At 51.1% G+C, this 142,091-nt stretch overlaps 3 protein-coding genes and 1 non-coding gene across 8 annotated transcripts; 3 read left to right on the plus strand and 1 right to left on the minus strand.

Moving 5' to 3' along the window:
* Positions 1 to 17,094: 17,094 nt before the first annotated feature.
* MLPH (melanophilin) lies at positions 17,095 to 81,162 on the plus strand. 3 transcript variants are annotated; one of them, XM_003813104.6, is made up of 16 exons: positions 17,095 to 17,281; positions 23,517 to 23,650; positions 40,618 to 40,839; positions 41,039 to 41,151; positions 48,457 to 48,566; positions 49,834 to 49,953; positions 54,858 to 55,062; positions 56,585 to 56,724; positions 63,804 to 63,887; positions 69,589 to 69,774; positions 70,040 to 70,195; positions 71,806 to 71,898; positions 74,184 to 74,261; positions 76,357 to 76,414; positions 79,505 to 79,605; positions 80,734 to 81,162. In XM_003813104.6, the coding sequence occupies exons 2-16, from the start codon at positions 23,541 to 23,543 to the stop codon at positions 80,758 to 80,760; spliced, it is 1,803 nt and encodes a 600-aa protein (XP_003813152.3). In that variant the 5' UTR covers positions 17,095 to 17,281; positions 23,517 to 23,540; the 3' UTR covers positions 80,761 to 81,162. The 3 variants fall into 3 exon arrangements, with proteins under 3 accessions (XP_003813152.3, XP_003813151.3, XP_063451393.1); XM_003813103.6 differs by lacking the exon at positions 63,804 to 63,887; XM_063595323.1 differs by lacking the exons at positions 49,834 to 49,953; positions 63,804 to 63,887 and having other exon boundaries at positions 17,096 to 17,281.
* A 9,458-nt stretch (positions 81,163 to 90,620) lies between these two features.
* On the plus strand, positions 90,621 to 90,726 carry LOC112439127 (U6 spliceosomal RNA). Its single transcript, XR_003027433.1, has one exon. It is a non-coding gene; the product is annotated as a U6 spliceosomal RNA (small nuclear RNA).
* Positions 90,727 to 95,093: 4,367 nt separating this feature from the next.
* PRLH (prolactin releasing hormone) lies at positions 95,094 to 95,697 on the plus strand. Its single transcript, XM_024927986.1, has 2 exons — positions 95,094 to 95,193; positions 95,534 to 95,697. The coding sequence occupies exons 1-2, from the start codon at positions 95,094 to 95,096 to the stop codon at positions 95,695 to 95,697; spliced, it is 264 nt and encodes an 87-aa protein (XP_024783754.1).
* A 7,326-nt stretch (positions 95,698 to 103,023) lies between these two features.
* Positions 103,024 to 129,315, minus strand: RAB17 (RAB17, member RAS oncogene family). 3 transcript variants are annotated; one of them, XM_055109253.2, is made up of 7 exons: positions 127,558 to 129,315; positions 119,203 to 120,633; positions 114,777 to 114,936; positions 106,704 to 106,855; positions 105,960 to 106,082; positions 104,090 to 104,179; positions 103,024 to 103,827 (listed from the first exon to the last, which is right to left on the minus strand). In XM_055109253.2, exons 3-7 carry the CDS (start codon positions 114,931 to 114,933, stop codon positions 103,759 to 103,761), a joined length of 591 nt encoding a protein of 196 aa, XP_054965228.1. In that variant the 5' UTR covers positions 114,934 to 114,936; positions 119,203 to 120,633; positions 127,558 to 129,315; the 3' UTR covers positions 103,024 to 103,758. The 3 variants fall into 3 exon arrangements, with proteins under 3 accessions (XP_054965228.1, XP_003813150.3, XP_008963935.3); XM_003813102.5 differs by having other exon boundaries at positions 104,086 to 104,179; positions 127,558 to 129,312; XM_008965687.4 differs by having other exon boundaries at positions 104,086 to 104,179; positions 114,843 to 114,936; positions 127,558 to 129,311.
* Positions 129,316 to 142,091: the final 12,776 nt, after the last annotated feature.

Consider the following 142,091-nt stretch of genomic DNA (forward strand, 5'->3'; position numbering starts at 1 on the left):
ACAACCTTGGTTCAGATGGAAGAAGAATGGGCCACAAGTCACAGGCACAGGTGGCCCTTGACTTCCACCTGGGTGACCTTTGCCTGCATCTGCACTGGTGTCCATACTGCCTTCACTGCAAGAGGCTGCACCCTTGCTACCAGCTGTTCCCCTGGCAATGCGGGCTCTCATGGGAAGTAACCCCACTCAGCTGACTGCAGCTGCAGCTTTGGCTATCCGGATAGTTGAGGAAGGGGCAATGACTTGAATGCTGTTTGATTCTTGTCATAAAAATGGGGAAGAGAGGAGAAGAGAGGAGAAAGGAAGGAGGGAAAGAGGAGAGGAAGAAAGGTCACACTAGCAATAAGTCTCCTTAGCAATACAACTGAGACAATGATGGAAATCCCTAGAAAGGCCAGAAGCAGAGAATCTTCCACTTTGATCAACATTCAGAGGACCAAAGGAAAAGAGACAAATTAAACAACACACTCATAACACTAAAAATGCTTCACTCGAGATGGTACCTTAAAGAAGACATGTAGCTATGGGATTTTATCATCTTCTCTAGGTTTCCTAGAATGAACTCCTCTTAGCAGGTAAGCTACCGTTCAGTTTCTAAACAATGTCAGATCTTTGCTTCCAACTGTGTCTGAGAGTGAGTGCAAGGTGAGTGCCTACAGCTGAGCCTCCCCCAGGACAGAGCTCACGCACCAGGCTGCCCTATCAGGGCTCTGCACTGAGCATGGGTGCACCTGGTGGGCCAATGCCCCCTGACTTGGGAAGCCCATGCAGGCGGAGGGCTCCCCAGACCAGCAAACTTCCATCCGGATTTTACACTCAGATGTTTTGGCAGAACCATTGCTGACTCCAGCATCCAGACGTCTGAAATCATTTTTCCTGAGAAATCAAGCATAGACGTTACAAGCTTCCAAAGACCATTGGCTTGAAACCATATACCCAAATCCATGGCAAGCCATTTAGCAAAACGACGTAAACATTAGAGCATTAAATTATGCCACGTAGGTCTGTTCAGAAGAAATCTGTGATTATGCGCATCTCAGACACTATGGGAAGTCAGATGCGACCACCCGGCAGTCACTCAAGCTGATCGAGATAGAAACAGGGAGGGCTCCAGAGCAGAGCCGGGTAGATGGACACGTTCAAAACAGGGACAGTCCCCCTGCTGCAAAGCTGGCGTGCAGGCCTGGCCCTGGATGGCTCTTGTCTTGAGTGTGTGTGTTTGTGATTCTGGGTCCCTCAGCTTGCAGGGTCAGCCCCAGTAACCTGCTCTGGCCAGTAGAGGGAATCAGAGGGCCGAGGGACCAAGCTGGTAGCACAAGCAGTCCCCACCCTAGCTGGCTTGGGGAGACCTGCCTTTTAAGGCCTCCTGGGTGAACGTCCCCAGGCTCAGAAGGAAGCAGCTCCCAGGAGCCCAGTGAAGCAGCTGGAGCCACAGAGGCCTGCAGGGTCATCGGCTCCTGAAACATTGGCCCTTTGGGACGATGCTTTTTCTCTCCCTTCCTGAATGAGCCCCCTGAGAAAGCACTGAATGTGGGGTCAGGCCTGTCACCATTGCCCTGAAGCCAGCTCCTGAGGATGGTCTGTTATACTCCAAGGCCAAAGGAGCCACCCGAGGGATGAGAGGGAGACCCGGCACTGAGAGCTCCACGCAGCAGAGCTAGGGCTGCAGGGATGTCCCCAGGGTGAGGTGGACGTTTGGCCAGAGAGGAGAGAAGAGAAGCACAGGACTATTTATGGGTGCATTACAGATATGGGACTGTTTATGGGTATATTACAGGCACAGCACTGTTCAGGAGTTCATTGCAGGCATGGGACTATCAGGGGTGAGTTCCAGGCACAGGACTGCTCAGGGGTGCGTTCCAGGCACAGGACTGTTAAGGGGTACGTTCCAGGCATAGGACTGCTCAGGGGTGCGTTCCAGGCACAAGACTGTTAAGGGGTGCGTTCCAGGCGTAGGACTGCTCAGGGGTGCGTTCCAGGCATAGGACTGCTCAGGGGTGCGTTCCAGGCACAGGACTGCTCAGGGGTGCGTTCCAGGCACAGGACTGTTAAGGGGTACGTTCCAGGCACAGGACTGTTAAGGGGTGCGTTCCAGGCATAGGACTGCTCAGGGGTGCGTTCCAGGCACAGGACTGTTAAGGGGTGCGTTCCAGGCACAGGACTGCTCAGGGGTGCGTTCCAGGCACAGGACTGCTCAGGGGTGCGTTCCAGGCACAGGACTGTTTATGGGTGCATTCCAGGGACGGCACTATTCAGGGGTTCATTGTAGGCATAGGACTGTTCAGGGGCCCATTCCAGACACAGACACACCTGAACAGCAGACTGTTAGGACTGCTTAGAGGCGCATTTTAGGCAGAGGTACAGGGGCCTGGGGCAGGTCTATGGTGGCGGTTAGAAGAGGGTCTCGAAGGGAAGGGTATTTGAGAGGAACTTGTCCCGGTGCATGAAGCAGCCAGGGTGGCTCTGCCCAAGGGTCTGGCGCATCATCAAATTGGGACTCAGCCATTTCTTCCCCAGGGCCACTGCAGGGACCCCAGTTGCCTGGTGGCCTTCTAGGAGAAGCAGAGAGGCACAGAGGCCAACGTCTGCTCTCAGAGAGGCCTGAGCGGGAGCCGCGGCTCCACCGGCATTGTCCAGTGACCTTTGTCAAGCCACTTCACTCACATCCAGCCTCCCTTGCAGTGTTTTTCTCTATCTATCAGATGGGGATGTTAATAACAGTGCCTGTCCCCCAGGGTTGTCGTGGGGTGCAGGGCTGCACACCGTGGAAGGGTTCAATATCAGGGAGCCGTATTAGCATTATGTGGTTATCTCTCAGTGTGCAGAGGGGGCAGGAGATTGTTGTCTGGGCCTGGGACAGAGGCTGGGCTTCACCTGGGGCCAGGGCAGGGCCCCCAACTCGCAGGGCCTTGGGTGCTGCACCCCATCCCCTGAGGAGCCCCAGGTCCCCTCCCCCACACCTGAAGATGGGCCTTTCTCTTAGAACTAGCAGGGAGATCCAGGCCATCGCTTACACAACAGCATTTGCTGAGGCAACCACATGCAGACGTGGTCCTGGGCGCGGGGGCTACCACTGGGAACACCACCGGGCTGGGCACCCTCGGTGTGGAAGGCAAAGGGATCAAGCACTTCTTCCTCCTTGGAGGCTTCCCAGACTCCCTTTGCCTCCCAGATGGCCAGCCGAGAAGCCCATGTGGCCCAGGTGGTCAGATGGCCTGGGGTGCGGTAGAGCCTCACACCACCGGCTGCTGCTCCTTAAGATGCACTTACGATGCCCCAAAAGCCCAGCAGCCCGGGCCAGAGAGGGTTCCTGCACACTCAGAAACCCACCCAGGCAGTGTGGTGGCGGCCCCCAGCAGGACACTTGTCTGCCCCTCCCGATGCCCTGCCCGCCTTTGCCACCCTGCTCTATCCCGAACACCAGCCACTAGGGCCTGCACCAACTGCCCCTTTGGCACCAGCTTCCCAATGGGCTCAGCCAAGAGGGGCCCAGCAGGAGCCTGGGGAGCAGGAAGGGAGAAGCCTGGCATTGACCCCATCTCCCTCCCCGCCTGCAGTGGCTGCAGCTGCCTGGACCCCACAGCTCTGGGGGCACCTCTCTCAAGGCTCCACACTCCACATTCCAGACACCGAGCCCTCATGTGCCTCTCTCCGGCCCGAGGCAGCAACGGCTCTTACTGCGGCCCCTCCCCGGGGACGTCACCTGCCTTACTGTTTCCTAACTCTGCCCACACTTTTGTCAGATGTCCCTGCGGCAGCAACTCTGCCACCTCTCTCCTGCCCAGACCCTGGCTGGCAGGATGAGGACATGCAGGGGAACCACTGGAAGCCAGGAGGAGAGAGTTTAGGCTTAGCTCCCAGGCTGGAGCTCTTCAACTACCAAGTCTCACAGCCCAATGCCCTCGCTTCAGGGTCCCGTTGGTGGAGGCAGGGCACCAGGCAGACCAGATGGGGCAAAACTCAGGCCACCGGGGCTGACGGCTGAGCGTCTAGACCTCAGACCTTAGATCCAGATAAGGCAGCAGCACCAGGGAAGCCCTAGGGTAGGAGGTGCCCTCGGGTAGGAGGTGCTGGGTGAGAACGGTTGGTGAGAAGAAGCGCCTCCCAACCTCTCTGCAGCTTCCTCACTCAATGGCTTGGAACTCAGGATATATGTTCCCACAGCCACAGTGGCCCCAAGTTGGTCAGGCTGTCAGGCGGCTCCAGAAACCACACACCCCATGACATGAGGAAGCCGCAGACAGAGACACCCACAGTTTCCCACTGTTTCCTTGGAAACGGCAGGCCCAGATCCAGCTCATCCACCCCCCTACTCTCAGCTAGAAACAAAGCCTGGCAGCTTCCCCTGGCACTCCCGGCCCACCTGGCCCACCCACTGGCTGACCCCAGCCTCTGCCCTGCAACTGTGGCCAGAAATGATGCCCCTTCAGCTTGGCCCCAGAGCGGGGCAGGGGCCAGGCTTCCAGGGGTAGCTCAGGCCAGAAAGGGACGAACTGGGAGCTTGGCCTTCCCAAGCAGTAGTGCTTGCTAAGGTTAGGGTTGGGGTTGGGGATGGGGCGCAACCCTGGCTGGAGAGCCCCAGGCGGCTGTGGGTGGGTCCCTGGAGGCCTCTGCAGGCCTGGAGTTCCTGGGGCTTGGATGGGCAACGGTCCAGAGATCTTGACCTTGTATTTGAGGATGGTGGGAAATCCCAGCACTTCCGGCTCCCCGACCCCAGGGACTCCCCTAGCAGAACTCAGGGAGCAGAAAGCCCAATGGTGCAATGCGATGCAGGCCCCCCTGCAAAGTCATTCCCCAGGGGCTGACCACGCAGAGGCTTGGGCCGCCGATACGCCAGGCAGGGGCATTAAGAGTGGAGAATTTTTTAATTTGATACTAAACACACAAAAAGGCATTCAAGTAATTTGTGGATAAAGTCTGTTGGATGGAGGGGCCCAGCGCTGGATTCCCACAACCACTTATTTATGGCTTAGTGTGGTTTGACTTTGAATCCCACAAAAGGGCGGGGAGGAGAGCGGCCCCACGGGTGCGCAGCGTTCGGGGTAAAGGTCCTAGTGGCCACTGATTCCCGGCAGCCGCTTGCTGTAACGAGGGGCTCCCGGCAACATGACGTGGGGCTGGGGGGCTCCATTTCCAAGGAGACAATGCCTGGGCGCGGGGCTCCGAGGTCCCGGGGTCCCCGGGAAGGGCTGGAGGGCCGGGGGCGCACATCTCGGGTCTCGGGGTCCGGGGACGGCAGACGCGGGGGCGCGCGGAACTGCGGCCGGGGACAGTAATCACCCCAAGGCCGCCCAGGCCGCGCCCAGAATGGCTCCGAGGCGGGGCCGGGCCGCGGGGGGCGGACGGAAGGGCCGGGGCGGCGCGGGGAGGACCCTCCCGAAGCCCGGCCGGGGCCCTGAGCTCAGAAGCCTGGGAAACGGAGGCCACGCCGGACAGGAGCCGAGCTCGGTTTCACCGCCCCCAGCGGACCGACCGCCCCGCCTCCCAGGACCCCGAGACCCCGGACCCCGGCCCGCACTACAAGCAGGAGCTTTGGCGGCGCGCCCGGCTGCAGCCGTCGGCCTCTGTCGCCCCCTCCCGGAGCGGAGGAGTCACGGCGGGAAACAGCCCGAAGCTGGCGGGGCCACGAGGGGGTCTGCGCTGCCTGCCTGGGGACCCCTTTTCTTGGCAGAGAGCATCCTGACATCGGTCTGGAGGCCGTACGTCAGTCCTGGGGATGTCGGGATCAGCCTTGGAGGATGCCCTCGATCTTTATCCTTTCCTATGTCCCCAGTCCCTGGCAAAAGCTAGTAGACCCAGGGGAAGGATGCAGGAAGCGAGGAAAGGAATTCCCATGCCATGAGCACCATCCTAGAGGTGTTGACACACAAACACGCGCGTGCACACAAATCCTCTAAGGTAACCACAACAACAGAACCTATGAGCCATTTGTGAATACGCCGGCACTCGGAAGTGCCGTGGACACACTCCTCCTCCGCCCCTGACTCGCTGCGCCTGCCTCTCAGACAAGAACCCACGCCTCCCTTCAGTCCTCTCTGAAGTGGGGACCGTACTGGCATCTGCCTCATTTGGTAGCTGTGAGGATTAAATGTGGTTGAACCCGTCAACTCGCTAGAACAGCACCTGGCATTGAAAGGATTGTAGCTGGCACCCTCCTCCTCATCTTCCTCATTCAATCAGTTAGGAATGCATTCAGCTGCAAGCTCAGGAAACGCAACCGACAGTTGCCTAGATGTGCAGGTGTCTTTTTCTCCCATAACAAGGAGTTCAGAAGTCGCCTGTCAGCCTGGGAGCACAGCTCAGCGACGTGTCAGGACACTGGGCTTTCTTTCCATCCCCAATCCTCACCATCCTATTGCTGGTCTCCTCCTGGTTGCCAGATACTTGCTGTAGCTGCAGATCTCAGATTCAAGATCCAGGCAGGAAGAAGGGAGAAAGGACAGGAGGTAAAGGGCTTTCTCCTAGCAAGAGTTTCCTGTCTATTCTGGAAGGGACAGGAACCTCTTGCACTTCGATTGTCCAGAAGTGTCCATGCAGGTTATCTTCACTGCAAGGGAGGCTGGAAAATGCCTATTTTTAGTTGAAGTCCTTGCTCCTCTACCTGGAGTTAGGGTTCTGTTAGCATACGAGGGCCATGGTTATTGAGTAGACAACTAACAGGACCTGCCAGTGTGCTGTTGCATGGTCTACCCAACCTCCACTCTGGAGACAGAGAAATCAGTGCCCAGTAACGCTGGAAATCTTGCCCAAGGTCACACAGCTAGTGGGTGTGACATCCCAGTCTCCTGATTCTAAGATTAATGTTCTGTAAATCAATGACTTGACATTGATTGTTGAGGCATTTTTATGGCATTGGTTTTGAAGCACTGATGTTAATTTATGAAGCGTATTTATAATAACTGCTTTAAAATTCTTACCAGATAATTCTACCATCTGATGCATCAAAGTATCAACATCTATTTATTGTCTTTTCTCACTCGGGTGGTTTTTTCTGGTCCTTGGTATGACAAGTGGGTTTGTATTATATTCTGGTCATTTGGTTATTATGTTCAAACATAATAAAAGATTATTACAAAACATTAAAGAATATCTCCTGTTGTAGATACTGGTTGCAGACATCTCTGACACCCAGTCTAGGCTACATGGGAGATAAAAAGAAAAGCCTAAGGAACCCACCATATTATCTTTCCTCCAGTCCTGAGGTCTCTCGCCAGTCTACCTTCTTCTACCCAACTTTCAGAGTCCTTTTATCATTGTCTGTTAAATAATTTCCATGGTATTTAATTTTTAGAAGGGAGGAGTAGGGAAAAGTGAGTCTACCCATTTTGTTTCAGAACCAAAATCCTAAACCCTTTTCAATAGCACATTCCAACCTACCTCTCACGAACTCCCACTAAATACCCCAAATCTACGCCAGCTCCAAGGGATTGTTTGGTCTTCTCAGGGGATGGTGCCATGTAAAGAGCTCAGCATCAGTCAGATATCCAGCAACAGAAGTAGCTAGATCAGCCTTGGTGAGATAGAGCCCACGTAGTCGGACCATATGGCCTCCCTCCTGGTCCCCTGGCATGAACATTGAGGTGACCAAGGACACAGTCTGACTCCATAGGGTAAATGACCCAGTATACCCATTCATTCAGTGTCCTTTTTGTACTAGGTGGCCTCTGGTAAGCATTGACATGAGATAGAAGATTCACACGTGGCGCCTATTCCCAAGATCCCTGCACATACCTCTCTGTCTCCAGTCTTTCAACCTTATTCTCTTCCAGTTCCCTGAACAACTAGAGAAGCTTGCATTAATACCTGGACCTGCTACAGAATTTTCTCACGCTCTAAGCATCACTCAAACCTGCCAGCCTTCCAAATCACTTCCCAAATGGATTGCAGCAGTATTCCCAAGTGAGCCATGTGCTGCCTCCAACATCCAAAGTTCCACCTAGTGCTATGTCTCTGTCCTTGTCATAGCGCCTGCAAAGAGAATAATTTTCCCTATACTTTTGAAGGTATGTCCCAGCAGACTCTACATCTTTAGTCCCCTAAAAACCTAGCCTAAGTTTTATATCCCTGGAACATCATAAGATTGGCCTCCCAATGCACATATGTCTTACCAGAGTATTCAGCATCTTTCTACTCTCCTTTTCACCAGTTCTAATCTGGAAAATATCACCATATGTTGCACCAATGTGCTCAAGGTTCCTGAGGATTATATTGTGACAGTAATCAGAGATTTGATATAGCCCTGGGACAGACAATAGAGAGAAGGTGTACTGTTGTCCTTCCCACGTAAAAGCTGTTTCAGATCTTTTCTGATGACAGCGTGATGGCTCCCCTGACTAATGTCAGCTCAGAATCTGTATCCAATCACCCTCCAAAGTATGACTGTTTCCCTTTCCCCTATGTACAGTTATCCTGGTAAATAACCATGGGCCCTTTGGGGAAAACAATGTATAATATTTATGGTATATATTGTAGTGACACTGTAAAGTCCTTCCTCGAAGGGACCTTGCTTCTCCTTTAGTCGATGGGGTCTAGGTCTATAAAAACTGGTTTAGATATGGAAACTGAGTGAGGGATTGTGATTTTTCATTGCAGCATCTGATATCAGCCTTCCGTTCACCAGTCCTTGAATTATCTGTGTGCACAATCAACCAGTACCCTAATTGTCTGCTAATTTTTTGAGCCCCAAGGAATACCATAGTCTACTAGCCATCCCATAGACACTTATGTTTGGTTGCTTTTCTGGATTTTTTACCATTACAGAAATTCTGTCCACCCTACCTCTGATAGTTGAGGATCTCTATCTGAACTCTTCTATTTCAGAATCCCAGCAACCCCCATGACACTACAGAGTGTAGTTCCACGGAGTAACTTCCTACTGTTAATACCAGCTTCAGAGAACAGCCAGTATTGAGTTGCCAAAAGAAGCAGACACTCCCCACACTGGTATATTTCTTATTGCTTTGGTGAAGAAAGTGTCCTCTGGGCCCTCCCAGGAAACACAGTCAAATGATAGAGTCTTTGATCTTACATAATAAATCCATTCTCACATTCCTACCTCCCTAAGCCTTCTAAGTTCCTACTCAATACTCTGCCAAGGCAAACATAACATCTACACCTCATTTACATCATGCCCAAGCTTCGCAGTGCCATCTCAGCAGTGTATTTGAATGATTTCCAAGTATCCTTGCCAAGAAGTCAAATTCTAAGACATAGACAAGTTCCTCCAAATCAACCAACTGAATTCAATATCTCCGTGGCTTATTCAGACACATTTCTCTCTGTCGCTTGGTGACATATATTAGCCAAGACTTGCAGTCATGTTCACTAGATGCTGTTTATTCCTAGAAAAGAAACTTTATTTTCCCACTTGGGCTATACTGGGACCTGGCCCTAGTTATTGGTGTAGAGGAAATAAGAAGAGATGGAGACAGATCTTGAGAAGGACAAGCATCACATGGGAAGTCAACCATCTCAGGTGAAGACTCTGCACAGTATCCAGGTATCAGCGTCCTTGGGAAAAGGGAAAGGGCTATTCCCAAGAGGGTTCTTGGGAACTAGGTGTTCAAGCTTAGACTCATCTATCCAAATGTCCTCCTCCTAGGTTACGTGATTCTACCACCCTATCAATGCCCTGACTTAAGCACAGAAAACATATTCAGGGTGTTCCCTTTGTATTTCTGGTATAGGTTTGCAGGATGTCAATACAAAACGCTTAAACTTGAATTTGAGATAAGCAACAAATAATATTTTAGTGTAAGCAAGTATGCCCCATGCAATATTTAGAACATACTTATACTAAAAGTTATTCCGTGTTTATCTGAAATTCAAATTTAACTGGAAAGCCTACGTTTCATCTGGAAACCTTCCTCTTGGCACCCTTACAATCAAATCCTGGGTCTGATTTTCAGCACAGTCTGCACTAAGTTGGCAGGAGATGCGGATTTCTTTAAACACTGCCACAGAGGCCTTCTGGCTCTCACAGTATGCCCTGGGGAGATAGACCTGAGCCTGTCATTCCGTTTCCCAAGTATGTGTTTAGTTGTTATGACAGTTTTAAAATAATTTTAAATACCTGAAAATTCTAACCAAGTATTTTCAGAACCTGAAATATGTTTACAAACCCTACTTCAAAACCAGTGACCTAGCCCAGCGACCTGAGCAGGTAGGATTTGAGCCTGTCTTGAGGGTTAACCTTGGATAACTGTAGGAGAAAATGGGAAGGCACAAAACACAGCCTGACATTGCATTTCCACCCAGAACTGAAGGCACACGTGCTCCCAGGAATAGGTGGACTCATTTGGATTTGTGGGGTCAGAAAGCCATGGAAGATAGGGCTGGAAATTAATTGGGTTTGGAGTTCAGGTGGAGGCAAGCTTGGAAAACTGTAGTTCACAGAAGGGCAAGACTGAGGTGAGTATGGGGAATGGGAAGGTGAAGGTGGGGATTCACGGGTTAGGAATTGGCTCTAGGTATATTACTAGTTGGTAATGGGCTTTGAATCTGGCCATGAGTGAGGGGGAGGCCTAGGGGCGGTGATACTGCTGGATTCCTGCTGCTGGCTCTGGGGTGGTTTCAGCCAAGCCCTGTGCTGACATCAGACCAACCTGAGAGGTGCAGGTGGTAGCAGCTCAAGCGAGAGATCTTGTAACAGCTTTCACTGTGGGGAGGACATTAGCGTTACTGCAAATATTCTGCAACATTCATACAAGAGTTTAACGTGAGATATGAAGTGTGGCTTGTGTGTTGAAACTGAAATTAGGCCATCGCTATGAATTATGGAAGTGGAGAAGAAGCAAAAGGAATTGTTCCTGTAATGCCCAATTCGACCATTGTGATTTGGGAATGGGGTGATGCCCACCACCTGATGTAGGGCACGATGCACTCAGGGCCTAACAGGGCTGCTTGCCACTGTTTTCCCCAGCATGGGCCCATGAGGGGGGCTCTGGTTTTGAATTTCTACATCTGCTCTTCACAGCTTTCCTGCTTCTGGCTGTGCCAGGCCCCATGAACCAGTCACCCCTGCTGTGGCTGTTGCCTGCCCCAGGCGCTGTGGAAGTCCAGGCTCAGAGCCCCTTAGACCTGGGTTTGCCTCTGGTCTTCCCTCTCTGACTGTGTGACCTTGCACCAGTGCCTCAGCTTCCTTATTTGCACAACCCAGTTGACACTGGGGAGTTCAGATGCCCAACCCAATTGCTAATGTGCAGGCCAGGCTCCCAGACCACACTTGCTGGGCACACCGTAGCCTTCAGTGAGGACTGGTTCCCTTCCTGCTGTCTTCCTTCATAACCACATGACCAAGATTTCCAGAAGTGGGTCTGGAAATGTTATTGCCTGAACTCATTCCCTTCAATTTGGACCATTTCTGCCTAATTCCTGAATCCCTGATGGTTAAAGCTCCTAATTAAGGTAATTTAGGTAAAGAGAACTGCTCATTGGCCCATGCCCCAACATGAGCTGAAGCTTCCAGAACCCCCAGAAGGCTGAGATTTCTGATGGTTTTAGATTCAAGAACTTCATTGTTCAGATTTTTCACTCCTCTTGGCTGGCCTCTCTGGTTAATTACAGCTCCCTTCAAGCACTCATCAAGATGTAGTTCTCTATGTGTGCAGATGAGGGAAAGCACATTGCCAACATAAGTGTGAGAGTCCTACACTTTCAAGCAGTCACACATGTGGGGTAGAAATTTAGGAATCCTAAATGGAATTCTGCTAAGCTTTGAGCAAAAGGGGATTACTTCTTGCTCTGTAGCACACGCATCCTAGGAGAGAAAACAAAGGGTGATCTTGGACCAACACAAGAAAGAGAAAGAGGCTGAGTTGGGGGCCACCATCTGAAAACATAGTAAGAGCCAATGAACGGCAACAGCAAGAGGAGAATGATGGCCCACAAGCCAGCAGAGATCCCTGTGAGGACAATTCAACCCTCCCTCTCCCAGCTCCGCATTCCGTCATCCCATCAAGTCATTTCCCAAGAGACCCTGCTCTTCCAGGGAAGTGCTGTGAGCTCAGGCCACCTGGATGGTGGAGGGCAGAGCTAGCTCTGTTTGGAAAATGCCCTTCAGTCAAAGTTAAGATGAAGGGCAGCATCAAAATATGATATTATGGTTATTGAACAATATTTATTCAACACATATTTGTTGAGAGCCTACTATGCACCAAGCACCGTGGAAGGCAGCAGGACATCAGAGTGAGCATCGCAGTCCCTGTCCTCCCAGAGCTCAGAGCAGGGGAGCAGCAGACACTAACCCGATAATCACACGAGCACGGGAGATAAACTGTGGGCCTGATCTGCAAGAACATGCAGGAACCCCAGGGAAGCCGAGAGTGGGCAGGGCTGCTTGGCCAGGACCTGATTTCTGAGGGAAGGACAGTTGAGTGGTGATCCGAACAGGGAGCAGGACTTGGACAGATGAAGGGAGGTTGGGTTGCAGGGTCATTCAGAAAAGAGCTGGAGCCCAGAGAGCAAGCGGAGGCAGCCAGGGTGGGGCTGTGCAAGTAGACCAATGTGAGCCCAGGGAGCTGCGTGTGTGTTCAGCTGCTTGGAGGGCAGTCACATGAGGCTGTGTGCTGACGAACTGGCAGGAGCAGAGTCAGGTGACAGCTCTTTAAAGGCCTAGGGCACTCTTGCATAACCCATGATACCCCACCCAGCTGAACAACGGCAAAGCCAGAATGCTTCCAAAAATGGGGTCCCCCCTCCATTTTCCAGGTTTATTGGAAGAAAAAAAAAAGGATTCAGTGTCTGATGAAAACATATTTTCTTGTAATTTACAAGTAGTTTCCTGGATATGGCTAAGATTTGGGGCAATATTTTGCATGTGTTCTGTTTCCTGGATGGTTGTCTCAAAAATCCAGAACCCTTGTTAGCCTAATGCCATATTGGCCCAGAGGGTTTAGACAGAGAGACTGAGGGGGACAGGTTTTAACTACTGCCTGCCAGAGAGCTGGAGCACCTGAGAGGGTCAGTGGATGGGAACTGCAGGCCTTTTCAGCACTAATCCTGGACTCTGCCATTGCAAAGGAAGCAGGCACGTCCAGACTCTGTGAGGCTCCTTGGTGAGCCAGAAACCATCTCTCCCCTAAGGTCCCCTATCCACGTGCAGAGAGGAGGCTAAGCCCAAGGCCACCCCTCAGTGGGATTTGCCTGACCAGTTATCCTTGGAACTGGGGTATGCCCAGGCAGTGAAATTAAAGGGTGCTTCTCTGAAACCCATCTTTGGTGGTGAGCTTCCTGCTAGCATGGCCAAGTGAACCATCCTTTCCTCCCTCGCATGCCAGCCACTAAGTCCCAGCAAAGGCTGAGTCTCCAGACGGCCACTATTACGACAAGGAAGTAGGGAGGGGACTCTCTGCTGCCCTCTGGTGTCCACCCACCAATCCAGACTTTAACAGTGTGGCTTGTGAGGCTCAGGGCTGGGCTGCCTCTGACTCATTGTGTGATCTTGGGTAAACACCATCTGACTCTCTGGGCATCAGTTTCCTCCTTTAGAAAGTGAACAAGGAAGGGTAGGTCTCAGGGCAGGGTAAAACGTCAGGGAGGTAGAGGGTACCAGCGACGGGCACACTGGGGAGCCCTGAGAAGAAGCTGGGGAGGCAGGAATACAAAGATAAAATCTATTCTCTGCTACCATTTGACATTGTTTATTAAATTTTATTCTTTATTTATTTAGTTTTTTTTTTTAGAGACAGAGTCTTGCTCTGTCGCCCAGGCTGGAGTGCAGTGGCACAATCTCGGCTCACTGCAACCTCTGCCTCCCTGGCTCAAGCGATTCTCCTGCCTCAGCCCCCGGAGTAGCTGGGGGGCTACTCTGCCACCACTGGCGCGCACCACCACACCCAACTAATTTTTGTATTTTTAGTAGAGACAGGATTTCGCCATGTTGGCCAGGCTGGTCTCGAACTCCTGACCTCAAGTGATCCGCCCGCCCTGGCCCAAAATGCTGGGATTACAGGCGTGAGCCACCGCGCCCGGCCTTATGAAATTTTAAATGTGTACACCCCTCCTCCAAAAATACATATTAATTACAGGGGGGAAGGGAGTAACTTGCCCATGGAGAAGGCTGGAAGACAGCACCTTAGTCTGGGGATCCCAGCAGCAGTAAGGAGACATACTGCAGCCATGCACCAGCTGACAGGACACAGGGAGAGGACCCGGCCTCACTTCTGCAAGATTCTCCCAACCATGCAAAACCTGAGTATAATCATGGGAAACAGCAGACCAACCCAAATTTAGGGACAGCCTAAAAAATAAGTGGCTTAATATTTAAATAGCAAAGCCATGAAAGTCAAAGACAGAGGAACTGATCTGATTTGAAGGAGACTTAGAAATGACAACTAAACACAACATGAGATTCTGAACTGGATCGTTTGGCAACAAAAAATTACAGAGACAACTGGCAAGATTTGAAAGGACTCCGATGATTAGATGATAGCAATGTATCATGTACAGATGTTGATGGTTGGATTGCAGTTTAATAGAAGGTTGTCCTTGTTTGTATAAAATACACTAAACCCTCATGTCAGAAACTTCATCACAAATGGCTAGGGGAAGGTAGGGTTCTTTGTGTTATACTTGAAACTTTCTGTAATTTGGGGATTGTTTAACCATTTTAAATGTTTATAATTCTAGGGCCGGGTGCAGTGGCTCACACCTATAATCCCAGCACTTTGGGAGGCCGAGGAGGGTGGATCACGAGGTCAAGAGATCAAGACCATCCCAGCCAACATGGTGAAACCCCGTCTCTACTAAAAATACAAAAATTAGTGATGGTGTGCGTCTGTAGTTCCAGCTACTGGGGAGGCTGAGGCAGGAGAATTGCTTGAACGGAGGTGGAGGTTGCAGTGAGCCGAGATCAAGCCACTGCACTCCAGCCTGGCAACAGAGCAAGATTCCATCTCCATTAAAAAAAAAAAAAAAAAAAAGTTTATAATTCTAGAATTTTCTCTTAAAATTGTATACATCCTTTGACTCAGAAAATCCAAATCTATAGGCTTTTAGTCTACAGATATATCAGTATGTATGTACAATGATATTCATGTGTCATCCTATGTATGATAGGTATCAATAAGAATTATCTAGGATGATATTTATGGCAGAATCATTTAAATAGCAAAAAATCAAAAATTAACTGTCCATCAGTAGAAGACTGGTAAGTAATTATGGTAACTCACACATTGGATACTCTGCAACCAAAAAAGGATGAAGTAGATCAACAGGAATAGTAATTAATATTTACCAAGCACTCACCACATGGTGTCTCACCCAAGCTGCAGGGATATTGATTCACAACACCCTTATGTGTAACTCCCATTACTATTCTCATCATGGAGAAGAGAGAAAAAAGTCAGTAGATGATTCAGTAACAGGTCCAAGATGACACAGCTTGTGGGCCACACTCCTAGTTGGAATTCTGACTCTTGCAGTTGGTTTGAGCCCACATGCTTAACCTCACACACACACACAACATTCAGAAAGAATATAGAAGACACCATTAATAATGATTGCTTTCTGGTCATGGAGGTTAGTAATGGAATAAGAGAGAATTTGGCTTTTCATTTTATACTCCTTATATTCTTTACTGTATACCTTATATATCAGCGTGTGTCAGTTGTATATTTTTTAAAACCACTACTTCAAATAAATAAGCACTAAAGTATTAAAAACATTTTTAAAAACTTCTGCCCTTAAGGAACTTAAGTCCCTACATCAACTCTTAAAGGATTTATTAATCTTAACAAGTAACAGTAAAGTATATGGCAAGGAGGTAAGGAAATGAAAAACATAAGCACCAGGTCATATGGGATGTGGAAATACTGGCTTCAGTGTAAGCTTCACTCCATTCCAGGGTTCACACTCAACAATTGATGGTGTTTGGTAAGAGCACCTGTCCCAAGGCAGCCCAGGGGCCTGAAATACCCTGATTCACCTACAATGTTCCCCTGGGCTCAGCAGGCAACAACATTCTTTTTTGTTCTTTTGCAGCCTTTTGAAAGCTGTTTACAAATAATCTAATGTGATATCACAACAATCCTATAAGGTCTTGATTCCTCTTCTGTTAAATGGAGATACTAGTATCTATTCATTCACCTAATGGCTTTATTCCTATCATTTTGCAGATACGAAAACTGAATTGCAAAAGCGGTTCCTGGAGAACAGAATGTGAGTTTTTAAGTGACAAGGGAGAGGGAGGGGGAGGGAGAGAAAGTTCTGAAGCGCCCAGTCTTGGAGGATGAGGGAGGAGGGCAATTCCCTAATGTCCATTGGAATTCGGAAGGACAGGCAGGCCGGGCGGACTGGAGACGGCGGCTCGCCTTGGGACCCTCTGATCTTGCGGGCCCCGCTGAGCACCCAAAGGCCGGCCCTAGAGTCCAGGAGAAGAGTGCAGCGGCGCGGAGCTCCCAGGCGTTCCCTGCAGCGCGTCCTCGGTCCTGGAACCACCGCGCCGCGCGTCCTGGCTTCCACATCTGCCCCATTTGCCCGCGGATCTTGACTTTTTCTTGGCGGGCAAGGCCTCGGTCTCCTCCCCGCAGCAGGGCTGCCCGCGGCTGCGGGACCCTCCTGGTCCTGATGCCTGGCAGAATCGAAGGGGTGAGAGTACGCGCTCTGCAGCAGAAAGCCCTGGGCTTAAAGTCCTATTTATTATTTGGCGTTGCCACTTACTGGTCGGTGGCTTTGGTAGGGTGCGTTTCTGAGCCTCAGTTTCCCCATTTGTAAAGCCGAGGTACATAGCGCTTTCCCTGCAGAGTTAGAAATTTCGACGATGTGCCGCGCGCTCTAGAGCGCGCTCAGCAAGCGGGTCCCACCTTGCCCAAGGCAGGACCGCGGCGCGATGTCACCTATGCAAAGTCGCCGCAACTCACGGGAATCGCAGCTGTGTGCTCAACTTTCCCCTCCCCGCCGCCGTCTTTCTCCCCAAACTGGCTTGGGGGTCGAGTATCCGGGGCTCTCCCCCGCACTGGCGCTTCCCGTGCGGGCGCCCCAGGTGTCCGTTCCGCCCTCTGCCTGGCAGGGCATCCAGAGGTGTCCGCGCTCCCGGAGCTGGGCGGAGCGGGGTGCAGCCCACGTGGTTCGGGCGGGAGGCGCCGGGACCTGGCCAGCTGCCCGCCTGCCCCGGAGAGCCAGGCGCTAACCAGCCGCTCTGCGCCCCGCGCCCTGCTTGCCCCCATTATCCAGCCTTGCCCCGGCGCCCTGACCTGACGCCCTGGCCTGACGCCCTGCTTCGTCGCCTCCTTTCTCTCCCAGGTGCTGGACCAGGGACTGAGCGTCCCCCGGAGAGGGTCCGGTGAGTGCACTGAGAAGAGGGAACAGCGGGGCCAGGGTGGCGCCCAGGACTCGGGGCTTAGGCTTTGGGGGGTGCGCGGTGTCGCGTGCAGACCCACTGGTGTGAAAACGCCCCCAGCCGCCAGCCTCCCGGCCTCGGTCCAGGCTGGTGAGGACAGCGCGTTCCCAGCCACCCAGCCTTAGTCCCCCAGGCTTCACCTGGATTCTTTGAGCAGACTGCTCTGGGTGCGGGCACGGGTGGGAGTGGGGTGGCGGGGGATCCCCATTTTGGGCAAAACGGTTGGTTTTAATCAGAAGCTCCATTGCCTCCATTGCGAGTCTGCCATGCAGACTGGGCCAAGGCTGCTGGTGCCAAGCAGGCTGGCCCCAGAGGAAAGGTTTCCTCCCAGCCCAGGAGCTGGTCTTGGGGTGAGGAAGAGGCCAGATGATCTTGGCATGGGAGGAGGCACCTGGCTTCCTCTGGGCGTCTAAAAGTCTGTTTTATTGGAATCACCTTCTGTTTGCAGACAGACTCCCTGGGCCCACCAGGGAGGTGTGGGAAGTAGAGATGTGGGAAGGGTCTGTGAGCTGTGAGCACCTGTGGGCTTCGTCCCTACTAGCCCCAAGTCCCTACAGGAACGGAATCTCACTTGTAAATCCCTTCCCTGGGCTTAGACACCGCGTCCCACTGACATTAACTGGCACTGGAAACTCCACCTCACTTCCACACGGAACTTGGGACAGGTCCTTTTTTAGATGGTGTGACTGGTATCTTGTTCACATATTTCTTTCTGAGGGAGTGAAATGACAGTCGGGGGAGAGCAAGGCTCCCAATAGGTGCAAAGGCCAGCGTTGCTGGGGGCTGTGAAGTCTCAGGAAAAGGCTTCTGGACTTGCAGACCGTGCTGCTGAGCAGTGACATTGACACCCCAGGTTCAGCTGTCCTGCATCTGTCCTAGGAAACCCATCCCTCCAGCTGGCCTGCATCTGTCTTAGGAAACCCATCCCTCCAGCTGGCCTGCATCTGTCCTAGGAAACCCATCCCTCCAGCTGGCCTGCATCTGTCCTAGGAAACCCATCCCTCCAGCTGGCCTGCATCTGTCTTAGGAAACCCATCCCTCCAGCTGGCCTGCATCTGTCCTAGGAAACCCATCCCTCCAGCTGGCCTGCATCTGTCTTAGGAAACCCATCCCTCCAGCTGGCCTGCATCTGTCCTAGGAAACCCATCCCTCCAGCTGGCCTGCATCTGTCCTAGGAAACCCATCCCTCCAGCTGGCCTGCATCTGTCCTAGGAAACCCATCCCTCCAGCTGGCCTGCATCTGTCCTAGGAAACCCGTCCCTCCACCTGCTCATTGGCGGGACTCAGCTGACCTCAGTAAGGCCTCAGCCTTCCCGGGCCCAGCCCCCTCCCTGCCCAGGACCGTGCTCCTTAGTATCTAAGTACCAGGCATGGGTCACTGTGCTCCTGGCCCTCACTCAGGCTCTAAGAACAGTAGCAGGTGCCTCAGGATTGACTGAGGACACATTTAGAGAACATGGGATGGTGCCCGGCACACACATGGGGAGTCAGTGGATCTTACTGAGTACGACATGAATGACTCAGAAAAAAATTAAAACAAACCAGCTGAATGTGTGCCCAGTGAGGGGCTGGAGGTGGTGGAAGTGTCCCAGAGCCCTGTGGGCTAATGGGAAAAGTGAAATTGGTGCCTTTCAACCACAATGCAATAACGGCTCAAACGAGCCCCAGTCTCAGTGGTTGGGGCAGCCTTCTAGGGCCAACCGTCTTGTTCTTTTCAGAAGCAACCTCTGGAGGAACAGCCCTTGCCCCTACTCCTCCCCACTACCCCCACACCATCACTCCCCCTCTTAATTTCAACATCCTGGCATCATCCAGGGCTGGAGAGGGCCAGAGAGGTCTTGGAGCTCAGCCATTGTCCATGGTACAGATGGGGAAACTAAGACCCTGAGAGGAGGGGCATCTTTCCCAGGTGGCTGGGCTGGCTGTGCCTGAACTGGGATGGGAACCCAACTCCCACCTCTCAGCGCCATCCTCCTACAGCCTCACCTGGGACCCATCCTTGCCGTAGAGACTAGCACTGAGGCTTTAGGTGTAAATGCAGAACTCATGTCCATTTATAAATGAGGTTTACCACCAACTCCCCAGAGACTGGGAGAGCAGAGGGGATGGCAAGTTGGTGGGCAGGTGGCTGAGGGGCAGAACACCCTCCCAGTGCTGTTGCTGCTGGGGCCATTCCAGACCCTTGTGGCTACAAGCACAGATGTGCCTGGTTCACTTGTAGGGAAGGGAGTGGCCCTTCTAGGTGGAAATGTGCTCATTTAGCCACTGATGAGAGCTGGGGGTCAGTGCCTACTGATGGGCCCCACCTATAGAAATAACCACACAGGCTGACCTGGACGGCAGCATTCGGGAAACAGCCACAAAGGATTAAGGCAGAGGGCACTACAGTTGTCATCTCTGCCACCTCCCCTTTATCAGCAAGAATAACACCACACGACACGCCTTGGCTCTGAGTCAGAGAGAGCATTCCTGCTGTTGTTAGCCCAGGCGAGTAATCACCCACAATCACCATTGTTCCAAGGCTCCCCAAGCAGCCAGCCCAAGAGCTAGTTAAGCCAATTCTTCATCCAGGAGGAACCCCCACCCTGATTTCCCTTCAATTTGGCCAAAAAATGAATTCAACTCTTTAGCGGATAAAGATGACCCCCCACTGGAATTCAGCGGTCTGGGCCTGGGATACCCATCTTATAAAACCAGTTCCACTCTCTCCTCCCTGCCTATTAATCCCTGTGTCCCGTCCCTCTGCCCCACTATGGCTGTTCAACCGCTGGGGAAGGCTGGCTGTCTCCAATGTTTAAAATATGATCGAATCTGAGCAGTGGAACAGGCAGTAAGTGGAAGTGTTTTGTTCAGGAACCTCGTGAGCAGGCGTTATCTAAACAGAAATGGAACAAGGAGCAGATAGAGCAGGGTGGCGTCTGCCCTCCCCCAGCACATACTCTGGGAGCCCCCGCCCCACCCAGCTAGGGCAGGCACAGAGCAGCCCTGCACTCCTCATGGGTCTAGCATATTCTCTGCCCTCACCTCCCTGAGCCCATGGAGGTCGAGGCAGCAGTGAGCCATGACTGCGCTATCGCACTGCAGCCTGAGCGACAAAACAGGACCTCATCTAAAAAAAAAAAGAAAGAAAACCATTTGAAAGGGGATAGAATGGGGGAGGGACAGATATCCAAGCAGCCTCTAGGACATTGGTTGTGATGCTCTGTGATCTTTTTATCCATTCACTTCCTGGTCACTGACTGTGCTCTAAGAATGTGAAGCTTGCAAGATAAGAAAAGCAGGTTTTTCCTTTTGTTTTGCTTTTCTTCCTCACACATCATGATTTAAGTTTCTCAAACTGAGGCCTGGAATTTTGGCTTCTATGTTAGAAGAGAGGGAATGATAATGCCTCAGCTGATGGTCACACTGTCCATCCATTCTGAAAATAGAATGTCGGTGAATGCTCTTCTTATGATCCCTTTTTTTTCAGAACTCATGAAAAATAAAAGTGAATGAACTCCAGTCATGCATCAAATAATAACTTTTTGTTCCAATTCTTTAGAAACCAGAAAGTGTGTGCTCTGTGAGAGCATCAAAAATGAGTTCTGTAGTAAGTCTGTTTCTTGACCAGAACCTAAATCTGACTGTAAAGGAACAGAGTTTGAATGCTCCCAGGGCATTGGGGCAATCTCTTCTTGTATTGCAAACACTCATCTTTATGTTTGAGAGTGGAAATGTCGAGGAATGGGTGCAAAAAAATTCAACGAATTATCCTTCTCCATTTTTATGGCATAAGCCAGGGACTATTTTGGCTGACTTCCATGAGAGCTCTGTAGACATTTTTATTTTAAATGGTATCTGCCCAGAAAATGTCCCTTTTCATAGTTAACCTCTTGTGCAACAAAATCGAAGTACGTCTCCAGCACAGGGGGAGTTTTGTTAGTATTTTTATGATAAACACTTCCAAACGGTCAGCAGCACTGATGGGAGATGCTTCTCAGAATTCAGAAGCAAAATTGTGTGTTTTTGGTGGTTTTGAGACTTCCCCCTGAAAGCACACAGATTGGACCCCTTCTCTAATGTTCCTGAGAAAATAGGTTCAAGTCCTCAAGGAAAACTTATTGAAATTACGAGGTGGTTTTTAAACTTTCAGTTACTCACAACAGAACTCCCAGTCATCCATTCCCCAAAGCCTCAGTGCCCAGAGCACAGCTGGTCTGTCTGTAGCTGCAGCATCTGAGGGCCGAGGGCTTCCCTGGAACAGCCTGCTGCACACCAGGGAGCTGCAAGCACAGAAAAGCACCTGCCATGTGCTGGGAACAGACAGAGGTGCTATTCTTGTGGAGCTTAACAATAACTAATGGGACATCTGTTAAGGGGTATAAAGAAACGTTAAAGGGATGGGGACAGGTGAAGGAGTAAAAACCACAGGATGATCAGGGAAGTCCTCTGTGGGGAGCGTGCACAGTTTTGCAGTGTCCCAGTGTGCATGCATTGGTGGTGAGGTTCTCCCTGGTACAATTGTTCCTCCAATTTTATACCCAGCAGTAATGTCCACATCAATATAAGCTGTGAGGCCTGTGTGATATTGCCATATGAAAAGCCAGCAAGTGGATCTGTCATTCTCTGCTCAGCCACCACCACTGCATCACTCCCCTGCCTCACACCCATCAACCACCTGACAGGATGTACAGGCCAAGGTCCTCTGTGACTTGCCGCCCACTACCCAAGTGAATGAGTCTCCCCTAGAGCTTTGCTACTCAAAGAGGTCTGAGGACAACAGCATGGGCCAACTCATGCACTCGAACTGCCTGGAGATCTTGTTCAAAGGCAGATTCTGAATGAGTAGGTCTGGGTTGGAGCCTGAGAGTCTGTACTTCTAACAAGTTCCCAGGGGATGCTGCCAGTCCACGAACCACATTTTGAGTAGCAAGCAAGATTCTAAGGTTCCACCTATCTTGGCTTTTGACATTTGGATTTTCCTTCCTCTGTCCTTTGGACATTGATTGGGATCAGGTCTGATGAACTTCAAAAAAAAAAAGGGCATAAGATCATCTGAGGTTTGACTTCTTGGTCATCAGGTTACCTACAAACACAGCATCACATAGTGCATTGGGTGGTGCCGCTGCTCTGCTGAGCAGCTGAGTCACACCAGATTCTCAGACAGGCACCGTGGTGCTTTGGGAGGCCAAGGCAGAAGGATTACTTGAGCCCAGGAGTTCAAGACCAGCCTGGGCTGCATAGTGAGAACTCGTCTCTAAAAAAAAAAAAAAAAATTAAGTAAAATTTTAAAAAATTTAATTAGATTTGCTGAGGGTGAGGCCTGGCCACCAGTAGTGTTAGGTGATCCTAATACACCCCAGGCATGAGAATCCCTGCTGGGCAGCCCCACAGCTGACCTCTCGAGTAAATAAAGCTCAGCACCCACTGCTTATCCTGCCCAGATGTTTTGTTCTCCCAAGTTGCATCACTTTTGCCTCCCCAGGGAAATTATGTGGATATTCCCAGCACAAGCACATCGCCCTCACAGGCATCAGGCTCATATGACCTCCCCCTGGAACCACCCCCAAACACACACATGGCAAACCTGAACAGCCCCCCACGCCCAGAGGATGGTGAAACCTTCCAAGTGCTGTGGAGTCTCCCAACTTTTCCACCTAGTGGGTCAGTCATCCAGGCATCCCTGCCCACACAGAGCCTGCAGCATCGCTCTAGGAGGTCTAGGAGATGCACAGGAGACTCTGAGCTGACTATGAATTTGCTGTGAAGTTTCCTCTTTTCTGTGCTGTTCCCTCTCCCAAGAAACTTAAGGCGAGAAGCCTCAGGAATGGCGCATTTCTCCCAGGATTTTCCATTGCAAAGCCCAACCCTAGGTGAGGGAGAGGAGCCATGCCCCTGGATGGGGAGATCACTGATGTTCATCCCACAGTGGAAAGAGAATGAGGGACCTGTGGCTGAGTGTGTTTGGGAGAGTAGGAAGTAGATCCCTTTTAAAATTCGAATGTGGGAATTTTGCATAGATTCACTTAAATTCATTAAACTACACAAGTTTCCAGACAAGCATTAGAAAACCATTTAACCCAAGTACAGACAGATGTCCTGAGAAGTCAGCGGCGTTCTGTGTTGTCTCTTACTCTGTGACTTGATTGGCGTTGGTAGGCTTCTGGGACTGATGACTTGTGATCCTGTGACATTCCAGGTGTGACCCCGACAAGAAGCAGAAATGGGGAAGAAACTGGATCTTTCCAAGCTCACTGATGAAGAGGCCCAGCATGTCTTGGAAGTTGTTCAACGAGATTTTGACCTCCGAAGGAAAGAAGAGGAAAGGCTAGAGTGAGTGTGCCGTGCTGAGCCCACGGAGCCCGGGGTCCCTGATCTTCCCCCAGGGCCATCATATGGGTGCTGTCTGGGTGGGTCAACGGCCAAGTGCAGGGTGAAGAGTGATGGACAGGAAGCCGGGTCTGGGACACAGCTCTTCTTTCTGGCCTTGGTTTTCTCAATGAGAGGATCTGACTTGCCAAACTGACATTCACTTGTTCTCTGAATAGTTTTATTTCAACTTGACCCAGCTTCCAGGGTGATATATCCTAAGCCAGGTGATACTTAGGCCACATCTTTGAAGAATAGAGCAAAAGGTGATACATGGGGAAAGTCTCCATGCCATTCTGAACACCTAGATGTTGGAATCAAGTCTTTAGGACAGAGGCTGCCCTTCCACCTCTCTTTTCAGCAATGCCAGGTAGCATCCCGTCCTCACCATGGGTGACCCCAGCACGGTTTTGTTCCACTGTGCCCAGTGACTGGGCTAAAACCCACCCATCCTTCTTCACTCTATCCACTGCGCATCTTCCTCCCCCCTCTATCTTCTGGGCCCCCTTATCCTTTCTTGATGTCTTTAGTAGATTGGGTCACCCTATGGGAAGGAAGCATATGAGGGAAGTAGTTAAGCAAAAGCTGAGAGGATGCTCCCGGCGGAGGGCGGAGGGCAGAGAGCAGAGGAGAGAGGGCAGAGGGTGGAGGGCAGAGGGCCCTGCGAAGATGGCAGGAGGGAGCCTGGTGTGCCCCAGGGAGAGCACAGGCTGGCGAGGCTGGAGTGGAGTAAATGAGGGGGCCAGGAAGAGAGGCAGTTGGAGATATAACAGGTGGGGGGCATGGGATCTGGTGCCAGTCACGGGGGTCCTGTAGAGCTTCACAGGGCCTCACCCTTCCCCTGAGTCACCACAGACCTTCGAGCAGAGCAACAGCAAGTCCTAGTTTCTGTTTCACAGCGGTGGGCTCTGTGAAGTGGCCAGATGCACTTTGCAGGCAGAGCCAGCAAGCTCGACCAGAGATCAGATGGGGGGTCTCCAGGGTGAGAGGGGTCAAGGGCAACTTCAAGGTTGTGGCCTGAGCAACTTCAAGGACAGAGTTGAGGTCAGCTCTGCTGGGGAGGCCACAGATGGAGAGGTTTGGGGGAAATGTTTCAGGCATGTTGAAGTGACATCACGCAGGTGTGTTGAGCGGGTGTTGGATACATACACTAGTCCGGAGCTCAGAGGAGATGCATTACGAGAGCTTCGTAAAGGTGAAGCTTCATATGGTGAAACGGATGAAAGGTATTTGTATTCATTTCTGGGACTGCTGCATATATGACTTGTACAGTACAGATTTAGTGGTTTAAAACACACAGCTGTCCTGCAGTTCTGCAGGTCAGAGGTCCTAAAATCAAGGTGTCCTCAGAGCTACATTCCAGCTGGAGGCTCGAGGGAGGACCCATCTCTTGGCCTTTTCCAGGTTCTAGAGGCTTCCTGGACTCCTTGGCTCCTGGCCCCTCCTCCACCTCCAAGGCCATCAGCACAATGTCTAACAATGTCTCTTTCTGCCACTGCCTCTCTCTCACCCTCCCTCCCTCACCTGTGCCTCCATGCTCACATCTCTCTCTTTGACTTTCCTGCCTTCCTCTTTCCCCTATGAGGAGAAATATGGTTACATTTAGGGACTGCCCATATCATCCAGGACCCTCTTCCCATCTCAGGATCCTTAATGTCATTCCATCGGCAAAGTCCCTTTTGCTATGTGAGGTGACATTTTCACAGGTTCTTGGGACTAGAACATGAAGGCCTTGGGGCGGGGGGTGGCAGCATTGTTCAGCTGACCCCAGCATTTAAAGCTGCAGGGCTGTAGGAGACTGCACTGGAAGGGAATTTGGATAGGGACCAGCCCCGGGGACGTGAGCTCAAGCATGTTGAGGAGACAAAGCACCAAGAAAGGAGACAGAAGGAGCAGTAGAAGAGGGACTTTGGGTTCCCATGCTGAACAGGGTCTGCAACAAACCGTTAGGTGAAGCAAGAGCAGTTCAGCCCCACATGGAGCAGGAGGCGCTCGTGTTGGTGGGGAGGGGCCGGGGTCAGAGCCTCCCCACCATGCGATCCCCTACTCTCCCTCGGCCCTGGACCACCAGTCACCCCTGGATTTCATTATAGCCCAGGTTTCACCACTGGCCTCGGGGGAGGGCCCAACCTGCTGGCCTTGGTACAGCCAGTACCAGCCTGGTGGCCATGGCCGGCCACGACCAACTTCTCAAAGCCTGAGCAGAGGCTGCCGACCAGCACGCAGCTGACCGCAGGGCTGACACCCTGTCCCCTTTACTCTGGCAGGAAAATGCGGTCTCACGGGCCCCGTCCTCACCCCTCCACTCTTGAGTCTCAGATCCCCCATTTCCACATTCTGAAGTCCCTCACCCTCTCTTTCCCATTCTCTCTACGTAAACTCAAATGTTCTCTCACTGTTTTCACCAGAGCAGCAATCCCTGCGTCAGCTTTGGCGTTCAGGCTGTGCCAAGGGCAGAACATCGTTCTCGTTAGTAGAACCCCCTTCTGGGTGGATCCTTCCCAGGTGCATGCTGCCCTGTCTCCAAGGCAGCCCTGGCTATTGTCAGCCCTTATTTCAAATGGCAACTTGTAACTTCTCATTGCCTGAGTATAGGCGAATGCAGAGAAATGGAAAAGGGGGGAGAACCATGTTTTCCAAGGAGCAGAGGGAGGGAGCAAGTGGGGCCTGGGGGTCCCGGGCAGGCACTGTCTTCCAGGGGACTGCTGAGTGGTCCGCCCTGCTCCAGTCCAGGCTTATCTGAAGCGGGTTTAGCAGAAACCCCCATGCATTTCCTGTCTGTGGCTCACCCCCTTCTGACACCCATCTTTCCTTATTTCATGCTCTTTTCATCATTTCACATTGCAAAGAAGGGACGCACCCAGGTCACCTCCCAGAACTCTTAGGACAGGACGCACCCAGGTCACCTCTCAGTACTCTTAGGAAAGGACTTTTGTAAGAACATGGGTTCTGATGACCCTGCCTGGTGGGCCGCTGATGGCCAGTTGGTTACAGCCGAGGTCACATTGTTCATTCTGTGCCTGAGGCTGTTTGCTCAGAATGAGCCAGTGGCCGGGGCGTTAATTGGCCCACTCTGCTATGTGATTAGGGGGTGGGCTTGTTAAGTCCCCAGATGCCTTCTGATGGGAAGGGGCCGCATGAGCATAGAGTACTGTGTTGAAAATGTCAGTGAGCAGAGAGGCAGTGCTATGAAAAGCCTGTGTCAAGGTAGTGTTAGGTCGAGAATACTGAATGCCCAAGTGGCATTGCTATGATGGGTCTTACTATGAGAGTACATGTCAGCAGGTGACACATTTGGGAGGCAAAGAATCATGTAAACCAGTGGTCCCCAACCTTTTTGGCACCAGAGACCGGTTTCATAGAAGACAATTTTTCCACAGATGTGAGGGGCGGGGGGAGGGGGCTGGGGGCGGGGTTGGAGATGGTTTCAAGATGAAGCTGTTCCACCTCATTCTCGTTCTCATAAGGAGCACACAGACTAGATCCTTCGCAGGCACAGTTCACAACAGACAACTATGGGAGCTCTATGAGTATCTAACGCTGCCGCTGACCTGGCAGGAGGTGGAGCTCAGGTGGGAAATGCTCTCTTACCTGCCAATCACCTCCTGCCATGCAATTCGGTTCCTCACAGGCCAGGGACACTTACTGGGCCACGGCCGGGGCTTGGGGACCCCTGATGTAAACAGTGTGGTGGCAGAGGTAGTTAAGAGGTTTTTGAGTTTCTTATTGTTTCATTTGTGCTTGTCTTTTGTTGACTGCCCTATTGGTTAAATATGTCACTAAAAGGAGAGCTGCCTCTACCTGTGAGAAGACTTGTCACAGGTGCCTTGTGAGCCCCGGGGAGTGGCAGGGCCCTGGCGTGTGGGCACGCATCAGGTGCAGCTGCCTTGAGCACCGCAAGGTCGAAACACGCCTCGCAGTGTGCTCTGCTCAAACCAGGTGGTGTGGACACTCTGCAAGGCCACAGAGGAAACAAGCGTAGAAAAAAGGCTCTGGTTCTTGGCACCAAAATTGGTTCTGCAGAGGAGCTGGTGAAAATACCAGAAATCCATGATGAAACGGAAGATAACTTTTACAATAATGAACCTCCTTCCCCGTCTTTCATCATTGCTAATCTGTGCGTTTAACCAATTTCAACATGAACAGTCATCTGTGTGCTGCTGCCACAGAATCCCATTCTCTGTAGCGTCTCTCTGGGTGACATCCTCGGGGTCCTCATGTCTGCTCCCGGTCACCGAGTCTTAAATATCTGAATCAGCAAGAGGCTGGATGAAGAAACTGGTTCTCAAGGGACCACTAAGTAGGTGGCGGTAACAAATGTAGCAATTCGGGAACCTCCCAGCAGTTTCCCGTGTGTCTCACATACTCTGAGAGGGATGCCCGTGGGCGCGACCCAGCCCGAGGAAACTCAACGCCACTGATAGGAGAGAGGAGAGAACAGGGGTGGGGGAAGTGTGAAACCAAGAAACACACCATCATTTCTTGGAAAGAGCTTTACTACCCAGTATATGCATCAGGGGAACACAGTGAGCAGACTCAAGGCCAGTGCCCCAGAAACAAGTTTGCCAGGGGGATGATTTGCTTAAGAGCGGATTCACTTAATGCACCAATTATCAAACCAAAGAAAATGCATTTCTTTTAACAGTCTTAAAATTAGCAGATGTGTGTCAGATGGATTCCTGCTCAGTATTTCTCCCCAGATGTGAGCATCAATCACGTTGAAGGACGCTGGGCAGGGTCTGGAGGTGACGCCTGCACCTTTTCCCACAGCGTCAGAACAACACAACTTTGATTTCTCCTCTGTCAAAGCAAGGACAACAAGCTGGTCCAGATCCCTGATATGCTGGAGGAAGGAGGGCATGTGACCCTGAGACCCCCATGAGCAGCGTCCTGTCCCCAAGCCACGGAAGCTCCTGCTCCCTTGGCCAGGCCTGCCCCTCCCTCCAAGCTGTGCTGTGGACATTCGGTGACGCACACGCCTGACAAGGCTCTCCTTGCTGGCCCTTAGGAGGGATCGGTGAGAAGGAAGGGGAAGCCAGCACGTCTTGATCTAGCCCAGGCAGGCATAATCTCTCTCTGAAGTCATCTGTGCCACTAGGGATTTGGGAATGGGCTGTTTGCTATATAGAGTGAGAGGGCTGTTCCTGCCTCCCACGAGGACACAGTGCTGTGCACCATAGAATCGAAAACTTGAAGATGTACAAAATTAGGATGTTAGCACCACTGGCATCAGATAGGCATTTTAGGATAGATTTGACTTAACACCCACATCCTATCCCAGGAGCTGCCCGATCAGCAGCCCCTTCTCAGCCTTTGTCCCTCCTGACCCTCTGTTTGTCCTGGGTGTTCCTTTCCCCACACTCTCTTGACTTTACTCTGTGGTTAGTTTGAAGCCTCCTCTTTTTCCTGCTGGCCCATTATTGGAATAAATTGCCAATGACAGATCTTCCCAGAGGGTTTGGGTCCATATGCTTTCATGGATGGATCTTTTAAATGGTCAAAGAACAGATAAATCCTGTGTGATTTAAACTGCTTCACGGCAGAGTGTTCACTAGCCTCGCCCTGACACCTCATATTGATGAAGATAAAGAAAAATATCTATATAGCCCTGTTAAATCATCATATAAATAGACCTAAGGCTGCACTGTCCAGGACAGAAGGTACTAGCCACTAGTGGCTATTAAAATTAATTATAATTAAATAAAATAAAATTATAATTAAATAAAATTTAGCTCTTCAGTCTTATTAGTCACATTGCAGGTTTTTGATGGCCACATGTGGTTAGTGGCCACCATATCAGATCTTTGCAGAGGCCCATTTGGAATAAGGTAGCAAAAGTCTTAAAAGTATGCTCACCCATTGAGCCAGCAGGTCCTCTGCTGGAAGTCATCATAAGGAGAGAATCAGACAAGGGTTACAGGAGAGAAGAACTAGAAAGACCCTAATGTCCAAATGTTCAGGCTTTGGTTAAATACCAAATTTAACAACGGATTTAATAATAGGTTGCTCAGCACCCAATGAAAATAATGATAGAAATAAATTGACATTAATAGTTCACAAGACATTGTCCAGTAGAAAAAGCAAGTTGTGAAAATGTAATTTTATCCCATTTTACTGTTTTTTTTTTTGTTTTTTGAGACAGGGTCTTGCTCTGTTACCCAGGCTGGAGTGCAGTGGCGTGATCATGGCTCACTGCAGCCTCGACCTCCCAGGCTCAAGTAACCCTCCCACCTCAGTCTCCTGAGAAGCTGAGACTACAGGCATGCATCAGCACACCTAGATACTTTTTTAAATTTTTTGTAGAGATGGGGTCTCTCTGTGTTGTCCAGGCTTGTCTTGAACTCCTGGGCTCAAGTGATCTTCCCACTTCAACCTCTCAAAGTGCTGGGATTACAGATGTGAGCCACTACACTTAGCCAGATTTTACTTTTTTAAAAAATACGTAGAAAAATCCAATAATGGTAGCAGAAGCTCAGCACTCATTGAGCCCTCTCTGGATGTGGCTCTACGTCGTGTGTTGGAGTCTAGTCCCTTCTCTGTCTCCTTTGCTGGAACTTCTTGGACTCTTTAAGTATTCCCTTTCGCAGGGTCGAGGGCCCTGGCCTCAACTCTCTTCTCTGCTCTGTGTCACTCACTTCTCCAGTGACCTTGTCCAGCCCCAAGGTTTTAAATGAGTTCTAGACCAGCACTGCCTGATGGAACTTTCTACAGTGACGGAAATGTTCGTATCTGCATGCCCCATGTGGCAGCCACTAGCCACCCAAGGCTATGGAGCACCAGAAGTGTGGCTAATGCAACTGGGGAAAAAAAGTTTTAATCGTATTCAATTTTAATTAATTTAAACATAAATAGCTGCATGTGCCCTAGCAGCTAGGAGCTACTACAGCAGCTAGACAACACATCTAAACAATGAGTCCCAAGTTTACACCCACATCAGAGACACATCCTCTGAACTCTGACTTTTGTAGGCAAAGGCTTGCACGACACTGCGGCCAAAGTGTTCCACTGACATCTCTGTCCCAGCATGTCCAAAACAGAAGTTGTGATTTCTCCTCCACCTCCAAGCACCCCATCCCCATCTTGGATGCAGGCTGTTGCCAAAGTTAAGTTCCCAGGACTCATGGCTGTCTCTGCTCCTTCCCTCTCACCCCACACCCCACACTCAGCCAGTCCCGTGGCTCAACCAATACAGCCACTGCTCACCGCCCTCAATGCCAGCCTCAGGTCACACCACACTGTCTTTCTTGTGGACACCACAGGAATCCACCCCACACACACACTTACTCTTCTCTCCCTCCACCCTCACTGTCTTGTTGTCCATTCTCCCCACATCCCCCAGACTCATGCCTTAAAAATGTGGATCAGGTCATCCCCCGGCTCATAACCCCCACAGAGCTTCCATCACATTTACGATGAAATTCGCCCTCCTCACCCCTGCTCACCGTGGGACCTCACTCCCTCCTCCATTTCCTCCTTAGCGCTTCTCCAATGCCCAGTGAGTCATTTCCTTGTTAGTGTCTTATCCCTGCCGGCATCTAAGCCCCATGAGGTTTCTACTGCTTTGGCGCTGTGTCACCAGCCCCCAGCACAGTACTGACCATGGAACGACTCCACAGCTCTCTGGGCTCACATTGGGTGATGACCTCTTTCAGCTTCATCTCTGTTGTCTCCTTTAACCCTCAGACACCCCTGTGATGTGTTTACTTTTACTGTCCCCATGCACAAGTGAGAAACTGAGTCTGGGGCGGGTTACCCAGCTGTGATGAATATCTGGTAAATGTTTACTTTTAGCATTCGCGGGTCTATCTGCAGTGAGTGAGAGCTTGCTGTGTATTGGTGTATTGTCCCGTATTATTGTTCCTCTCATCTCCTATTTCCCCCATAAATATATATTACATCTAAAATAATTCACTCTAGGCCAGGTACAGTGGCTCACACCTGTAATCCCAGCACTTTGAGAGGCCAAAGAGGGTGGAGCACCTGAGGTCAAGAGTTCGAGGCCAGCCTGGCTAACATAGTGAAACCACGTCTCTACTAAAAAAAAAAAAAAAAAAAAAAAATACAAAAAATTAGCCAGGCATGGTGGCAGGTGCCTGTAATCCCAGCTACTCAGGAGGCTGAGGCAAGAAAATTGCTTGAACCTGGGAGGCGGAGGTTGCGTGAGCTGAGATCATGCCACTGCACTCCTCAAAAAATAATAATAATAAATAAAATAATTAGATCTAATTCCTTAAATATCTAATGTGTGTTAAAACTTTTCCGCTCATCTCCAAATAATGTCCAGACCTTACACTTGCTTGCTGTATCTTTTAAGTCTCTTTGAATCTGTAAGATCTCTTTTCAGCTCTGTTTTTTTAATTTGAAGCTTATGTGTAGAAGAGAGCTAGCTGTTTACTTTTGTGGAATTTTTCACAGTCTGGAGTTAGCTCAGGATATCCTCGTGATGTTTGCACCAAAGTTCCATTGTCCCTGTTTTCCTGTAATCTGGTGGTGAGTTCCATAGAAGTGGTCCTCAGAGTGCTCTCAGCTTGAGTGTTTTAGATTCATTCATATCACTTGGGTATTAAGAAGGTTTTAAGTACAGAAAAGATTATCACATGTTATTATTTTTTAATGTTCTACAAATACAAAGTAGGGCCAAAGTAAACCTTCTTGAAGGGAACATTGGTTAATAGTCACAGCTTTTTAACTCCTTCTGTCCCCAGAAAAGCCCAGAACTTCTTGGGCACCCATCCCTGTCCTGGACCCAAGGGACCTGGGGCTGTGCACAAAAGGAGCAGGCCTCCTCCTGGGCACCCTGGAGCTTGCATTGGTGCTGATTTGTGTCTTGCTTTGTATCATGCTTGTGTCAAGTTCTCCCAGTAACTGCTTTCTGCATTTGTTAGAGTAGCCCCTCAGCTGTGGTTATGGTAGAAATTAATGGATATTCTCCAAACCCAGGAAGAACTAGGAGACCATGCATAGCCGGACTTGGGTGACTCATGCCCTGGGGGAAAGGCTGAAGCCCAAACGGAACACCCTGTTTTAAAGGACACAGCCTACAAATCAAATATTAGGCCTGCCAACCTGCCCTGGAAAGGCAAATAGGTGGTGACGTGGATTTGTGATCTCTGCAAGCAGAGGAGGTTCAGAGAGAATCTGTGAAGGGTCTCCTAGTATGAGACACGGGCAAACCGTGGCTTGCTTTAAAAAAAATTTTTTTTTGGCCAGGCTCGGTGACTGATGCCTGTAACCCTAGCACTTTGGGAGGCCGAGGCAGGTGGATCACCTGAGGTCAGGAGTTCGAGACCAGCCTGGTCAGCATGGCGAAACCCCATCTCTACTAAAAATATAAAAATTAGCCAGCCATGATGGCAGGCGCCTGTTGTCTCAGCTACTCAGGAGGCTGAGGCAGGAGAATCGCTTGAACCCGGGGGGCAAAGGTTGCAGTCAGCCAAGATCACACCACTTCAGTCCAGCCTGGGCAGCAGAGCGAAATTCCATCTCAAAAATAAATACATAAATAAATAATAAAAATCAATTTTTTTGATCATAAGGAATTTGAAATCACCCTTAGCCGGACTAGTTGGAATCACTGACACAGGCAACTCTAGAGATGAAAAAAATAGGGGCTAAAACAGGGACTCTGCTGCCAAGGCAGGGCCTGGAGGGGAACGTTGGTCTGAGATGTTTTATGAGATTCTCTGAGGCTCCGTCTCTCAGCGCCTGCCGTTCTCACATCACCACTCACTTCCTCTTCATCGTTTTTATCGTCATCTTGGTCTTCCCCTTTAGAGGGTCTCCAGGAACCTGAGTGAGTTTCCAGCTCCCTCGTGGTAATTCCCGACACGCGTTCCCAGGATGGGGAGCCTGGGTCCCCGGCGCTGCTCCTCAGCAATGCTGCCGTCTTTCCGTCCTCTGCCAGTCGTTAGCTCTGACGTGAGGTTTACTTTGGTTGCCACGCTTTCAGTCATTTGGCCCCTGGATCCTGTGACTCACTGGATCTTTTGTGCTGCAGTCCCCAACTCAGGGTCACCCTCAGGAATCATTTCTCCATTACCTGGGGTCTGTCCTCAGGCTGTTTTCTCAGGCATGGCATGGAGTGTGGATTTTGTCTTTGAGGATCTGTTCCACTTGGCTGGGAGTACAATCTGACCTCACACGCTTTCCCCTACAGGCTGTGGGGATGCTTACCGGTGGTAAGCAGAATAATCCCCCCCAAAAAGATGTCTACTTCCCAACCCCAAGAACCTCTGAATTCGTGAGGTTATACAGAAATGGGATTATGCATTTTAGGCTGCCCACCGCTGGCCTGGACCTGGGAGATGATCCCGGGTTCCCTGGGCGGGCCTAATATCATCACAGGGGCCTTAGAAGCAGAAGGGATGGCTGGTTTTGAAGATGGAGAAAGGGGCCAGGAGCCCACACACCTGAAGCCCTCAAGAAGCTAAACTGCCAGAGAGCAGATTCCCCTCTGGGGTCTCCAGGAGGTGCCACAATCCTGCCGACACCTTGATGTTAGCTCAATGAATCCTGAGTCAAACTTCTGCCCTCCAGAGCTGTCAGGTAATGCATTTGCATTGTTTTTTTATTGTGTTTATTTTATTTTGTTTTGTTTTTTGAGGTGGAGTTTTGCTCTTACTGCCCAGGCTGGAGTGCAGTGGCGCAATCTCAGCTCACTGCAACCTCCACCTCCTGGGTTTAAGCCATTCTCCTGTCTCAGCCTCCCAAGTAGCTGGGATTACAGGTGCCCACCACCACACCGGGCTGATTTTTTGTATTTTTAGTAGAGATGGGGATTCACCATGTTGGCCAGGCTGGTCTCGAACTCCTGACCTCAGGTGATCCACCCACCTTGGCCTCCCAAAGTGCTGGGATTACAGGTGTGAGCCACCGCAACTGACCAGCATTTGCATTGTTTTAAGCCATGGAGTTGGTGGAGCTCTGAAATGGCAGCAGTTGGACGGGAGCCACTGCCCCACGGCCAGCCCTCAGCCTTGCAGAAGGGCCCCCTGCATGACCTCCACTCTGTTGGAGGCCGCCGGTTCTGTCCACCATGCTGGTAGGGGTTTTGCCCACCCTGTAACAGAGTGGTCTTGTCAGTCTGTGTAGGCATCTCCTACCATCCAGTGACCCCTCTAATCTGAAGACTCAGCTCTTTCTTTGTTTCTTCTCTCTAGTTAGGAGAGTTTTCCTGTGTTGTTAGGGTGACGGCTGCCTCAGTGGCATGGCAAAAACTCATGGTCAAAAACTTCACCCAACCAAGCCGTGCAAAGGAAATACAGGTCTTTTATTTCCCATCTGCTCCCCTTCGTGAGACCCCACCCCTTGAGCAGCAAGACAGTGCAAGCTTCAGGGCTTCAGATCTCCCAGACTCTGCTCACTTACTGGGTCTCTGTTCCTGGCTCAGCTTCTCTTCCAGAGCTCCCCACAACCCCACCTCTGCTCCCCAACCCCTGCTTTTGGCCAGGCCAGCAGCTGGGCCTTGGGAGAAAGGCTCATGACCCTCCCGGTGGCCAGGTTGATGGGGTGTGGACTCCACACACTGTCCCCACCTCCTTGCTGGTCCTGATGCAGAGTGGAGGGCAGGTCAGCTTGCAGGATGGGGACCACTGGCTGGTATGTGAGGGGTACTGGCCAGGCACTGAGATGCAGATGGCACCCACCACTGAGACCCTGATCCCAGCCACATACCCACGTGCTGTGGCCTCTTCCACCAACCCCAAGCCTCTGCCAGTCCCCTGGCTGCTCCTCATCGCATGCAGTCCTGCTGGAGCATGGTTTAAGGATCACAGGGATGTGGATTCCCCACCACCCCAGCACCCAACGCAAGTGGAGGCCCACAGGACCCCTCAGGAAGGCTCTTCCCCCACCTGTGTGCTGGACCTTGGGGATGGTCACAGTGGGAGATTCCCCCTGCTGTGCCTGCAGGGGTGGCCACCAGCCCCACCATCCTGGGCTCTCCCCAGTATTCCTGCATATTGCCACCACACCCCTGTCTAGATTTCACCCCAAGAGGGGCAGAGCAGGGCACAGGTCTGACCCCTTCACCCTGCGTGGCTCACCAATCCTGTCCAGACCCCATCATAGGAGCGGCCTTTCCTTCCTCTTCCCGTCCTAGAAGCATTTTCCTTCCCTGGTCTACGCCCTTTCTTCAGAGGCCGCCGGGCCTCCCTTGAGGACAGGAGTGTCCCCTTGGCTCTGTTCTGCCCCACCAGTCACAGCTCTGGCGTGCGTGTCCCAGGGCCCTCTGGAGGTGGGACTGCAGAGGACAGTAATGTGGGTCCCCTGCCCCAAGGACAAGGACAGCACTTCCCTTCCACCCCACGCATCCCCGTCTCCAGGGCTCTGTCTCCCCTGGGAGCTCACTTTCTCGGCCTTTGCCATCATCTCCCCACTGTCTCCCATCGCTTAGTCCCTTTTCTCCACGTTCTGGGAGGGAGAGCAAACTTGACTTCGAAATCAGCAGTTCTCAAACCTTTGGGCCTCAGGACCCCTTCACATTTCCTAAATTACCGAGAACCCCAAAGAGTTTTATTCATATGGGTCATATCTATTAATATTTACCACATCAGAAATTAAAACTGGGAGTTAAAAATATTTATTTATTCACTCCTTTAAAAATAACAGTAAACCCCCTACATGTTAACATAAATACAGTTTTTATAAAAAATGAGATTTTCCCGAAATAAGAGCGTGAGGAAGGTGAGTGGTGTTGTTCTGCTTTTGCAAATCTCTTTAATGTCTGTGTAGCAGGACAAGCCACAGACAAGAACCCCTCAGACACCGAATTGTAGAAGGAAAGGGCTTTATTCAGCTGGGAGCATCGGCAGACTCACATCTCCAAAAACCAAGTTCCTTGAGTGAGCAATTCCTGTCCCTTTTAAGGGCTTACAACTCTAAGGGGGTTCATGTGAGAGGGTCGTGATCGATTGAGCAAGCAGGGGGTATGTGACTGGGGGCTGCATGCACCTGCACCAGTAATTAGAATGGAACGGAACAGGACAGGGATTTTCACAATGCTTTTCCGTGCAATGTCTGTAATCTATAGACAACATAACTGATTAGGTCGGGGGTCGATCTTTAACTACCAGGCCCAGGGTGTGGCGCTGGGCTGTCTGCCTGTGGATTTCATTTCTGCCTTTTAGTTTTTACTTCTTTTTTCTTTGGAGGCAGAAATTGGGCATAAGACAATATGAGGGGTGGTCTCCTCCCTTATCTGGAACAATAGAAGACGGGTGAATTCTCCACTTGCTTCTGCATTCAGTGGGTTGTAACATGTTTTCTAGGCTGTAGTATTTGAAGAAAATCTAGGCTCATACAGATACATAATTGAAAAAGGAATACTTGAATAGCCTTTGTAGACAATAATTAAAATCATGTGTTGTTACAACATGAAAACCCGGCAGTTGGAGTTGGTAGTTTTTTTCTTTTTTCTTTTTTTTTTCTTTTTTTTTTTTTGAGACAAAGTCTTGCTCTGCCACCCTTGGATGGGGTGCAGTAGCGCAATCTCGGCTCACTGCAACCTCCACCTCCTGGGTTCAAGCAATTCCCCTGCCTCAGCCTCCTGAGTAGCTGTGACTACAGGTGCGTGCCACCATGTCTGGCTAATTTTTGCATTTTTAGTAGAGACAGGGTTTCACCATGTTGGCCGAGCTAGTCTCAAACTCCTGACCTCAAGTGATCTGCCTGCCTCAGCCTCCCAAAGTGCTGGAATTACAGGCATGAGCCAGTGCGCCCGGCCAGTTGGTAGTTTCTTAAAGGTTAGTTGTGATGTGGAATCTGAAACCATGTTAATGAACTTTTCCTTTTCTGTTTGTTCAAATCCATTGGTCTCTCTTGCACTTGAAGTGGATTTTCTACCCCTGTGTGATTTTTGTAACACCACGCATTAATCATTTGGAAGACACCGGCTCACTGAGTGATGCAGACTTCTCAAATGTTGACACATTTCATATGCACACCAAAAGAGAACCACTTCTGTTACTCTCACCAGCGATCTCATCAAAAGTCTCCCGGTGTTGGAAACCCTCATCAAAAGTCTCCCAGTGTTGCAAACTGTCAAGCTCACAGAAGGCGATATATGTTTTCCAGAATTCTACTTTGTGCTTGAAAGCTTCCGTTTTATTACTGGCAATAAATACTGTCACTTCTTTTCCTTGAAGTGAGAGTCGCACTTTGTTCATTTTTGAGAAAATATCTGCCAAGTACCCAAGTCGAAACAGTTCATCTCTCTGTTGTTCTCTCAGGTGAAAATGGTATTTCATAAGAAAAGTTTCTAGCTCGGGTGGCGATCGGAACAATTGCCCAATCCTTTCAATAGAAATATCTGTCACCTTCAACATGTGGCACAAGAGCTTCCTGTCCTCCTGCAAGCTCATCTCGCAGAATCCTCAAAAGACATGGACTGGGGGCCACGGTTCAAAAAGACTCATAACTTTTAGGGTTTCATCAAGGTGATTCTTGAATGAAACTGTTTTTTCTTCTCATTTCTTTTTCTTTTTTTTGAGACAGCATCTCGCTCTGTCACCCACGCTGGAGTGCAGTGACACAATCTCGGCCCACTGCAACCTCTGCTTCCCTGGTTCAAGTGACTCTCCTGCCTCAGCCTCCCGAGTAGCAGGGATTACAGGTGTCCACCACTGTGCCTGGCTAATTTTTGTATTTTTAGTAGAGACGGGGTTTCACCATGTTGGCCAGGCTGGTCTTGAACTCCTTACCTCAGGTGATCCGCCTTCCTCAGCCTCCCAAAGTGATGGGATTACAGGTGTGAGCCACTGCACGCAGCTCATTTCTTTTTCAATGAAGGATCTAATGACTGCCAGAGCAGTTGGGCCCACTGCCCTGACTCATGCTAAAGCCTCAGCAGTTCATCCACTATTGTTTGTACACCTTCAGTGCAGGCATCAAAGAGCAAAGAAAAGGCAAATGATGTCTCAGCATTATTACAAAAATAGCTTTGGCCTTGTGACCCACCCCCCTAAAGGATCTTAGGAACCTCCAGAAGAGAGGTCCCTGGACCACACTTTGAAGACCACTCTTCGAAATCATTGGATCTAATATTCCACGGTAGAAATTGTGCCCATTTCCCCCTCCATTGTGAGCTGTGATTTCTCGCCATCTCTGTCTTAACCAGTTCTTCTCCACCTCCACCAGCATAGCCGGTGGTGCTCCCGTCTCAGCCTGGTTTCCTCCTGTGTCTCCTCTGTCCCTCTCGTTGAGACTGCACGTACTTGCTTATGCCCCATTCAGCACACCAAGCTGATTTGTTTCGAGCCTGTTTCTGATGGTAAGTCACATTCAGGAGGGTCTTTTATTCCTGAAGCTAACTTTAACTTGGAGCCACGTGCCGGGCTCTTGCCTGTTGAGGAGTGACTTCTGGTCAACCCAATTAGCAGAGTGCATGGAGTGCTCTGGCCCCATTCACTCCTCAGGATCGGAAGCTCCGGGTCTTGTTGATACGTCCTGGAGTGGCTGGCAGATGTCATTTGGTCTCCCCAAATGGAGTCTTCTCTGCCCTCCCTTCCTGGTCTCTGGCTAGGAAGAAGGGAAGTTATGTTTTAAAGAATCTAAAGCACAGTACAGTTCTCCTTTCCCCTAATTTCAGCCTCTGAAATATATCAGCCTCCAGCTGCTGCCCCAGGACACTTCTGGGCTCTTATTTAAGAGGACTCCTCCAGCCTGGGATGCAGGGCAGTACACATGTCCTTGTCTTTCTTCCTGCTGTGCTGGCCCTCAGGGTATCGTTCTGCCTGGATACAGAAGAAGAAGTACTCCCTGGGACAGAGGCGAACAAGCCCTGTCCAGCGAAGGGGTGGCCTCCAGGTTTTCTGGTTGGTGCAGAGCTGGCAAGGGTGGAAATGGAGGGAGTGAGGCCCTTCCCATCTGGCTCCAGGGACTTGTGCTTCTCTGTTTGGGACAAAGACTTTACCTTGTCAATGCAGCTTTATCTAAACTGTAGTCTGTGGATGGCGGTATCCCCCTAGATTCCTACAACTGCTTGACCCTTTTTCTCTTGGTTTTTGAAGCTATGGCAAGAGCCTGATTTTGTGTCCATCTCAGTGAACATTTTTGTAAATAGTGGAGAGAGGAAAATCAGTGAAGTTCAGCCAATTGCACTTGAAACCGGAGGTGGCCTCCCCCTGCCTGGTGGGACTCCTCCACTCTCTTCACCTTTGCTGCACTCTGGGTGTCCGCCTCCGAATCAGTGCGCTTCAGAGTTCTCAGAAGACAATGGCACCTAGTGTCCTTCTTGTTTTTGTCAGTAAGAATGGATTAATTTTATCTCATCTGAAACTGAAAATATTACGTTTGGCAGACATTCTCTGAAATCTAGAACAAAAGAACTGTGTTCATTATCATCTAAGGATACATTTTCCAATCAGTTCAACTTGGCAGGTTCACCAGGAAGCTGTGTTATTTAAACTCGGATGGTCTAGGAGAACTGTAGACTTCCGGGTGCTGGATGATTCCTGCTCTGGAAACTCACCGAGCCATTTCAGCTGCGCTCTAGAGGAGCAAACCTGGGGCGTTAGCTCGACTCTTGCCCCCCTGCTGAAGGAGACCAAAACAATGCTTGATCAGGAAACACCATCTGGCTTTGCCCCCAGGACTCTGTGACTGCCCTGGGGAGGGCGCAGTGACCTGCCAACCAAAATTGGTACAATTGTAAACAGCCACAGAAATGCTTAAATGCAATATCATTTCTATGAAATTAACGTGTTTCCATTCCATTCCAGCCACCAAAATTGCCCGTTTGAGCTCAGCCCTCAAAACAAAGATGCCTGTGTGGCTTTGCCCAACGTTGGGTCACTGTTTTCTGCATAGGAGACAGTTACTGTGTGTGTGTATGTGTCTGTGTCTGTGTGTGTGTGTATGTACGTGTACACACTTAAAGCCTGTTGCAAAAACAAGATGCCCAATATATTTCTTGTTTCTGATATTTTTCCAAGGGGGTTGAAGGGCAAGATTAAGAAGGAAAGCTCCAAGAGGGAGCTGCTTTCCGACACTGCCCATCTGAACGAGACCCACTGCGCCCACTGCCTGCAGCCCTACCGGCTGCTTGTGAATAGCAAAAGGCAGTGCCTGGAATGTGGCCTCTTCACCTGCAAAAGCTGTGGCCGCGTCCACCCGGAGGAGCAGGGCTGGATCTGTGACCCCTGCCATCTGGCCAGGTGAGCCCAGGCCTTGAGGTAAAATGACCTTGATAGTTTCTGGATCTGGCGTGTCCCTTCCATGGGGCTAGCTGAAGAAGGGTGGATGCACACATGCACACACTCGTGTGTGCATGTGTGTGTGTGTGTGTGCGTGAGATTTATGCAGGCCTGTGTACAGCACTCAGGCAGTGCCATGGGCCTGTGCTTGTCCCTGCAGAGTCGTGAAGATCGGCTCACTGGAGTGGTACTATGAGCATGTGAAAGCCCGCTTCAAGAGGTTCGGAAGTGCCAAGGTCATCCGGTCCCTCCACGGGCGGCTGCAGGGTGGAGGTAAGGAGTGGAGAGTAAGAACGGCTTTTTGTTCCCAGGCATTTTAGGAATATTAAAGCAGGTTCCTTTGGAGTGTGCATGTGTGTGTGTGTACGTGTGTGTGTGCATGTGTGTGTGCACATGTGTGTGCGTGCACATGCCTCTCTGTGAATTCCTGCTTCTGGCTGCTTTTTTTTTTTTTTTTAATTTTTGTAGAGACAGGCATCTCACCATGTTTCCCAGACTGGCCTCGAACTCCTGGGCTCAAGCAATCCACCCACCTCAGCCTCCCGAAGTGCTGGGGTTATAAGTGTGAGCCACTGCGCCCTGTGAAATTGGCTCCTTTTTATGTGAGGTGCAAACCTCTGCATCCCACTGGCCTGGTCTGAGCACCTCAGAAGTCCTGGGTGCTGTTGAAGTTGCCAATATTTGAAATTATATTGTTTTCAAATCTTCAAAGTAAGTTGAGAACTCAAAGCCAAGTTTCTGAAACCCAGCTGCTGATTGAATCACCAGGGTGCTTGTTAATACTACATGTTTTCCAAGCCCTTCTTCCCTGGGACATCTGGTTTGGGGCCTAGGCTCTCTCTTTTCAACAAACATTTCACATGAATCTGGTGATTATCAAGATTTAGAGAAATCTGTTGTAATTCAGTTGTTTTCATCTTTTGAATCCTAGTATTTATTTCAATTTGAAATCCAGGCAGTAGGCTTAAACTAAACAATGTGTTTGCCTGTAAGATCCCCCATAAGGCATTTGGAAGAGATCTTTTTAGGGAGAGGGTGGGAGGATGCCGGGGGGTCTTTTGCATTTGAGTTTGAAGGGAGCTAACCCAACAGTGTTTTTGAGAAAGCTCACCTTGTCCGTGTTACCTGGAGTCCAAGGCTTCTGCCACTAAGCCCGGCCAAGCATTCGGGTGGGACAGCCGCCACCAAGCCAGGTGTCTGGGGTCTCAGTGTCCTGGATGACTCCATCTGCAAGACCAAGGCGAGTTTCTCCAGGGCCACGAGGCAGCGCCTGGCTCCGGCAGCTGGGCACGTCCAGGGCAGAGGCTGTGCTTCTGGATTGGGGCGTCCTCACCATGCCCCAGCCCAGGCGTCTCCCCCAGGCCTTCCTTCTGGAGAGACACCTTATTCGTGCCTGTCCCTTAAAGCCTCAAGTTTGATTGAAGAAGCAGAAGTTGGCATAGACACCTTTGAGCATTCAAGCTCTCGCCGGGCCTGCTGCAGGCATTTCAAGGCATCTTAGCCTATCGTTTAATTTAGGACAGAGGCCACGGAGAGGCACCGCTGGAGCAGCACACTGCACACCACAGGGTGGCTGCACTTTTTGGGGGGTGGGGGTGGGGATGGGGGCAGGTATGATCAATCATCCAAACCAGGGCATTTTTAAGAGTAAAAGGAGGCTCTACTGATAACATTCTGCAACAACAGATGTGACTAGGAACGGCCGGTGACATGGGGAGGGCCTATCACCCTATTCTTGGGGGCTGCTTCTTCACAGTGATCATGAAGCCTAGCAGCAAATCCCACCTCCCCACATGCACACGGCCAGCCTGGAGCCCACAGAAGGGTCCTCCTGCAGCCAATGGAGCTTGGTCCAGCCTCCAGTCCACCCCTACCAGGCTTAAGGATAGAAACGACACATAACACCGGGAAAAGCCATGCTGTCAAGCATCTGAGAATCTCAACCCCAGAGGCAGTCTTTAGGGACTGGGGTGGGCTCAGGAAGCTGTATTATTTCAAAGGACGCAGAGTTTCCACAGCTCAGCCCAGAGCTGCTGGAGTTCACACGGCCCACCAGAACCTGCCGACTTCAAAATCATCACCACCAAGGGCCAGGAGGTGGCGCTGTGGGGCAACAGAAAACAGAAAACAGCTGCTCCTTGAACTTGGATTCCCAGCAGCTCCCCCAAGCGCCCACAGGGGCTGCATTCCTCCCTGCTGGACACCTGTAACTACAACATTAAAACAGGGCGCAAGCAAGGAACACAAACACTGGGAAAGCTGTGCCTTTAAAAAAAAAAAAAAAAAAAAAGGAGGGTAAAAAAGCTTAAGGTTAATGTTTTGAAACCTGACCCAGCCAGGGCCTAATGCAGACCTTGTCCAGCTAGTAAGTGGGCCGCTGGGGGTCTTCATTGAGTGAACCTTCAGAGTGCTGGTGTTTCACCAAGGCCTTCCATAGAGGACGCGGCAGGCTCTGCAGGAAGCAGCTTCGATGGCCGATGGCCAAGAAAGGAAGGGAAAACCCCTGGACTGGTCGCTGGGCACCCAGTCCCCCTACCCCCGTGCCTTCCCTTCCAGTGCCTTTCCCTCTTTCCCTCGGTGGTAGCTTTGCCTGACAGTGCAGACCTCGCCTGACGTCAACACTAGGTTCTTTATGCTCATGTGGTTTTATTTTTGTTTTCTCCTATCAAGAGTGGTCAGAAAATCTCTGTTCCATGTCAGGAACAAGGAAAATCTTTTGGAATTTTTTTGGTTTTTTTCTTTTTTTTTAGCATGACTTGATCAGATAGGTAGGATAATGTTGCCCCCTTGGCACAAGTGCAGAGTGACAAAAGGGACCAACACTAAAAGGATCCCTGAGATCCCGGGATACTTCCTCTTCATGTTCATCGTGGGGGCCGGGGACATCACCCTGACAGGTGGGTCCCCAGGCCCCAGAAAGCTCATTTCCGCATCCCTGGGTGCAGGGGGAGTTCACGGGGTCTCTGCCTGTTGGTTTGGGATGCGTCTCCTCAAGGCACTCACTGTCCAGAGAGAACAAAAATAAAACCAGTTCTGCTCTCTGGCTCTGTCATCTGGGCACGTTTGGAGCCAAAAGCCTTGACCTTCTGAAAGTTCACTGAAAAATCATCTCGTAAAAGGCAGATTCATTGGACAAAAGATTTAGAAATGTGTTTACCGTGTATACATGGGAGCCTTCAGAATACAGACCCACAGATGCAGGGAAATTGTCCATTTTTATGCTTAGGTTCAAGAAAGGGTGGACTGCATGTGGAAAGATTATATAACAAGGCCGGACCTGCTGCTGATAGGCTGAGTGGGGAACCTAGCAAGGTCTGTCTGCCTGGATTCTTCTTGGCCTTTCCTCCTCCGAGAATGGGGCGGGATGCTCTCTGGAGTGGGGGTCTTATGACCTAAAGTCAAACAAGCAAGGTCAGATAATTTCTTTTTTTATTTTTAATGTTTTATTTTTAGAGATGGGTTCTCACTATGTTGCCCAGGCTGGTTTTGAACTCCTGGGCTCAAGCAGTCCTCCCACTTGGGCCTCTCAAAGTGCTGGGATTACAAGCATAAACCATGCATGCCCAGCCAGATAATTTCTTTATGGCTAGTTTTTACACAGAAAAGTAGAGGGAAAGAGTGATATTTGTATGTTTTATGGCTGGCTTTGGGAGAAAGGGATACTGGTTTCTATGTCCTGCCTTGGGGAAGAGGGATTCTAGTTTCTGTGGCTGGCCTTGGGGAAGAATGGGCCTGAGAGACAAGAGGGCAGGAGAAGGTCAGAGAGAAACTTTGCTTCTGAGGCTGCTGAGGCCCTCATTTGGGGGCATTGTTTTCTGAGCCCCAGCAGCATTGCCAGCCAGCCAGGCATCCGCTGAGTGTGTAAAAATAGACCTGTCAGAGCTCAGACACGGGCACCTGCAGGCCCCTTTAAAACCCTTGACAGCTTTTATCTTTAAGAGAAAGATTTAAGTAAAAAATGTACCAGGCTGCCTCCCCCATCTTTCCTTCCACTGGGGAAACTGAGGCCCTCTGAGCCCAGGCAGGCAGCCGGTCCCCTTGACTCACCCCAGCATCTTCCCAGACATTCCTAAACAGGCAGCAAAGCAGTGAATGGCAGTGGCAGCTTCAGGCAGGACAGGCAGTAACAGTGTGTGCTTGTCACCTGATCTCAGCTGTTTGTTATAAAGTCCTTCGTTCAGATTTCCAGTTTTGCCAATTGGTTGACTATTTCTATCTCTGTATTGTAAATGGAAAACTGTACAATGAGACTTAATTTTCCATCCCATGTAAAAGATCACTGCTGGCTCAGGACAGAGCCTGAGAACCCAGAGCTGCCCAAGGCCCAGTCGATGGTAGAATTGTAAGCTGGTGTGGACATCACAGAGGAGGGTGTACGGCACTCGGGGGTGGATGAAAGGAGGTGCACAGTGAGGTCTCCATCTCGCAGGAGGCTTTGGAAGATGCATCGGTGATTGATTGAGTACATCCGCCGAATGCTTGCCAGGTGCCGGGTCCTGGGCTGTCCTGAGGGTAGTGCTGTGGAAGAGCCAGGCCCTGCTGTCCCCACTTGGGGACAGTCAGCACAGCCAGTCCAGTGAATAGGGACACTTGTGCCTCTGGGAGTGAAAACCACAAGGGAGGAGTTTCCTGCAGAGGGGCCCCAGGCCCGAGAGATGAGGATAGGATCCCCACGGGGATCACAGGTGGGCCAGTCAGGGAAATGTCTAAAACAGAAACCACACGGTCGTTTCACATAAGGAACTGGTTCAAATGCTGTTAACCGAGAATGGGAAAAGGAGATACTGAGGTATCAGAGGTCATAACTGCAGGAGTGCCTGCATCCCCCACAACTACCAGGGGTGTAAGCAAAGGGCAGAGGCTGGGATTAATAGAAACAGGCAGCTCCAAGGAGGCCACCCAGGGGTGGGACCCAGCCCTCCAAGGCAGGGGTGCTCCCCGCTGGTGCCCATGTCTCAGGGGCCATGATGAAGCTGCACCAGCTGTCAGGGTCAAGGGCTTGGTGCTGGAAGCCACAGGAAGGGGAACATTCCTTCTCCTTCCTTTTCCCACTCCCACTCACTGCGAGCCGAGCCCTCACAGAGCAGCAGGCGAGGCAGAGGTGTGGTGTGCAGGGCCAGCTCCCACATCACAGAGCAGAGAGTGAAGGTGGCTCTGAGGCCACCCTGGGCCCTGCACCCACAGTCCTGCTTCCCTTTGCAGTTGACAGTGCACACTCCAATGCACCAATGCCTGCTTGTTCACACCTGTGACCCCTGAGGCACAGAGAGCAAGGTGCAGGTCCCAGGGCAAGGGTGTCCAGGGGCAGCAAGGCCTGGCTGGGCCCAGAGGTCTGACCTCCACAGTGCCAGCTGTGCCCTCAGCAGCCCCTGGAGTAGAAAGGTGGATGGCCCACGGGGCCTGCTGGCTCTAAACCCTGGGGTCCCTTTCCTAAATCACTTGCCACAGTCACAGCACCGGCCAAGCCAAGGTCAGTAGGAGAAAGGAGGGAGAGACGGTGGGGCTGTGCCAGGGAGGCCAGGCCCAGAGCTCAGTGTGAGGAAGGAGCCCTGGGGGGCAGAGAAAGGAGAGGGGGCATGAGGGCTGGGCCTCACCTCCCTTCCTGCAGTGATGAGGTCAGGCCTGCTGACCAGCAAATGCTATGAGCCTGCAGGTGAAGCCATGTGTTTGGGAGAACATGACTTAGCTCTAGGCCTCATTCACACTCCACAGCTCCAGGGTCTTCCTACTGCCCAATAAGCACAATCCTGCAGACATGGTCAGACCTGTTGGTAACATTGATTGGTAACATTGGCAACTGATTGGTAACGTTGATGCAGATTACCGGTTTTTATACTGTAATTTAGACCAGCTCTAAGTGATGTTTGGATAGGTATATGAAAGGCCAGCAGAGAGCCTTCACTGGATGTTTCTCAGTGAGTAGATGGATTGTGGGAGAGGGAGAGATGAATGGATGGATGGATGGATGGATGGATGGATGATAGGATGGATGGTAGGATGGATGGATGGTAGGATGGATGGATGGATGATAGGATGGATGGATGGATGGATGGATGGATGGATAGGTGGATAGATAGGTGGATGGATGGGCAGCTAAGGTGGTAGGTGAGTGGATGGATGGACGGATGGATGGATGGATGGATAGGTAAGTGGATGGGTGGATAGATGGATAGGTGTTTGAGTGGATGGATAAATAGATGTCTGAGTGGATGAATGCATTGGTGGGTGGATGGGTAGGCAGCTGGGTAGGTGTATGAAGGAGTAAGGGATGAGTGGTGGGTGGATGGATAGACGAATGGATGGATAGGTAGGTGGAGGGGTGGATGGGTAGGTGAATGAGTGGATAGATGGGTGGATGCATGGATGCATGGATGGATGGATGAACGGATGGATGGATGGATGGATAAGTAGGTGGATGGGCGGATAGATAGGTAGGTGGATAGGTGGATGGATGGGCAGATAAGGTGGTAGGTGGGTCAATGGATGGATGGGTGGGTGAGTGGATAGGTGGATGGATGGATGCATGGATGGATGGATGGATAGATAGATAAGTGGACGGGTGGATAGATGGATAGATGTCTGAGTGGATGGATAAATAGATGTCTGAGTGGATGAATGCATTGGTGAGTGGATGGGTAGGCAGCTGGGTGGATGGGTAGATGGATGAAGGCGGGAGGGATGAGTGGTGGGTGGATGGATAGATGAATGGATGGATAGGCAGGTGGAAGGGTGGATGGGTAGGTGAATGAGTGGGTAGATGGGTGGATGGATGGATGGATAAGTAAGTGGGTGGATGGATGGATGGATGGATGGATAAGTAAATGGATGGGTGCATTGGTGGGTAGATGAGTGGGCAGCTGGATGGATGGGTAGATGAATGAAGGAGAGAGGCATGGGTGGTAGGTGGATGGATTGATGAATAAATGGATAGGTAGGTGGATGGGCAGATGGGTAGGTGGATAAGTAGGTAGATGGGTAGGTGGATGAGTAGGTAGATGGATAGATGGGCCACTGATTGATTGAGTGGATGGATGGATAAATCGATTGATGGGTGGGTGCATGGATGAAGGAGGGAGGGGTGGATGGGTGGGTGAGTGGATGAGCCACTGATTGATTGGGTAGATGGATGTATAGATAGATTGATGATGAGTGGGTGAATGAAGGAGGGATGGATGGGTGGATGGGTGGGTAGGTGAATACATGGATGGATGAGCCACTGATTGAGTGGGTGGATGGGTGGATGAATAGATGGGTGGAGGATAGATAGGTGGGTGTATGGGTGGGTGGATGGATTGATGCATGGATGGATGGGCTGCCCATTGAGTAGGTGGATGCGTGGATAAATGGGTGGGTGGGTAGGTGAATAGATGAATAGATTGATAAATAGGGGGATGGGTGGATTGGTAGATGGGTAGATGGAGGGTACATTGCTGTGTGGATAGGTGGGTGAATGGATGAAGGAGGGAGGGATGGGTAGGTAGATGGATAGATTAGTGGATGGATGGGTGGATGGGCTGACAAATGGCTTGTTCCCAGACTGTTTGTCCTTGGGTGGAGTCATGCAGGTATCTATTGCAGCTGGGCCTGAACCGATATCTCAAGAGAGAAGTGGAGACAGCGACCAGACAGATGAGGATGGAGAACCTGACTCAGAGGCCCAGGCCCAGGCCCAGCCCTTTGGCAGCAAAGTAAGTCATCTCCAGCCACCCCCTCCTCAGCCACCTCGATTCCATCCCGCAGCTGGGACGTCAGGTTCTGATTTCCTGAAAACCTTGATGGCCTCTCCACAACTCCACTAGTTTCTACTGCATGAGCACCAAGAATCTGCTGCCCTTTCCCAGGCCTCAGTAGTCTCTGAGATCACTGGGCAACAGGCAGGAGCAGTGCTTCCACCATCAGAAACCTCAAAAGCAATCTGTGTGATGGGCAAAGCCTACTGAGTGTGTGGCCAGAGTCTGGGGGCACACAGGTGTAGTGAGTGCAGGGGGCTGCTGTAGGACAGGCAGGGGTCCTGGAGGGCTCTCGAGGGTCCTGAGAGCAGCTGCCTTTGCAACTTTCAGAGAAGTGGACCCCTCAGGCTCTCCTCTAAGACCCTTTCTCCTTCTGGGTTTTGTTTTGTTTTTTTTGGTTTTTTTTTGCCAACCATGAGCCTTGTGTTTCTGTTTTCACGTATTGTTTAACTTATTTTGGGTGGGCGAGACAAACAAGGTAACACCTGGGTTTTGGGGTGGGAAGCAAGAAGGGGAAGCAGCTGGAAGAAGGGGCTGGGTAGGTGAGCAGGGGTTCAGACTTAGATGCTTGGAGAGAAATGGGCCAGTGACATTCAACATGAACCAGGTCTTTGCGGCTGCTGTGAGGGGAACGTCATCATCTTTCGTTTGAGAACATTTGATTCATGCTATTTATGAAGTTCCCAGAATGCTCTGCAGTGCCTGGAGTATTCCCTCCATGATAGAGCAGTTTAAAGGATCAAAAGAATTATAATGAAATAGGGGTTTAGAACTAAATGCAGGCTCTTACATCTAAAGAGCAAGGAACTGTCAGGAGCTTGCCCACCTCTGCCTCACTCAGCCATCGTGCCCCCCCTATCCGAAGCCCCAGGGACCCTCCCCTCTCCCAGCCCTGGAACAGCTTGCCTGCCCCCTAGGCGGGGCCCCTGGGGCAAGGGCAGGGGTTCAGCTCAGTGTTCCTTCAGCTCAGCCAAGTTTCTGGAGATGCAGATCCCGTGTCCTGGGTGGGATGGGCACCGTGAGCACCAACCAGTCCCCCAACCAGCTCCCCCTCTGGGCTTGGTCAGGTTTGTTCCACTACTAGTGGAGGAGGTGGATGTGCTGGGAGAGGAGCCTGCCCCGCCCCCCTGGGGGCTGAGTGTGGGGTTGGGGAGGTGCAGGGTATTTGGTCCTCTCCCTCAAGCTAGCCCTGACTTGAGTCTTGCCCTGTCTTGTGCCTGCTAAGAAAAAGCGCCTCCTCTCCGTCCACGACTTCGACTTCGAGGGAGACTCAGATGACTCCACTCAGCCTCAAGGTCACTCCCTGCACCTGTCCTCAGTCCCTGAGGCCAGGGACAGCCCACAGGTCAGTGGGTCCTCGTGTCTTTCCCCTGCCCCTCCCAGGAACCTGAGTGGCAGGTGCTTAGGCCCCAGGTGAGGGACAGCACTCTGGAAGCAGTGTCTGATGGCCACACAGTCCCACCTGGCTCCCAAGGCATGACAGGGAAGGGGACCGTTGTGGGAAGACAGGATCCAGAGACCTCACACTCCCCCAGGATTAGCATGTCTGGAGATATGAGCAGGCAGCTTGGAGAAGCAGGGGGCAATGCAGGGCCCTGAGACTGGACAGATGAGTTGGGGCCCAGGGATCGGTGCTTGGGACAGAAATAAGGCAGAACCCCCGAGACTCAGGAGGGCGGGACAGAGAAGGGCGTCTGAGGTGGAGTCAGCCAGGGCCTGCTGTGATGCCTGCATCTCCGTCTTACTGGGAGGGGAACATACACTTTATTGCCCAAACTAGGACAGTCCTGTGATGCTGGCAGCTATTAATGATCACACCTAGACACAGGGCATGCGCAGGGGCCATCCAGGTGAACAGGACATGTGGCCGCCTTACTCATTAGCTGTGTGGCCTTTGTCCCTGCAACCTCTTCAAGGGCTGATTAGTGGTAGTTGCTGGTTGATTATTATTTGTTAGTATTTATGTTGCAATTGAAATTACTCAAGATAATAGATTAGATAATTAGGAGTAGGATTAGAAGGGATGGGATAAAAAAAGAGAGAAAGTAGAGTTTAATCAGGCCTTTCTGAGTAGATACGGTAATGGAGGCTGAAATTTGGGTTTGCATAAAGGTCTTTGGTATAGACTTTTCTAGTTAAATTAGGTTTGGAAGTGAAGCCAGATTTTGGCTTGTGAATAGCCTTGAGTTGGGGGTTGTATGGTGAATTGTGGCTGAATAAAATCCTAGTATGTTGAAGAAGTTAAATATCTGTAATGAGTATTTTAGTTTAAGGTTATTAGTTATGAGATTAAGCTCCATTGCTAGCAAGAAGCCTAAGGTGTTTACACCTAGGGCTGCGAGCTTCAGGTGGAGTGGTATGGTTGTTTGGGGGAATGAAGCAGGAATAATACTGTTGGTGATGAGGAATCCAGCAAAGATGCTGCCGATTGTTAGATGCTTAATTGAGTTAATTAAGAAGGGGTTATTTTTGTTAATAGTAACCAGAGTCGTGTAGCGAGGTTGTCCTATTAGAGCGAAGAAAATAATATGGGTACTATAGACAGCTGTTAAGGAGGTGGCAATAAGAGTAATAGAAAGGGCTCAGGCATTGCTGTATGACGGGCTTGCGGTTTCGATGATGAGGTCTTTGGAGTAAAAGCCTGTGAGGAAAGGTGTGCCTGTAAGTGCAAGGCTGCTGATAACAAGGGAGGAGGAGGTGAGGGCTAGAGTCTTGAATAGCCCTCCTATTTTTCAGGTGTCTTGTTCATCCATCATTGATGTTATGGATGATGGACCCTGAACCTATAAATAATATAGCTTTAAAAAGGCGTGGGTGCAGATGTGAAGGAATGCTAGGTGTGGCTGATTAATGCCAATTGTGACTATTATAAGGCCCAGCTGACTTGAGTTGGAGAATGCTATAATTTTTTGATATCATTTTGTGTTAGAGCATAGATTGCTGTGAATATGGTAGTAACAGCCACCAGACATAATCTAAAGGTTTGGATTGATAGATTATTTTCTATTGAAGGGTAGAAGCAGATGAGCAGGAAAACTCCGGCTACAACTATAGTGCTGGAGTGGAGCAGGGCTGGGACTGGGGTTGGGCCTTCAAACACCTGCTGCAACTATAGTGCTGGAGTGGAGCAGGGCTGAGACTGGGGTTGGGCCTTGAAACACCTGCTACAACTATAGTGCTGGAGTGGAGCAGGGCTGGGACTGGGCTTGGACCTTGAAACACCTGCTACAACTATAGTGCTGGAGCGGAGCAGGGCTGAGACTGGGGTTGGGCCTTGAAACACCTGCTACAACTATAGTGCTGGAGCGGAGCAGGGCTGAGACTGGGGTTGGGCCTTGTATGGTGGATGGGAGTCAGGGATGGAGGCCGAATTGAGCTGACTTTCCTGCTGCTGCTAAGAGAAAGCTAATTAATGGAAGGGGTTGGGGGTGGGGTCTAGAATAAATATGTGTTGACATTCTCAGTGTTGGAGGACAGGAGGAACCATGCTATAGCTAAAATAAAGCCAATATCACCGATGCGGTTGTACTGGACTGCTTGAGGGCTGCTGTATTAGCATCTGCTCGGCCGTACCATCACCTGATTAGTGAGAAAGACATGAGTCCTACACCTTCTCATCCAATAAAGAGCTGAAAGAGGCGGTAACCAGAATTAATATTGTGATGAGGAAAATAAGTATTTGAAAAGTTGATTAATGTTAGGGTCTGAGTTTATATATCATATTGAGAATTCTACAATAGATTGGATAACAAATAGTGCTGCTGGGATAAATATTGTGGAGAAGTGGTCTAGTGTGGAGCTTAGTGAGGGTTTGAGAGTCTGGATTGTCAGTGTGAGATAATGGTTTCTTGGTCTGTGTATATAAACATCGTTGTAGGGATGACTGTAATGATGAAGGCACATGCGATAGATGTTTTTATGTAATTTGGATATGAACCTTTTTTGCAGGGGTTGGCTAAGGTAACAGTAATTGGTAAGATAAGGGGATTAGGGCTATTATAGCAGCGAATAATTCATGTTTGCTATTTTTATTTGGAGTTGCACCGATGTTTTTAGTTCCCAAGACCAACGGTAACTCTAATCCTTTAAAAGCTGAGAAAGCCATGTTGTTAGACACAGGGGCATGAGTTAGCAGTTCTTGCATACTTTCTCTGTAGATAAGAAGTTGCAGGCTTCTATTGTTTGGCCCACAATCTAATGTTTTGATTAAACTATAGCTACAGCATGCAAACCCCATAATAATTTTAGGGTTTAAGGATAATAGGAAGATGGGTGCAAGAAGTATAAGTATTAACGTATTTTCTCGTGTAAAGGTTTAATACTGTTAATATACAAGTGTCCCTCGTTGTGTTGTGATTAGCATATATAGGGAGTAAAGGGCTGTAATTAGTATATTAAGTCCTATAAGCATAACAGTGATAGTTGATCAGGAGAACGAGGCCATAGTCACAAAGCGTTCTCCTACTAGATTACTGATAGCGGGTAAAGCAAGATTAGTAAAATTTGCTAGAAGTCATCAAGAGGCTATTTACTGGGAGCAGTGTTTGAAGGCCTCGGGTAAGTAATATGGTTCGGCCCAGGGTTAAAATAGTTACTAATACAAGGGCTGTGCTGATTATTAGTGTCAGGTGGGTTGTTTGAAGGGCTCATGGCAGGAGTAGTAGTAGAGCGAACTCTAAGTCGAACAGGAGGAATGTGATGGCTACTAGGTAGAATTTTATGGAAAACGGGAGGCGGGCAGAGGCTATTGGGTCAAATCCTCATTGATAGGGGCTGGATTTTTCTATATAAATATTAAGTTGTGGGAGCCGAAATGCGATTATTAGTAGTAATAGGGTTAGTAAGGTGTCAGTTACTAGGGCAAGTGTCAAGTTGATTATTTCCGCCCTACAGGATCATTTCAAGGATGCTGTATTAGGGTTTTCTTAGAGGGATAGAACTAATAGAATATATATATATATATATATATAAAGGGGAGTTTATTAAGTATTAACTTACACGATCACGAGTCCCACGATAGGCTGTCTTCAAGCTGAGGAGCAGGGAGAGCCAGTCGGAGTTCCAAACTGAAGAACTTGGAGTCCGATGTTTGAGGGCAGGAAACATCCAGCACAGAAGAAAGATGTAGGCTGGGAGGCTAGGCCTGTCTTGTCGCTTCACGTTTTTCTGTCTGCTTTATATTCACTGGCGGCTGATTAGATGTTGCCCACTTGATTAAGGCTGGGTGTGCCTTCCCCAGCCCACTGACTCAAATGTTAATCTCCTTTGGCAACACCCTCACAGACACAGCCAGGAACAATATTGCATCCCTCAATCCAATCAAGTTGACACTCATTACTAATCATCATAGATGCTGTACCTGGAAGGCATGAGACTCACAGGCAGGCAGTGAAGGTAACTATGGGCACAGAGCCAGGCCCAGGCCCAGGCCCAAGGCCGGCTTCATAGTGAACTCCTGAACTCCATTCCCAGCATCCCCTGGGCACAGGCAGTGCTGAGCCAGAGCTGGGGCGGGGCTCGGTCCACCCAGGCCGGTCTGAAGACCCCTCCAGGAAGAGGGGGAAGCAGGGTGGGTCCTGGAAGCCAGCAGCCAATTGGTTTCTGGGCCACAGGTCCTGCTCTAACTGGAGGCTGTCCTAAGTGCGCATTTCCTCTAGCCTCCACCCCCCACTCACAGTCAAACTGGAAGGGCGCTGTGGCATATTGCTTCTTGAAGCCCTCAGTGCTTCCTTTCCTTGGGGACAATGACATAACACAGAGACCCCTCTACTGGAGGGATGTCTGGATTACAGCCAAGGAGCTGCCAGGAAGCCCCAACCCACTGTTCTGATCTTCAAAGATTAAGGTGTACATAGTTAGTAACAGAGCACCCTTCTCCCAAAAATATTAACTTCCCTGCCCACGTCCTCAGAGCTTTGGTCTCTAGGTGAGTCTGAGCCCCTGAGGCTGTGTCAGGAGAGTTTTGATCCCCTTGTGTCATGCCTGGCCCAGGGTGTCGTTGGGGGCCCCAACATTGCACAGACACATGCAATAGGCAGTCAGTAGGCAACAAATAGGCAATATATGCTTTAGGCACAGTCTTTGAAATTAAACAGAACTGAGTAGCAGGGGCCAGCGCAGATGGGTGCCTAGTGCTGGGTCAGTCAAGTGCCTGGAAAGCCTCAGGGCTTGGATTGAAAGACCCACATTCCAGGCAGCGGCCCCTCCTAGTAAACCCTGCAGAGGAGGCTGACAGCCCCATGTGCTTAGTCCCTCACAGATGAGTCCTGCTCAGAGAAGGCAGCCCCTCACAAGGCTGAGGGCCTGGAGGAGGCTGATACTGGGGCCTCTGGGTGCCACTCCCATCCGGAAGAGCAGCCGACCAGCATCTCACCTTCCAGACACGGCGCCCTGGCTGAGCTCTGCCCGCCTGGAGGCTCCCACAGGATGGCCCTGGGGACTGCTGCTGCACTCGGTAGGTGCCCTTGGCCAGGGTCTTCCTGATGGGCTCGGCATGGGGGAGCAGGTCACTGAGACCCCACCACCCTGACCTATCCAACACACGGGCTGATTTGAAAGGCCCCTTCCTTTGGCGTGATTGTCCGGGACGTGCAGTCCCAGCAAACGCCATGGACACCTGCCGTCCCCGGGACCGGGACGTGCGCTTCCCTGTAACTCTCAGAACTTCCAGCACAGGAGGTGGCCAGCCCACAGCTCCCTGCTGCCGGCCTGGGGTGGGACATGCAGGCCTCCCTGAAATGACTAGAACCACTGGTCAACCGGCCAACCATCCTGGTCCACAGTCAGTTCAAGTCTGTTGATCAGGAGATCTTTAAGCACTGAGAACCTAAATCTGCTTGGCTTAACTTTGTCGTCAGTTTTGCTTTGAAATGAAATCCCCAAAGCTCTGTCTTTTCTGGTACCCCGAGGGTGTATGTACCATGGGTCCGAGAGTTCAGATGTCCCATCGGAGCAGGAGCAAGTAAGATCACAGCAGCGGCCAGCTTCCCCCAAGCCACAGCAAGTGGCTGCGTGCGGGAAAGCTGTCTACTCTCCAGCTTCCCTCTTCATTGTATTGAAGGGGCCGTAATCTCATGCTGACGGGGAACTTGGAGGCTTTGGGAGGAAGGCAGGGCTCTACTTTCCCCCAAAAACAATGATTAAATGAATCTACTTTGGCCAAGGGTGCAGACCTGGAGAGCAGTTTTATTTCCTCTGTGATCTCAAGTCCCCTGAGCACGTGGACCGGAGGCAGTCTGGGGGAGAGGCCATCGTGCTGGGAGAGCTGCCTCAGAGTCAGGCAGTTCTGAGTTTGGAGCCTCACTCTGCCAGTCTGTTTCACTGGTTCTCACACACGTTCTTTTTACACACCAACCTCTCAAACGGGGAGTGTCTTACAGTGAATGTGGTAAGAAAGGGGTGTGCTTGAGACTCACTGGCAGCACTGTCTCTCAATAATGCAACATCCAATCTGCAAAGTCTGAGATTCAATGAGGTATGCTGTGCTGTTAGAACAAATCGCTTAACCTCTGTGCACCTCAGTTTCCTCATTGTACAAAAGGGGTTAACAACGTCTAACTCATCCCATTGTCATAGGGATTAAATGAGATGGCTGAACCTGTTGACTACATAGCAAATTATCACAAACCTAAAATGTGGCTTGAAACAACATGTTTATGATCTTATCATGGAATCTGGTGTTATTTGCAATTTGAAATTGGGAATCATATTACATTTACTTTGCAAACATGCAAAGTATGTCCACTCTTAACCCCCACCCACAATGCCAGGCAAGGTCCTCTTTTTTCCTGAAGATCTTTGTGTGTGGCTGTGGAATCTGCCCCATTCTTATTGTGACTTTGGAATCTCAGCCCTGTAACATGAACATCCTTATGTCTTCATTTTCTTTGAGCCTCATTTTTCTTCATTGGACTAAACACGTCCATCAGCTTTCAGCTTTTCACTCCAAGTAATTCAAACCCACTCTCGCTCTGAAGGGTCGAATGTCATCAGGAATGAGCAGCTGCCCCTGCAGTACTTGGCCGATGTGGACACCTCTGATGAGGAAAGCATCCGGGCTCACGTGATAGCCTCCCACCATTCCAAGCGGAGAGGCCGGGCGTCTTCTGAGAGTCAGGTAACGGTGGCTGGAAAGACTTCTGTCTTGTCGTTTCTTTGGGTGGAGTCTTTTTACCTCCACACCAAGTCACTTTAGAGAAATTACAGCTTTTAATACTTTCAAACTATGAAATTGCACAAGCCTACTTAATGGAGATACGTCATCACAATATTTTTTGTGGAAGTGAATTCACATAACAGAAAATTAACCATCTTAGTATGGCCATTCCCCAAAAATTAAAAATCGTGTTTCCATAGGATCCAGCAATTCCACTTCTTGGTATACACCCCAAAAAATTGAAGACAGGGACTGAAAAAGATATTTGCATCCCCGTATCCATAGCAGCGTTATTTGTAATAACCAAAAGGTGGAAGTAACCCAAGCGTCCACTGACAGATGAATGGATAAAAAAATGCAGCATGTACGCAACATGGAATATTATTCACCCCTAAAAAGGAAAGAAACACTGACACATGCTAGACCATGGATGAACCTGGAGAACACTGTGCTAACTGAAATAAACCAGTCACTCTGGACACATACTATATGGTTCCACTTAACCTGAGGTTCTTAGTCAATTTAATAGAGACAGAAACTAGAATAGTAGTCACCGGGGGCTGGGGTCAGGGGGATGGGAATTAGTGTGGAATGGGCACAGAGTCTCTGCTTTGCATGATGAAAGGAGCCCTGGAGATGGACGGTGGTGACAGTTATACAACAATGTGAATATACTTACTACCTTAAAAATGGATAAAAGGGTAAATTTTTATATGTATTTTATAATTGAAAAAAGTAATATTTTATTGAATTTAGGAGAAAATAAATAATCTTTAGTCTTTCAAAAAATTTATTTTTTTTTAATTTTTTTTTTGAGATGGAGTCTCCCTCTGTGGCCTGGGCTGGAGTGTAATGGCGCAATCTTGGCTCACTGCAACCTCCGCCTCCCGGGTTCAAGTGATTCTCCCTCCTCAGCCTCCTGAGTAGCTGGGAATACAGGCGTGCACCACCATGCCTGGCTAATTTTTGTATTTTTAGTAGAGACGGGGTTTCACCTTGTTGGCCAGGCTAGCCTCAAACTCCAGGCCTCAGGTGATCCCCCCACCTCGGCCTCCCAAAGTGCTGACATTACAAGCGTGAGCCACTGTGACGTACAATTCAGTGACAGTACATTTACAGTGTTGTGTAACCACCACCTCTCTCTAATTCCAAAACAACTTCACCCCCCAAAAAAATCCCATACCCATGAAGCAGTTACTCCCCAGTCTCCCTTGTCCCCGGCCTCTGACAACTACCAGTCTTCCTTCTGTCTCAATGGATTTGTCTATTCTGGACATTTCATGTAAATGGACTCACAGAAGGACATCTGGCCTTTTGTCACGAGCTCCTTTCACCGAGCATAATGCTTCTGAGGTCCATCCACGCTGTAGCACATATGGGTGCTTCATTCCTTTTTATGAAAATATATATTTTATACTTGATCAAGTATTATATATTTTACAAGAGGAGGAAATAATCTGTCAGCTATGTGAAACGCTTAGCAGGCTGTATTATTATTTTTTTTTTTAGAAAGAGTGTTGCTCTGTTACCCAGGCTGGAGTTTAGTGGAGCAATCTCGGCTCACTGCAAGCTCCGCCTCCTGGGTTCAAGCGATTCTCCTGCCTCACCTTCCTGAGTAGCTGGGATCACAGGCGCCCGCCACCACGCCCGGCTAATTTTTGTATTTTTAGTAGAGATGGGGTTTCACCATGCTGACCAGTCTGGTCTTGAACTCTTGACCTCCAGTAATCTGCCCACCTCGGCCTCCCAAAGTGTTGGGATTACAGGTGTGAGCCTCCATGCCCAGCCCCTTAGCAGGCTTTATATAGGCATTAAGAAACTCTGCTCATAATGCTTAACACCTGTTATATTAGTAGAATCACTCACATTGTAGACATTAACTTATGAAATAATTCATCACAAGATTTAAGTGCCCTGAGTTCCGCTCGCTGCATTTAAATGATGATTCTGTTGAGTCAGCTGATTTCACCTTGAGCAAGTTCATGTTACCGGGGGAAAGGCAATATTGTTTCTTCTGAGAACATCATGACCACTAGGTTCTTTAAGGCAATGAAAGACATAGGCTATTAATGTCTCTGATAGAGCCTTGACTCCAGCAATGTAATCACGGGATGGGGGACTGTTCTGTAACTGATGACTCTTGAGGCACGAAACCCAGAGAAGGGGAAGTGGGGCTGCTCTGAATGGAGACCGGAACCGCAGTTTCACCAAGGCTGGTCTCAGGCACATCTTCTGGAGCCTGGATGAATGTAGGGCCAGCTCCTTGGGCATGGTGATGCCTGGTACAGAGCCCCTCCTCCCTCCTCCTGGGAGAGCTGGGGAAGGGAATGCCCTGTGGAGCTTCCCTTCGGGCCTGTGGGCTCTGGGCTGTCAGGAGGGAGGCTAAGTGAAAGCTGAGCCTTGTCAGGAAAGGCCTGGAAGCAGCGAGGACGCAGGTGGTGCACGGCTGGGGTTCTCAAGAGACAGGCGAGGTGGGCGGGGCACGCAGAAGCTGCTCTGTAAGGTCTAGGGCTTCTCCAGCGCCCTGGCCCTTCGGTGTACAGGACGACCTGAGATGGAGCATCACCCAGCTCTTCAGCCACAGGGCTGCAGATTCCTCTCCCAAGGCCTTGGCCTACACTGTGGCAGTCACTAGACCAGCAATGGCTCACGAGTGGGCAACAAGAAGAAGTATGCAGTAGGCCCTGGGCTTTTCCGAGCCCTCATTCAGCAGGAAATCTGTCCCGTGGCTGTTCTCACAGGGCCAAACCTTCGCGTGCATGATAGGTGAGGGGCTCCTCCAACATCCTGTCACTTTGCTTCTGCACCCAGAGAAATGATCTGCCGAAAATGAGCACCTGAATTTCAAAAAGAGACTTCCTTAGCATGGCAATATGGGGAATCATAGGGGTTTGGGTTCTAAATTGGGCTAGTGTCCATGGGGCAGAAGCGTGCAGTTTCTGAATTCAGCATCTCTCCGGACTCAGTGTCCTCAGCTGACTTTTTACTGTAGTGTCATCTGGAAGCTTCCTCAACCCTGGGTAGAAGTTTCTCCTGCACCAACTTCCTTGAGGGCCCACTTAGTCTCTGAAAGAAGCACCCTTGCCCCTGAGCATAGCCGGGCATGAAAGGCCCTGAGAAGGCCTGCGTGAAGACTGCTTATGGCCGCTTCACCCATTGGGGCCCACAATTCCTGAGGCATGGAACTCCTTTTATGTAACAGCAAGCAAGGCCCTGACACAAGGAAGTGTCCTTTCATTCAGATCAGGGAGTGACTGGCTTGGCCCCTGCAGTTTCTGTGTCCCGAGAGGACTTGAAAGCTACAGGTATGCTGAGCTCTGGCGGGGACTCAGAGCAGACCCGGTGCCGCAGCAGTCAAGCCTCCACCACCTGCATTCGCAGGTCTAGTTCTGCAACACGGAACACACACAAGTCGAGCAGAGCCACTTCATTACTCACAGTCAGGCAGCGAGGTCCCCCAGGCTCAGGGAAGCCGCAGGGAGGGTGGAGTCTCGGCTGCAAGTGTCCTGTGTCATGCGGCAGCTGGGGGGTCCCAGAAAGCATTCCTCTCTGAGTCTTATACCCTGGGAAACTGGGATCACTGGGCCAAAGGTATCCAGTTCTAGAGCCCAGGCTCTAGACAGTCCAGACAGTTCTTCCTTACATCAGGAAGTGGCTTTCTTGACACATTCTACAGTTATTCTGAGAAAAGGGGAAGAGCCAACTCAGCCAAGTCCATCCAGGGACCTGTGGATGCAGGGGACAGTGGAGGACTAGGGTGGCCAGGATAGAGACATCTCTGGTGTGGCCAGGATAGAGACCTCCCCAGTGTGGCCAGGATAGAGACCTCTTGGGTGAGGCCAGCATAGAGACCTCTCAGGGTGGCCAGGTAGAGACCCATGGGACATCCTTGGCTGGCTGAGCATCTCCTAGTCTCCTAGCCTGAAGACAACAGGATGAAGAGGAGAATCAAGTTGTCTATTTTCAGTAAACCTGTAGTTTAGCAACTTTAGTAGCCTTTAGTAAAATACATAGCGTGGTTTCCAGCCCCACTGAAACCAATTATCCTTTATACCTGCTTGGAATTATTCTCTAGTTCATGTTTGTATATCCTGCCTGTGGAATTGTTTCTCTTTATTTATTCCTATTAACTTGTATTTACTTTGCCAACCCTAAATAATGAGATTCAGAAAATATAAATAAGTATTAGTATATCGAGTTTATCAGAACAAAAGCTTGACAGTGGCCACCCAGAAACACAGACTTCAAACAAATGGGGCCCAAAGTGGACTAGTGAAGGTTTCACCTATGTAGAAATTGTAGCAGGATCACAACCTTGCGGAGGAACAGTGACCTGGGGGCCCTTATCTCCAATCCTGTTTGGTCTTAATTATTCACAGGGAAAAAAAAAAGGTAGAAGTTTCAGCTGTGAAACATGTCCTCTCAAGACTCAGAATTTAAAGTTCCAACAGCTTTGTTTGAATTATTTAATGCCACAACCTCAACTAATATTTCACCTAGATTGTTTCCCATGCATCTTTATATGGAGGAAATTAAGCAGCAGAAAGAAGCTCCAAATGCAGCAGCGATCCTGTACTTCAGAGAAAACCCAGGCAGACTCTTAGAGGGGCCTTTGTGAAGTGGCTGCGGTGGGACCCCAGGAGGAAGCACTCTCAATCTGCCCATCAACCCCAAGACTCCCAGCCATGCCCTCAGGGCCTGAGCTTTCTCAGGAATCGTATTTTATCACAGCTCATCTGAGGGGTCAGGCAGCTGTGCATTGCCTGCCTTTGCATTTGTATTGACAGTCACAGCTTTCCCGACGAGGGGTAATCAGAAAAGACTCCCTGTAGATATTGTTCAAGCCCAGACAAGGCCCAAGATGGCACAAGCATGTGGTAGGAAGGAAGTTTCCAAGGGGCTGAGATGGGAGACGGGAGAGGAAACGGCCCTGGCGGGCACCCTCCGCCCCCTCACTCCCAAGGGCCAGCCCTGGGGCCATTCGTGTGTGCTCGGGCTACAGACACTGACGGTTTCCCATGAAAGTGTCACCAGTGACATATTTTGTTGGTTTGTTTTAATCGCTAGCCAGTGTCTGTATTGCATTTGTAAACTCTAAACTTTGGTATTGTCGCGAGTTGAAAGCTCAAGGGGTTCCTACCTAGTATTCTGTCCGTACATATCTAAGTAATGTGATAATCCTGACGACTGGTGCCCACACAGGGTCAGATGCCCACATCTGAGTGATGCTACTCCCACCAGAGCAGTTGCTACTGTTGGAGAAATATAATTTTTAGAAAAACCCGAAATCTTTTCATTACCCAGAAAATCTCTCCATAAGGGTAGCAGAGGAAGAAGACAGATTTATTCTTGAACCAGCATCAAACCAGAATATGGCACGTGCCCCAGGCAATCCGCTGAGAGATTGCAAAGACAGGAAGGTCTCTCAGCCCTTCTGCAGCCCGGCAGGCCCGGCCCATTCCACACAGTTCTCAGCACAAACCATCACCAGTCCTTACCAATGAGAGGAGCTGATGGCGCCTTTGATCACAGTGTACATCCTCACTCTAGCATCCTAACCGGGAGACCACTTGTGTTGGCTTTAACCCGAAGAAAAGCAACCTTCTCACACATCTTTAAGATGGGAGCTAGTTTTGCAAACTGGAGCAAGGTGCCCACCCACGTTAGACTCTTCACCCTCTCCTGGGGAGTGGGAGCTAGGGTTATCTTCAAGGATGTTTCCATTTCAAAAACACAGTTCCCAGGTGGAGTTTTAAGACTGCAGAGAGGCTTTTTAGCCATTTTAAAGATTTATATGTATTTGGAAAAAGCAGAGAAAGAAGCTCTGAAAGACAAGGGGGCAGTGGGAAGTCTCTTCTCTATTTTCTTTTCTTTTTTTTTTTTTTTTTTTTTTTCGTCAGAGTCTTGCTCTTGACACCCAGGCTGGAGTGCAATGGCATGATGTCAGCTCACTGCAAACTCCACCTCCCAGATTCAAGCGATTCTCCTACCTCAGCCTCCCGAGTAGCTGGGATTACAGGCATGAGCCACCACCCCTGGCTAATTTTTGTATTTTAGTAGAGATGGCATTCGCCATGCTGGCCAGGCTGGTCTCGAACTCCTGACCTCAGGTGATCTGCCTGAGTCCCCAAGCCCACTGCTTCCAGGAGACAGAGGCTGTGTGCTGAGTGCTGTCTCCCCAGGGTATTGATCTCTGCTTCTGCAGATGCTCAACGGGACCAGAGGGTGACTCAGTTACTAGTGGCCGCCCAAGGCGTGGGCCGAGGTCTAACTGAAATCCTGGTGTTGACATTTCTCAGCCAGTCATGTTCTTCGGGCAGATTTGCCCACTCAAAGCCCTTGGTGCTGTGATGATTCAACTAATTACCAACCAAACAATACAAAAGCATCTTAACACTCCATAGCACCACTTCCCTCTTTTAAAGCCAGGTGAGCCGTAAATGAGATAATGGCAGGAAAGATGCATCTGCTGAGTGTTCCTCACTAGAAAATTGATTTATCATGTCTCAGTCTGGGAGCTAATAGACTTTGGGTGACTCAAGAGTCTGGTGACTCAAGGGATGAGCAAGTTGTACTTCTGGTCCCTTTAGGTTGTCACCTGAAGTGCCTTGCCTCCTAGCCCACTAGTGACCCCAGGCTCTTGCTAGCTAATGACTGTTTGATCACTGTGGCGTAATTAACTGATGTCTTCCTGTGCTGCTCGGTACCGGCAGTGACAGTGGCTGTCCACAGTAATGACACCATCACAACCTTCCAGATTCAGCTCCTTGTCCTGCTGGACTCGGCTCCTCTCCTGCCACTTTCACCCTCCCCACTCTCCCCTCTCTTGGTTCCGCTCTAAGATTTTGCTTGGTGTTCCAGAACTCTTGGTGTTAGAAATGGGTTTCACAATTAACCTTCCCAGGCCATGTCATGGGTGGTGGCCTTAGCTCTCCTTCCACTTCTTGGGAATTTGGTGCTTCTGAGGTGGTGGGTGCCAGTGTCTTGCTGGTTGGAGTGCACTGGGTCCTCTGCCCACTGTTTCTCTCCTTCTGCTGCAGATCTTTGAGCTGAATAAGCGTATTTCAGCTGTGGAATGCCTGCTGACCTACCTGGAGAACACAGTTGTGCCTCCCTTGGCCAAGGTAACACCGGGGGCTGGGCAAAGAGAAAGGGCCCCCACAGCTCCTTAGTTAAAGGAGGCTGAAGTGTGACATGGGCTTTTGGGAGAAGAGTTTCTTGAGATTTTGCTGTTTGTAAGCTTAAGTTCTGTGTGTAGTTCTCAGAGAGCCAGGCAGTTCCCACCACATAGCCTGAGTGAAGTCGTCTGTCCCATCCAGGCTTGCCACCACCTCTCATGCCCAGAGCTTGAATGAGAGAATGCTTGGAGGGCACACACGTGTAACAGCCTTCCCAGGGGACATAACTGGAGATGGGAGGAAACTTGCTTGGCCCTACAGCCTCTGAAGTCTAGGCACCAAAGCAGGGTGGAATCTCCTTCCGCACCATGTTTGTGAATGTATCATCAGCACAGCTTAGTCTGCCATATGCTGCTATAACAAAATACCACAGACTGGGTAACTTATAATGAGCAGAAATGTATTTGGCTCATGGTTCTGGAGACTGGGAAGTCTAGGATCAAGGGGTGGCATCTGGTGAGGGCCTTCTTGCTGTGTCACCACATGGCACATGGTGACAGAGGGCAGGAGAGACAGAAAGCAAGATGGAACTGAACTTGCTTTTATAACAACCACTCTGGAATGAATAACAAATTCATTCCTTCAATAATGATATTAATCCATTCATGAAGGCAGAGCCCTCATGACCTAATCACGTCTTGAAGGTCCCACCTCTCAATACTATTGCACTGGGGATCGAGTTCCCAACACATGAACTTTAGGGGACACAGTCAAACCACAACAGCACACCAAGACAACCTGACGGGGAGTAAATAAAACAAACCATGGCCTGCTGCAGGAGTGTGTGTGCATGCGTGTGTGTGTGCTTTTGTGTCTGAGAGACAGGCAGACAGACAGCCGGGGTGCAGAGGGAGTAGGGACCCAGTCCTCCATTCCAGCTGAGTCACAGCCACACATCTAGCACCTGGGCACTGAGATAAGGAGATTCAGCAAATATGATTAAGTATTGAGTTTCTTTGAGCACAAAGTTTGAGGACAGTCTTCTGGGCCACACAGACTCCATAGGAATGGGGTCAGTGCTCCAAAGTGGAGAATTTAAAGTTTCACTTATATAGGCAGAAACAGAGAAGTTTCTCAGTGTTACAGCATTTTCCATACAAGGCCTATAATTACATTGTAGCAATTCACTAGGTTACGGCTTACTAATTCCGAGGAAGATTGCTTTAACACTCCATGAATAGGGGTAATGATCTTGAGAGGGGTCTCATCTCTGGCGCCACTCGGTCTTTCCCAATCGTCTACAGAGAAAAGCAGAAACAGCAGTTGCATGCCACTTGACTCAGGCCACATAGCCACATTCCTCTCGAGGCTCCCAATCATTTAAAGTTCCAACAGCTTTAAGTTTGAATGATTTCACTCCGCAGGACGCTCCTTGTAGCACCCTAGGTTTGCAGCTGCTCATTTTTCTTGGGGCCAGGGCTCCGGAGAAACAGATCTGGGTGAAGCTCAGGTTGGGGGCATGAGACCAAGTGGGAAGCAGAGCACACAGGCCCCAAGTTAGACCCCAAGGGCTACCCCTGCACAGGCTCTGACCCCGGCCGGAGCAGAGAGAGACTGAGGCCCAGCCCACATGCCATGTGTCCAGCAGGGACCACAGCTGCCTTTATCTATAAGGGGATGAGTTACTGTGCTCTGTGCATTATGGGTTACTAGAGCCAGGCTGACCATGTGCCATAATTTCATTTAATCCTGCGGTACCCCTGCAAAGTAGACATTTCTTTCCCTCGCTTATAGATGAGGAAACTGAGGCCCAGGCTCTCATGAGTGAGACTCGGCCCATCACTGACCGGAGAGCACCAGCTGAAAGCACAGGGAAGTTAGGGAGAGCATTGCTTCCCACGGGATGCCTCTGGAAGGGCCCCTGCCTGCACTGGAGTCAGAGTGGCCCCAACACAAGCTCCAGCGCCCCATCGGACCCCATGTCCCATATCCAGCCATCCAGCCCCCAGGCCCCTGCGGAACACTGACCCAGCTCTCACTCGGGCTTCGGCTCTGCCTCTCAGGTGGACACTGGAGATCTGTCACTCACCTCCTTCACCCCCTTCCTGCCCAACTCCTTCCCCACCCTGCTGACCCCTCAGCAACACTCGGGACCTGCTGTCCTGTAGCCTGCCCAGCCCTGGCTCCAGCCCACCCAGAAACAGATTAACCTTGTGGAGGGAAAGGGCGGCCACCCTAGCTCTGGCTCTTGTTGGTACCTCCTGGCTTTGGCCTTTTGCTCATACAAATCTCAGCCCAGGGACTAGTAAATCAGAAGTAACAGACTCCACATGGGACCTGCACTGCCCATACACTCCCCGCGAGGGGACTCTGCTCGCAGAATGGCCCTCTGGGCCATCAAGGAGCTGGACCTGAGAGGCAGCGGGGCCCTCCACCTTGAGGGGCTGGATCTGGGGCCGCCAGCATCCTGTCAGGGGCTCTCAGGGCTTTTGCACCTGGAAATCCCTGGCAAACAAGGACGAGTTAGTCACCCTGGCTGTGTCCCGCCATGCTGGTTCAGGTCCCTGTCACACACGTATGTTGTCATGTGTTTTCCACACATACATGTGTATATGTGTGCATGTGTTGTGTGTGTAGGTTTGTGTGTGTGTGTGTGAATTTATTTGCTGGCTTACAAAGCGAAGACAATCCCTGCCTCTCCCAGGCATCTAGCGGCTTCCACCCCCATACCCCGTCGCTCTGCTGCGTCCTGCCTGATGGGCGCTGGGCTTCCATTTCTCGCGGGGATCCTGCAGTTTCTCAGCCCCATGCACTCTGGGACGAAGTTCAGCTCATATCAGGCCCAGTGGCGTTTACAGGCTGAACGTCACTCCCGATCTTTCCACCGAGGGCCTCTGTGATTTGGGGGCTTTGTCAGGAAAGTGGAGCCTCATGGAAAAGCATACTGGCTAAAACACGCGGCTTCTTCATCGACTCAATCTAATCATCCCCTTGGTGTTCGTCTGTGAGACCCCAGGCAGCCAGCCCTGTCGATCTGTCTCAATAGGCTTCGTCCAAATAGAAAATTAAATGATCATGTGCAATATCCTCGGCTTGATGGGTGAGGGAGGGATCGATGCAGCCCAGGGGCGCCGTGGGCTGTGAGCAACTTCCTGGTGGAGGCGCCTGCTCTCCCTCCCTCCCAGCCCTCCAGTGTCAGTGGAGGTGATGGCTCCCAGAGGAAGGGACCAAGGACGGCACTAAAGTTCTCCAGGTGGCATCTCTGCGCGGCCCTCGCCTCACACTTCAAAGTCGACTTCATGGGGCCAGGGGAGAGCCCTCGGAATGTGGGATGGATGAGTGAACGAGCAGGTGCACGGGCAGACAAGTGAATGGGCGTCGTCTTCCTGGCCATGTTGCTAACTTGTGTGACTTTGTCACCTGGGAAGAGTCGGGAGACACAGGGAGCCACTCTGCTCCCAGCACCGGCTCCTGACGATGGGGAGGTGGCCGTGAACAAAGTCGACAAAAACGCGGGCCTTGTGGGGTTTGCATTCCATCTGGGAGAGGCAGGAAACATGCAACTGCCGGAACACCAAGCTTTCCCCCAGGAGGGCGGGGCCTGCGTCTGCTGAAGGGAACTCAGCATAGACAGGGTCACAGGGAAAAGGCCAATGATGTGTTACTGTGCACATGAACACGGGGGTCCCCCAAATGTGGGACTCGAAGCAGGGACAGACGACTGAGGTTTACACCCAAGGCGACAGGACGGATGGGTCTTGGGGCTTCCTGAGGGGTTACAGGGGTGACAAGGTCACGGGAGGGTGAGGGGAGGAAAGCCTTCTGGTTATGCAGATAAAAATCTCTCAGGTAACCAGGAGCTGCCCTCGAAGAATCGGCAGCAGCCCATGCTGGCGGCGTCGCTGTCCGACGTGTCACTGTCAGGCATCAGTGTCCTTTTAAGGCCGCTGAGGGGGTCTCAGAGAAAGCCTGTCTGCCTGGTGTTCAGCTCACCCCTATAGCTTTCCTCCACGGATGAAATCCGCCCCCAACACACACACAAAAAGACAGGTTTTCAGAGTGATCCCTTCTGCAGCTTCTCTGAATAAACAGCTGGAAATACGTCCCAGAAGTCTATTCTGGGGTGATGTATTTTGGTTTCCTTCACAACCCAACAAGTGGAACACAGGTCAGGAGGTGGAGGAAGGTAGAGAAAAATAAATCAAGGCAGAAGGTCCCTGGGGTGAGGGTGACATTTCAAACAGGACAGTCAGGGCGCCTCACTGAGCGTGGGATTTGCCCAAAGAGCTGGCAGAGGTGCCGGGGCCACCGTGTGGCTGTCTAAGATCAAGTGTTGCAGCCCCTCCTAAGGTCCCAAGGAGGGAGCCACTGCAGGAGACAGCCCGGCCGAGATGGGCGAGGCAGGGGCGGGTGGGCGCGCAGAGGCTGGAGCCGGACGTAGTGGCAGTCAGACAGAACGGAGCCTCCCAGGCCATGGTCCAGGCTCTGCCTTTTACTATGGGAGGGGTGGGGAGGCTTGAGCAGAAGACAGCTGGCTGAGGGCACAGGGGTTGCTCTGGCCATCCTCCTGAGAACAGGTTGTGGAGGTGGGGTTGAGGCAGCAGGGCCGGCTGGGAGAAGGCGGTGGTCGAACCGGAGAGCAGCGAAGGTGGTGCGAGGCAGACCGATCCCGGGGGCCTCGCGTAGGCAGAGCCAACAGGAATGGGTATCTGGGACGAGAGAAAAAGAGGGGTCATGATGTCTGCAAGGTTCTTGGCCTAAGCAAGCTTTAAAGGGTGAAGCTGCCTTTAAAAATGTGAGTTTTAAAGTGTGAGTGACACTTTCAATCTCATCACCTACCTTAGCACCATGTTGGCTGTAAGAGGCAATTGGGATAATTTTGTGTTTTTATCACATAACTCTGTCACCTTCTCGGAGCTGGCACCTAAGACCCTTCATGAAAGGCCGGCGTCCACAACAGATAAAGCCTGCCCTTGACCCTCCTGCCTCCTGCCCACAGACAAGGTGGCCAGTGGAACTAGACCCTTTAAGGACTTTACAGAGATTATTGAACTGAGTTCTTATAACTTGTAGGTTGGATACTGCTATCACCACCATTTTAAAGCTGAGGGAACTGAGATGCAGAGGGGTTGAGTGACCTGCCAAAGGTCACATGGCCTGATAGGGAGCCACAGGTGAACTCGCAGTCCAGTGGCTGGTGTTATGTGATCAGGAGCAGTGTGCCCCAGAGGAGTGTCCCACAGCAGCTGCTAAATGAATCGTTGGCCAGAGCGTGGGAAGAGCCCAGCCCCTGAAGCTGGACCCGACCAAGGCTGTCTGTGTATTTCCCTGAGAGAGAGTGGGCAGAGATCCATGACTCCACACCCCTCTCTCCCCATCCCTAGAGTGAGGACATCAGCCTGGAATAAACAAATGGCACCCTTAAATGAAAGGGATGAGAAGGGAGAAAAAAAAAGGTGGGTCTTAGATAGCCAGGGGTGGTGGTCAGCTTTCCCTGGGAACCCCCAGCCCTGCAGAACCTGCTCCTGGAGTCTGGGACTGGGCCCCAGAGGGGCATGTTGGACAAGCTGGCATGGAGAAGGGAGGCAGCTGAGCTCAGCAGGAACCCCAGGTATGCTGGGCCCTGGCCCATCTCCCAGAGCCAGCCCTGGAGCTCCATGGCTCCAGATGGCTAGCCGAATCCAAATCCACTGGCCTGTTCTGTCAGGGTCTAGGTGCTGGAGTGCGCACGGAGGCCGATGTAGAGGAGGAGGCCCTGAGGAGGAAGCTAGAGGAGCTGACCAGCAACGTCAGTGACCAGGGGACCTCATCTGAGGAGGAGGAGGCCAAGGACGAAAAGGCAGAGCCCAACAGGGGCAAATCAGTTGGGGCTCTCCCCCAGGCGGACCCGGAGGTAAGACTATCCCCCAGAGGTCTCAGCAGGACCCTGCAGAGGTAGGGGCAGGGATGGACAGTCCCAGCTGGCCGCCACCCTCCCCAGGGAGGCAGCACCCACAGGAGCACACCAAGGGCCCTTGGGGTCTGCAGCGGGTGGCCGGCTCCTGACCAACCAGCTCCCAGGGTTCAGAGAGGAGAGCAATATCTTGGTGAGTCCCCATGTGGGTGAAACCCCACACTCCCTCCTGCTGCTGGTCAGCCTCCGTCCTTCTCTTTCCTAGGTGGGCACGGCTGCCCATCAAACCAACAGACAGGAAAAAAGCCCCCAGGACCCTGGGGACCCCGTCCAGTACAACAGGACCACAGATGAGGAGCTGTCAGAGCTGGAGGACAGAGTGGCAGTGACGGCCTCAGAAGTCCAGCAGGCAGAGAGCGAGGTAGCCCAGAAGGCACAGGGGAGCACTGAGTTCCACAAACACAGACGGTGACCACACCCAGGCCTTGAACATCTGCCAGCTCTAACATCCGCCAGCTCACACTGAGCCCTCCCCATTGGCCCAGCATGCATGGCTCTGAAGGCCAGGCATGAACCTGGGGGTTTCTGGGGGACTCACCTAATTCGCCACCCCCTGAGCCCTCCACCCCTTCCCTTTTTCCTGTTCAACTTGGTGAGGGACAGGCAGCGTTTCCACCAAGAAAAAGGTGCTGAACACACAATCCCTGACCCCGGATGGGGGCCTAGAAGCAGGCCTGGAATTTAGGACAGCCCCAGACCTCAGTACTGGACTCTGTCCGGAGGGCCATCTGTGAGTCTGACTTGTGGCTGCAGAGCTTGAATCTGGGTGAGGAACCCATCAATAGTGCACAAAGGTCAAAGGGCAGAGCCAAAGCATTCAGGCCTCCCAGGGACAGCTGTGGTGACTTAGGCACTGCTCTGTCCTCCCTGGAGACCTACAGAGAGGAGAGGGTCTGCCTGTCAGACTATGGGGACAGCCAGCCCCCACGGCCCTCCTCCACTTCCCTTCTCATCAGCAGGTGCCTGTCACTCCCTGAGGACAAAGGGCACGTCCCCTAGAGCTGTTCAAGGGGAGCGAGTCAGGCTCTGGACCTTCCCTTCATGTATTCCTTCTTGCTTTGCAAATAAGCTTTAAATGCCTAGAACGTAGCCCACATTGTGTAGGCCACGGAAGATCTGGTGCAAATACCTTAAACGAAGCCCCAGCCTTCCTGGAGCTTGTTTTTAGTGGAAGGAGATAAACAGCAAACAAACAAGATCATTTGGGTTCATGAAAAGAGTGATTAAGACAATCAGTGAAGGTGAGCCCCTAGAGTGCTCGGGGCAGGGCGATTGAGATAAGGCAGTCAGGAGGGATACTAGGAAAGTAAGCCAGCCTGGCAAATCCAGGGGGCAGGAGGCCGGGTGGAGGGAGCAGCCCGTGCCAAGGCCCTGGGGTGGCAGTGGGCTTGGCGCCTGCAGGGATTAGCCGTGAAACCCCCACACCAGGTCAGAGTGATGAGAGGAGAGTGTGAGGAGGGTGGTCGGCAAAGGCCCCTGGGGGCCACTGGAAGGATCTGAGTAGGGGGTGATGGGGCCTGCTTCTAATTTCCAGAAGCTTCCCCCAGCTGCTGTGGGAGGAGGGGCCTAAGAGGGGAGGGGTGGAATGGGGGCCAGGCAAGGATGATGCCAGTGGGGATGGCCGACTGCTAGGTGAAGAGTAGCCACTACTGTCCTTGCATGTCACGGCCCCTCCTCCAGCCCCTCATGGGAGGCAGACTCCCTGAGACTCAGGAAAATGCACCCGTCCTGCGTTCCTCCTGCCTGGGGTGACCCACAGGGAACACCCCCCCCCTTCTCAACAACCGTGGAAGATAAATGCCAAGGGGACCACCAACATGGGCATGGGGCTGTGATGCCAATCTTAAGGGAAAACACAAGTAAAATTGGCTCCAAGACTGAGCTGGGGGCAGCTGCTCTTTCTGTCCGTGACTTTGAGGCGGGATCTCGAGCGTCTGTCTGACAGGCCTTCTGTCTGCTGTCCTCTCGCAGGTTTCAGACATCGAATCCAGGATTGCAGCCCTGAGGGCCGCAGGGCTCACGGTGAAGCCCTCGGGAAAGCCCCGGAGGAAGTCAAACCTCCCGGTGAGTGGGGGGCAGTGGTGAGTGGAGACAGTGGTGAGTGGGGGGACAGTGGTGAGTTGGGGGACAGTGGTGAGTGGGGGGACAGTGGTGAGTGGGGGACAGTGGTGAGTTGGGGGACAGTGGTGAGTGGGGGGACAGTGGTGAGTGGGGGACAGTGGTGAGTTGGGGGACAGTGGTGAGTGGGGGGACAGTGGTGAGTGGGGGACAGTGGTGAGTTGGGGGACAGTGGTGAGTGGGCACAGTAGTGAGTGGGGGGACAGTGGTGAGTGGGGACAGTGGTGAGTGGGGGGACAGTGGTGAGTGGGCACAGTAGTGAGTGGGGGGACAGTGGTGACTGGGGACAGTGGTGAGTGGGGGGACCGTGGTGAGTGGGCATGGTAGTGGGTGGGGGGACAGTGGTGAGTAGGGACAGTAATGAGTCGGGGGACAGTGGTGAGTGGGCACGGTAGTGAGTGGGGGGACAGTGGTGAGTGGGGACAGTGGTGAGTGGAGGGACAGTGGTGAGTGGGGACAGTGGTGAGTGGGGGGACAGTGGTGAGTGGGGACAGTGGTGAGTGGGGGGACAGTGGTGAGTGGGGACAGTGGTGAGTGGGGGGACAGTGGTGAGTGGAGGGGACAGTCGTGAGTGGGGGGACAGTGGTGAGTGGGGGGACAGTGGTGAGTTGGGGGACAGTGGTGAGTTGGGGGGACAGTGGTGAGTGGGGGGACAGTGAGTGGGGACAGTGGTGAGTGGGGGGACAGTGGCGAGTGGGCACGGCGGTGAGTGGAGGGGACAGTGGTGAGTGGGGACAGTGGTTAGTGGGGGGACAGTGGTGAGTGGAGGGGACAGTGGTGAGTGGGGGGACAGTGGTTAGTGGGGGGACAGTGGTGAGTGGAGGGGACAGTGGTGAGTGGGGGGACAGTGGTGAGTGGGGCACAGTGGTGAGTGAGGGGGACACAGCAACCCAGTTGAGTTGGTGCCCCCCGAGGCCTCCCCACAGCACACATGCCACCGTGAGCCTGACAGCAGGATCCTGGGCCCCCCACCTCCCTTCCCGTGAACATCCGGCCTGAGTTTCCTCATAGCCAGTTAGCCAACTGTGCCTTTGTTGGGGTTCATTTTTGTTTATTACTTGTTGTTTCTACCATAAAAAGGCTCTTTATGAGGGGACTCTGAGCCTCTGCTCTGAGGATCTGAAACACACACACACTGACAGTGTAAAATCCAAAAGGAGCCGCCTGAATCATGTTGCCTCATGTGGAAATCCTTAGTCCGCCGCCACGTGAAGATGGATGTGACTAGAACAGAGGGCTCGGGAGGCTCACATCAGAGGAGCTGCTCATGTCAGGCCAACATCCTCCTCTCCTGATCCCATTCAGGAATCTTCAGACAAAACCACCCTGATGAGGACATTTGGCAAAAGAATGAAAGATGACCTTAGGAGAGTCCCAGATAGGGTCATGACGGAAAATACGGGATGCCCAGTTAGCTTTAAATTTCAGATCAACAACTAATAATCTAGTATAAGTATACCCCATGCAACATTTAGGACTTACACTAAAAAAATTAGCTGTTGATCTTGTGAACACAAAATATCTGAGACAGGTCTCAGTCAATTTGGAAAGTTTATTTTGCCAAAGTTAAGGACACACCCATAACACAGCCTCAGAAAGTCCTAAGACTTGTGCCTGAGGTGGTTAGGGGTACAATTTGCTTTTATACATCTTAGGGGGACATGAGACATCAATCAGTAGGTGTAAGATGTACCTTGGTTCAGTCCAGTAAGGTGGGACAACCCTTAAGTGGGGGCTTCCTGGTTGTAAATAGATAAGAGACAAAAGGTTGCATTCTTTTGAGTTCTTGATCAGCCTTCCACTGAACATAACAATTTAGTCTGGCTCAGTGAGTCTGCATTTTTACAGAAGCCATAGGGGACAGGAAGCAATCAGCTATGCAGGTGAGCCTCAGGGGGATGACTTTGAATAGAATGGGAGGCAGCTTTGCCCTAAGCAGTTCCCAGCTTGACTTTTCCCTTTAGCTTGGTGATTGTGGAGTCTCAAGATTTGTTTTCTTTTCACAATCTGAAATTCAAAGTTCCCTGGGTATCCTGTATTTTCATTTGCACACTTTGGCGCCCTAGTCCCAGAGTCCTGGAGCGGCATACTGGGGGTGGCTGTGCAGTCCCAGCATCCCCAACCTAGCATGTATAGAGAGCATCCATCCTTACATCCAGCTGACCCATGCCCATGCTCCTCCCTGTGGCTGGAGGTTCAACAATAACATAAGTCTCTTCTTTGTCCTCCAGATATTTCTCCCTCGAGTGGCTGGGAAACTTGGCAAGAGACCAGAGGACCCAAATGCAGACCCTTCAAGTGAGGCCAAGGTATGTGTTACTCCATCCAAGCCCCAGACACCCGACAAAGGTGGAAGACTGCACCCCTTTCCAGCAATGTGGCAAGTCCGCGGCGTGGGGGAGCTGCAATGTCCTCACAGCTGCCCACACAGCAATGCCCACACAGCTGCCACAACACCGTGGCAACTCTTTTGTGAGTTGGCTTCCTCCGTGGCACACACCTGAGCTGGATTTGTGTAGATGCATTTGTTGAAAATCCAAGAAAGCCCAGTAGGGGAGCAGGAAAGTGAGACGGGAAAGGAAGGAGGCAAGCATCTGACATGAAGCAAACCCACACAGGCTGACTGTGGCTCAGTCCTTCTGGGGGCTCTGGAGACCACGCAGATCACACCCCACAGTTAATTCTGCGTAGGAGCAAGGCCACCCACACCCGTCAGTCCTGAGTAAGGGCCAGGCCCTGGGCCACACACATTCCCAGGCACTTCTGCCCTTCCCTGAACAGGCACAGCGGGCCCGTGGCCTGGGGACTTCTTCCATCTGGGAGACATAAGCGCTGGCTGCCAGAGGTGAAAACACTCAGGAGCCAGTGTGCTCGAAAATGGCACAGGGACTCGGGGGGTGTGAGCGGGACCCACAGATGCAGTGCACAGAGGGCAGAGCCAGCCTGGGAGGGAGTTGCTCCCTGTGTTTAGGTGGAGTGGTTAGGAGTAGGAGCAGTGCACAGAGGGCAGAGCCAGCCTGGGAGGGAGGAGCTCCCCGTGTTTAGGTGGAGTGGTTAGGAGTAGGATGAGAGGTGCTATGGCCGGCACCCCAGGATGAATGGGCTTTAGCTTCAGGCCCTACCTGCAGCCCAGTGCCGCAGGGAGCCTCGAGGAACATCTAGCCACTCCTCTTCCAACCCTGGCAGCTCCTCACAGTGACACACGATGTTTTCAAAAGTCCATCTTTCCACAGGATGTTTACAGCACCCAGCGGGTAGGCAGTGCTATTTATTAACACTGTTGTACTGATGAACAAACCAGCCGGCTCAGGGCGGTGGGTGAGCTTGATCAAGATCACAGACAGGAAGTGACAGCGGGGTCTCAGCCCAGGCCATGCCTGACACCCACACTCTTCTCTGGTGGGGGCGCTTCCACCTTTGTCCCTGGAAGCCCAGCCTGACAGCTTCTGCAGTGCCTCTGGCAGCCACCCACAAACCCAGCCAGGCAAAATCCCAGGGTACCAGACACCAGGAGAAATTTCCAGGGGAATTTGGCCATTTGGCTGTCTCTTCACTTCCCTGAAAAGCCAAACAGAGAATGGATTTCTTATCACACTGTAGCAAGGCAATCAACTGGAAAAGAGACAGGAGGAGAGGTGTGAGGACCAACAGTCACAGGGACCCGGGAATCGTGTTAGCCACAAGTGATCTTCCAGTATCCCTGTAAAGAGAGCTACAGGCCCATTTTACAGAGGAGGAGACGGAGGTTCAGAGAGGGTAAGAAGTGAATTAGCCGGGCGCAGTGGCTCATACCTGTAATCCCAGCACTTTGGGAGGCCGAGGTGGGTGGATCACAAGATCAGGAGATCGAGACCATTCTGGCTAACACGGTGAAACCCCGTCTCTTCTAAAAATACAAAAAAACAAAATTAAATTAGCCGGGCGTGGTGGCGGGCGCCTGTAGGCCCAGCTACTCAGGAGACTGAGGCGAGAGAATGGCATAAACCCGGGAGGCGGAGCTTGCAGTGAGCCGCAATCGCACCACTGCACTCCAGCCTGGGTGACAGAGCGAGACTCCATCTCAAACAAAAAAAGAAGTGAATTAATTGTCCATGTCACACAGTGGTAAGGGGCAGTGCTGGGATTTAAACCAGACCTGCAGGGCAGAAACTTGTACTCTTTCTGCCATACCACCCAAATGTGGCAGCTTCCCCAAAGCTGAGCATCTCTTATTTCAGGCATTTCATGCTTAATTTATTGAAAATGTCCATTCTCATATTGCTTAAAGTTCAAATATTGCTAGAGAGCAGAAAACAGTGGCCCTGATTAATTAGAAGCTGGAAGAACAATAAGAAATCCAAAATTAGTTGACAATTCCTAAACGTCACAATTTGATGAAGCCTGGAGACACTCTGTTTCTTCTAGGCAATGGCTGTGCCCTATCTTCTGAGAAGAAAGTTCAGTAATTCCCTGAAAAGTCAAGGTAAGAGCCCTCTGCTCCCCCCACCCCCATGGGCCTGGGAAATGAGCTTCGGGGAGGAAAATGACCAGTCGCAGCTCTGTGTGTTTCTTCATTATCTGTGGGACATATCTCATGTCCTGACTCCCAAAAAACATTCCCAGTGCCGCTCGGGCCACGCTCAGGACCCAGCAAGTTGGTGTTCTGGACAGCTGGAAATTGCTGCTTTAAGCGTGCAAAGGGGGCCCTGGTGGCAGCGGTGGTGGTGGTAGTGGTTTCCATGTTTTTCTACGTAAATTGTCCTAACGTGGTACACAGTTCCTGGCCTTCTAGAAAGTACGGCTCATCATTTAGCCTTCCTTGAAGGCTTGGTGGTGACAAGGACATTAGCTTTGTCCTGGACTAATGGGATGTGAGGCCTCCCCAGCACGTGGCCGGGCTCTTGGGGTATCTGTGTGCTCATCTCATTCACTCACCTTGTGACCCAACCACTGCTCACCAGAGGCTGGTAGCTCCTCCCCCCATTCAGAGTCCCGTCCCTCTGCTGTCGAGCTGTTTCAGGCCCCTAAACATTGTTGGACTGATCTCCTGTTGTCCCTGTTTTCTGAGCTTTGCCCTCACACACACCATTGTTCAAACTCTGCCACAGCTGCAGTCCTTGCAGTGTGTGTCCCTCCGCTGCTCACAAGCAATCCTTGGCTCCCAACTGCCTGCAGAATGAAGTGGGATTTCTTAGCATAGCCCTGCAGACTTTGGCCATTTGTCACACACTGGAGCCAGCCTGCCCCCTACTACACCCGCCCAAGGATGCACTTCCTTCCCGTGCGTAGGACAACGCACAGCGGACGCTGGTTTCAGAGCGCACCAAGCAGGCACGTGCCTCCACGCCTGGGTGTGCCCCCTCCCTGCCCATCTCTGTCCTGTGAAGTCCTCCAGGGCCAAGTATGAAGCCTCTCCCCTGGGCTCTCCACCGCCTCCCTGCAACACCTGGCACATCAATCTCTCTTTCCAGCCAGTTCACTCCTTGATCAGTCAGCCACCCCACCTCCATGCCAGCTCGCTCTTTGCACGCCCTGAGCTCCCAGCACACATTCTGGTCAATCCTGGGATACAGCTGGTGCCCAGGGCCCTTTGGGGCTAATCCCAGATTCAGGGTCACCAGCCAGGAGGGCAACTTTGCCAGAGATGACCCACTAAGGAGCTGCCAGCAGGGGCTCCTGGAGAGCCATGTGCTGGCTCTGCGGGGAGTTTCCAGCACATCTCGTGGGCTGAAATCCAGGTGGAGATTCTTGTTTTGTTGTTTTGTTTTGTTTTGTTTTGTTGTTTTGTTTTGTTGAGACAGGGTCTCACTCTGTCGCCCAGGCTGGAGTGCAATGGTGTGATCTCAGCTCACTGCAACCCCTGCTTCCTGGGTTCAAGTGATTCTCCTGCCTCTGCCTCCTGAGTAGCTGGGATTACAGGTGCCTGCCACCATGCTAGGCTAATTTTGTGTCTTTAGTAGAGACGGGTTTTCACCATGTTGGCCAGGCTGGTCTCAAACTCCTGACGTCAGATGATCCATCCACCTCGGCCTTCCAAAGTGCTGGGATTACAGGCGTGAGCCACCATGCCCGGCCAAGAGATTCATGTTTGTGCAGGAGGACAAGGGGCGATTCCTTGTGTCCTCTGTATGACTGGTTTTGTGAAGGGTAGACTCTGTCCTATCCAGAGACCTCACTCACCTCCAGTCCAAAGCCAGAATAGCTCACCCCCGGCCCCCTGAAGCTCACAGGAATTTTGGGGTCTGAAAGGCAAAGCTGAGGCCTGACCCTTCACATTTCTCCCCGCCATCCTCACCAGCATCTGCCAAGCATGGCCAAGGGGGCTTTTCACTGTCTGCAGAGGCCAGCCCCGCACACTGGCAGGTCCTCGGGCCTCCATCCCGGGGTCTGTGGGGCCTCATGCGACTTCACTGCTCAGGAGTCGTGATCCCTCAAGTTAGGTGATTCCCTCCACAGAGGTTAGTCCTGGAGCAGGGACGGAGGGCCGGCAGGCCAGGCCAGATGACCCTGCAGAGAGGACAACAGCACAACAGGAGCACGCTGCTGAGCCAACTCCCAGAAAAGGAAAAGGACAAAGGCCTGGCCTATAGCACGTGCCAGGTTCTGTGGCGTAAATGCTCCCACCCTGGCTGATCGCAAGCTCCCAGCTGATGTCACCGAGCGTGGGGTCAGGAAGAGGTGCCCACAGTCAGCTCTCAGGAGCCCTGACAACTGGCTCCAGTCAGGCAGGCCACAGAAGACATGCAAAAGTGAAGAAGGGCGGGTGCCTGCACCAGCCACCTGGACACCAACACTCAACTAGGATGTGAGGCCAGATGCCCCCAGCTACACAGCCATGGCCCCAGGAGGTGCCCTCTGCTGAGGGTCAGCATCTGAGACCCCTTGGGCTGTTGCCGTGTCTCACAAAGGAAATGGAAGGAAGCCAGGCATGGTGGCTCACACCTAATAATTCCAGCATTTCAGGATGCCAAGGCAGGAGGATCACTTGAGGTCAGGAATTCGAGACCAGCCTGGCCAACATGGTGAAACCCCATCTCTACTAAAAAATACAAAAATTAGCCAGGCATGGTGGTGTGAACCTGTAGTCCCAGCTACTTGGGAGGCTGAGGCAGGAGAATCACTTGAACCCCAGAGGGGGAGGTTGCAGTTAAGCCAAGATTGCGCCACGGCACTCCAGCCTGGGTGACAGAGCAAGACTTTGTCTCAAAAAAAAAAAAAAAAAAAAAAGAAAGAACAAAAAAGAAAAGAAAGGCAAGGAAATGCAAAGACCACACACCAGTGCAGTGTGATGGGCCTTTCTGCTGCTTCATTAGTGTGAGGATTTCCGGGGCCACAGTGAGGTAGAACGTTAATGCCGGTGCCAGAGCAAAGGAGAAAGAAGTTGGCAAAACTATTGATTTGCATGACAGCTGAAATGTAAATACTTTTTTAAAAATATGTGATGTGGAAGCTTCTTAAAAAGGGATATGTCCATTTTTATTCTACCTTTTAAATTTCTGAGGAGGCCAAGGCACTTGTTTGGGCTAAGTATGTGATTGATAAAGCACCATCCCTCTTCCTGTTTTCCCCAAAGGTAAAGATGATGATTCTTTTGATCGGAAATCAGTGTACCGAGGCTCGCTGACACAGAGAAACCCCAACGCGAGGAAAGGAATGGCCAGCCACACCTTCGCGGTAAAGTTTTCTCTCATTCTCTGAGGAGTTTTTAAAATTCAGTGACCCGTCAGATTTATGTATTAAAATTAAGTCTTCAGAGCAAAGAAAATGGAGATAAACAAAACAAAGATTCAGACCTGAGAATCAAAGCAAAAAGTAAAGTGAAATCTTTGCCAATGAGGGCTTGAAAATCTAAATACTTTGAAATTAGAATAATATCTTGTGTTTTAGAGCTTTAAATTTTCAAATATCTGCTGTCCACACACCCCATTGGATGAGGACCTGTGTCACTAACCCAAATTTGTAGCTGAGAAAACAGAGGCAGAGAGAGGTTAAGTAAAAAACCCCAAGAGAGTTCACCTAATATTGTGAAGAAAGCAAACCCAGGGTTTGACTAACTTGTCCATGTGTGTATGTGTGTGGCTGCGTTCACTCCTGTGTGTGTTTGTACTGTGTGCATGCCTGTGTGTTTGTGCACATCCATGTGTATGTACCTGCATACACACCCAAGTGTGTGTGTTACCACAACGAAAGCGCAGATTTATTGAAAAGAAAGTGCACTCCACAGAGTGGGAGCAGGCTAGAGCCAGTGGCTCAGGAGCCTGGTTACAGCATTTTCTGGAGTTTAAGTGCCCTCCAGAGTTTTCCCATTGGTTACTTGGTTATACTCTATGCAGATGAAGGAGTGGCCCCAACCAATGTGATCGGTCACAGGAGGCAACCAATCAGAGGCTGAAGGGAAGTTACAAAGTTACACATGAAGACTTGGCCGATGACCAGTCTGGTTGGTTGCGGGAGGGGACCAATCCGAGGTACTTTCCATTTTCATCTGAGATGCAGTGGAAAGGGGGTATAGCAAAGGGAGTAGCTGCTGAACCTTTTGTTCCTCAGGCATGGAGAGGTGGGGTTTTCATTTTGATTCAGTTCTAGGAAGTCAGCACGAATTGGCCTTAGGTTCCCTGCCTCCAGACCCTATTCTCTTGCCTCACGTGCATGTGTGCACAAACGTGTAATCTAAATTTGTGTCTACAGATGTGCACATCCATGTACACACCTGTGTATTTGTATGTGCATGCCCATGTGTGTCTGTGTTACATGCCTGTGTATGTGTGTGCTTATATGTGCATGTGTGTTTGTACTTTACAGAAACCTGTGGTGGCCCACCAGTCCTAACGGGACAGGACAGAGAGACAGAGCAGCCCTGCACTGTTTTCCCTCCACCACAGCCATCCTGTCCCTCATTGGCTCTGTGCTTTCCACTGTACACAGTCACCGTCCCAATGAGAAACAAGAAGGAGCACCCTCCACATGGACTCCCACCTGCAAGTGGACAGCGACATTCAGTCCTGCACTGCTCACCTGGGTTTACTGATGACTCCTGGCTGCCCCACCATCCTCTCTGATCTGTGAGAAACAGCTAAGCTGCTGTGACTTCCCTTTAGGACAATGTTGTGTAAATCTTTGAAGGACACACCGAAGACCTTTATACTGTGATCTTTTACCCCTTTCACTCTTGGCTTTCTTATGTTGCTTTCATGAATGGAATGGAAAAAAGATGACTCAGTTAAGGCACCAGCCATATGTGTATTCTTGATGGTCTATATCGGGGTGTGAGCAGATGTTTGCATATTTCTTGTGGGTGTGACTGGATATTAGACATCCAGACAAGTGACTGAACTAATGATCTGCTGAATAATGAAGGAGGAATAGACACCCCAGCCCCCACCCTACGTGCACCCGCTCTGCAAGTTCCCATGTGATCTGTAGACCAGGGGAAATTACACTGCGGTCAAGGGCAGAGCCTGCACATGACAGCAAGTGAGCATTTGATAGATGCTCAGATGCTAGTGCAGAGAGCCTGCTGGGAGAGGAAGAGACAGCAGGCAGAGCTCCAGATGGGCAGGGAAGAGGCTTGGTTCTAGCCTGGCTCTGCCCCTCACTGCAGTGGATCCAGTGGGACAGAGGACAGAGGGTCACAACCAATGAGGGATGTCTGCCAAGGATGGGGGTGCAGAGGCCACAGGAGTCAGCTTGCCACTCGCCCATTGGTTACATAAATGATCTCTCAGACAGGCTGGGACTCAGAGTTATTTCCTAGTATCGGCCTGCCCCATCCAGTTTTAAGTGGAGCCCTCCAAGACTCTCCAGAGCTGCCTTTGAACATCCTAACAGTAATCACATCTCACCCTCCCTGAGGTTCACTTTAGACAGGACCCAATGGCTGCACTGCCTTTGTCAGAGGGGGTGCTGAGAGGAGTGGCTTCTTTTAGAATCAAACAGTAGAGACAAGAGTCAACCCTTGTGTCTTCAAGCATTGACCAAGTTAAGTGTTTCCTGCCCTCTCTGAATAAGACACTTCCAGGAGCTCTCCAATCTCTCACTTAAAACTAAGGTTTGAATCTCAAAGTGTTGCTGGGAGGCTGATACTCCTGCAACTTCAGGAGACCTGTGAGCACACATTAGCAGCTGTTTCTCTGACTCCTTGTGGCATCAGATAAAAACGTGGGAGTTTTTCCATATAATTCCCAGCCTTACTTACAAATTCTATTCTTTGAAAAAATTATTCAGGCTAGGTAAGGTGGCTCATACCTATAATCCCAGCCCTTTGAGAGGCCAAGGTGGGAGAATTGCTTGAGGCCAGGAGTTTGAGACCTCCTGGGCAACATAGTGAGATCCCATCTCTACAAAAAACAAAACAAAAAAATTACCCAAGCATGATGGTATATGCCTGTAGTCGTACCTACTTAGGAGGCTGAGGCAGGAGGATCACTTGAGCCCTGGAGGTTGAGGCTGCAGTGAGCCATGATCGCATCACTATACTCGAGCCTGGGCAACAGAGTGAGACCTTGTCTCTTAAAAAAATTAATAATAAATAAATGAAAATAATTCTTCAGAGTTCCTTTCCTAGCAGATGGCTATTCTGGAGACGTGTAGTGGAAACTGCATACAGGCAGGTCAGGGATCCTTGAGGCTAGTGTACCCCAACCAGTACAGCTGCTGGCTCTTTGTTTCCAGCTAAAGATTGACAGAAGTCAGTGGTTTCTCTATGACTCCAGATGGAGATTAGAGACAAGCATTTAAAATATTTCTCCAAAGTTTTATCCTCCAACAGTCTTATTTATAAGGGGAAAAAGAAAAAATTTTAGGAAGCGTTGAATGCACAGATCTCCCAAAGATGCTTCTTACAAATGAGCTATGAGTGTGCAGCAAAACTGCACTCCCCAGATAATCCAGTATCCAACATATTGCAATATAGCACCCAGATCACCAAGGGATACCTTGCCTCACTGCAGATTATTGGGGTGAAACACAATTTGACAGGTGTAGCTCCCAGCTCTCAGGGATCAAACCAACCATGCATTACAGTGTTGCAGTTTCACTGATTTTATGTCAAGCCATTGTTTCTGTAAGTTCCAAGGATTTTCACTTTCCAACAGCTCTATCCAAAAGAACCCACTTTACTGGGGGCCAAAAACCCATCCCCAAAGGAGTAATAGTAATGGTATTGTCACTTGCTGGGCTTCTGAGAGCCCAGCTAAAGCTCTCCACTTTAGCATGCTGGTGACAGCCAAGTAATCCTCACATATTCACAATGCTCATAACTTCAAAGTTATTCTTATAGAGAATATTTATTACATATGAATTTTTTTTATTTTATTGGGATAAAACAGAAAAGATAGATATGCAAAAGAAAAAAATACATAAAAAAAGAATCATCTACCCACTAGCAACCACTGCTAAGTCCTTGCAGACATTGGTTCACGTATTAGCTTTTAGTAAAACTCCCACAAGTTAATATACTCGTAGGTGAGTAAAGCCCATTCCAAACATTACCGCACACCTATATCTTCCCAGGAAAGAGCCAGCCCCAGAAAGAACTATTTTACCCATGTATGCTACCCATATTCCCCTGAAAATATCTACAGCAAAGTCTTCCCAGAGACAGCCTTGCTGTCTAAATGAACAAACTGCTCAGTTATTTCCAATGAACACACCTGCAGCTCAATGGCATCTGGGCTCAGAGTTCCAAGGAAATGGCCATGCTGGGGAAAGGAGTCTTTTGCTACATCACCACAGACACTTGTAACAGTCTATGATTGTTAATTTTATGGATCAAATTGGCTCAGCTGTGGTGCCCAGATGTCTGGTCAAACACCAGCCAAGATGTATCTATGCAGGTATTCTGTAGATGTGATTAAGGTTTAAATCAGTAGACTTTAAAGCAGATAACCTGCCATAAAGTGGGTGGGCCTTCCCCAGCCAGTTGCAGGCCTTAGGAGAAAAGACGGATGTGCCCTGAGCAGGAAGGAGTTCTGCCTCCAGACTCCAGGGACAACTTTCCTCCTTCCCTGGGTCTCCAGCCTGATGGCTAGTTCCGCAGGATTCAGGCCTCCCAGGCCCTGCAATCTTATGAGCCTATTCCTTAGACTAAATCTCTCCTTCCCCCCTCTCTCTCTCTCCCTCCCTCCCTCTCTCTCTGTTCTCTCTCCTCTCTCTCCCTCCCTCCCTCTCTGTTCTCTCTCCTCTCTCTCCCCTCTCTCTCTCCCTCCCTCCCTCTCTCTCTGTTCTCTCTCTCTCCCTCCCTCTTTCTCTCCCTCCCTCTCTCTCTGTTCTCTCTCCTCTCTCTCCCTCCCTCCCTCTCTCTCTGTTCTCTCTCCTCTCTCTCCCCTCTCTCTCTCCCTCCCTCCCTCTCTCTCTGTTCTCTCTCTCTCCCTCCCTCTTTCTCTCCCTCCCTCCCTCTCTCTCTGTTCTCTCTCCTCTCTCTCCCCTCTCTCTCTCTCTCCCTCCCTCCCTCTCTCTCTGTTCTCTCTCTCTCCCTCCCTCCCTCTCTCTCTGTTCTCTCTCTCTCCCTCCCTCCCTCTCTCTCTGTTCTCTCTCTCTCCCTCCCTCCCTCTCTCTCTGTTCTCTCTCTGTCCCTCCCTCTCTCTCTCTGTTCTCTCTCCCTCCCTCCCTCCCTCTCTCTCTGTTCTCTCTCTCTCCCTCCCGCTCTCTCCATTCTCTCTCTCCTCTCTCTCCCCTCTCTCTCTCCTCCACACACACACACCCTATTGGCTCTGCTTCTCTGAAGAGCCTTGACCAATGTACAGTCCCTATATAAGAGCCTTGTCTGATGTTCAGTGTGTCTGCGTTTGAAACTTGTAAACTGGTTAGATGGGAGCTATGTGTGAGGGATGGGGAGCACCATTTATTTTATCACAAATGCAATGCCAAGGTCCCAGAGCTGTGGCCACGTGGGGTAGGGGAAGCCTTCCTCCAGTGCTCAAATCTCACTAGCACTTTCTCTCTCAGTTCTCAGAGATGCCACTTTCTGGATGACTCACACTTCAAAAGCACCTTTCTAATTTACAAAGAGGAGTGTTTTAAAATCTCGTAAGAGTCTGGATTTTCAGAAGCCATCTACAGCAGAAACAGCTTTTCTGGTGACTGAATATTGCTCTTGCCGTGGCTGTTCCACAGCTGCAACTCAATGGCTTCCAATTCCCAAGGTTACCTCTCCCATCAGGCTGTGTAGTGTCTTCCTAGGAGGCCAGAAGAAACACACAGGCCACAGCCACGGTCCAGTTTCTTCTGGGAACAAGCACAAGGGAGAGACATTTCATCAGTCCACTCAGACACACGTTTGAAGCCCTGCATTAGTTTCCTGTGGGTGCCATAACAAAGCCCCACAAACTGGTAGAATACAACAGAAAATTACTCCCTCACAGTTCAGGAGCCCAGAGTCCAAAATCACAGCATCAGCAGGGTCGTTTCCATCTGCAGGGCCTGAGGGCAGGCAGTTCCTGGCCCCTTCCAGCTGTGAGGTTGCTGGCATCCTTGGTGCTTCTTGGCTTGTAGCTGCCTCCCTCCAGTCTCTGCTTCCGTCTTCACATCGCCTTTCTCCCTGTGCATTTCTGCGCGTCCGTCCTCTTCTTATCAGGACACCAGTCGTTGGATTTGGGGTTCACCTTAATCCAGGATGACTCATCTTAACTAATTACATCTGCAAAGATCCTAGTTTCCAAATAAGGTCATATTTGAGATTCCAGATGGGAGACTCCAACCCACTACAGAGCACCATTATGGTCCAAGAACCAAAACCAAAACCAGCTATCCATGAAATCAACTGTCCATCATGGTGCTGTTGCTACTTACCAAGTGCCTGCTACAGGCTGCACATTTACCATGTTGAGGGTGAAAGCTCAAAGATCTCAAAACTGAAATGCACCCCAGAGTAGGGTCCTCTCCCCATGTTGAGTACAGGAAGAAAGACTAGGAGGGAGGGAGGCTCTCAACTTGGGGCTCTTTTTATATATATTTATTTATTTATTTAGAGACAGAGTCCTCCTCTGTCTTCCAGGCTGGAGTGCAGTGGCACGATCTCAGCTCACTACAACCTTTGTTTCCCTGGTTTAAGTGATTCTCCTGTCTCAGCCTCCCAAGTAGCTGGGATTACAGGTGCCCACCACCAGACCCAGCTAAGTTTTGTATTTTTAATACAGACAGGGTTTTGGCATGTTGGCCAGGCTGGTCTCAAACTCCTGGCCTCTTGTGATCTGCCTGCCTCAGTCTCCCAAAGTGCTGGGATTATAGGCATAAACCACTGCACCTGGCCTTGGAGTGCCTTTAATTGCAAAGAGCAGAAATCCACTGAAACCAGCCCAAGTGAAACAGCGAGCGTGAGAGAAGAACACAGAGCCTTCTCTTGGGGACCCAGGAAAACCCAGCGATCCAGTGCAGCAGCCACGGGGGCTGGGGTGGCTCTGCAATGGCCATGGCCTCGAGGCTTCTCAGCCCCCCTTGTGCCCTTCTCTTCCCTATTGACTGTGAACTGCTCCTCGGCCTGTTCAGCAGGTGGCCTCTCTCAATGGCCTCTCCAACCCCCAATTCTAGGACTGTTCCCTCCAGCGGCCACAACTTATTTTTCCAGATGCCCAAGAAATAGATGGGCAGGGCCATGTACATGCGAGTTGCTAGCCAACCTAGAGACAGCCTGTGCCAGAGAAGAGGTCGTCTTGCCCGGACAAGCAGGGCAGCAGGTCACTTCAACCCGTTCACACAGCACAACACTCCCACACAGTGCGTTCTCTTGTTCTCCCACTTTACACAATGGGTTTCAGAAACAGCACGAGGCTGTCACGGGGTCGACTGCACACCTGTTGCAACAGTTTGCCAGCTGGAGACCTAGACCCAGGGCAGCAAACGGCACGCTGGGCCAAAGCCAGCTGGGGCCCATCTTCCTAAGTGAGGTTTCATGGGAGCCCAGCCACACCCATTCATCTGCCTTTTCCCCATGGCTGCTTTTCTGCTGCAACAGCAGATTTGGCCAGCTGCCACCAAGATCCTATGACCCACAAAGCTGGACACGTTTACTATCTGGCTCATGGCAGAAGAAGTTTGCCAGCTCCGTGTTCAAGATTGGATTTGGAGTGTCCCCTACAGACCACAAGCAAACGAGCCGGCAGGTGGGCACCGTGATACAGTCCCTGACTCGGATGATCCCTTCTTTGTTGCGGGGCAACTCTGCCTTCTTCACTCCTCCCTGCTTCTACCCGCAAGACCCTCCTCCCTGGTACTTTCTCCGGGTCCTTCACTGAGTCGTTTTTCTCTGTCCATCCCCCGCCACCTGTCCTCTTCTTGCCTTCTCTGAGGTGTGCCCACCTTTCCCTGGCTGTTCACAGCCACCTGTCCTCTGTCCACACCCACGTTCAGGTTTACGGCTGAGGCCTCGTTAAAGAGCTCTGGGCTTCTTTGGGGTCTCAAACATAAGCAAAGAAATAAAGGGTTCCAGGCCCAGCGAGCAGCCACCTGGCCACCCTCTAGGGCTCCTCAAACACCTGCCCACGACTGACCTCAGCATTTCCCCATCCCCGAGGCTCCCATCTTAGCCCCCCAGCTCTCAGTCTGGAAATCCCCGACCCATGACCTCCGAGCTCACTCCTTTTCTGCCCCTCACCTCAGCCCAAGTCCTACCCCATATGTCTCCTAGACAGCTCTGGAATTCCTATCTTTACCAGATCTCTTCCAGAGGACAGGAAAAAGGGGAAGCGTGGCTCCTCTTTCATAAGGCTGGTAAGACCTTCCTACTGAATGCAATGTGAGGAAGGAGAAGTAAAGGCAACATATGTTAACATATTTATTCTATAAATTAAATTTTCTTTTTTGTAGAGATAGGGTGTTGCTATGTTGCTCAGGCTGGTCTCAATCTCCTGGCTTCAAGCAATTTTCCCACCTCAGCCTCCCAAAAATGTGCTTGTACTACAGATGTGAACCACCGAGCACAGCCTAAAAGATCTGTTCTAAATAAAGTATTCATGAAACAAATCCCAGAATCTATTAGAAAACCTATTGTATCTTAACAATGTAAGGTTCATCCCAAGAGAGCCAGGAATTCTTTAATGTTAGAAAAATATATATATTCTTGTGGTCCACTGTGTTAACAGAGTAAATGAGAAAACCACTGTGATCACTTCATTCAGTGAAGAAAGGCACAGAAGAATAAATCAGTAGCTGGCCGGGCACGATGGCTCATGCCTGTTATCCCAGCACCTTGGGAGGCCAAGGTGGGTGGATCATTTGAGGTCAGGAGTTGGAGACCAGCCTGGCCAACATGATGAAACCCCGTCTCTACTAAAAATACAAAAATTAGCCAGGCGTGGTGGTGGATGCCTCTAGTCCCAGCTACTCGGGAGGCTGAGACAGGAGAATCGCTTGAACCTGGGAAGTGGAGGTTGCAGTGAGCCGAGATTGCGCCACTGCATTCCAGCCTGGGTGACAGAGCAAGACTCTGTCTCAAAAAAATAAAATAAAATAATAAATAAATAAGTATCTTAGAAAATTAGGACTGGAAGGCGTGGCAGCATCTTTGCTGTCATTATCCCCGTGGCCTCCATCAGCATCTTTGTTCTCATTATCCCCGTGGCCTCCAGGAGGGTAGCATGGCAGGCAGTCGTACTTTCCCCAGGGAGGGGACTTTCCTGCACAGGTTCTAGTTTGTATGTGCCACAACTCAAGTGGCCACACCACATTCTGGATGAAATACTGACCAACAGAAGCTGGACCAAGAGTGCTTGGCTCTGCCTGTCCTGAGGGCCATGACGCAGTTAAATAGGGGATGGGGAGAAGCTCCCTGACTGCCTGTGGTCAAAACCCATCTGTGGGATTCATTTCTCTAAAAACACTGAAGCCATGTGCATCCTGAGAGCCCCAGGCCAGGCCTGCAGTTCTGTGATATTATTGCAAGAACAGCCCACACCTCACTCGCCATCACAGCATCTCCAGCCAGCCACAGTGCCTCTCAGCGGTTCTGAGGTCTCTGATGGACGCCATCGCCTTCCACGTGGGGGTGGGGTAAGCAGGATTGATGCCTGTGCTACCGCCCAGCCCGCCTGCTGCCTCCCACTGGTGGACTCCCAAAGTGGCAAGATGCCAGTGCCACACTGTGACAGAGCTGCTTTACACACACACACACTCCAGTGGTGGATGCCCAGAAAGCTGCCCCCAGGTCCTGGGGTCTCAGTTTCTGCTGCTACAGGCAGGCCTAGCACTGGACAGAAAACACACCTCCAAGATGGTGATACTTAACCACCACTATCACCACTACAGGTCGAGTTCCCTTATCCAACGTACTTGGGACCAGAACTGTTTTGGATTTTAAGGGTTTTTGGGGGGAGGATTTTGAAATATTTGCACTATACTCATGAGTAGAACATCCCAAATTTAAAATCCAAAATGCTTCAATGGACATTTCCTTTGAGAATCAACTCAGCGCTCAAAAAGTTTCAGATTTGGGGTTTTTGGATTTGGGATACTCAACCTACATTTGTAAAAACTATGGATGGGGAGCTTTTCGCCATCACTGATGCCTGAGCTACCCCCACAAATTCTGATGGAATTCATTCCACGTACAGCCCAGGCATTGGGAAGTTTTTAAGGCTCCCAAGTGACTCTAATCAGCAGCCCAAGCTGGGAGCTGCGAACCCCACCCCGTCACCCTTCCCGTGCTGCTTACCCTACTTCCCGCCACCAGCTACCCCTGGGCTCCAGAGCTCCCAGGGAGCCCACCAGCCACAAACCTGTGTCACTGGGAAAAACAACTATGCAGCAAGGAAGAAGCCACTGTGTCCTGTTCCCTGAAGGGGAAAGTATTGCCAAGAAGCTTTTCCTAAAGGATGGAAGTGGCACATTGACCATCTGCGTCAATCCATGGGAAGCACGTGCCAAGTTTCCTCTCCAGAAATTTTCCTTAAAAAGATTGTACTCAACTGCATATAAGTGGTCACGAGTATAACCTATAATTATTCAGAACATGAATGATTTAGATCCACCTTAAATGGTAGAACATTGCACAGTTACTTAAAATGGCACAAACTTACAGATTTTTTGGCAACTTGAGGATGTGATTGTTACAGTGTTAAGTGAAAAGAAGGAAATTCAACATGTATAAATGTGATCAATCTACCCAGAAAATATGTCGGAAGCTCACTAGAAGAAAATGCATCAAATGTAGAAGCGAGAGGCTTTCTTTTTTTTTTTTTTTTTTTTTTTTTTTTTTGAGACAGAGTATCGCTCTGTCGCCCAGGCTGGAGTTCAGTGGCAGGATCCCAGCTCACTGCAACTTCCACCTCCAGGGGGTTCAAGTGACTCTGCTGCCTCAGCCTCCTGAGTAGCTGGGATTACAGGTGTGAGCCACCATGCCCAGCTAATTTTTGTATTTTTAGTAGAGACGGGGTTTCACCATGTTGGTTAGGCTGCTCTCGAAGTCCTGACCTCATGATCCACCCGCCTCGGCCTTCCAATGTGCTGGGATTACAGGCATGAGCCACCACACCTGGCCACGAGCAGTTTCTTTAACATGATCAGTGCTATTTTTTCTATTTTGTTGTATGCACTAATATTTTTCCAAATGTATATGAACTGCTTTAATAATAAAAAATGTATTTGTTTCTTTTATAATAAAAAATAAGCTTGTCTTATGAGAATAATAAACTTGTTTATGTTAAACATTAATTATAAAGACTGTAAAAGTCTAGAAACCACCTGTTGTAAGTTATAGAGTGCTTGCTTCTGCAGCACATATACTAAAATTGGACCGATACAGAGAAGATTAGCATGGCCCCTGCGCGGAAGTTACAGAATGAGGAAGACATGGTGTGCATACGACAAATGCAGGTAGGACAGTCAGGCAGGTGAATGAACGAGGACCGAGAAGATCGCAAAGATACAAAGCCGCAGTGCTGGGCTTTGGCGACTGTCCCTTCTCACCTTTCCCTTGAATGCGAACGCGGTGATTTAAAGGCAGGGAGAGAGGACTGGAAGGAGTCCGGGAGCCCCATCTGTGAGGCCCAGCGGACACTTGACACTGCAGTCTGCCCGAAGGCGAGCACGAAGAAGAGAAGCTAATGTGTTTTAAAACCACTTGGTCCAAATGAAATTATATAACCCAGGAAGGAACAAATTGCATCGCTGATGAGTTTTGTTTTGTTTTGTTTTTTTTAATAAAGGAACGAGAAAAGACACAGGCTCGCTCCTGATGCCGCCCTGTGAGGGAGACAGGCTGGCTTGGGGGAGGGCACCTGGGGGTGCCGGCTTCATCCTCTCAGGGGCTATAAAAGGGGAACAGAGGCTCCTGCCTCCTCGGCTCCACTGCACCCGTAGCCAGGACAGCTCCTCTACCACACTCGAGAACGGTGAGTTGCATATCCAGGCGCTGGAGCTTGGGCCCTCTGCTTTGCTACTTTGTAAAATCTTCCCTTGCTGTCTGAGTGTGGGTCGGGTTGAGACCCTGCCTGCTCTCCTGGCAGCTGAGGCTAGGCCTAAGCAGGAGAGGCAGAGACGGCTGGCCCCTGGGTTCTTGCATCCAAAGCCACCCTGCCCTCCCAGGGCACCAAGGCTCCGGCGCTGTCCATGGTGGAGACTCCAGGCAAAGACGTCCCATTCAACTCCGCTGACCAGGAAATCCCACGGGGCAGCCAGCCAAAGTCTCCACCTCTCAGGGAGGCAGGTCTTTGGGGATCAGGAGCCAAGTGAGCATCGTTAGCATTCTCGGACACCCCTCAGGCGGCGTGGGTCCCGTGCCAGAGGAAATGCAAACGGCCAGCCTGCTGGGATGCATCTCTTTATCACTCTTCAAGGTGGCACCTCCATTTCCTCTAGACTGGGGAACCCCCCACCCCACCTAGCATGGGACGCCCCGCCAGGTCTCTAAAAAGGAAAGGAGTAGGCATTTTAAATTGTTCTGATGGAGAGCACTTTCTGTGGGGCTCAGGGAGGGGCTGGAAAGTCAAGGTCAGCAGGGGGATCCTTCCCAGAGCAAGATGGAGCTCTCGGGCATCTTCCCATGGCACCCAAAGTGCCACAGGTGGAGGAAGGAGGAGGGGCGCCTGCAGCAGGTGTTTCCAGGTCTGCCATGATGGATGCTGTTTAGGCATTTCAGCATCTCCACTCCAGTGGGGTGGAAGGGGTTTTCTATGCACCTGGTGTCATCTACGGCAGCCCCCCCTCCCATCACCGATAGGAAGTGGCCCTGCCTTGTGAGAAGAGGTCCCAGATGCTACAGGTTTACCTTGGAGCCTCAGAAGACTGGATCTAGCGTCATGGCAAGGGTGAGTGGGCTTACTTAGGGCAAAGGATGCAGACTCATTCTACAACACGCAGCTGTCGGCTGACATTCCCCAGCAGGGCTGGGATGGCAGGCTGGAACCAGGCATTAGGAGGCGCTGAGATGAATGTGGGAAAGGGCCGTGCACCGGATTCCATCCAGCCCCTGAGCCTGGTCCAGGCTTGGCACTCCCCAGCTCCCCAACCATGTCTGAGGTTGAGCAAGGGGCTGCCTCCACCTGTGCAGCTCCCTGGGCACCTCCCCACAAACCTGCTGTCCTGGGTGTGCAACATGCACAGCCGTGCAGAGGCCTGCTGCACCTTCTGATCCCTTAACACAGGCGGACAGACGGACCCAAGGCTGTTCCATGACAGCCCCCCTTTATAACGCGTAGCTCACACACCTCCTGAGGGCTTTCTGATCATGAGCATCAATGTACATGTGACCGATCCCGTTAGAGGCTGACGCGCACAGAAGCCTCTCACTTAACACCTCATTGCGCAGAGGAGAGAATGGGGTCACAGGCGGGTGGGGGACCATGCAGAGAGCCAGGTTTAACTGCTGTTTCTGTGCTTATTCCCACCCCAGCACAGATCAGAGGAACACGTGGAGATCTATGTGGCTATGTGCACGTGCACATCTACACACATACATACACATCTACACACTCACACACATCTACACACATACATACACTCACACACAACTACACACACATCTACACACATACACACACACATCTACACTCATACACACATCTACACACACTCACACACATCTACACACACTCATATCTACACACATAAACACACACATCTACACACATACACTCACACACAACTACACACACACATCTACACACATACACACATCTACACTCATACACACATCTACACTCATACACACATCTACACACACTCTCACACATATCTACACACGTACACTCACACATCTACACATACACATCTACACACACATCTACACACATACATACACTCACACACATCTACACACATACACTCACACACCTACACTCATACACATCTACACACATACACTCACACACATCTACACACATATCTACACACGTACACTCACACACCTACACACATACACATCTACACACATACACACACACATTGACACACATACACACATCTACACACATACACTCAGACACCTACACACATACACATCTACACACATACAGTTACACACATCTACACACACATATACACACACATCTACACACATACATCTACACACACATATACACACACATCTACACACATACACACATCTACACACTCAGACACATCACACATACACACGCATCTACACAATACACACAGACACATCTACACACATACACACGTCTACACACATACACACACATCTGCACACATACACATCTGCACACATACACTCACACACACATCTGCACACATACACACATATCTACACACATACACTCACATACACATCTACACACATACACACAATCTACACTCATACACACATACACTCACATCTACACACATACACACACATCTACACACATACACATCTACACATACACACATCTACACACATACATACACTCACACACATCTACACACATACACACCACTCATACACACACATCTACACACATACTCTCACACACATCTACACACATACACTCACACACCTACACTCATACACACACATCTACACACATACACTCACACACATCTACACACATACACTCACACCTACACACATACACATCTACACACATACACATCTACACATACACACATCTACACACATACATACACTCACACACATCTACACACATACACACCACTCATACACACACATCTACACACATACTCTCACACACATCTACACACATACACTCACACACCTACACTCATACACACACATCTACACACATACACTCACACACCTACACTCATACACACACATCTACACACATACACTCACACACATCTACACACATACACTCACACCTACACACATACACATCTACACACATACACATCTACACATACACACATCTACACACATACATACACTCACACACATCTACACACATACACACCACTCATACACACACATCTACACACATACTCTCACACACATCTACACACATACACTCACACACCTACACTCATACACACACATCTACACACATACACTCACACACATCTACACACATACACTCACACCTACACACATACACATCTACACACATACACATCTACACACACACATCGACACACATACACACATCTACACACACACATCTACACACATACACACATCTACACACATACACTCACAACTACACACATCTACACATACACACACATCTACACACATACATACACACACACAACTACACACTCACACATCTACACACATACACTCACACACATCTACACACACATCTACACACACTCAGACACATCTGCACACATACACACGCATCTACACAATACACACAGACACATCTACACACACATCTACACACATACACACACATCTGCACACATACACACATCTACACACATACACTCACACATCTGCACACATACACACATACACACACATACACTCACACACATCTGCACACATACACATCTACACATACACACACACCTGCACACATACACACACACATGCACCCATGTGCACATACACCCTCTTGTACACATATACATACACAGATGTGCACTCACATGCACACAGGCTCATGCACATACTTCTCTCTCACACACAGTGCTCACTCTACCCAAGGTCCCAGCTCCGTGCACACGCACCCTGATGCCTGTGTGACGCTGCTCCTGCCCCTTCTCCCCCAGGCCGTGTCCTCCTCATTTGGATCTCCCCTCCAGCGGGGCCTCCTCGGAGGAGCCAAGGGATGAAGGTGCTGAGGGCCTGGCTCCTGTGCCTGCTGATGCTGGGCCTGGCCCTGCGGGGAGCTGCAAGTCGTACCCATCGGCACTCCATGGAGATCCGCAGTGAGTGCCTGGACCCCTGTCAGCCTCCCTTACCCCACCCTCCCTCACCCCAGAACCTGGTGCAGCCTGGTCGCTCGAGAACCTGGCAGGAACGGGGTGCGCGGGAGGAAAGGGAAGTCAGTCTTGGTGCTTTTCTGAACTCCTGCTTCCCAAAGCCAGCCCACGCCCAGAAATGGCCTCGCCAGAACCTCTGGGTGCCTGTTCCTTGGGTGGCTCCCAGCATGGCCTGGCGACTGGGCTGAGAGGCCCTGCCTGTGCACTCTGCCCCGCTGCCTCTGGGAGCACACAGCACACCCTGGGGACACGTGCCCATGGTCTGCTCCAGCTGTTTCCTTTCCAGCCCCTGACATCAATCCTGCCTGGTACGCCAGTCGCGGGATCAGGCCTGTGGGCCGCTTCGGTCGGAGGAGGGCAACCCTGGGGGACGTCCCCAAGCCTGGCCTGCGACCCCGGCTGACCTGCTTCCCCCTGGAAGGCGGTGCTATGTCGTCCCAGGATGGCTGACAGCCAGCTTGTCAAGAAAATCACTCTGGAGCCTCCCCCACCCCACCCTCTCCTCTCCTTTGGGCTCCTTTCCCTTCAATCCTAATAAAAGCTCTGGTCTTCAGTTACACATTCACGACTGTGTGGTGGTGACTGTGAAGTTGTTCCCTCCTGGGACATTAGACTAGAAAGAACCTCAGAGCCCAGCAACTTCTTTGGAAGAAAAGGCTTTGTGACTTGGCAGAGGGCACTTGGCACTGAGTTGGGGCGCTGGGACTACCCTTGGTCACCGGCAGCCCACAGCCACCCCCACACCCAAGCTGCCCTGAGTGGCTGCCCAGGCTGTCCACTGCAGAAGGCCAGGAGGTGCCACACATCATACTCTGCAGGACACTGTCCCCATAGGAGGGTAGCACAGCCCCCAGCCTGAGCCCTGGGCAGCCCCTCAACCTCAGTCCTTTTTATTTAGACTATTTTTCAGAGCAGCTTTAGGTTCACAGCAAAATTGAGTAGAAGGTACAGAAAGTTCCCATCCACCCCCTTCCCCCACATCCGCACAGCCTCCCGCATGATCAACACCCCCACCAAGGGTGCCTTTGTCCCAGTCGAGGAACCCACACTGACACATCCCCATCCCCAACCAGCGTATGTCAGAGCCCACTCTCCACGCTGTGCATCCTGTGGGTTTGCACAAATGTACAACAACACGATGTGGCATCATGCAGAGTCGTTTAACTGTCCTAGAAGTCCTCTGGGCTCCACCTACTCATCCTCGCACCCCGCAACCCCTACAACTGCTAGTCCTCTCATCGCAGTCTGTCTTGCCTCCCTCTTACTCAGGGAAGATGCATCATGGATTGTTTCTGACCCATGGCAGGGAGACTTGAACCTAGATTGCTCCCACGCCACGTGCGTCCCTTTCAAATCACACGGGGATGTCTCCACATCCTGCCTCAGGTGTAGCTTAGGTTGGCATTGGGGGCACATTTGCACCACCTGGGAGATTGAGTTCATCCCATGAATCACTGAGCCTCAGTTTCCACAACTGCATGCCACAGAACAGCAACGCTTACCTCATTCCTCAGCTCCGTGGGCGTGGCACCTGCACGCCAGCCGGCACAGGGTGGGTGCTCTGTGAGTGCAAGCCCCTTCCCCAAGGCCCATCCTCCACCCAGCCACGTAACAGGCTTCACCAGCTCCCTCCAACCCAAAGCTTGGCCTGGACTCTTGCTGGACCCTGCCTGCAGATGCTGATCTCAGGAGCCCATCCTGACCACAGCCCTCTTGGCCATCCATGCTCAGAGGGGCCAGTGGCAAGGCCCAGACCACCTACACGGGGCTGAGTTGGGGTGACTGCACCTCCCCAGCTACAGGGGAGCCCCTCCAGCCCTGAGCACCTCGCCAGGGTAGAGTGAGCCTGCAGGAACAGGAAGGGGGGAAGGCCTGCTCCTAAGGCAGCAGGGGCTGGGTCAGGCCTTAAATAGGCCACAGCCCTCAAAAAGTTAAACACGGAGTTATCAAACGACCCAACAATTCACCCCAGGTGTAGACCCTGGAGAACTGAGGGCAGGTGCTCAGCACATCACAGCAGCGTTTACAGCAGCACCCTTCCCAGTAGCCAAAGGGTGGACATGACCTGAATGCCCATTGCCTTAGTCAGTTCGGGCTGCTCTAATAAGATAGCATAGGCACAGAGGCTCAGCCAGTAAACACTCACTCCTCACAGTTCTGGGGGCAGGAAGTCCAAGATCAAGGTGCTGGCTGATCCGACACCTTGATCCAACACCATCTTCCTGGTTGACAGACACCGTCTTCTCGTTGTATCCTCACATGGCAGAGAGCAGAAACAGGAAGCAAGCTCTCTAGCCTCTTCTTATGAGGGCACTAATTTCATCCATGAGGGCTCCACCTTCATGACCTAATCTCCTCCCAAAGACCCGATCTCCTAATACCACCATAATGGGGGAGGATTTCAACATATAAATTTGCAGTGGCGGGGACACAAACATTTCATAACACCCATCAACAGAAGAGTAGAAAAACACAGCGTGGTCTATCCATGCAATGGAATATTACTCAGCCATGAAAAGGAATGGACCGCTGATACATGCCACAACACGGATGAACCTTGGAAGCATCATGCTAAGTGAAAGAAGCCAGGCACAAGAATTCAAATGTTGTATGATTCTGTTTATATAAAAACGTTGTATGACATTGCATATTCTATGGAAGTAGATTCATGGCTGTCAGGGGATAGGGAAGAGGGGTGGGGGGATGACTGCTTAGTGGATATGGGGGTTCCCTTTTGGAGGTGGTGAAACAGCTTAGAACTGGACCATGGCAGTGGCTGAAGAACAGAGTGAATGTACTAGAAGCATATTTTCAGCATCCTTCTCCCAAGAATAAGGCCAGTCTCCTACATAGCCATAAACTTATCACACCTGAACAAACCGTTGTAGTAATTTCACAATATCATCTAGTTTTTAGTTTGTACTCAGAAATCCCCACATGTAGCAAGACAGTCTTTTTCCCCCAACAGGCTCTAATCTAAAAAATCCCCACATGCAGCAAGACAGTCTTTTTCCCCCACCAGACTCTAATCTAAAAAATCCCCACACGTAGCAAGACAGTCTCCTTTTTCCCCCACCAGACTCTAATCTAAAAAATCCCCACGTGTAGCAAGACAGCCTCCTTTTTCCCCCACCGGGCTCCAGTCTGCATTCACAGTCAGTTGTTTCTCTTTGATTTCCGACCAGTTAATTTTTTATGTTGTCCTGGTGTTGAATTTTTCAAGCACCCAGATGAGTCGTCTTGGAAAATGCTCCACCTGTGTGATTTGTAAGTCGTTCCCCCAAGGTGATGTACCTGTTCTTCCGTTCCCTGTACTTCCTGTCATCAGAGAGGGGCATCCAGGATCTTGCCTGGATTCAGGTCATGCACTGTGGACCCAAAAACTCTGTGTCCTTCCCACTGCATCATATCTGACCATGGGATCCTGGGCTCCCTCTCTGACAGTGCTATTTGACCCTGTGGTAGAGACAGATCTCTTCATTGCAAGAGGTTTTTTCCTGTGTGATCAGTGTGAAATCTGTGCTGGGGCCAGGGCCCCATGGCCAAATCCTGTTTCCCAGCCAGCTTGCGGCCTGAGATGTCAGTGTCCCCTGACTACTCATGCCAGGCTCAGCTGCTGCACCACCAGTCACCCCCACACCATGGTGATTCTCTAATTCCTTCCACAGTCATTAGTTGGATTCTTCCAGAGAAGATATTTCTTTTTTTCTTTTTTTTCAGAACTTTATAATTTTTGACACTCGAATTGGCCTAAATTTGGCTAGTGGGAGTCCTAAACAGGGAATAAATTTTAAAAAAATTAAAAAGAATAGTTCTGTGAGTCAGCCACTCTGGGAAACGCAGACCCATCAGAAGAATGGGATGGGAACATACTCAAGAGGAAACAAGACAGGGCGGGCACGGTGGCTCACACCTGTAATCCCAGTACTTTGGGATGCCGAGATAGGTGGATCACCTGAGGTCAGGAGTTCGAGACCAGCCTGGTGAAGCCCCATCTCTACTAAAAATGCAAAAATTAGCCAGGTGTGGTGGCGGGCACCTGTAGTGCCAGCTACTTGGGACTGAAGCAAGAGAATCACTTGAACTTAGGAGGCAGAGTCTGCAGTGAGCTGAGATCCCATCACTGCACTACAGCCTGGGTGACAAGAGCAAAACTGTCTCAAAACAAAAAAAAAAAAAAAAGAGAGAGAAAGAGAGAGAGAAGAAAAGGTTAGCATCACAGGCTGGGATGGCAGGGGCTCCCAGGGCCACTCATCAACATTGCCATGCCTCCGGCATCCACCACCATCCCCCACAGGCAAACAACAGCTCACGAGAAGACCCAGGTCCGAACTCAGGCTAAGCAGGGCTGGAGCTGCTTCCCCAGCAGCAGCCTGGACAGTGGGTGCATGGACCAGCTTCTCCCAGGATCTGGGGCCAGTGGGGTCCTGGACCCATTTATCCTGAATCATCTGCGACACAAATGTCTGCGGCCCTGCTGGGGCCTCTCCCTGTGTGCTTGCAGAAATAGGGCCTTCCTGCCTGCTGCCCCACCCCAGCCCCGTTTGGGGACAGGAAGATAAGGTGGTGGAGCACTGACACAGGTGAGTCTTTCACACGCAGGTGTCAGGGGCGGCAGGGGCTGTTTTCAGGAAGGCCTGCCTGTTCTTTAGGTCTCTAGGGAAAAAAAACATGCTTTCCTCCCTTTGTTGGATACACATGTGTTGAGTGCCTGGTGTGTGCCAGACAGTGTAGAGGACCCTGGGAATCCCACAGAAATCAGGACAGACAGAGGCCCTGCCCTCACTGAGGTTCTCAGCCTCACCTATGCTCACCTGGAAGGATTTAGAAATCCCTGGGCAGTCTGATGGAATCAGAACCTCTGGGTGATATGCAGCTGAGGTGCTCCATTTTTTTTTTTTTTTTTTTTTTTGAGATGGGGTCTCATTCTGGTGCCCAGGCTGGAATGCAGTGGCTTGATCATGGCTCACTGCAGCCTCGACCCCCAAGGCTTAAGCAATCCTCCCACCTCAGCCTCCAGGGTAGCCAGGACTACAAGTGTGCACCATCATACCCAGCTAATTTTTTGTTTTGCTTTTTGTAGAAACAGGGTCTCCCTTTGTTGCCCAGGCTGGTCACAAACTCCTGGCCTCAAGTGGTCCTCCCGCTTCGGCCTTCCGAAGTGCCAGGATTACAGGCATGAGCCACCGCACCCTGCCCCAGTGTGGGGCTTTCCGAAGCTCCGCAGGTGACTCCAGCACAGGGTTGAGCCCCACCTGCCTAGTGGTGAGGGAGGAGGGGAAAGGGGCAGTCACAGTCCCGGGAGACCCAGGGTTCCAGGACCACCACAGATCTGTCCACTCTTGGGGAGGCCATGAAATGATTCCTGAAGGAGTCAAAGGACACATTTTAATAGTAAATGCTGGCATAGTCACAGTAGGTCGTCAAAACAGAGGGGGAAGCAGGCAGTCAGACATACAGGCATCCTACAAACTTCCCTTGTATTCCTCCCCTTCTATGTCATCAAGCCGCTCCTCTGCAGCTCCTCTGAGAGCCTCCTGGTTCGCCCTTCAGCAGAGCAAGCACTCAGGACGCCAGGACCGTGGGGCTTGCCTTCCACAATGCTGGAGCGCCATCTGGTGGCCCCGGGCAACCTCAGCCTCCTGCCGCCCGCAAGCTGGGTCCCCACCCCAGCTGAGGGCCCGCTGCGGGGGCACAGGGCGCGAGGACACAGCCTAGCACACTAGGGACTCACACTTCATGTTCTTCATCGGCAAGGGAATCATCGCGTGAAAAATGGTCCCACTTTACTCGCAGCCGGAAACTGCAGTGTGCATAATAGCAATAATACAGTGTCAGATTTCACCTGTGACATTGTCTGAGAAACGAGGACTGTCCTCGCAAAAATCAAGGGAACAGGCCCTCTAGGAAGCTATTGTTTTCTTTATTTATCCTTTAGCTTTTCTTGGAGATCATGACAGACGTGTGTGAAATCTGCTCTGCATTTGTCTAGTAAAGATCACGTGAGGAGTTCATTTCAGGTCACACTAGCACCAGGAAAGCCAGACTCCAAGGAAGATCCAAGATGTTTCCTTGTCCCCAAGATTGAAAGCTGGATCTGCCAGGGGCCCAGTGGACCCAGGTGGCTCCTCCAGTTAGGAAAACGAAGCCAGGGATCATGAGGGAGGAGCCATGATGAAGCTGTGGTGGGAACACTGAGAAACCCAGGCTGGCAAGGAGGGGCCGTGCCCACCCTAGGCCCAATGGATGAGCAGAGGGAGCAGCCACCAGAACCTGCTGGAGGAAGAGGCCTCTTGGACAGGGGCAGTGGCTTCTGGCCAGGACACAGCCAGCCTCACCAGACAGGCCCTAGGCAATGGCTGGCCTCTGTGTCCCCTCCCCCATCCCCTGCCAGGGCTCCCCATGGTCTGGGCCCCACTGAAGGTCAAGGCCTGGCATCTCTACACAAAGTGAGTGAGAGCAGAAGGAAGCCCGGAGGAGCCAGGGAAGCCTCAGGCACAGAGCTCTTTCCCCTTCTGTGTGATGAGAAGCTCAGCGTCCAACGGGAGGTATTTTGCTTTCTCCTTCCTTGATCCTTACAGCAGCCAATACAGTGATGCCACTTTTTCCAGGTGGATAACAATGTCTTATTGTTTAAAACTTACACCTGCTTATCATAGTCCCAGGGACAAGGATGAAAACCAATATCACCTTCCAAAAAGTGGCCACCTTTGAAATAACCTTGCCACATCAGGTGTCCAGATAGAGACCCAACAGGAAAACATCATGTGGGGTTTACCTCCCAAAACAGGGTCTGGGTTGCTGCAGTTTGGATATTTGTCCCTTCCAAACCTCATGTTCAAATCTGACCCCCAGGGCCGGACGCAGTGGCTCATGCCCGTCATCCCTGCACTTTGGGAGGCGGAGGCGGGTGGATCACCCGAGGCCAGGAGTTGGAGACCAGCCTGGCCCACATGATGAAACCCCGTCTCTACTAAAAAATACAAAAATTAGATGGGTGTGGTGGCACGTGCCTGTAGTCCCAGCTACTCAGGAGGCTGAGGCAAGAGAATCGCTCGAACCTGGGAGGCAGAAATTGCAGTGAGCTGAGATCGTGCCAGTGCACTCCAGCCTGGATGACAGAGCGACACTCCATCTCCAAAAAAAAAAAAAAAAAAAGAAGAACTCTGACCCCCAGTGTGAGAGGTGGGGCCTAATGGGAGGTGTTGGGTCATGGGGGTGGGTCCCTCATAAATGGCTTGGTGCCATCCTAGCAGTAATGATGGAGCTCTTACTCCAAAGCTCCTGTAAGAGTTCCCCCAGAGCTGGTTGTTAAAAAGAGTGGGACCTCCCTGCTACCCTCTCCTACTTCCTCTCCCCGTGTGACCTCTGCACGCCAGCTCTCACTGCCTTCTGCCATGAGTGGAAGCAGCCTGGGGCCTCACCAGAAACAGATACCAGCCCCGTGCATCCTGTGCAGCCTGCAGAACCGTGAGCCCGATAAACCTCTTTCTTCATAAATCACCCAGCCTCAGGTATCCCTTTATAGCAACACAAAAACAGACTCAGACATGGGTTTCTCTGTAAAGGGAGGCAGGCAGGATGAAGAAGTGTGGCCATCTGGGAATGCATCCCATCCAGAGAGCTGGGCCAGGCCCACGTTAGTCACAGCCTGCCGCATGGGCCTGCTTCCTTATTTACTTAACAGGAGCCCTCCCAGAATCTATACAGAAATACCTACAACCATCCACCAGGCGCAGTGCCCTGCCTTGTCCTCAAAAACTTCCAAAAGCCAGATTGTCAAAAGCAATTTAATTTTTGGAGAAAAAACTGCATACGCAGTACAACTTATATCTCAGGCGAAATGTCTCAGAATCTTCCTGCTCATTGGACAGAAACTCAGCTTCACCACATTGCCAGCCGGGAGACCATGGAAGGGAACTGGCGCCACTGCCCCCAGCTGCCCTTCCCAGGGGCAACTTCACCAAGATGCGGAAATCCTGGGCCCACCCCACAGTCAGTCATCACTCCATTTCTTCCTGGCACCACCACCTCCGTCTGGGCCTGCTCCCCAACCCCCCAGAAGCAGGTGGGCCCAGGCTCCGGGCCAGTGCCCCCACCAAGATCAGACGTAAGGCATCTTCCCACCATCGCTGTGCTCCGGGGACTTCTCCAATCCTTCCTTCCTCTCTGTCCAGAGGCTGCCAGGCTGAGGGGGCCACCGTCCAGGTGGAACAGGCACAGGCATCGGGGAATCAGATGGTATCAGTGGGGATAGGGCACAGCACTTTCCTGGGAGCCATGCGACACCAGATCTTCCTCTGGCAGTTCCCACTGGCTGTGGGAAGTGGTTTTTATAAAGGGGGCCAACTTCCAGGAACATCTAGGGCTTGGGAGCAACCCAGCATTGACAGTGAATCAGAATCCACCTAGAGCTGGCCATGGCCCAGGCAAGGGGCATCTTCCCCACAGCCCCCAGGAGTGGCTGCACCTAGTGGGCACAGCATTTGGCCTGCCTCGCGGGCCCCTTGTTCAGAGCCACAGCTGCATCCCCCCGTGGAGCCTGGCCCTCCTCGTCGCCTCTCTGCAGTAGCTCTTGGGCTGTGAACAGCAAGAGGAGGGGGCTGGCTAGGGAGGGAAGTCGCCCAGCCCAGCACAGCCCTGCAGACCAGCCACCCCAGGACCCGCCCCTCCTATGTTTACCCTGAACCATAGAACAAGGGCCTCCTGCCCCTCCTGGTCACCATCCAGTCCCTAAAGACATTCTATGGGATACCACGTCACCAGCAACAGGGACCCAGGGAAGTTGGTCAGGGACAAGCACCTCCCCCTTGTCTGGCCCACGGGGACGTCACTCACCCACCGTATTGAACACCTCCGACACCTGGTGGTTCAGTTTGGCCGAAGTTTCCATGAACAGCAACTTCTGGCTGTCGGCAAACTCCTTCCCTTCCTGAAGGAAACAGCCACAAAATCCAGCGTTGTTTATAAGAGAGTTTCCTAAGGACACCTGGTTCCTTCCAACAGTAAGACCCGAGAAAGCCGCAGCCGTGGAGCCCGCACTCCTCCATGTTTCGTGTCCAAGTTGTGTTTCTTGGCACTCCTGAGCAGCCAGGACCAGGGAGGGGCGGGGTGTGCTCCCTGGAAGAGGCTCTTCCTCTAGCTGGCGGGGGGCGGCCTTCCTCCTCCTGCAGGGCCTGGAAAGCCAAGTCCCCACCCCCAGGTTCCCCTCCCATCATGCCTGTTGGCACCTGTGGGCTTTGATGCTGGGCAAAGAACCAACTGAGAACCCAGGAAACATAAGAGGCAGAGGGAGGCCCCTGGACGGCACCCACCTGGGCCCTTCTTCTGGGGAACCCTCATTTTCCAACACAGCTCTCCTCTGGGGAGAAATGGATGTCCCAGAGCAAAGGCAAACCGGAAAACAGCAGGCTTGCAACGGGTGACCAGGAGAGAGCATTCATGGGAAGGCCACAGCCTTGCCCAGGAGTCGGGGGTGGCCGAGGAATGGGGGCCTTCCTGTGCAGGCCCCTCCCCTGGCCTCCGGGACTCTCCCAGGAAGAGGAGCCTGTGGTGGATCCCAGAGGGCACAGCTCAGGCTCCTGACTGTCCAGCCGGACATGGAGCTGGCAGCAGGTGTGGCCGGCCATGCCCCCAGCTCTCGCACCATCCACCATCGTGAGCGCACTCCTCCTGTCCTGGCCTGGAGATCCCTCGGCCGGCCCTGCATGTGTCCCCACTGAGCTCCCCAGACAGACGCTCCAAACCCACCCTGGCCGCCCACTGCCCCTCCAGGCCTTGAGTAACCTCGTGCCCATGTTTTTGTGCCTGCCCAAGCACACAGCCCACGTAGTCACTCTCAGAGGGCACAGCTCTGCTGCCAGGACCCTCTCTCCCCCACCCCAACTTGTAACGAGGGCTCAGACTGACGCTGTCTCCCTTTGCTCCCCTTGCTCTCCCCCGAGATTCTCCAAAATCTTCACCCCACTTCTCCATCCCTCCACAGCCTCCATTGAAGCTGGGGCCTTTTCTCTTTGGGAGGCGCGCCCGTCGGTCTAAGCCCTGAGTTGGGTCTTCCCCTGCGCCAGCCTCTAGTGTGTGTGGGGTCTCCCCATCAGCCACTTGTCTGCAGCTGTTTACATGGTCTTCGTCCTAAATGTGGTGGGGGAGGTGGGATGCCGTGGAAGAGAAACAACAGCGACACCTGGGTGACCGCTGCCTCTGCCTGTAAGGAGGACTGACAAAACTCGAGTGAAGGAGGCTACATTTGCACAGAAGCCCCTTCTGGGAACAGAGTAGGGAAGGGAGCCCTGCTGAGGAACTAGATCACTTTTCTCGTTCAAGCCGAGCCCACCCTGCAGCTGCCGCCCTGCCCTTCCCTCTGCCGGCCACCCTGTTCCTGCTCCTCCGCCACTGGGCTTGAACTGCCATTGCACTGGGCCTGAGTTTTTCAGGAAAGACCGGAAATCTTTGACTAAAAGAGAAACTCAGGTGGAAAGCTGTGTGTGTGTGCGTGTGTGTGTGTTCACTTGTAAATGTGTGTGGGTGCAAGTGAGAGTGAATGTGGGGGTGTGCATGTGTGCAAATGCATGTGGGCGTGTAGAGGTGTGTGTGCACATGTGTAAGTGTGTGTGGGTGTGCGTGTATGAAAGTGTGAGTGCCAAGGTCTTGACACAGGCGGGCAGGGCTCTCTCCTGCTGTGGAAGAGCAGAGCAGGGTCTCCTGGGCGGTACCTGGAAGGTCACCTCCCGCTCCTGGCTGAGGTCCGTCTTGTTGCCCACCAGCATCACCAGGACTTCTGGGTGCAGCTCCTCCTCCAGGTCCTTCAGCCACTGCTGAGCCTTGAGGAAGGAATCCTAGAAAAGAAGAAAAAGAGTAACATCAAACAAAACTTATAGGCGGTCATTAGCTATTCCGGGAGGGGGAAGCCAGTGTTGCTGGTCACGTTGTGTAAAATGTCACAGAATCCAACTGGCCATGGACGCACCTGCAGGGCTGCTCCGTTCCTCTGAGGAGGGCACGTTCCTGTCCTGGGTGACCTGTGCGGCCAGGCAGAAAACTGCTAGGACACACATCAGATCCTTCACCCTGACCAGGCCCAGGAGACTGCCAGCCACGGGGTATTTCAGGTCAGGCCTTGAGCTCCTGAATCTCCCACGCCTAGCTGTCCTCAAAGGACCACTTTGTGCAAGAGAGTCTGGGGGACTGGCCACCACCCCAAACCCTGACCCTAATGCAGCACCAGGAACTACTGAGTGGCAGACGGCAACGGCATGTTCTTTGTGGACCACGGAGGAGCAGAACCCCACTGTGGAGGAGGATGGGGGGTTGTCAGGAGGCCATCCTGGAGGAGGTGACTGTTGCTCACTAATGGAGTCTCTGTTCCTTGTGATTACACCATGGCATCATTGCACTGGAGAAACCAGAAGGCAGGTGCTTGGGAAGGAGGGTGGGACGTGCCTCAAGGCGGGCCCTACCTTCCTGGTGATGTCGTACACCAGAAGCGCAGCGTTGGCGCCCCTGAAGTAGAGGTGGCAGACGCTGTGGTACTTCTCCTGGCCAGCTGTGTCCCAGATCTCAAGCTTCAGAGAGGCGGCGCCCACATCCACCACCTTTGTGAAGAACGCACCTGAAACAGGGAGGCCCAGAGGGCTTACTCAGAGGACGAGGTTGCCACGTGCGGCTCAGGTGGGCCCGCGGCAAGCCGCAGGCACAGCAGTGGGCTCAGAGGGACAGCTGGCCACGCATCTCCCACGCCCGCATGGCCAGGAGGTTGAGCAAACAGTTCTTCTGGGAGATGGAGCCTTCCACATCGAGCAAAGTGTTGGGAGTGATTGCTATGGGGCCTTTCGAGAGGCTTTGGATGGGAAGGTAAATCTCTCCAGGACCTAATACAAAAGCTCTGGGCTACATACGCCGTGAAAGGGATCTCCACTTACTGGGAGTCCGATGCATCCCTGCCGGCTTCCAGCGATGCAGCTGGGCTCTGGGAACCCCTAGAGCCCTGGGCACCCCCGGCCTACTGGCCCCTCGCCTGCCAGACCCATCTTGCACAGAGGCAGTCACGATTGCATAGGCTCCTCCAAGGCCTTCCTCGCCTCCTGCTAACCTCCCCACTTTCCCAATGCTGCTCCCCACCAACACCCTTCTCTACTGTCCCCTCTGCATGGTGTCCTTCCTCTTCTTCACCTAGAAAACTCTTAGGCATCCTCTGAGATCTTCCAACGGCAACCCCGGAAGGGCTGCTGGGCCCCCTGCCTCCACGGAAGCCTCCCCGCACCCCATACACACCCAGAGGCAAGGCCTCCTGCGTTCTCCACCTGTCTCCCCCAGGAAGGCAGGGGCTTTGTCTTACTCAGCCATGTACCTGCTTAACACACACACACACACACACACACACACACACACACACACACACAAAACTACTCCCAAGCACTTTAACATATTGGGCAATGCACTGTTCATTTAAAGATTATCTACCCTTTGCTTTCCAAAGTTATATGATTTTAAAATGGTTATTTTATAGATCTCCAAAATGTTTTGCCCCATTGTGTGTGGCTTGTCAGGAATGTGTTATACACAGAACTGGAGAGGACGGGGCGGGGGAAGGCAAGGTGTCTGGGGCATGGAGGAGCCACCAGCACCGACAGGCTCCTGTCAAAGCTGCTACCCTGCCTAGACCCTGGGTTGGGTTTGGAGTCTGTTGGGGAGATTCTGGCAAATGGAGCCACATGTTTAAAATAAAAACTTACACTCCAAGGACAGTGCATGAGTGTCCTGCGGCTGCCAAAACAAAGTCCCATGAGCCGAGTGGCTCAAATTAGCAAATTTCTTCCTGCAGTTCTGGAGGCCAGAGGTCCAAAACTGATGCGTTGGCTGGGTTGGTTCCTTCCGGAGACTGAAGGAGAATCCGTTCCGGGCCTCCTCCAGCTTCAGGGGCTGCCGGCAACCCTGGTGTTCCTGGTGGCTGCATCACCCCCATCTCTGGCTCTGTCTTCACGTGGCTGCCCCTCTGTGGCTGTGTCCTCTCCCCTTCTTATAAGGACGTCAGTCACTGGACTTAAGGGCCATCCTAAGTTCCATCTTGTTGGCCTTAATTAATTACATCTGCAAAGACCCTCTCTCCAAATAAGGTCGCACTCACAGGTTCCGGGGGTTAGGACTTAATCGCCTCTTTACGGGTGGGAGAAACTCAATTGCACCCACTAGACAGAGAACAGGAGGCTGGACAGAGAACAGAACAGGAGGTTGGACAGAGAACAGGAGGCTGGACAGAGAACAGGAGGCTGGACAGAGAACAGGAGGCTGGACAGAGCTTTCCAGCATGGTGCAGCAAGACCATGCTTCTCTATCATGAGACAACCTCTTCCTAAACGGAAACCACTGCCTGGGCTCTTCTGCCCGCACGTCCTGCAGTTCCCTGCAGGTCCAGGAACTTGAAGTCAGACCAACTCCCCAGGTCAAACAAAGCTGCAGTCTCCATCCAGACAGGAGGACCAGTGATTTCCAGCTTAGATGGGGCAACTGTCGGGACTGAACCGGCTATAAACCTCTGAACACACCAGATGCTCCACTGGATTGACAATGGTGCCAGAATGAAGACCGTGCCCAGAACATAAATGTACACCCATCAGCTGATCTGATGGCAGCTTGCTTAAACTTTCTAAGTCTCAGCTTCCTCATCCATAGCAGGAGCTAATGGTGCCCTTCACCCAGGGTGGCTGTTAAATCGCCTGAGCAAGGAGAGAAAGGGCATATGAATTTTGCTTCTTCTTTCTGTCCTCTTTGCTCTCTGTGGACTTGTTGTCTTAAAACGTGGGCCTTTTATCCACATCTTTCTGTTTCCCATCACTTCAAATCACATTTCTCAGTTTGAATTTGGTTTTATCTTAAAAGCTGGCGCAGGGTGAAACATGAGCATAAAATTCAGGTTTGCTTCCTCCATTTACCAATCTTAGCCTCTCATATTTTCCTTTTCCATGTTGAAAATGATGGCTGGAGGCTGGGCACAGTGGCTCATGCCTGTAATCCCAGCACTTTGGGAGGCCGAGGTGGGTGGATCACTTGAGGTCGAGTTCAAGACCAGCCTGACCAACATGGTGAAACCCTGTCTCTACTAAAAATACAAAAATTAGCCAGGTGTGCTGGCATGCCCCTGTAGTCCCAGCTACTCGGGAGGCCGAGGCAGGAGAATCGCTTGAACCCAGGAGGTGGAGGTTGCAGCGAGCCAAGATTGTGCCACTGCACTCCAGCCTGGGCAGCAGGAGACAGAGTGAGACTCTGCCTCAAAAAAAGAACAGGAGGGGGTGGGGGGGAGGGGAGGGAAAATGATGGCTGGTGGTTGAATTTACACTAATGTAAAATTCCAGCAAATTTCCAAGGAGGGCATGGGTTTTAGTCCAAGCAATGATAATGCATAATAATAGTCAATGTTTGGCTATTTACAGAACATAGACCCTTCCCTTCCCTGCAGAGATGTAAGGCCCTCAGGTGGGCCCCTGGACAGGTATTTGAGGCAACCTAGTCTCGTGCACTCCGTGGCTCTGACCCGGAAGACAGCATGCATTTATTATCATAACCTTTTTCAGAAACCCACTAACCACATTTCTATATCTCCATGGCTAAAGCCAAAATGTAATTAAAAAATAAAGTTTTGGCTGGGTACAGTGGCTCATGCCTGTAACCCCAGCATTTTGGGAGGCCAAGGAGGGAAGATCAGTCTAGCTCAGGAGCTTAAGATCAGTGAAACCTTGTCTCTACAAAAAACACAAAAATTAGCTGGGTGTGGTGGCGCACACCTGTGGTCCCAGCTACTGAAGAGGTGGAAGTGGAGGATTGCTTGAGCCCAGGAGGTTGAGGCTACAGTGAGCTGTGATCATACCACCGCACTCCAGCCTGCGCAACAGAATGAGATGCCATCTTAAAAAAAAAAAAAAAAAAGTTCCTCTACTAAATTTTATTTTTTTAATTTAATTTTATTTTTTTAGTAGAGACGCGGTTTCACCATGTTGCCCAGGCTGGTATCCAACTCCTGAGCTCGGGCAATCTGCCCGCCTCGGCCTCCCAAATTGCTGAGATTATAGGCATGAGCCACTGCGCCCAGCCTCTCTACTAAATGTTAATATCATTTAAGTGGTTTTGCTTTTTTTACCTTTTAATTTAAATAAACAGCCAATTCTGCTCATTGAAGCCCTCTCTGTAGCACTTGGCTGTTTTGTAAAAATAGTGAGCTGATGACAAATTGAAAGGAACATGAAATGGAAACTTATTTTCTGGGGGCTCTAGGACGTCAGCCACGTTCTCAATTTAGAAGGGAAGTCAGCTGGTGCCAAGTTGAATGTGCTCAGTACCTGTTTGTCACCGTCCCCTTCCTGCAAAAAGCCCAACAAGTCTGGGATTAGTTGTGGCTTCAGCTGGCAAATGTGCACACAAGCACTAGATGTCACCATCCTTCCAAAAGATGTCATGCAGAAAGTCAGCAGCGCACAGAATCTCCCCTGCTGTGGCCTGTTAGGACAGTGGGGGCAGTCCATGGGGAGGTCCAGCCCCTGTCCCTGACACAGCAGGGGCTCCTAAAGCTGCCACCTCCGCGGCAGGCCCTGGTGGGGGTGGGCGGGAGGCTGCGCTCACTTGGACTCCCGTCCCTCGGACTCCCGTCCGTTCTGCCTCTGCTCCTGCCTGCTCTTCTGGCTCCAGCCAGCACGTTGGCTTTCCAGCTTCAGGGCTCGAGTCCATGTCCCTTTCTGGCTCTGCTTCCTGCTTCCTCTGGATGGACGGTGTCTTGCCAGGAGCTGAGCCCACCACCTGTGTCATGTCCTGCTGTGGGCCCCACCCCACACACCTGTCAACTGAACCAGACCCTCGGGAGGGCCCCAGGGACCTGAGTCAATCCTCCTAAAGGCTGACCCCCTCGGACAGGGCCGGCCTTGGTGACCTTAAGCCACCCAGGGTGACAGCAACCTTTCATGGAGAGGCCACTCCAGGAAGGTGTTTACACTCCCATTTCACAGGGAAAAAATCCAGACGGAGGGAAGGAGTGGCATGCCTGTGGCCATCCATCCTGTCCCTCCCTCGGGGTTCCTGCAACCAAGCACTGGGCGTGCTGCCTCCTGCATTTCCAGGCCGCCTGTGAGGACAGCACTCCCATTCTCCTCTGAGGCTCTGCTCCTGGCCTACCCTCTCCCCTGGACAGGAGCCCAGTGTTCTTGATAAAAGCTGAAGCCACACGTGACAAAAGAAGCAGGAGTGTCTGCTCTCAAAGGGTTTTTGTGCAACACAGATCACTCTTCCCCCAAAGCACGTAAGTTAAAGGAGTGAGCACATCCCATCTCCTCATCCTAAAAGTGGCAATATCCACATTTATGATATGTGATCATGTAATTATTATAATGAGGATTAATAATTAACATACACTTTGGGAGGCCAAGGGTGGTGGATTGCTTGAGGTCAGGAGTTCAAAACCAGCCTGGCCAACATGGTGAACCTCCGTCTCTACTAAAAATACAAAAATCAGCATGGTGGTATGCACCTGTAATCCCAGCCACTCGGGAGGCTGAGGCAGGAGAATCGCTTGAACCCAGGAGGCAGAGGATGCAATGAGCCAAGGTTGCACCACTGCACTCCACCTGGGCAACAGAGCGAGACTCCGTCTCAAAAAAAATAATAATAAAATAATTAACATAGGCCGGGTGCAGTGGTGCACACCATGGCAAAACCCTATCTCTACAAAAAATATAAAAATTAGCTGGCTATGGTGGTGCGCACCTGCAATAGCAGCTACTCTGGAGGCTAAGGTGGGAGGATGGCTTGAGCCTAGGAGGCAGAGGTTCCAGTGAGACACTGCACTCCAGCCTGGGTGACAGAGCAAGACTCTGTCTCAAAAAAATTAACATAATGATAATAATAAATTGCATGACATCTATCCATAGTTACAGTAATATCTACCTCTAAAAGCTGTAATATTATCCCAAGGTGTGACGCAGACACTTGGATGGAAGCAGAGGAGACCATGGTTCCCACAGGGGACTCAGCCAACAGCAAAGGAAGGAGCTTCCACATTTCTACCCCTGCAACCCGGCACAGCTGCCCACACACAGAGGTGCTCAATACAAAATGTGGACCCCAGGGTTGGAGGCTGATGGGATGAAGGCAGCTCGTGAGCCACAGGCTAACCTAATCTGGCTGTTCTCCTCCTCTCCCCGTTGTGCCACGGGCCACAGCCCACAGCCTCCCACCCCGGCCCCATCACAGAGACCCAGAGTGGGAACAAAGACTCCACCCACCAGTTCTGGGTGAAAGGCAGAGCCCAGCCTGTAGAACGGTCCTCCCCCTCAGAGAGAGGAGATAAACCCAGGCCTGGAAGAGAGGGGCTTGGAGGAAGGGAGGCCCTGGCTTTCATCTGAAAGCTGCCGGCAGGGGGATGGCCCCTGAGGGGCCAGACAGAGGACCAGGAGTAGAGTGAGACATACAGGCCTGGCCCCCAAGCAAAGACCCCCAACCTGGCCTAGGACTCCCCAGGAAGCCCAGCTTTATTCACCCCACTGACCCTGGTAGGCCCCCTGAAGAGAGGGCAGGCAATTGGTACAGGCAGGGCAGGTGTGAGGGGGATGCTCGGACCCTGGCTTGCTGGAATGAAAGGAACTAGGGCCTCGCGCCTCATTGTCAGGGCCTCCATCCCCCTCACCTGTAAAATACAGAATGCCCAGCACCACCCTGAAGCTTCACAGACCCCACACATCGCCCCCCGACCCCCACCCAAGAAAGGTGGGTGCTCTGTGGGTACAGCTCTCTGTGGGCTGAGCACGTCCAAGCACGTCTCAATGAATCCAAAGCACCCTCCTACGGTCCAACCGGGCATCTCGGAATCTCTCAGCCCTGCTTGCACTCACCCAGTGAGTGCCTTTGGGCGCTGGCTCCTGCAGGCTCTGCTAGGGTGGCATCATGGAGTCCTTCTGTAAAAGGCCCTGTAGCAGATACTTTAGGTTTTACTGGCCATGGGGTCACTGCTGCAACCACTCAACCCTGCTGCCGTTTTAGAGTGAATAGAGGAGGAGGAACAGCAAGAATATCATTTACAGAGGGTAAGTACCTGAACAGGTAGAGTTGTGTCTCCACAGAACCTTACTCACAAAACAACAAGAACAGCCAGAGAGCCACAGTGTGCAGACCTCCGTGTCAGAGTGAGATCCATCCCCAGTCCAGCTCACCTGGCCTGACACCTGCTGCCTCTCTCTGCATCTTGAATACCAGCCACCCAGGTACAAAGCTCTCAACATCCAGGCCTGGTGAGGCCCCCATCTGTGTGCTCTATTCTCAACTGAGGCCACCCTCAGGCCAGCCTTGGCATTTTGATGTATTTTTAAAGGAAGCCAAGTCCAATATCAGGACTTGGGGGGTGAGGGGTACAGATCTCCTTGCTAATGGAGAAGAGGATTGTACTGCACACCCCAGGGTAACCTTGACTCTCTCCCCAGGGTCCCCCTCTGCAGACAGCCTCTCACCATCACCCTGGCCCTTCTCACCACTAGCTCTGGGAGTCGGGCCAGGCAGACCCCTGCCAATTCCCCTGTATCCCCTGGGGATCCTTCAGGAACCACCCCCGAGAAAATGGAAGGGCTCCCTAAATAGCTAACGTCATGTGCCACATCTTGCAATTGTGTTTCTGTGTTTGGTGCATCTGTTTAGCTGGTTATAGAATCCATCCCACCTAACGCAGGCCTGCAAAAGGGTTCATGCTCAACAGATGCCTGTTAGATGAGTAAATGAATGAGTGAATCTGGAGATGTGCAGCTTATCCATGTCAGAGTCCGAATTTGAAACCGAGGCTCTGATTCTGCATGTGTTCCCCCAGGGGGAATGGGCATAAAGAACACGCTGGCTTTCCCCATTTCAGGTGAAAACTGGGTTTCACTGCCTAGGCAGACTGTGCCCACAGCAGGATGGGAAGGAGGCCAGCAGCCTGCAGATGCCCCATACAGTTACTCCTGAGCTTCATGACAGGTTAGCCTTTTTAAGAAGCACAGAGAGAAGGTCTCCCTCCCCGCCCACCCCCAAAATGATCTTCCCACCCCCAATCCAGGCCAAGCTGGTAAACCAAGCCCAGGCAGGAAGGAAGATGCTGTTGGGGTAAATAAAGCAAGGGAGCAGTGTTAGCAGGAGGGCGGCCTGGGTGGTGGGAGAGGACAGCTGGTTTAGGCCGCTGAGTGGCCAGGGCCCAGGAGGCTTCTTCCGGGCTGCCCCTTCCACCAGCATAATCCCTCGCACCCAGCCCGACCCTTTGGGGCCAGAGGTCCTACCCCAGAATCTCCACCCCCTGCAGACTCCAGCTGAGCTGAAACTTGACCCAGAGCCAAGGGCACTTCCTGTCTTTGTAGATTCTGTGGCTGCCCTCTTGGACCTCACCCCCTCCCCTCACGCACTGAACACAGGCAGCTCAAGGTCCCAGCATGGGGATTCCTAGGTGGGCCTCGTCCCCATCTGCCCCAGGTGTGGGTCAGCAGCCCAGACTTCTGCACTGAAGACCAACAAAGGGGTGCTCTGCCCTCACTTACAGCCCACCGTAGGCAGGATACTCTTGAAGTTGTTCTTCACGTACCGAAGAGCCAAGCTGGACTTACCCACGGAGCCACTTCCCAGGAGAACCAGCTTGAACACACGGGGCTGGCTGGGGGCAGCCCTGGGCTGGGGGGTCCTGTGTGCCTGTGCCATGCCCTGCAAAGAATCACAACTGTCTGAAGCAAGTGGAACATCGGAGCCACATCATCTCAGCAAGCTCAACCCCGGGGCTGCTTCTCAGTCAGGAGCAGATGGCCCAATACAGAGCTCCCAACTCAGAGGCCACCTAGGTCCACACTCCTGCTCCCCTCTGCACCCCATGCCCCATCTCCCCATCTGCAATTTTTAGGTCCATTTTTAGGTCTGTGGTAAGGAACAAAAGGAGCTTTGCTTGGAAAGCTCCGGGCACGGGTCTTTGCAGACCCTGAAAAGCAATGATTACATGTGACGGTCTCAGGGCTTGTTGTCCTCCTTCCATTACTTTCAATTTTTACAAATCTATTACTTGTCCTCAAAGTATCTAATGCAAGGAGAGGTAAAAAGCATCTGAGCATTTCTTGGGTGGTTGTTTATGGATTAAAGTTGGTGTTTCAGAAAAAATCTACCTAAAAAAAGGTTGGTGTCTCAATGATCTCGAAACATCGTAGACACATTCCCATTGTGTCTAAAGCCTCAGAACCCACAGTAATATGCCCCAGAGAAAACCAACTTCACGATCAAAATAAACGTGGGCGACCCCTGCGTATTTTTCATCATAGAAACTTTCATGTACACACCACAATAGAGAGAACGGTCTGATGGGCCCATGGACCCACCTCCCGCTTCCCCAGTAATCAGCTCAGCCATTTGTATCACTCACACTCCCAAACCTCCCCCTGCAGGGTATTGTGTAAAGCAGATCCCAGGCATTCTATCATCTGCAAATCTCAGTAGAGATACAGGTATTTTTTTTCTTTGCAGTTCATGTGTTGAAGAAATCAGGTTGTCCTGTAGATTTCCAGTACGGATGTTGCTGATTACACCCCTGTGTTATTGAATAGTCCTATGAACTCTGTATTTTTGATACCGCGGTGGTTCAGGACATAAACGTGATTAGATACAGGCTATTTTTTGGCGAGATTGTCATGAGAGTGTGCGTGCACTTCCCACAGAAGGCAAATAATGTCCAGTTGTCTTTCTGTGATGTTGGCAGTCATTGAAGACTATTACTTCGACCCACTATTTCACTAAGGGGTTGCAAAATGGTGACATTCTAATAATGTTCTAATGTTATCACTTTGTGTTTATTATCTAGGAAGAGAAGCTCCCCACAATAAATATGAAACCCATCAGGGGCAGCTGGTCCTGGGATCAGAGTCTCATCTCCCTTCCTCACCACAGTGGGCAACAGGGAGGCTCCCTAAAGGGGGAAGGGGAGGAATTTTGAAAAGGAAAGAAGAAAAGCAGGAGTGGTTGGAAGCAGCCCACATGCCCTCACTGCCACCAGTAAGGAGCCACGGCCACAGACTGGTCTGGACTGCCCTGCAGGGATAAGAGGGGAGGGAATCAAGTTTGGAATCAATCTGGAAACAAATAGGACTGAGTCCTAGATACCAAGAAGATCGTTCTAGAGAGAAAGTGACTGAGAGTCATGGAGTCCAGAACAGGAGGGTTTAGGGCTCTCTACCCATCAGAGAAGAAGGGTTCCACATAGTAGACTCGGGTGGTTATCCCAAACATGCCTGGAACCCCATCTTAGCTGGAAATACGCAAGTTTCACCATCAAGTATGATGCTGGCTTCAGAGACGGATAAAAAACATAACATTAAGTTTTCCATCTGTGTTTCTTAAAAAAAAGAAAGAAAGAAAGAAAAAGAAAAAGAAAACCTCTCCAGGTGATCTCAGTATGCAGCCAAGACCAGGAATCACTGCTAGAATTCTGTTTTCCTTGGAGCTGGGAACAGTGTCTAGCACATACTAAGTACTAATTCCTAAGAAATGAATGAATGAGGCCAAGCATGAAGAGCACATAACACAGCACCTGTGCTTTGAAATATCCACCTGGATTGAGGATGATTTCTTGGGGCCAGCTATGGTTTGCATGGATCTTCCAAAAAGCAGATTTGGAAACTCAGTCCCCAGTGCAACCATGCTAGGAGGTGGGGCCTAATGGAAGGTGGTTGGGTCATGAGGACTCTGCCCTCGTTAATCCACGCCCAGCACAGATTAACACTCCTGCAGTCTTGCATGTCCACGAGCCTGCGTGTTCTCTTGCCCTTTCACCTTCCACTGTGGGATGACACAGCAAGAAGGCACTCAACAGATGTAGACCCCTTGGCCTTGGACTTCCCAGCCTCCAGAACCATAAGAAACAAATCTTTGTTCTTTTTACATTTCTGTCCCAGGAATTCTGTTAAAGCTGCACAAACAGACTAAGACAGCATCTGAGGCAAAGTGAGAGTGCCTGGGGTGGGAACTTAGTCCAGCAGATGATCTGCTCAAGTCAGCTGGGGACAGGCTCTCAGAGGTCAAGGCACGGCCCAGACTTTCCACCCTTTGGTGGAAGGGGAAAGGGTAGCGGGGGCGGGGTGAGGGAAAAAAGACTACTCAATGGCTACAGTGTACACCGCTCTGGTATGGGGTGCAACAAAATCTCAGAAATCACTAAAGAACATATCCCTGTAACCAAATACCACCTGTTCCCCTAAAATCTATTGAAATAAAAAATAATTAAAAATAAACAGAGATACCCCCTTCAAGTTCTCTTTGCTATTTATTTGCATAGGTTAATAAAACCTTTCCTAAGTCAAAAAATCTGTGGCCCGAAACATGTCTGAATTAACTGAAACAGGTGGACTCTGAAGGAATGCACCATGACTACTGGGTTGCCGGCGTCTCATTCCTTTGACAATGATATGTCTCTTTGTTTAATGAAGTTATTTTATTTTTGGGCTGGGCGCAGTGGCTCATGCCTGTAAAGGCACTTTGAGAAGACGAGGCAGGTGGATCACTTGAGGTCAGGAGTTGGAGACCAGCCTGTCCAACACGGTGAAACCCCATCTCTACTAAAAATACAAAAATTAGCTGGGTGTGGTGGCACACGCTTGTAATCCCAGCTACTCGGGAGGCTGAAGCAGGAAAATCGCTTGAACCCAGGAGGCAGAGGTTTCAGTGAGCCAAAATCCCACCATTGCACTCCAGCCTGGGTGACAGAGCGAGAATCTGTCTCCAAAAAAAAAAGTTATTTTACTATAAACATACAAGTGTCAATATAAAAGAAGCTACCCATAACTCCACCCCCGTAATACAACCACAAATGGTATTTTTGCCTACTTCTAGTTTTTTTCTATGACTCCTAAAAACAAACCAAAACCCATAGTTTTAACATAAAATTATTATCCTATGTGTAAGAAATACTTAATACCAAAGGCAGTCTCACACATTGCTTCAAAATCATGTTTAATGGACATATAACATTTCTACAACTATCTCAACTTGCTGAACCATTTTCCTAATACTGGATTTTTACTTAGTTTTAATTTTTTCTCTGTAATAAGACTGCAGTAAACATTTTCTTATATAACTTTTTGTGTGATTGAGTGTTGTAAGCTTTCAATAATGAGAGGTTGGAGGCTTCTGTCCAAAGAGAAAATTAAAAGTGTGGCACCTGACCCCCACCTCCAGAATTTAATCAAGATGGGGTTATTAGTAGTGAAAGATGTTATTAGGTTGTTGAAGACAAAGATGTTTTCAGGAACACCATACTCAAGATTGGCGCTTCTCTAGTAATCTTAACTTGGGGCTTTTTAATCTCTTGTACCTCCCTTCCACTAAAGGAAAAAAACGGAGAGCAAATCCCACATTAGTCTTTTTTGTGGGGAAGGGGCCATTCCAGGGAAGGGTCTGGTTGATGAGTCTATCGCCAACTGTGATCCTGTGTCACCCTTGCCTGGGCCTGTGAAGAATATTGAGATTACAAGAGGTACACCTGTACATTGCATTCAGAATGCAGCCATCTGATACAGAAAACACAATGTAGATTGTAAAAAGGAGTTTACAAGAAAACCTGACAAGCTTCCTAGATATCACTGGGTATTAAATTGGGAATGTTGATGTCATTTGAAATGGATTTCTTTAAGAGTTCTTCTCATTACCAGAAGTTTTTTGTTTTTTTTTTCAAGACCTTAAAACCGGAACTTTCCCGAAGAAAAATGCAAATAAGAATCTCCTTCTGGGAATCCGACTTAGTGAGCCATCAGAAATCTGAACTAGGAAGTCTCCGCCCCAGCTTTGTCCTTTGATTATACACACACGGGCACATGCACAGACACAAACAAATACAGACATGGGTACAAACACGTGAGCACACACACAGACACACAGAGACACACACACAGAGGCAGACACTCCACAAAGGGCACAGAGCTTTAAACAATGACTCACCTGTTCCCCAGGCCCGGTCACTTGCAGGGAGCTGAAGAGCCTGTCATCACCAGTCCACAGCGTTGCTACCTGTCTCCGCTTTCTCCTCTCTCTGGTCCAGGGGAAGGTTTGCTTCCCTCCACAGGCAGGACAGGACAGGAGGAGCCTCTACTCCAATGGAAAACAGCCGCAGAGCAGAGGTCAAGAGCAGCAGCCTCGGACCAGGGCAATGCCCACTGGACCCCAGCGCCAAGGTCAGGCCTCTTCTCCTCCCAGAAGGTTTCAGGGCAAAGTCCACGGTGGTCATGTGGTCACCTGGGGCAGGGCAGGAGGCTGGACCTCAAAGCAGGTGACCCGGGAGCACCTGTGCGCTGCCGGAAGTCAAGTCACATTCCAGTCCTGCATTTCCTGGCACCCAACTGGAGCCCGTTTTTCAGCTTTATTCCGGGGTTTCACTTCCAGGGTCTCACTTTGGCACGGAATGTTTTTCTTGGCTCCTTCCTTGGAGCTGTATCGAATCTTTGTTGCACTTGAAAAACCAACAGCCCAGAAGAGAAAAGAATATTTCGGTCAGATGAATTAATTCCTCCCACTGTCAGCTGGAAGCCAACCCTGGCTGAGCCCTGCACTGGCCAGAGGCAACTGAGTGTGAGCCAGTCCAGGGTCAGATCCTGGGCTGATGCCACCTGAGGGCGGGGTGGGGGCGTGGCCTCCGTGGACATGGGAGACTCCAGGTGCAGGAGAGGGGGAGGTGGACTTCCTCTTGGTCTTCCCAAATTCTTCAGGAGACTCTAGTCATGACATTTCCCGGCTTGGTGGTAACAGAAGAGTCTCCTCCAGGTAAGATTTCCAGAGCCTCTGAGTATGGCTGGGGTAGCAGGGTTGGGCCTGAGGCTGAGGAGATGGAAATCTGTTGCCGTGAACATCACTCCACACAGCCAGTATACGGGAAGCCAGCTCACTTTATGTCCTCCAAACTCACCCTAACTTCTCGTTTGGGTTTCATCCCGCGGGGCTGCTGGGAAATAAGCTCCGCCACCACAGTGGTTCCTCCGCCCTGTGGGAGTGGGGGGCTCTTATGCTGGAGGGGGGACACTGGCCTGGACTTCTGCTGAGGCTCTGCCCCTCATCCCTGCAGGATGGACTAGCCAGTCCTAACACAGGAGCAGCGTTGCTCTACCACGTCCAAGCCTCCTCCATGCAACCACTTCCCCTGGGGCATGGCCACCTCCCTGGAAGCCGCCAGCGTGCTCGGCTGGGCCCCCGCACTCTGGAGGCTTGAGAATCTCTCTATTTTTGAATGACGTCCTTATCCTCTGCCCCCAGGCTGGTAACCAAAGGTCTGGGGGTGGTGACGTGCTGGGAATGGTGTAACTCGTGAGATGGAGGCTGAATGTGGAAATACATGAATGTGCTTCTCTTCTCTCCAGTTCCCTTGAAGAATCCACCTTCCTGCAGGGTTGGGGGAGCGCAGAATGGGAGGAAGATACAAATACCAATTTTATAGCAAGAATGCAAAAAGAGGCCAGCGCGGTGGCTCGAGCCTGGAATCCCAGCACTTTGGAAGGCGAGCTGGGCGGATCACTTGAGGTCAGGAGTTCGAGACCAGCCTGACCAACATGGAGAAACCTCATCTCTATGAAAAATACAAAAAAAATTAGCCAGGCGTGGTGGCATGCACCTATAATCCTAGCTGAGGCAGGAGAATTGCTTGAACCTGGGAGGCAGAAGTTGCAGTGAGCTGAGATCATGCCACTGCATGCCAGCCTGGGCAACAGAGTGAAACGACCTCAAAAAGTAAAAATAAAAATAAAAAAATTAAAAAGACAAAATGGTTAAGAACCAGCTTTTTATACCCAAAATGGGAGGTTTGTACCTACAGTCAGATAACAGGTTTGAAAGCCAGGCCTTGTGTGGAGAAGGGAGTTTTGGAATCAGCTAAGCTCAACTGTGATTATGTCACAGCCCATCACTCATGTTAGAGAGGGTCCCGACTCCCTAGAAGGCGAAAACCCCTCAAAGACCCCAGGCCAGTCCCCAAACAGCACAGAGCTGTGCCACGTGGCACCCCAGCCACCCTTTGAGCAATGCACATGCGTAAGATCTCAGAAGTGACTGGTGAGGGTGCAGAGAGGCCCTGCGGGCCAGGCACGGGACAGCAGAAGGAGACACCAAGACAGGCAGGCTCAGGAGCTGGTGCAGGCAGGGCCAAGGTGCCTCAGAGGCCAGCGGTCCAGGCAGACATTTTCAGCAGAGACCACGGGGAAGCGAGGACCTCTCACAGATCCAAGGACACACATCCCCTCCCCACACTGCCACGAAGTCACCGGCCATACTCCCAACCCAGGCACCAGTGTCCATGTGAGAGAGGGGCAAGGTGGCGGCGTCCGGGAGAAGCAGCGTTTTACCTGGTGATCCTTTACGTTACTGTAGGACAGCAGATCTACAGGGTTGGACGGACTGAAATTTAAAATCCCCCCTCTCCTCTGTTTCCCACTAGATCAAGCCCCTGGAGAAGATCTCCTTCATTAACATGAGGTAAAACACATGAAGAAAGTCTGTGACTTGTGGCAGGGGACAGGGCACGGAGCTTCTGCAGCTCAGAGGAGAGAGGCCTGTGTTCACGGTGGCTCTCACCATGGCCTGGAGTAAAACCAGTACAGCCCCTCTAGCATCCCGGGTGGACAGGGTCGATGCCTGTGTAGTTATCTCTGGATGTGTAACACATACCCACTGACTCGGCGGCTTACAGTAACACGCAGTTATGGCCTCACAGCTCCTGCGGCCCGGAGTCGGGGCTCAGCCTCGCTGCTCAGGGTTCCACAGGCTGCAGTCAAGACACTGGCCAGGCTGGGGTCTTCTTCTGAGGTCAGGCTCCTCTTCTGAGCCCACATGTTTGTTGGCAGAATTCAGTTCCCTCAGTGGGCTGAGGTCCCCATTCCTGCTGGCGTCAGTGGGCAGCTGCTGTCAGCTCTTCAAGGCCCCTTCACACAGGGCAGCTTGCTTTCTCAAGGCCAGCGAGAGATGCTCTCTGACTTCTAGATCCTCTTTTAAAGGGCCCACCTGATTGGGGCAGACACCCCCAGCACAATCTCCCTTTTGCTCACCTCACAGTCAATGGACAAGGGACCCTAATTACATCTGCAAAATCCCTTCACCTTTACCATGTAATATAACCTGATCTCAGGAGTGACACCATCACAGTCACAGCCCTGCACACACTCAAGGGGACAGACATGTCCACCAGGGGCTTGGAATCTTGGGGCCCATCCTAGAGTCCGTTGTCCACAGTGCCTGAGCCAAAGCTCACACAAGGGAGGCCCTCCCAGCCCAGGTGACTTCGCAGCCCACTGGCACACTGTGGGCGGGTGGCAGGGGAGCCAGTGTCGAAGCCCGCCTCCTGCTTGGCCAGTGTGGCAGGGCCTGGTGCTCATGCTGATCTCAAGCAACCTGACACCCTCCCCATGAAGGCCCAAGGGTACAGTGAAAAGCCAGAACTCAGATACTCAAGAGGGTCTGGGGGCTCACAGCTTCCCCTCCTGCACAGAGGTCACCTGGGAGCAACCTGCCAGATCCTCCCTCGGGAACCAGTCACCTCCTCCCAACACCAATTTACTCGCCTCCAAAGTAAGGGGGCTGGGCCAGATGGTTCTAAACCTCCCTCCACTTCCAGCCTCTGTGATGGATCACTCTATGCACTAAGGGCCATCCAGCGTGAGCAGGAAGCCTGTGGTGCGCTCGTGTAAATCAGAAGGTGCATTCCCATGGGGACGTGGGATGTCAAGCTCAGACACAAACCTCTCGTGGAAGGCGGGTCAGGACTCACCGCCCAGACAGTATCCATAATGCCACATAGATGTGGTATCGTGCACAATCATCATTGCTTGTAGTGGAAATGAGGCAAAACGGAACATAAGCAATTTACTTACAGGACCAGAATTAATATTATTTTAACACATACCAATTTTTAAGTTTTTCTCTGGCCATTTTATCAACTTTTCTGTGTTACCATTGACAGGGAGAATATTCTCAATGCCACTTACACAGGCCACGTAGGCAGGCATGCACACATTCTCCTTCCAAAACATGTAAAATTATATCACTGTGGAGCAGGAAGGGCCCCTTGGGGAGGATGTGGCCTGAGTGCCCGCCCAGGGGCTGAAGAACCTCTGCAACTCTCCTGCCACCTGATGTCTCGGGTTCCGCTCAAATATTGACAGTGATGAGATTTTCTCTGAGAGTTTATCCCATGTGGGTTCCTTTCTAGCCAAGTCAGTCCTTTGTAACTTTCCACTCTTTACTGCCCTGGGGTTGCGTGGAGAGCCAGGCCTACTGCTGCATAAACATTTCAGAGATGTTGAAGCAGCTTTCAGGGCTTGCAGCAGGCATTGGAACGGCCTGCCCCAGATCCGTGCCCCCCTTGTTCCTTATGAGGAGATCCCCACTGTGGTTCAGGTTGTTAGTGCCTGTTAGTTATCTTCTTTCTTGCAGATGTGACCAGGTGACCCCCCTCTGGCCAGGGAACAATGGGCCGAAGTCCTCAGGGGATTTGTGGGGAAGTGCGCCCCCTCCTCCTTGGGGTTTTCTTGTGGAGCTGCTGTGAAGACTCAGCTCAGCTGTGATAATTATCTGAGGTCAGCTTCTCCAGAATGCCCTTATCTCCTAAGGCCTTTGAGATAAGCAGGAATTGTGGTGTCTGCCTTGCCTCCAAACCTTTATCCTTGCTTATCTCAGTGGAAAATTCCAGCAGGGATTTCTGAACACCAAGTTAAATTCCTCCACTCAACAATCAGTTTGGCACGTGGCTGCCTGCCAGTCTAGGCAGAACAGAGGGGAGCCAAGGGAATAAACCCAAGTCCTGCCCCCAGGTGCCCAGAGCCTGGCGGGGATGGGACAGTTGCCTGCAGAGCAAGAGGCTGCCACCCAGTTTCACACAGGCCAGAGAGGCTGACCTACCTGCCCAGAGGCAGGGGAAGAATCCAGAGGACTTCTCCCGGAGGAGGCACGAGAAGCCCACGTGGCAGCCAAGAGGAGGGAGAGCATCCTGGGCCCCGGAAGCACAATGCCAGGGGCAGACATGCACTGGGAGGCACGGGGCCGGGGACACCTTCAGTGAGCACAGGGTCTGGGTAGGCTTCGGGAGGGGTGAGGGCGGAGAGGCAGCCAAGCCGGGTTGTGGGAGGCCCTGCCTAATTCTGTAAAGACTAGGATTAGAAACATGACAAAAATGGGCTAGGCACGGTGGCTCACACCTGTAATCCACTTTGGGAGGCTGAGGCTGGTGGATCATCTGAGGCTGGGAGTTCAAGACCAACCTGGCCAACATGGTGAAACCCCGTCTCTACTAAAAATACAAAAATTAGCCGGGCGTGGTGGCGCACACCTATTAATCCCAGGTACTAAGGAGGTTGAGGCAGGAGAATTGCTTCAACCCAGGAGGCAGAGGTTGCAGTGAGCCCAGACCATGCCACTGCACTCCAGCCTGGGCAACAGAACAAGTCTCTGTCTGAAAAATAAAATAAAATAACAAAAATGAAGGGCCGGGTGCAGTGGCTCACACCTGTAATCTCAGCACTTTGGGAGGCCGAGGTGGGAGGATCACTTACACTCAGGAGTTTGAGACCAGCCAGGGCAACATAGTGAGACCCTCATCTCTACAAAAAAGTTAAAAAATTAGCTGGGCATGTTGGTGCATGCCTGTGGTCCCAGCTACTAGGGAGGCTGAGGCGGGAGGATTGCTTGAGCCTGGGAGGTTGAGACTGCAGTGGGCCATGATCATACCACCGCACTCCAGCCTGGGCAACAGAGCGAGATCTTGTCTCACAAAAAAAAAAAAAAACAAAAACAAAAACACACTGCTTTTATTGAGCACCTACTATGTGCCAGGCACTGTGCTAAGTCCTTGGCTTAAAATATCTGATTCAGTCCTCACAGCAACCCTTCGGAGGAGCCCCACCCTGTGACCACACCCTAGAGGGCCCCACACTGGCCTTCCTCTGGCCATGCTCTGGCTTCCAGGTGAGCAGTCCTCCAGGCCAAGGGACAACACTTCTAGATCACACTGCCAGATTCGGGAAGCGCAGAATTCCCCACCCAAGCCCACTTCTGAGGCCTGCAGGGGCCTCTGTTCCGGGTCCACTCCCCAAGAGCAAACCACAGCAGGCCCCACGGCAAAGGCACAGCTGTCAATAGGAAGCATGGCTGGAGGCTGGATGTGTGGGCCAGGCACCCACGTGCTTATCCTGAGCTCCTCCCAGTGTGAGACAGGCCCAGGGAAGGAGGCTGGCTGGGGCTGGGACACCTCATTCTGGCCAAGGAGCCCCAGGGTTCTAAGTGCAACCCTAGGCTTCCAGGCTGTCAGGAACATGTTTCTAGCAAAGTAGCGCGTGGGGCATTGTGTTCAACAAGGCATTTGCTTGGCTTTTTTCATGAATTTATTTATTCGCATGGTGCACGGAGTACCATTTGTACTCCTGTCCCAAGCCCTGCAAATGTGAGAGGGGGGATCCCTTATTTTTATCCTATTTTATGAGTGAGGAGTCTGAAGCCCAGACCCACTCCAGGCCACAGAGAGGAGGACAAGGGTAGGAACCCTGTGGTCCGTAGGAGTGAACGGGAGGAACTGATCAGACCTGGATCAGCCTCTGAGGAGGTGCACAGCTTCACGCTACTGCTGTCCCTCGGGGAGGAACCTTAGCTCTTCCTGCAGAGGCCTCGGCGCTTCTCCCAGAAAGGGGGCAGATAAGCTCGGCCATTCTTGCCCTGGGCTGCGCAGCCCCCAGGACGGACGCTGCTCTAACATTCTCCCAATCAACGCTGTCCTTTCTATTAGGGGGTTCCCATGTGCACGCAGCTGCACTCTAGCTTCTCTTGTAATTAAATTTAAAAGCACGGCTCCCGGCCCCACACCCCCAGCACCATTTCGCCCTTTAGAGTGGCCTCCGCCCTTGGTCTACACTTCCTCTCTCCTGGGTCTCTCTTGAATCTACTCCACCAGGGCTGTGGCCTCCTTCACTTCACCCAGAAGGCTCCTGGACAGTCACCCAGGGCCTCTGTGTTACCAAACCCTCAGTCCCCGCTGGCATAGCCTTGAGCACCACGCAGCCTGGCTGGCCACCCTCTTGAGCAGGACCCCGAGAGGCTTCCGACAGCCTGTCCTGATGGCCCAGTACCACTGGCTCCCCTCCTTCTCTTCCCAAAACCTCTCAACTCTGGGGCAAAAATTCTCAGGCCTGTGCCTCTTCCCTCCTCTTGCTCCCCGCCCCCCCCCTGGAGATCCACAGATGAAAAACACGGACCGACAGACGATGCTTGGACACAGGCCTCCATCCAGGCCACCCTCCAGCTCCAGAGGCCCAAATCCGCCTCCCTCCCACAAGAGGTGTCTCAGATGCACAGGTCCACACTCGCGCTCCTGATGCCCAAAACCTGCCCCACCTGCAGCCCTGCCTCACTTCACGGCAACTTGATCCTTCCAGGCGCTCAGGCCAAAATCCCAGAGTCACCTGTGTCCTCTCCTCCTCACACGTCTCACGTGTAACCCACAGGAAGTTCTTTCAGCTCCACATTCACACATCACACATCACCAGCCGCTTCTCACTGCTGCCATGTTAGTCCCCATGCCCCGCCTCCACTGTTCCCACTTTGGTCCCCTCTCCCTCCTCCACCGTCCCCACCTCGGTCCCCTCTCCCCTCCCCCACTGTTCCCACCTCGGTCCCCTCTCCTTCCTCCACTGTCCCCACCTCGGTCCCCTCTCCCCTCCCCCACTGTTCCCACCTCAGTCCCCTCTCCCTCCCCCATTGTCCCCCCCCCCGGTCCTCTCTCCTCTATCCTGGTTCCCTCTCCCCTTCTCCATTTTCCCCATCCTGGTTCCCTCTCCTCTCCTTCATCGCCTCCATCTTAGCCCACTCGCCTGCTCTCTCTCCCCTGGGTGATGCAGAGCCTTCTGATCAGCCTCCCCGTGCCTGCCTTGTTCTTCTCAACACAGCAGCTGTGTGAGTCTGTTTACAAGCAGAGTCCGATGCAGCCACTCCTCTGGCAATGGCACCTAGCATTTCCCATTTCACTCAGAGCAGCAGTTCGGTTTTTAGCGTAGCCTGGAAGTCCCTGTAACCTGCCCCTTTCCTTACCCTCATCACCTCTGACTCCTGACCTCATTCTTCTCCTCTCTCCCTGCTCCGTCCCCTCCAGCATCCCTGGGGACGCGCAGGTCATGCTTGGGCCTGACTCTGGGCCTTTGCACCTGCTGTCCCTTCTCCCTGCAAAGGTCCCTGGGAAGTACTTTCCCCGTCTCCCACTGCAGGTCTCTCACTGTGTCCTGTGGCTGCCAGAACATATAACCACCAAGTTAGTGGCTTAAAAGAAAGCATACTTACCTTCTAACAGTTTTGGAGAGCACAAATCCAAAATCAAGGCCTTGGGAGGGCTGGTTCTTCTGGGGGCTCTGAGGGAGGAGCCACCCCTGCCTCCCTGTGAGCTTCTGATGCCTGGGCTTACAGATGCACTCTCCAATCCCTGCCTCCGTCTTCACATGGCTTCTTCCTTGAGTCTCCTCTACTTATAGGAACACTTGCCATAGGATTTAGGACACACCTGGTTCATCCAGGATAATCTCCTCTTGAGATCTTTAAATCAATTACATCTGCAAAGACTCTTTATTCAAATAAGGTCACATTCCCAGGTACCAGAGGTTAGAGCTTAGACGCATCTTTTTGAGAACCACCATTTGAGGGTCGCCATTCAATCCCCCTACAAAGTCCATGCTGAAAATGTGACCCCCTCCTCCACACCCAGTAAGTTCTTCTCTGACTAACCTACCCAACCACAGCCTGGCTTGATTTTTCTGCATAACACTTATTGGTTTATTGCAGTTTTCCCAACTAGAATATAAATTTCCCAACTACACCTTTAACTGTTTGTTTACTGTTGTAATGCCAGGGTGTTCTGTTTACTGTTATAACCCCAAGTCCTAGGATGAATCTTAGTCCTGGTACACGGTCTTTGAGCCTAAGCAGAGGCCTTTCTGGGGTTTTAATGGAAAACCTGAGGTGCCTACTTGGCAGGAGTTAGACTTCAAATTGTTTCCCTGCAGTGGGCAGCAGCTGAAATTTCTGCTCAGCCTTCAGCCTTACAGGCGTTGCTTCCCACTGAGCTTCTTGGAGTCTCACTTGGGTTTTGCAGGGTAGGCTAAGGATTTGAGAATTAATGTGGGCCGGGCACAGTAGCTCACTCCTGTAATCCCAGTACTTTGGGAGGACAAGGCGGGAGGATCACTGGAGTCCAGGAGTTCAAGACCAGCCTGGGCAACACAGCAAGCCCTTGTTTCTACAAAAATAATAAAATAGAATTAATGTGCAATATTTTGGGCCTGTCTCCTTCAAGCTCCCTTCTTTCTAAGACTTCACCCTCAGTTTCCAGCCACTCCAGCAGCCTGAACGCCATTCCCTGACTTCCTGGGCCTTACGTTCCAGCCGCCCTGCCCCGAGCAGCCTGGAGAGGGGCCTCGGAGGAAGGTCATCTTAGTGTGAATTTCATCCAGAGCAGTTCCTTTCTTTCAAGGGTCGAGTCCTCTCCATTCTTTGCTTCTTTGGTCAGTTTGCTTCTTTGGCCACTGTCCAGTGTCCTTCAACGGTGCTTTACATCTTATCCAGAGTTGATCATTGTTCTTTGCGGGAGATTAATTCAATCCATGCTCCTGCAGTTCCTACTAGAACTGGAACTCTCCCGTTTTTTTTTAACATTACCTTTAGTGGTTGGCTTGTGCTTCTTTAAAAGTGAAACCACGCTGCCACTGGGCCATGTGGGGCCCTGGGATTTATCCAGGTTAAATGCCGACTTAGAAGTTGGGAGATTGCCTCCATACACAAACTCCTTCACAGCACGTTTTACACATGCACTCAGCCGCTCTGATTAGTAAATCTCCTAAAATAAGTACTGGGCTTATGTTCACTTCCGTTTTGGAAATCAGTGACTCTGCCCTCTGAGCTGCAGGCCGGTCTGTGCCTCTAGCAGGAGCTGCAGTTCTGTGAATGATCCCTCTTCTCTGAAAGGCAGGCAGCCAGAGCTCTGGAGCCCTCTGGGCGAACAGAACAGATTGCTGACTGTGGGGTAGGTCCCCTTCTGCTCTGAGCTCAGCCTCACCACCTTGGGCAGACAGTAAACACATTCCCGTGTGGTGTCGGCCGGCTGGAGCTCATCCTACAAAAGGCGGCAGAGATGGCGGTGCTGGTGGCTCCGTTTAACCCCAGCATGAGCAGAGGTGGGAAAATCTATGGCCCACGGGCAGGCCTGGGGACTCCATGCAGGTGGAACAGTAACATGAACTTGCCAAGATTGGCCAGGGCACAGCCTCTCCACTAGGTCATCTCACAGATGCCCCAAACTCAGTGTGCTCCAAACAACACCCTGGTTCTTCCCGGCCAAATGTGTTCATCCCCCAAGCTCCCTCCTTCCAGGAAAAAGAACTGTCCAGTGATTTAGGCTAGAAAACCTGGAGTCATCTTAGTCTACAATCCTTGCATCCAACCCATTATCCAGTCCTCCCAATTGTACCTCTGAAAGATTTCTCGAAACCGTCTTTTTCTCTCCATCTCCTCTACCACCAGCATTTAGAAGGGAATCACATTGCCAGTGGCCTCCCGCTGGCTTCAGTTCATGAGCGGTTCCGGCCCCAGGAAAGAGTTTGGAAATAAAAGAAGGTGAAAACATGTTTTGCAGGAATTGTTCTTTGCTCTGCCTCTTCTCCCCCAATCCAGCCAAGCTTTGTGCTTGTCTTTTATCCCTTGAAGACTATCCCCCAGCCATCCTCTCACCCTGCACAGAGGTCACCAGGTAAAGAGCCAGGAAAGAGGTCGGGCAGTCCTGGGTTCAAACCCAAGGTCCAGTGCTGACTGGCAGTGAGTGTGGTCATGTTAGCTCATCTCTAAACCTCAGTCTCCCCCTTTCAGAGAGGAAATAATATTCCTTGGTTTTTAAGGTTATCATGGAGGCTAGAGCCTGGCACGTGACAGGTGAGTGTGTGATAAACTGTGTTCCTTACCTTTGCAGTCACTGTCAATCGTCATCGTTTAATGAGTGAGCATTTCAGAGGCCCTTCAGTCTGCACGGAACTCCGTGGTTGCTGGAGCCCTGGACCTGGGGCTCACCTTCCCCGACTGACTGAGGCCCGACTACCGTCCTCTAATCCGGGTTGCTATTTCCTGCCCTTCTGGACTCTGGACATAACTTCCTTTGCCTAATACATAGAGCAGTCCTGTTCCTCCTAGCCTTGGCAGCTATCGCTGGCCACCTATCTTAACCAGCTTGGCTTTGGCCAGCTACCCCCAGGATCCCTCCTCTGGGCAACTCCCCAAGCTGCTCAAGTTCTGCCTGGCCCAAGACTTGGTAGCCCTACACTCAGCTGATGTGCTGCCACTCTCCACTGCCCCCTGACTAGCATGAAAGCCACTGCGGAACCTGCAACATTCAAGCTATCAAAGGGGTCACATTCCAAAGCACTGCTTTGTCTCTCCACTGAGGTGATAAGCTGCAGGGCTTAACTGGAGGTGAGGTGCACGGGGGTGGGAGCAGCAGACCAGGCCCTGCAGTTTACATGGGCAAGTCCTTCACGGCCCCTCGGGGCCTCCATTGATGGATTCCTCCAGGACCACACTGATGGTCCCTTCCAATCCTGCTGGTCGCCTAAGTGCAGAGCATGCTCCCCAGACAAGGGTTCTCTTCTCCTTTCCTTCAAGAACAGGACCTGCGTCTTGAGGTCTTCTGTCTTTCTCAAGATATCTAAATAGTAGCTGATGAACCACATCACATTTGTTGACTTAAAATCAAGGACTTTTAAAGGTATCATTTAATTAATCAAGGTTGACTTAATAAAGGTATCATTTATTAAGTGCTTATTACACTCCCTGCCCAGGGTTTACATAAATTATAAAATGACCAACTCTGATGTTCATATATATATATATTTTTTTTCATCCACAGTTTCTGGCTCATAGGTCCCGTAGCCCTTGTTACATACAGTTTCCTGTTATAATGTTGGATGTGCTAATCCTGGGCGCCACCCTCAGGTAACAGAACCTCTCTGACCCTCTCGCCTTCCTTTTTCCTGCCACAAGGCAGGACTCTAACCTTCCCTCACTTTTCTGACTGTGGGTCTTAACAGCCTCCCCTGGGAGGGTCCCGCCTCTTACCATGCGGGAAGGAATTCTGTCAACATGAAGCTTCCATAAAAACCCAAGAGGACTGGGTTCAGGGAGCCGTGGAGAGCTGACTTCGTGGAGGTTCCCAGAGAATGATGTGTCCACGGAGGGCTTGGAAGCTCCCTGCCCCTTCCCCCATACTTCGCACTACGCATCTCTTCCTCTGTGTCCTTTGTAACATCCTTTACAATAAGCCAGCAAACGTAGTTATTTCCCTGAGTTCAGTGAGCTGCTCCAGCAAATTGAGCAACACAGAGAGGAGGTCATGGGAACCCCAACTTGAAGCCCATCCGTCAGAAGTTCGAGAGGCCCAGGCTTATGACTGGTGTCTGGGGTGGGTGGCAGTCATGGGGACTGAGCCCCCCACCCAGTGGGATCTGGTGCTATCTCCAGGTGGACAGTGTCAGAATTGAACACCCAGCTGGGGCCCACTGCTTAATGTGTGGGGAAACCCCCACGCCTTTGATTGCAGACGTCTTCTGTGTTGATGATCGTGGAGGTCATGGTGGAGTGAAAGAGGAAAAACGCGGTTTGAGAGAGTTTTTCCATACACACCAACAAACCAGGCAGGTGGATATTGTTATCCCCATTTTACGGATGAGAAAATTGAGGCTCAGAGAGATTAAGTACATTCCCCAGAGTTACATAGCTATCGAACAAGGATTCAAATCCACAACTTTCTTAACCTACCCCACAGAGGCAAATGCAAAAACCAAACCATAAGAGGGAGGAAATAATGACCTGTGCAAATGAAAGCCACCTGTATATCAAGAAAAGCATATGGATAAAACAAAATGCTGGGACAATAACTGCCACAAACATGTGGCTTTAAAATCCTTGATTTATAAATCAGCAAAAAATGGACAAAGGCACAGCCAGACAATTCACTGAAAGTGAGTCCCAGGTGTGCAGGCAGCGCTAGCAGGAGCATTCAGCCTCACCGGCACGTGCAGGCGCCAGTCAGTGTGGAGGTCAGATTGGCAAAGCCTCATCACATCCAGGCTTTGGCAAAACAGTAGAGACCGTCCACCAACCGTTGCTGAGACTGTCTGGCAGTGCAGTTTTCTGAGAGGGCAAACCTGGGATGCGTAGCAATGAATTCAACAACACAGCCTTTGACTCGGCAACTGCACGTCAAGAAACGGAACTGTCAGGAAGCATCTAGAACCCAGAGGGCAGAATACAGGAAATGACTCTGTTCCGGAGTTCATCTGTTGCTCTGGGCTACACTTGACGCTACGGTAAAATCGCTCACCCTCACATCCAGCCAGCGGCGACCACACAATGAACACCGTTCTGAAAAAGCAAAGCTGAGAGCCCCAGAAGATGCAGGAGGTACGGGTGGGGGTTGGAATTCAGCTCGGTTTAGATAAACACCTAAGACCCGAGGTGTTGATCTCTAAGGATTATCTCAGCCCCGATCTATTTCAACTCCCTTGTCTTCTTTCTTTGGCTCCTTACTTTTCATTGAAATTCCCTGACTGGCCCACTAAGAACCAGGCTCTGGCCAGCACGGTGGCTCACTCTGTAAGCCCAGCACTTTGGGAGCCTGAGGCGGGAGGATGGCTTGAGGCCAGGGGCTCGAGACCAGCCTGGGCAACATAGTGAGATCCCCCCAATCAATTTTTTTTTTTTTAAAAAACACCCTTTTTTTTTTTTTAATTAGCTGCCAGCTACTTGGCAGGCTAAGGGAGGAGGATCCTTTAAGCCCAGGAGTTCAAAGTTGCAGTGAGCCATGATCGTGCCACTGCACTCCAGCCTGGGCAACAGAGCAAGACTCTGTCTATAAAATATATGTATATATATTATAGAAATTTTTAAAAGAACCAAGCTCTGGAATGGACTTGCTCCAGCACCTGGCCCATCCCAAGCCTGGAGGCTCACTGGAGGAGGCCACATGGGGTCCACTCCATGTGCAGCAAGCACACAGAGGCCACAGGCTGCTGGGCCCACCTCCCCACCTCCCCACCGTGGGCGAAGTACGTGGAGGATGTGAGGGAGGTTCTCAAGTGAGATGCTCACTCACAGTTATCCCCAAAGGAAGGTCCAAACATGTGGAAAACATGTCTCCCGTAGAAAATGGAGAAACGGCCGGGTGTGGTGGTTCACGACTGTAATCCCAGCTTTGGGAGGCCGAGGCGGGTGGATCACCTGAGGTCAGGAGTTCGAGACCAGCCTGGCCAATATGGCGAAACCCCGTCTCTACTAAAAATACAAAAATTAGCCAGGCGTGGCGGCACGTGCCTGTAATCCCACCTACTCAGGAGGCTGAGGCAGGAGAATCGCTTGAACCCAGGAGGCCGAGGTTGCGGTGAGCTGAGATCATGCCACTGCACTCCAGCCTGTGTGACAGAGTTAGACTCCGTCTCAAAAGAAAAAAAAGAAAGAAAGTGGAGAAACAATGCTGCCCCCAGCCCTGTGTGTGAATTCACCAGGGCTACTGTAACCACCTACCACAACCTGAGTGGCCTAAACAATAGGAAGTGATTGTCTCGCAGTCCTGGAGGCCAGAAGCCCGAGAAGAGGCCAGAAGGCGGCAGGGCAGCTCCTCCTGGAAGCTCTGCGGAGAATCTGTTCCATACTCCCGGTGCTTCGCTGGGAATTCTTGGTGTTCCTTGGCTTGTGGAAGCATCGCTATCGCCGCCTTCATGTCACATGGCGTGTGTGTGTCTGTGTGTCTAAATTTACCCTTTTCATAAGGACACGGTCATATTGGTTTAGGGCCTATCCTGGTGACCTCACCATAGAGACCTTCTCCCCAGGTAAGATTACATTCTGAGGTACAGAGGTTAGGACTTGGACATATGAATTCTAGAGAGAGACAGTTCAACCCATAATGCCTTAGATGTCATAAATATTCATGACAAGGTCAGCCTTTTGTGGAGATTTGTCTCTGTGAAAAGCAAATTGGTTGGCCAGGCACAGTAGCTCAGGTCTGTAATCACAGGACTTTGGGAGGCCAAGGGGGAAAGATCACTTGAGCCCAGGAGTTTGAAACCAGCCTGGGCAACATAGAGAGATCCTGTCTCTACAAAAATAAAAAATACAAAAATTAGCTGGGATTAGTAGCGTGTGCCTGTAGTCCCAGCTACTTGGGAGGCAGAGGTGGGAAGATTGCTTGTGCCTGGGAGGTCGAGGCTGCAGTGAACCAAGACCATGCCACTGCACTCCAGCCTGGGTGCTAGTGCGAGACCCTGTCTCTTAAAAGAAAAGCAAATGGGCCAGGCGCGGTGGCTCAGGCCTGTAATCCCAGCACTTTGGGAGTCTGAGGCAAGTGGATCACGAGGTCAGGGGTTTGAGACCAGCCTGCCCAACATGGTGAAACCCCGTCTCTACTAAAAATACAAAAACTAGCCGGGCGTGGTGGCACATGCCTGTAATCCCAGCTACTCGGGAGGCGGAGGCAGGAGAATCACCTAAACCCAGGAATTGGAGGTTGCAGTGAGCCGAGATCACGCCATTGTACTCCAGCCTGGGTGACAGGGCGAGACTCTGTCTCAATTTGCTCAAGAAGCAAATTGGGCATTTATGCCAGGCCCTGTCCTTTGGGAGTTCCCAAGCCATATAGGAAGCTTTTATACTCTAGGAGCTTGTGCTGGGTTGAAGAGTGTCCCCGCAAAATTAATGTCCACCCGGCACCTTAGAATGTGTCTTCAGATGATGTCATCCTGGATTCAGGTGAGCCCTAAACCCAACGACTGGCTTCCTCGTGACAAAAGAGAGATTTGGACGCAGAAACGCACACAGAGGGAAGAGGCCACGGGAAGGCAGAGGCAGAAATTGGGTGATGGTCCACAGGCCAAGCAGCGCCCAGCACCACCAGGAGCACCAGAGGCCAGAGAGAGGCCAGGAATGAATTCACCCTCGGAGCCTCCAGAAGGAGCCACGTCTGCTGACACCTTGATTCAGTCTTCTGGCCTGCAAGACTTGAGCCAATACATTTCTGTTATATGCCACACAGCTTGTGGTAAGGTCTTACGGCAGCCCAGGAAACTAACACAGAACGTAACATAACTAACTCCCTTTGGGAGGTTATTAGCCTAACACAGAGCATCTGACCCAGCCTGGGTCCTTCTGGGCACAGGCCCCGAGGGAATGCAGGGGTGACATGCCTGTGCCGCCGGCCCTGCATTAGGCTCTCCAACCCCAGCTGTCAGGCCTCTGAGCCCAAGCTAAGCCATCATATCCCCTGTGACCTGCACATACACATCCAGATGGCCGGTTCCTGCCTTAACTGATGATATTCCACCACAAAAGAAGTGAAAATGGCCTGTTCCTGCCTTAACTGATGACACTTTCTTGTGAAATTCTTTCTCCTGGCTCATCCTGGCTCAAAAGCTCCCCTGCTGAGCACCTTGTGACCCCCTCCTCTGCCCACCAGAGAACAACCCCTCTTTGACTGTAATTTTCCTTTACCTACCCAAATCCTATAAAACGGCCCCACCCCTATCTCCCTTTGCTGACTCTCTTTTCAGACTCAGCCCACCTGCACCCATGTGAAATAAACAGCTTTATTGCTCACACAAAGCCTGTTTGGTGGTCTCTTCACATGGACGCTCATGAAATTTGGTGCCGTGACTCGGATCGGGGGACCTCCCTTGGGAGATCAATGCCCTGTCCTCCTGTTCTTTGCTCCATGAAAAATATCCACCTACGACCTCAGGTCCTCAGACCCACCAGCCCAAGGAACATCTCACCAATTTTAAATCGGGTAAGTGGCCTCTTCTTACTCTCTTCTGCAACCTCTCTCACTATCCCTCAACCACTTTCTCCTTTCCACTCTTCAATCTCTCCCTTCTCTTAATTTCAATTCCTTTCATTTTCTGGTAGAGACAAAGGAGATATGTTTTATCTGTGGACCCAAAACTCTGGTGCCAGTCACGGACTAGGGAAGGCAGACTTCCCTTGGTGTTTAATCATTGCAGGGATGCCTCTCTGATTATTCACCCAGGTTTCAGAGGTGTCAGACCACACAGGGACGCCTGCCTTGGTCCTTCACCCTTAGCGGCAAGTCCCGCTTTTCTGGGGGAGGGGCAAGTACCCCAACCCCTTCTCTCTGTGTCTCTACCCCTTCTCCGCCTTTCTGGGGGGCAAGAAACACCCAACTCCTTCTCCTTCCCCCTTAGCAGCAAGTCCCGCTTTTCTGGGGGAAGGGCAAATACCCCAACCTCATATCTCTGCGCTCCGATCCCTTATTTCTGCGCCCTGACCTCTTATATCTCTGTGCCCCTATCCCTTATTTCCATGCTCCAACCTCTTATATCTCTGCGCCCCAATCCCTTATTTCTGTGCCCCAACCTCTTATATCTCTGTGCCCCGATCCCTTATTTCCGTGCCCCAACCTCTTATATCTCTGCGCCCTGAGCGCTTATTTCCACGCCCCAACCTCTTATATCTCTGCACCCCAATCCCTTGTTTCCATGCCCCAACCTTGTATCTCTACACCCCGACCCCTTCTCTGCTTTTCTGGAGGGCAAGAACCCCCCACCCCTTCTCCGTGTCTCTACTCTTTTCTCTGGACTTGCCTCCTTCACTATGGGCAAGCTTCCACCCTCCATTCCTCCTTCTTTTCCCTTAGCCTGTGTTCTTAAGAACTTAAAACCTCTTCAACTCTCACCTGACCTAAAATCTAAGCATCTTATTTTCTTCTACAATGCCACCTGACCTCAATACAAACTCGACAGTAGTTCCAAATAGCCGGAAAATGGCACTTTCAATTTTTCCATCCTACAAGATCCAAATAATTCTTGTCATAAAATGGGCAAGTGATCTGAGGTGCCTGACGTCCAGGCATTCTTTTACACATCGGTCCCTCTCTAGTCTCTGTTCCCAATGCAACTCATCCCAAATCTTCCTTCTTTCCCTCCCACCTGTCCCCCTCAGTCCCAACCCCAAGCGTCACTGAGTCTTTCTAATCTTCCTTTTCTACAGACCCATCTGACTTCTCCCCTCCTTGCCAGGCCAAGCTAGGTCCCAATTCTTCCTCAGCCTCTGCTCCTCCACCCTATAATCCTTTTATCACCTCCCCTCCTCACACCCGGTCTGGCTTACAGTTTCATTCTGTGACTAGCCCTCCCCCACCTGCCCAGCAATTTACCTTTAAAAAGGTGGCTGGAGCTAAAGGCATAATCAAGGTTAATGCTCCTTTTTCTTTATCCCAAATCAGATAGCGTTTAGGCTCTTTTTCATCAAATATAAAAACCCAGCCCAGTTCATGGCTCGTTTGGCAGCAACCCTGAGACGCTTTACAGCCCTAGACCCTAAAAGGTCAAAAGGCCATCTTATTCTCAAAATACATTTTATTACCCAATCTGCTCCCGACATTAAATAAAACTCCAAAAATTAAATTCCGTCCCTCAAACCCCACAACAGGATTTAATGAACCTCGCCTTCAAGGTGTACAATAATAGAAAAAAGTTGCAATTCCTTGCCTCCACTGTGAGACAAACCCCAGCCACATCTCCAGCACACAAGAGCTTCCAAACGCCTGAACCACAGCGGCCAGGCGTTCCCCCAGAACCTCCTCCCACAGGAGCTTGCTACAAGTGCCAGAAATCTGGCCATCAGGCCAAGGAATGCCTGCAGCCCAGGATTCCTCCTAAGCCGAGTCCCATCTGTGCGGGACCCCAGTGGAAATCGGACTGTTCAACTCACCTGGCAGCCACTCCCAGAGCCCCTGGAACTCTGGCCCAAGGCTCTCTGACTCCCTCCCAGATCTTCTTGGCTTAGCGGCTGAAGACTGACGCTGCCTGATCGCCTCGGAAGCCCCCTAGACCATCACGGACGCCGAGCTTCGGGTAACTCTCACAGTGGAGGGTAAGTCTGTCCCCTTCTTAATCAATACCGAGGCTACCCACTCCACATTACCTTCTTTTCAAAGGCCTGTTTCCCTTGCCTCCATAACTGTTGTGGGTATTGACGGCCAGGCTTCTAAACCTCTTAAAACTCCCCAACTCTGGTGCCAATTAGACAATACTCTTTTAAGCACTCCTTTTTAGTTATCCCCACCTGCCCAGTTCCCTTATTAGGCCGAGACACTTTAAATTATCTGCTTCCCTGACTATTCCTGGATTACAGCTACATCTCATTGCTGCCCTTCTTCCCAATCCAAAGCCTCCTTTGCGTCCTCCTCTTGTATTCCCCCACCTTAACCCTCAAGTATAAGATACTTCTCCTCCCTCCTTGGCGACCGATCATGCACCCCTTACCATCTCATTAAAACCTAATCACCCTTACTCCGCTCAATGCCAATATCCCATCCCGCAGCATGCTTTGAAAGGATTAAAGCCTGTTATCACTCGCCTGCTACAGCATGGCCTTTTAAAGCCTATAAACTCTCCTTACAATTCCCCCATTTTACCTGTCCTAAAACCAGACAAGCCTTACAAGTTAGTTCAGGATCTATGCCTTATCAACAAAATTGTTTTGCCTATCCACCCCATGGTGCCAAACCCATATACTCTCCTATCCTCAATACCTCCCTCCACAGTCCATTATTCTGTTCTGGATCTCAAACATGCTTTCTTTACTATTCCTTTGCACCCGTCATCCCAGCCTCTCTTTGCTTTCACTTGGACTGACCCTGACACCCATCAGACTCAGCAAATTACCTGGGCTGTACTGCCACAAAGCTTCACAGACAGCCCCCATTACTTCAGTCAAGCCCAAATTTCTTCCTTACCTGTTACCTATCTCAGCATAATTTCATAAAAACACACGTGCTCTCCCTGCTGCACATGTCCGATTAATCTCCCAAACCTCAATCCCTTCTACAGAACAACAACTCCTTTCCTTCCTAGGCATGGTTAGTGCAGTCAGAATTCTTACACAAGAGCCAGGACCGCACCCTGTAGCCTTTCTGTCCAAACAACTTGACCTTACTGTTTTAGCCTAGCCCTCATGTCTCCGCGCAGCGGCTGTTGCCGCCTTAATACTTTTAGAGGCCCTCAAAATCACAAACTATGCTCAATTTACTCTCTACATTTCTCATAACTTCCAAATCTATTTTCTTCCTCATACCTGACGCATATACTTTCTGCTTCCCGGCTCCTTCAGCTGTACTCACTCTTTGTTAAGTCCCACAATTACCATTGTTCCTGGCCCGGACTTCAATCCAGCCTCCCACATTATTCCTGATACCACACCTGACCCCCATGACTGTATCTCTCTGATCCAACTGACATTCACCCCATTTCCCCATATTTCCTTCTTTCCTGTTCCTCACCCTGATCACGCTTGATTTATTGATGGCAGTTCCACCAGGCCTAATCTCCAAACACCAGCAAAGGCAGGCTATGCTATAGTACAAGCCACTAGCCCGCCTCTTAGAACCTCTCATTTCCTTTCCATCGTGGAAATCTATCCTCAAGGAAATAACTTCTCAGTGTTCCATCTGCTATTCTACTACTGCTCAGGGATTATTCAGGCCCCTCCCTTCCCTACACATCAAGCTTGAGGATTTGCCCCCACCCAGGACTGGCAAATTAGCTTTACTCAACATGCCCTGAGTCAGATAACTAAAATACCTCTTAGTCTAGGTAGACACTTTCACTGGATAGTTACAGGCCTTTCCTACCGGGTCTGAGAAGGCCACCGCAGTCATTTCTTCCTTTCTGTCAGACATAATTCCTCAGTTTAGCCTTCCCACCTCTGTACAGTCTGATAACAGACCAGCCTTTATTAGTCAAATCAGCCAAGCAGTTTTTCAGGCTCTTAGTATTCAGTGAAAGCTTTATATCCCTTATGGTCCTCCATCTTCAAGAAAAGTAGAATGGACTAAAGGTCTTTTAAAAACACACCTCACCAAGCTCAGCCACCAACTTAAAAAGGACTGGACAATACTTTTACCACTTTCCCTTTTCAGAATTCAGGCCTGTCCTCGGAATGCTACAAGGTATAGCCCATTTAAGCTCCTGTATGGACGCTCCTTTTTATTAGGCCCCAGTCTCATCCCAGACACCAGACCAACTTAGACTGTGCCCCAGAAAAACTTGTCATCCCTACTATCTTCTGTCTAGTCATACTCCTATTCACCGTTCTCAACTGCTCATACATGCCCTGCTCTTGTTTACACTGCCGGTTTACACTGTTTCTCCAAGCCATCACAGCTGATATCTCCTGGTGCTATCCCCAAACTGCCACTCTTAACTCTTGAACTAAATAAATAATCTTTGCTGGCAGGACTATGCTGAACCTCCTTAGGCACTCTCTAATTAGATGTCCTGGGTCCTCCCAATTCTTAGACCTTTAATACCTGTTTTTCTCCTTCTGTTATTCCATTTAGTTTTTCAATTCATACAAAACCGTATCCAGGCCATCACCAATAATTCTACACGACAAATGTTTCTTCTAACAACCCCACAATATCACCCCTTACCACAAAATCTTCCTTCAGCTTAATCTCTCCCACTCTAGGTTCCCACACTGCCCCTAATCCCGCTTGAAGCAGCCCTGAGAAACATCGCCCATTATCTCTCCATACCATCTCCCAAAATTTTCACCGTCCCAACACTTTACCACTATTTCGTTTTATTTTTCTTATTAATATAAGAAGACAGGAATGTCAGGCCTCTGAGCCCAAGCTAAGCCATCATATCCCCTGTGACCTGCACGTACACATCCAGATGGCCGGTTCCTGCCTTAACTGATGACATTCCACCACAAAAGAAGTGAAAATGGCCTGTTCCTGCCTTAACTGATGACATTGTCTTGTGAAATTCCTTCTCCTGGCTCATCCTGGCTCAAAAGCTCCCCTACTGAGCACCTTGTGACCCCCCCACTCTGCCCGCCAGAGAACAACCCCTCTTTGACTGTAATTTTCCTTTACCTACCCAAATCCTATAAAACGGCCCCACCCCTATCTCCCTTTGCTGACTCTCTTTTCAGACTCAGCCCACCTGCACCCATGTGAAATAAACAGCTTTATTGCTCACACAAAGCCTGTTTGGTGGTCTCTTCACACGGATGCTCATGAAACCAGCCACAGCTGAAGAATACCCGGCACCAAGTGTAACCAACATTGATAATGATCACAACACAAATGCACGTTCACCGTGTGTTGGGTGTTGGGCTCCAAGTGACCAACTGGACCACCATATTTTCTGGCTAAGCATTTGGCCATGATGGCAGAAATCAATAAGACAGACAGAGAAAAGGAACAGGAGTGGGGTTGTGACAGCGGTGACACTCTAGAGAGGAGCTGGATTATAATTTGGTACCTAGAACTGAATTGCTTCACGCTGGCTCCCATGAGACCTAGGCTATGGCTAGAATTCCCCAACAGGAAAGTCCCCATCACTCCTTGCAGCTGAAGAAGGGCAGGGGCTGAGGAAGCTGCAGCTGGGCAGAAGGGGGCTGAGCTGACACTGCAAAGCCCCATGGGTGGGCTTTGGGCTCCAAGCAGGGGCCCTTGCCTGGGGATCACTCCCCAACCACCACCTGGTCTCCCAGCCCTGTGGGCAGAATGGGCTCCAGGGTAGCTCTCAGAACAACAGAGCCCTCTCCTCTCCCCTCTGCAGATGGAACCCCCGGCATCTGCTCCTAGTAGAGGCCAGTCTGGGCCTGACCTGGCATTCCACCCTGCAGATAGCAAGGTAAGTTTGGCAAGCACAGAGAGAGGCACCAGACTTGTCCTGATGGTCTTGGGTTTGGAGCTCACTGCCCTCCTTGCTGGAATAAGCTGCTGGGTGCAGTTTACTCAACCTCTCAGAGGCTCA

Source organism: Pan paniscus, chromosome 13, assembly GCF_029289425.2.
Source record: "Pan paniscus chromosome 13, NHGRI_mPanPan1-v2.0_pri, whole genome shotgun sequence".
Lineage (NCBI taxonomy): Eukaryota > Metazoa > Chordata > Mammalia > Primates > Hominidae > Pan > Pan paniscus.

Excerpts from the sequence above, each read along its gene's own strand:
- MLPH (XM_003813104.6), top strand. The coding sequence starts at position 23,541 with ATGGGGAAGAAACTGGATCTTTCCAAGCTCACTGATGAAGAGGCCCAG. Across the intron at positions 49,954-54,857 it reads AGGCCAGGGACAGCCCACAG|TCCCTCACAGATGAGTCCTG; the intron begins GTCAGTGGGTCC and ends CCATGTGCTTAG. Across the intron at positions 70,196-71,805 it reads TCCAGCAGGCAGAGAGCGAG|GTTTCAGACATCGAATCCAG; the intron begins GTAGCCCAGAAG and ends GTCCTCTCGCAG.
- RAB17 (XM_003813102.5), bottom strand. The coding sequence starts at position 114,933 with ATGGCACAGGCACACAGGACCCCCCAGCCCAGGGCTGCCCCCAGCCAG. Across the intron at positions 106,856-114,776 it reads TATCCTGCCTACGGTGGGCT|GTGCGTTCTTCACAAAGGTG; the intron begins GTAAGTGAGGGC and ends TCCCTGTTTCAG. Across the intron at positions 103,828-104,085 it reads GGAGGTGTTCAATACGGTGG|CCCAAGAGCTACTGCAGAGA; the intron begins GTGAGTGACGTC and ends TGCTGTTCACAG.
- PRLH (XM_024927986.1), top strand. The coding sequence starts at position 95,094 with ATGAAGGTGCTGAGGGCCTGGCTCCTGTGCCTGCTGATGCTGGGCCTG. Across the intron at positions 95,194-95,533 it reads GCACTCCATGGAGATCCGCA|CCCCTGACATCAATCCTGCC; the intron begins GTGAGTGCCTGG and ends TTTCCTTTCCAG.